At 39.5% G+C, this 144179-nt stretch overlaps 1 long non-coding RNA gene across 2 annotated transcripts; it reads left to right on the plus strand.

Annotated features, from left to right (window-relative positions):
- Window positions 1-43755: 43755 nt before the first annotated feature.
- LOC125086312 (uncharacterized) lies at window positions 43756-87619 on the plus strand. Of its 2 annotated transcripts, none has more exons than XR_007123151.1 (3): window positions 43756-44295; window positions 76937-76994; window positions 86021-87619. It is a non-coding gene; the product is annotated as an uncharacterized LOC125086312 (long non-coding RNA). The 2 variants fall into 2 exon arrangements; XR_007123150.1 differs by having other exon boundaries at window positions 86026-87619.
- The last annotated feature ends 56560 nt before the right edge of the window (window positions 87620-144179 follow it).

Genomic DNA, 144179 nt, shown 5'->3' on the forward strand with positions numbered 1-144179 from the left:
AAGTAATATGTGCTTTATGTAATACGTGCCCTCCTTAATACCCACCACCAGTCTCACCATCTCCTAACCTCTCTCCCTTCTAAAACCCTCAATTTGTTTCTCTTGGAGTCATGATTTGCCTCCCATTCTGATTCCCCCCCTTTATTTTCCTTTTCCTTCTCTTAATGTCCTCCATGTTATTCCTTATGCTTCATAAGTAAGTGAAACCATATGATAAATTGACTTTCTCTGTTTGATTTATTTCACTCAGCATAATCTCCTCCAGTTCCATCCATGTTGATGCAAAAGTTGGGTATTCATCCTTTCGGATGGCTGCGTAATATTCCATTGTATATATGGACCACACGTTCTTTATCCATTCGTCTGTTGAAGGGCATCCTGGCTCCTTCTACAGTTTGGTTATTGTGGACATTGCTGCTATGTTCATCAGTTTCTATTCAGTTGCCTGATCAACTGCTCATGCTACACTTCCCAATGGGAGTTTTAGATTAGGATCAGTCTATACTCACTTTACAGTCCTGGGGTTAATACAGGAGTTTCAAGTTTGGGCTTCAAGCCTTTTCTATGCTTCTCTGCTCAGAGCCTCATAGAAACTTAAATTTGGAAATATCATCTAGTCCTGTGTGTTTTGCAAAGGATGCAATTTATGTTAAAAATATTTCATAGGGGCGCCTGGGTGGCTCAGTGGGTTAAAGCCTCTGCCTTCGGCTCAGGTCATGGTCCCAGGGTCCTGGGATCGAGCCCCGCATCAGGCTCTCTGCTCAGCAGGGAGCCTGCTTCCTCCTCTCTCTCTCTGCCTGCCTCTCAGCCTACTTGTGATCTCTGTCTGTCAAATAAATAAATAAAATCTTTAAAAAAAAATATTTCATAGAAGAAAAAACATGTTGGGATCCATTAGGGTTTGGGAAACCCTTGGTGAAACTGTCTTACCCAATTTTTTTAGCGTGAGACGTCTCAGTCTTAATGTACTAACATGGATTGTACATTTTTGATTGTGTCAGAATGTATGGAATTTTCCAAATATATTTGGCTTCATGATGCTTATTAAAAAGGATTCATACAGTGTTTTCTGTGGGTCTAGGGTTTTGTGAAATCCATGCTGAAATTTGTGCACTGGGTTCATGCTCCTGTTGCAGAGACCAGGAAGCTCAGGTCAAGCATTCGGTGACTCACAGAGGGGCCCCGAGACAGCCAGTGGGTCCTGGGACCAGAACATGAGTGTTCAGCAGCCAGGCTAATGTTCTTTCTATGATCGTGGAAATTCCTAAAAATTCTTTTATTCTCCTTTTATTCCTTTTCTTTTTTCATTCTCTTTCCCCACCTCTATGCCTTCAGCCTACCAGTAACCCTGTATTCTTTCCATGGCTTATTAGACCTTTTGGAAGAGTACGAGTTGGTCTTCTCAGTTCAACTACCCCAGGTTCAGTATCTCCGCTAGCTTGAGGTAACACCTCTGCTCCTACACCCTTGACCTGTCCTGGGAGAGGCCTTGAGCTTTATTGTGAGTAAAAATCCCTTGTTATCTCTACAACCCATCTCTGGTCTTCCCACTCAGTCCCATCAGGAAAGCTATACTAATGTGAAGTCACTCTTAGGTAATTCGTTTGTACTTCTGGGGCTATATTGATGTTTATCCCAAGCTCTATTTTCCTTAGCTGATATTATCTGGCTGCAAGTAGGATCCTCTTCTTAGGTTACCCTTACCTTCTGGCCCAGTTCCATTAGGACCTTCATCTGTATTTGGAAGTTTCTGCTGTCACATTGTGTTGACTTATGTGGTTCCCAGCTGTAATAAATACCTGTCTGTGACCATAAATAAATATAAGCAAGGAAGGTTGGTGATGAAAAATTTTGGTGCCAAATGAAGCTTTGGATCCCTTATTTTACCCAGTGCTTAACCACTTAATTAAAAATATTGTGTGGTGCTTGACTGAGACACAAAACGGCTGACTAGACAGACAGTCTTTTTTAGTGATTTAACTTTACTTTGGGTATTTACTTAGTGGATGGATTGTTTCTGTGACATTTTATAAGAGAAAATATACCTTGAATGAATTTTTATTCATTTGTATTTGTTTGCTGGCCTTTTCTTGCCCCAGTAGTTACTGAGATTCTATCTTCTTTAATTCCTTATTTTCATATGTTTAGGGTAAAAAGCTAATGTATACATAAAACTCTGATTTATTTTAATTAAAACATTTGCTTAACAAATAAAACTGAGTGTGCCTCCAAGGCGAGATGCAATTTCTCCTTCAGTGTTTCTGCTAGAGATGGTATCTGGTGAAGAAAATGATCCTGTCTTTATCAGAAGGTGTTGCCCTCTCACACTCACCAAGCAAGAATAAAACTAGGCCTTAAATTCCCACCAATGGATAAAGAAATAAAAAAACCTTCCAATTCCTATATAGCCTGGCTTTTTATGTAATCCTTTACTTCCTTTAGAGGAAGGTCCTGTTCATTGGCTAGTCCCAACAAGAGACACATTTAATTGCTAATTCTTTGTTTTTGCTTTTTTTTAGTGTTATATTTATGATTACCAAAGCTTGTTTAAAGCAATGTGGCTAAAAAAACATGGTCAAATGTACTGGAGCTCTTAAGGAACTTTAATAGGCTATCAAAAAACAGTGAAGATTTATTTAATGTCTCCCTTCCAGGAGGATATATTGTTGGTTCAGCTGCAACTTCTTAACTTCATCATATTTTATATACTTTGGCCATCATAGATTGCCACAAGGCTCGTTGCATGGTGTGATTTAAAATGTGTTCTGATTAAGTATACAGAAGTGATCCTGTTCCCCAATGGAGGAAGGAGAGGAACATCATAAATATACATTGTTTAAGTGTAAATTCTGTTTCACACTCATAGGTTATATTGTACTTGCATGTTTTATGCTCTGTTGGTACTTAAAAAAAATAATTTCATTTGGGGGCATTTCCAGGGATCGAATGAAGAGCTAGGCAGCAGGGACCTACTTAGAATTCCCTCCTTAGGATTTGGAATAGGGACAGAAAAAGGCAAGTAGCGGAACTAAGTCTATAGAAAAAAAAAAACTCTCCTGTCTAATTATATAAAATGGGCACAAATCTTGGTCTACCAGCTCCAATGGGAAAAGATATTTACTTTTTTATTTCTTTACATCAAGGCTCCCAATTTGCCTGACTGGCAGAAATTCCATCTTGGAATTGAACTTTCTTCACTTTTTTTTCAGGGATGTCCCAGAATCTGGAAGGTTATGTGAGGTCAAGAGAATGAGTAAAAGTCCTCTCACCTCGGGACTCCCATACTCACATGGATACTCTTCTGACCAAGCCACCGAGTCCTTGGTATCTGGTTGCTCTTTGTCTCCATGCTGCATGTGGGGCACAGGCATTACTGCTGAGCCTGGGGTCCTGAGGGCCAAGGGTCCCTCCCCTTGAAGTCCTGTTTAACTGTGCCCTGGAGAGACCATATGGCACTTCCTCAGGCATCATCCCAGAGAATAAAAGAGTCCTGCAGACCTCTTCCCTTTCCAAGGCTCCGCAGGATGGCTCTAGGACTCAAAAGGCTTACCATCCCCTGACCTGCTCTGGGGCACCTAGTGCTGCCTCAGCCTCAGGATCCTCCTGTTTTTACTTCTGTGGTTAATTCTGCTAAGCTCATGGAGGCCAGGAAGCCCAAAGGGTGTGTTCACCTGGCAAAAATACAGGGAGAACAATTAACATTTATATTCAGTAAATTAGCCTTTTATATAAGTTTTGCCCTGGGTGGGTAAAGATGTTAGGACCACAAGGAAATGACAATGGCCAGATGTGGGAAATTGAGGCAAGTACTATTGTACTCCCTGTTGTCTAGAGAACCGTGTGTGCCCATAGAGCTGTTCATGTGATGTAGCCATGGAATACACAAAGACTAAATAAAAACAGTGCGGATTAAATAAAAAACAGGCTCCAAAATCTGTTTAGTGAAGAAAAATGTACAGGGCAATGAAATAAAGACCAACCCCTCCCCCTGCTTTTTTTTTTTAATCATTGCTTAATAAGTCTTATTTCCTAATTGGTCCCATCACTAGAGAATCCAAAACTCCTTTGGGCTTGTGCATAAGAATTAATTCACATCCACAGCCTTAATCCTTAGTGTTGATGGGTTTTTGCATTCTGAAATTGCACCTGAGGGACTGTGGATCATCAATGAGGCTGTCCCTGGGCAAGAAGAAAGACATACTCTCCTGTATAACCTGCCCACACCTGTGGTTTTGTGGTAGCTATACCATTTTTTCTTATTCATGCTGCAGTGTTAGTTATAATGGAAAATGTTTCTTTCTTAAAAGATATTTATTTCTATATTACAATATAAATAATATAAACAAATATGATATGTATCGTATACATATATTATTTATTTATTTATTTATTTATTTATTATTTTTTTGAGGGGTGCAGAGAGAGAGAGAGAGAGAGTCCTAAGCAGACTCTACGCTGAGTTCAGAGCCTGACACGGGGGTCAATCTGACCACCCCGAGATCACGACATGAGCCCAAATCAAGAGTCGGAATGTTAACCGACTGAGCTACCCAGATGCCCTGTTTTTTTTTTTTTCCCTTAATTCTGTTAGTTAAATGACATTTAAAAACTTTAAAACAAACTAGAGGTCTTGGTGTTTCTCATTCTATTCATACAAAAGTGAATGGGGGCCAACTCTGTTTCAAGAACTGACCTGGCTGTTGAAGGTGTGAGGTTCAGGGAAATAGTCCATGTCTTCACAGTGGGAGAGAGCACAGAGTAAGTTCATAATCAGAGACAGTGTGGAAGGCACTCCGTTAGGAGAAGGTACAGGATGCTAGGGGAATTGAAAAAGAGTGGCCATCTCAGGCAGAGGGCAGAAGTGAGAGTGGATTTGTGTGCGGAAGGGAGAAGAGAGCCCTGAGTTGAGTCTGATAGCTAGGCATTACAGGTGAATGGAGGCAAAAAGTGTTGTGTATGGAAAAGGCAGTGGCAGAATGTTCCAGACAGATGAAGCCACATATACAAGCACAGCATTAAAGAATGTCAGTCTGGGAGAAAGGGGGCCGGTGACAGTGGAAGAGAGGGGCCAAGTACCAGCTGATGAAGGATGACTTTGTCTGATAATCTGGACAATCTCCATCAGTGGATCACACACAAAAACCTTGCTCCAGTGCAAACAAGATGATGGAACCATCTGTTCATGAGCTACTACACAGAGCTCATCTGGTTTGATTAAAAATCTGTTAGTCAGGGGCGCCTGGATGGCTCAGCGGGTTAAAGCCTCTGCCTTAGGCTCAGCTCATGATCCCAGGGTCCTGGGATCGAGCCCCACATCGGGCTCTCTGCTCAGTGGGGAGCCTTCTTCCACCTCTCTCTCTCTGCCTGCCTCTCAGCCTATTTGTGATCTCTGTCTGTCAAATAAATAAATAAAATCTTAAAAAAAAAATCTGTTAGTCATGCCAGAAACACGAGATTAGGCACTGTTGTCTTGTAAGCACTGAAGAGGATAAAGAACACTTTGAAGATCATATTTGGAGAACTAGCTGCTGGTGACAACCCAACAACTTACACCAGTCCTTCTCTGGAGAAGAAGAGAAGGCATTGCAGACACAGCTTCTGACAGACCAGTGTTATAGCCATAAATTCTACCTCTTGTTGAGTCAAAAGCAAAAATAGACACAAAAAAACCTTAAACACTTTGAAAACAATCAACAGGGTGGAAAGGCAACTATGGATTGGGAGAAAAGATTTGCAAATCATATATCTGATGAGGAGTTCATATCTGGAATATATAAAGACCTCCTACAACACAATAACAGGTGACAAAAAACCCCAAATAACGTAATTAAACAATGGGCAAAAGATGTGAATAAAGATAAAATGCTTCTTACCTCAAAGGAAACAGTCAACAAAACAAAGAGGCAACCCATGGAATGGGAGAAGATGTTTGGAAATGACATGTCATATAAAGGGCTGGTATCCAAGGGCTGATATCCAAGATCTATAAAGAATTTCTCAAACAACACCCAAAAAACAAATAACTCAATCAAGAAATGGGCAGAAGACACGAACAGACATATCTCCAAAGACATGCAAATGGCTAATAGACACATGGGAAAATGTTGAACATCACTAGCCATCAGGGAAATACAAATCAAAACCACAATGAGATACCACCTTACACCAGTTAGAATGGCCAAAATTAACAAGTCAGGAAACAACAATTCTCTAAAGAAGATAAACAGATAAACAACATGCATAAGAAAAGATATTCCACATCACTGCAAATCAAATTTACCTGGAGATATTCCCTCACACCCAGTAGGATAAACACCATGAAAAGAACAGAAAATAATAAGTTGGCACAGATGCAGAGAAATTGGAACCCCTGGGCGCTGTTGGTGGGTGTGTGAAGTGAGGCACCCTCTATAGAAAACTGTAGAAAATGCCTTAAAAAGTAATAATAGAACTGTCACATAATCCAGCAATCCCACTTCTGAATGTATGCCCAAAAGAATCCAAAGTGTGTCTTGAGGAAATCTTTGCATGCTCATGTTCACTGCAACGTTATTCACAATAGCCAAGAATGAAAGCAGCCCAAATGTCCATTGATGGATGAATGGTTTAAGACAACATGGCATATGCACACAGTGGTCTATTATGTAGCCTTGAACAAAGGAGGACATCTTGTAACATGCTACATCATGGATAAATCTCAAGGACTTTATGCTAACTGACAGAAGCCAGGCACAAGAGGATGAATACTGTATGATTCTATTCATATGAAGAATTACAGAAACAGAAAGTAGAAAAGTGATTGCCAAAGGTTGAGGTAGAAGGGCAAGGAAATTAATGTTCAATGGGTAGAGAGTTTCTGTTTTGCAAGATGAACAAGTTCTAGAGATCAGTTGCACAACAATGTGAATTTACTTAACACTACTGAACTGCATACTTACAAATGGTTAAGATGGTAAAATTAATGTTATGTATTTTTTACCAGAATAAAAAAGATCTAGAAGAAGTCTTGTTGGATCAAAAGGTTCTGATGGTTAGGGAGACTTCTCTGGACCAGAAAAAAGAGGGTGTGCTGGAAAGGGACTGGCAGTCAATGCTGAGGCAAGCTGACAGGCACAGATATGCAGGATGGCATGCAGAACAGGCAGAGAGCTGGAAGAACAAGCTCTGGGGGCCATTAAACATTGCTATCCCCTCTGCTCCCCTGTTCTCTACTCTTCCCCTTTTCTTTGTGTTGTTGCCATGTTACTTCCAGCTCTTAAAGCTGATGAGTTAATGGGTGGTGGTTGTTCCCTAAGTGCAGTGCATTTTTCCTTAATTAGATTGGTTCTTAATATTACAGCACAGACTCGCTGGCAGGACATTTGGCATCAGCACAGGTATAAATCCCTTGGCAAACTCCCTACACACCATTCCTAGGATGTAACACACACTTTGCTACCACGTAGAGATCAGTGTCTGGCTATACCTGCCACCTTCTTCCCTCTCCATGCATACACCTTGAGGACTCAGACCTTTGTGGTGTCCTTTTTGCTGGTCTCTGTGACAGTTTTATGTTCTGGAAGAGAGTGAAAAATAATCTTGCCTCCATTTTACCATAGGAAGCCGGGTTGTTGAGAAGGAATATCATGTATTTTTTATGCATTCAAAAATGTATCCAGGGGTTTCCTAAGTCAACTAATGATGTCGTTAACACTTCTGGCTGGTATTGTGGTCAGTAAAACCGACAGAAAAAACCCCACAGGTAGCTTGGGGGAAATGGTGGCTGTGGTAGAAGAAGTATTTCTTGTAGATACATGGGAATCTCCTATTGCAGACCTGGGAGAACTGTGCCTTGATTGAAATTGTTTCTCTTCAACCTCCTTTGGAAGACCTGACTCTGAATATCCAGGATGGTTGTGCTGTGGGATGGCTTTCCAGAATTCCTCATGTTCTTCATACCTATCCTAACTCTTCACCTTCCTTCCCTATGAAAACAGACCTAGAAATCCTAGAAAGAATTCTCTAACAAAATATAGTTTTAAGGTTTTAATTCAAACAAGTAAGTATTAACAAGAGGCTCTCCAGGGGCAATGGCAGGTGAGTAAGGGAAATAATTAGAAGGTAGCCCTCATAGGTTCTCACCAGAGAGTCCATCTCACCCAAATTTTCTGTCTTCCTTCCTTTCACCATAGGTGAGTGATTTGTGCTCCTCTCCAGAGCCAGCACATCCACTTACACATTTGTGCCACCATGCGAAATCTAGGTGCTGCTCCCCAAATTCTCTCTCTTTACTACATCATTTTGTCTCTCTTCTGGGTCATTTTCATCAGCTTATTAAGATGTTGTTATTACTCCTATTTAAAAAATCTATCTTTAAACCTTTACTCCACTCCCTCCCCCAAGGAGCATCCCATTGCTTCACTATCTTTAGCAGAGCCTCCTAGAAATTCCTTGAGATATTCCTTCTCAACAACAATCTCTTTGTGGCCACCTATTCTTTATTCTCACACTCAACGCCCCCCTCCTTTGTATTTTTTTTTAAAGATTTTATTTATTTATTTGACAGACAGAGATCACAGGTAGGCAGAGAGGCAGGCAGAGACAGAGAGGAGGAAGCAGGCTCCTTGCGGAGCAGAGAGCCAGATGTGGGGCTCAATCCCAGGACCCTGGGATCATGACCTGAGCCGAAGGCAGAGGCTTTAACCCACTGAGCCTCCCAGGTGCCCCCTCTTTTTAAAAAGAGATTTTACTTATTTGTTTGACAGAGAGAGAGAGAGAGCAAGTAGGGGGAGCATCCAAGGAAGAGGGAGATGGGGGGCTTGAGCCCAGGACCCCAGGATCATGACCTGAGCTGAAGGCAGAGGCTTAATCAACTGAGCCACCCAGGTGCTATTATGCTATGCTCAGCAAGAGTATAGCTACCATCTGCCCCACATTGCTATTATGATACCATTGACTCAATCCCCCATGCTCTCTTAGATCCATTCCATGACGTTCTCTCTTCATTCCAGTAAGTGTGCTTTTGTCAAGGTCACTAATGACTTCCATTTTGCTAAATCCAATGACCTATTTGATATTGAAGATCTTTTCTCTGGCTAAAACTCTCTCTTCATTTTGTTCCAAACTCATTGACTACCCCTTTTCAACCTCCTTTGAATATTTCTACTGTCCTATTTACCTCTGAACATCGGTATGTCCAAGGCTCAGTTCTTGGATTCCTTCTCTCTCTATCTACAACCACTCCTTGGTGAGCTCATCCAATCTCATGGCTTTAAATACCACCTATAATTGTAACTACCTTATTTATATGTCCATCTCAGTCCTCTTCCTGGATCCAGACTCTGTATATAAGCTGCCTACTCTACATCTCTACTTCAATATCAATAGTATATTTTAAATGTACATGTCCAAAATGGAACTCCCAATTTTCCTCTCAAGCCCTCATCAAATCTTTCCCATCTCAGTTGACGGCATCTTCATCTTTTTTTTAGTTACTCAGGCCAAAAATGTTGACAACAAATCTATACTTCTCTTTCTCACTTCCCATATCCAATATCCATCAGGAAATCCTGAAGGCTCTATCTTCAAAATACTATTCAAGATCCAATCACTTTTCACCATCTCCACTACTTCTCTTTGGTCCAAGCACTGACACCTCTTACAGTGACTGTTCCAATATATTCCTAATGGGTCATGGCTCCCTCCCTCTCTCCTTCATAGTCTTTTCTCAACAGGGTGGTCAAGTCATTACCATAAAATACGATGTTATCTTATGCTGATGCTCTGTGCAAAAGTCTCCAAAGTGGTCTCCACCTTAATCAGAATGAAAGCCAAAGTCCTCACAGTGCAAAAAGGCCCTCATGATCTGTACTCTACCCCCCGAGTTATCGCCATGGTTTTCTCTCCCATTGTCCTCCCAGTCATTTTCACCTTACTGCAGCTTCACCGGCCCCCTCATTGGATCTCAAGGTGTCAGCCATGTTCCCAGCTTTGGGCCTACGTGCCTGGGAAGCCTCCGGATTGAGCTATCCACCTGACTAACTTCTTCCGTTTTCTGAGTCTTTGCTCACATGTCACCTTTTGATGAGGTTTTCCTTGACCATAGTATTTCATCCTGTAAATCCACCTCATGGCACTCTCAAACCTTCTTATTTCACTATGTGTGTGTGCGTTTCCCCTGTAGTACTTATCATCCTGTAACCTACGAATTACTTATCTGCTGTGTTTAATTTTTTTTTACTTTTATTATTATTTATTTTTAATAGTGGTAAAATTCATGTAACATATTTACCATTGCAACCATTTTCCCCAGATTTTTTAAGGTATAATGAACACATGGTAAAACTACCATGTGATGCAGCAATCCCACTTTGGGGCGTATATCCAAAGGAAATGAAAACAGGATCTCCAAGAGATATCTGCACCCCATGTTCGTTTCAGCATTGTTCACAGTAGCCAAGACATTGAAACAACCTAAGTGTTGCATGGGTGAAGAAAATGTGGGTCATGGACATGAAAAGTCTAGCATAAAGAATATAGTCAATGATATTGCAATAACAGGGTATAGTGACAGATGGTGATTACACTTATTGTCTAATACTGAGTAGTGCTGTGTTTAATTTAAATAATTGTAAGTATACCAACTCCATTCAAGAATGTAAGTTCTAAAAGGGCAGTTTTTTTTTTCTTTTTAGTAGTTTGTTTATTAGCCTATTCTAAGCACCCATGTTAGTAGTTGGTGCTGGGTAGTTTCTTAATAAATATTAGTTGAATTGATTGATGAAAAACAACACATTAGCATAGTATTTTATGAATTATGGCCACACGTTTTCTCCTTTCATCACACAACAGCACTATGGTGAGTATATTATTATTATTTCTACTATTAAGGGAGAGCTTAAACAAGTTGAAGATCAAGCAGCCAGATGGCTGATGTACTGGTGTGTGGAATTTGTTATTTATTTATTTAAAAAAGATTTTATTTATTTATTAGAGAAGGAGAGCACACAAACGGAGGAGAGGAGCAGAGGGAGAGGGAGAAGAAGATTCTCCTCTGAACCCAATGGGGATCATGACCCTGGGATCATGAGCTGAGCTGAAGGCAGATGCTTAACTGACTGAGCCACCCAGAAACCCCTAGAATTGGCTTTTTAAAAACAACTCTAATCCAACTTGTTGGCAGATGTGTCGAGGATGACCTTTCTATGAAATAAATAAACCTGCTTTCTCTCGACCTTATGAATATCTGAGGATACCTTGATTTGTACCCTTGGAAGTTTCTGCTTTGGTGACAGGCTTTGAGTCTTGGAGCCTCATTAAGGGTTGGCCAGGATGGTCAAACATGCACCTGGGAAATGGCTGTGGTTCCATTTATTTCTAAGGGAAAGAGTTTCTTGAAATTATTAGTAAATATCCCCATGATGAAATTCCCAAGACTGTTCTTACAGACTTTTCATTTCCTTGAGCACTATACATGCTTCCCTGAGAATAGGGGGAATTTCCCTGGGGGATCTTGCAGGATGATTTTCTCTATATTGGTTCTCGGTACTCTGTAGAGGAGTCTCACGGGCATACCTAGACTTCCATTTGAAGCAGGAAATGCTCATTTCGTAAGGTAATAAATCTGCATATGATATTAAAATTAGTTCCTTTGGGACTGGCTAAGAGGTGCTGACTCAAGGCACCTCTTAGCTACATACTTGGGTTTCTCTGAGCAGTCTCAGGGATGAGGTGGTTGTAACAGAATCAAAGGAGTCTTTGCTGATAGAGAAGTGGAGAAGTGAGTCACTGTTTGGGACTAGGCCAAGGGAAAGCTCTCCCTTTTTGTCTCCTGAACCTTGGTTTCAAGGGCCTGCTGGACCAAGGATCAAGAAGTGTCCTCAGAACCTACAGAGCCTGACTATGTATTGAGGAGAGAACTCAATAGTACGGACTAGGTACTCAAAAGTACGGACTAGGTACTTTCTTTGACTTCTTGGAGAAAAAAGAAATTTATTTTGCTCTCAGCAATGGCTAATTAATAAATGGCCATTTACTAAGCCCAGCTTTAGAGATACTGTATTTTGACTTCTCTACACTCTGACTCTGAAGCAGGAGACACTGGAGAATGGAAACACTGTGCCTTGAATCGCTGCTCTTGGTGGGGACTTAGGGACACAGGAAGTTCATCTGCAGGAACACTTGGCCTTTGGGACTGCAGAAGTGCTTAAAAGAACACCCAGAGGGGCGCCTGGGTGGCTCAGTGGGTTAAAGCCTCTGCCTTCGGCTCAGGTCATGATCCCACGGTCCTGGGATCGAGCCCCGCATCGGGCTCTCTGCTCAGCAGGGAGCCTGCTTCCCCCTCTCTCTCTGCCTGCCTCTCTGCCTACTTGTGATCTCTCTTTCTGTCAAATAAATAAATAAAATCTAAAAAAAAAAAAAAAAAGAACACCCAGAAACCCTGGAGAAAAATCTTCTGCCTTTTTTTATTTGCAGGGTGTTCTTTCTCACACTAGATTAGGCTCTCCTCCTGGTTTAAAAGTTTTCTTGTTTCAGTGGGTGTTGGGTCATTTAGAGCTGAATTGTCTTTGAGGCCATCTGATCCTCTCACTTTCCAAAAGAAAGAATGGAGACCCATTTATGACCTGTTCATTCAATGGCCATGAGTACAGAGGCAGCAGCTACTATAACAGCAACAACAAGAAACATCGCTGCGTCAACCTCCAACACCAACTACTCACAGATAGAACCCATGTACGCTTGTAGTAGATCCTCTGCAATCATTCCATGACCTCTGCAAACTAAGCTATGAAGTAGTATGATCCTATTTGAACGATGAGGAAATCAGGGCTTGTAAATGATTTCTCCAAGGTTACACAGTTGATGTCTGGGTCAGAATTCAAGTTCAGTTTTTTGGCTTCAAGGTCTTTACTCCTAAGAGGCCAGTCCTCTTCCCATTATCCCCTACTTGTTTTCTCTTTTATGAAACATAAAGGAACAATCTTATTCAAAAGAAATTCCCTTGGTCTGGGGTTTCCTCAGTCACATGGGGCTCTTCAAGCATCTCATTTCAATCAGTCCCTAAGTCATTATGGTGATCCTTACTGGAGTGGGGCCTGTGGAGTAATCAGGCAAACAGCACCAGGGCTGGGTGTGGTCAAGCCTGGCTTAGGGGCATGGACAATAGGAGGATTCCTGTGCGGTTTGACATGAGGGCACGTCACTGTGTTGGACAGTTACCCCTGAGTATAACATTGGTACCTCCAGGAGGGGAGACACTATTAAGTAACTATCTACTACTCCTACATAGGAAGTGTTTACCAACTACTTTCCAATTTTTAATGCCATCAGAGTAAGGAAATGCCCTGAAAATGAAATATAGAATTCAGGACGTTTTGTGTTGGGAGAAGTTAAGTAGAAGAAGAAAGACATGGGCCCCTGAAGAACAGGTGGTATGGCAGAGAGAACGCTTTAAAAAAGAAATCAGGTCATGACACTCTCCTGACTAAAAGTTTCCAAGGGCTCCCTACTGCTCTTAGAACAAACTCCAGACTTCCGACTCTGGCTTACCACACCCTATGGGACTTGCACCCTCTCCAGTTCCCCTGCTCATCAACTTTCTTTTGGTTAAAGCTCATTTCCTTTTTAGGGACTTTGTGCAGCCCTTCCCATGGCTTCAAGTGTTTTCCTTATGAACTTCACACAGCTGCCCCCTTCCAGCAGCATTTATCCAGCTTAGCTGTCAGTTCCTTCCCTGACGCCCCCACCCTAATGTGAAATAGCCACTGGTCTTCGACACCTCATTTTACTTATCCAGATGGTAATGACCAACACCTGATATGTTTTTCTTGTTGCTCTGAAGGCTTGTTTATTTATTCTCTGCCTCTGTCTACCAAAATGTGGTTTAGAGACCCATTATATCCTTAGTGCCAAACAGTGCCTGGCAAATAAGATATGCTTAAAAATTATTTGTCAAACGGGTGAATGGAAGGTGTAGTGGGGCAGGCCGGGGCTTTGGATTTATTTATTTATTTACATATTTATTATTTATTCAGTGTTCCAAGATTCATTGTTTATATACCACACCCAGTGCTCCATGCAGTATGTGCCTTCCTTAATGCCCACAACCAGGCTCACTCATTCCTCCCACACCTTCCCCTTTAAAACTCTCAGTTTTTTTTTCTCAAAGTCCACAGTCTCTCATGGTTCCTCTCCCCCTCTGATTTTCCCCAATTCACTTTTCCTTTGGATTTAGTCATCTGTTTATTGGCTCATTAGTTTACCCAATGTTTGACCCAATCTCAACTCCATGTTAGCTTTGATATGTTTGTTAATTTACCCAAGCGACATAGATTCCAGCTTTCTTGTGTGCTAAATCAACATAAGAAGTCCTACTTCTCAGAGTTGCTGTAAAGATGTAATGAGGTAGCTCGTGTAAATTTCTGATGCCTGGATGCATGCAGTGTGAAGCACACAAGAGATTGACTTATTACTGTACACCCAGCTGTGAATAATAATAGGCAAATGAACCACTGTTTTCATATCCTCCTCGACCGACACCAGTTAATACAGATTAGTGCACTGACTCAGCCTTGTCTGGCTGCTTCATTGAGGTCAGAGAGAGAACACAAATTTCCCATGGGTAAGGGAGTCATGACGCAGACAGGAGTAGTGATCCGGAGTTGGTGGGAGGATGACAGGCTGGGTGCATGTGGGTGTTTTGCATTGGGAGAAAAGTTGAGGGAGAAAAGCTTGGGGGTACTGTGGTGTTTTTAAGGAGAGAGTTGTTGAAGCTCCATTTTGCTTGCTTGGGGTACATCCTTGGCACTTTATGCTGTGGTGGAAAGAGTTCTCCTGGCCTTGTCACCTGGAGCTGGAGGAGAAGGGTTATTGAGAGAAGACACTGTGGCACTGAGTCTGCTAGGGTTTGAATCTGGCTGTCATTTATTAGCTGCGTGACCTGAGACAGGGTACTTAAATCTTTGTGCCTCCTCTTCCTCACCTATAAAATGGAGAAAATGATACCAGCAGGCTCTGCCTGTCCAGGGTAATGAGGAGTGTATCTATCAGATGGAGTAGAAACACTGGATAATATAATTCATGGATTAGAGCAGTGCTTGGAGCACATCTGAGTGAAGGCTGGGAGCCACTGCACCAGCCGTGTTAGTTTTCTAGCTGCAGTTTCTTGATCAGCCTCTCTGTGGCTCAGTAGTTTCATCTGCAAAGTGGGGACAACGAGGCTGGTACTGTATACCTCTTAGGATTGTCAATAAATGAAGTCTCAGATATGCATGTGTTTGAATGAAAGTTAGATGGCTAGAAAGCATAAGTGGTACCAGAATACACAGTAAGTTGGGAGGATATAGCCAGTGGCCCAGTAATAAGTCGTGTGTCCCTTCTTTTTCCCGAGAATACTGCCAGTTTTCTCTCTTGACTTCCTTTCCCCCCCACAACCATCACATATACTCCTTGATTTCTCCTTTTCCAAAGTTATTGTTGTTACCAACGATTATTGCAGGTGCATGAACAAACACCTTTGAGGAAGATATGCATTTACCTCAGTCTCCCCTTCCCCAGCAAGAATCCCTTTGAGTTACTCATCTGTCCACCATGGTTGAGGGATGAACTGTGATGCTGTGACATAATGAGCCAAGTAGTAATACTCTGAGTACAATATTGACTCAACAGCTTGGCATAAAACATTCTTAAAACTAATTTCTGGATGCGTGGAGAAGATTTATTTTATTTTTTGGTTAAAATTTAAAGGAAGGAAAGGCTTACAAGTTTGGTCTGTTCTTTGTCTCTCTCTTGAGACTTTAGAAACAACTGGAATTTCTTTGACAACTTCACAAGACACCACTTGTCCCATTCCATCATGAACCAGAGCTGGAAAGCAGTCTCGACGAGGTGAACTTTATCTTTTGCTAACATTAGAAAAGGGAAAGAAGAGGATAGATTTAAGGAACACAAAAGAAGGAGTAGAGAGTAGGGACTTCTTTCCTGTGCCATGAAGCTGGAGAGAAGGGCATGCTTTTGGTTGCAGATGTCCATCACGTACCATCGATGAAATATGGAGTCCTCCAAATCCCTAACCCTCAGGCACGGTCTGTGAAAGGACTGCAGTGGGTTGTATGGATGTAGGCATGTGTGCACCTCACCAGCTCTTTCTCTGTTTTACACACTTTGTGTGTGTGTTCATTGGCCCGAGACCAGCTCTACCACTTAACCTGTCCTTGCCCCACAGCCACGGTAGTTTCTGCCTGGGAGCCCACGCCCTCTGCTTCTCTACAGAATCTTGTATCCTCTCAGGGAAAGTCATGTGGTGGGCCAGTGGTGAAATGAGAGGGAAAGATGTACACACAGGGCCCAGCTGAAAATGACTTTAGCACAGAGTTTATTTAATACATCCTCCAAATTGTATTTTGAAGCCTCTGTTAACAAGAAAGCACTCTCTTTTTGAGCAGCGGGAGTGTTTTATAAATGGAATTTGCAGACCGGCAATGCTCCCCATTAATTTTCCCTGTCTACAATTACTATCATTACATTCTTAAAGCACTTTTAAAATAAACTACACCATGATGTAATGTGCACACTCTGAGCTCCAGTGATGGGACAACGGGGCAGCAGCATCTGGAGTTTGGACTGCTATCTTCTAGGGAACATCTTGATGGCTATAATTACTGTCATGTTATGGGAACCTAAAAAAAAAAAAAAAGGCGCCAGAGTTCCAAATAAAACATAAAATGGCTTTGATATAATAAATGTTATTATCATTGTTTAAAAATGTTGTGACCCGTCTGCTATAGTTTCTGAGAAAGATATTTTCCAGCACTTGATATTTCCCTCCTCTCTCTTTCATATTCTATTACTGCAGATAAGGATGAAGAAAATCTTTAGGACAGACTTGTTTTAAATCAACGTAACACAATGCCAGCATTGTCTCTCTTCAAGATGAACTTTTAAGTTTGCCATGAGCTTTACCAGAACTATAAACAACTTTGCTCCAGAGACACTTTATCCATCCTGTTGGGGAGCATTACTAATTCAAATGTTATGGTTGTGGTTAATTGTGCTCATTAGGAGAAGACAGGAGCTGAAGCATTTTTGTATAGGACATGCTTGTGTCCATTGCCTCCCTAGCCAAGGCATCAAGAACAGTTTGGGATCACTTCGGAGGAATCACAATATGCACATGTGGTATAAATATTATCATCCCAGGGGAAATGGGTTTGGAAGAACCCATGGTGAACTTGGACCCAGGTATTGGACCAGTTTCTGTATGAAGTGATGAGAATCACTTGGCTTTGAAAGAAGTCATTATTGTGGGTACTGATCCATGGTGGCATTCCCTCATTTTCTCAAGAAAGTTATATTATGCAAAATTGATTCAACTTTGAGAAATCTAAGTTATTGTTCCATGGTGAGTATCAGCAACTTTAAAAAAGCCAGTGCATCTTACTTAAGCAATTGATTAGCTTTGACAAGAGTGTGTACACAAAACCCCAATGAAGTAATCTGCTCTGCTGATCATTTTTCTCTACTGGTTTGCTGATAACATCCTTCAGTTTGAGGATGGACCTTCTGATGTAAGACTTGGGACTTAACCAGGAAAAGTTTCTTTGACCTAATCTGGATTTCATCATATTCAGTGAGTTTGTAGAGTAATCTTTCTACATGTGTCACATGGATTGACTGGCTGTCTCCAAATGTTCTCTTGGGTAGTGACTTCTTTCTATTTCATTTGGTATCATGTTTCCCCTTTGCTCAAGGTTTTGTCCATATGTTCTCCCTGTGGCTGATTAGCGTAAGTTAGACCACAGAATTGAGGAGGACAATGATTCTGCTTCCAGGTGTAAGTTCTTTTGTCCTCACGCTACTCACTAGGGTAAGTTTCTTCAGTGGTCAGCACTGGCCAGTTCCCTAGACAAAGCATGGAAGATCATCTCAGGCTGACCCAAGTGCAAAGTGTGCTTGACATTGGTAGCACTTCCCACCTCTGGAAAAACCAATCCAAGTAGAGACTCTATTGATAATAGAGTCTTCTTTGGGTATAGATGAGAAGGCATTATTAAAGTCTGTGTTTCCAAGTCTGCTGTCCAGATCTTCTGTTCACTACTTTCTAAAGTCTGTTCTTTCTCCGAAGTTGGACTTAGTTATCAACACTCCATGATGTTGTGAGGTTAGAGAACAAATCTAGATTTGTTTGCAAGGGATGTGAGGCCAATTGTTGGAGGGCTATTTACATTCTACCCCAAAGTCGAAGTCAGGTTTCAATTTTGCCTTTGTGATACAGCTTAAAATGCCCAGCTCTTTATTTTGTCTCTCTTTTTTAAAAAAAGATTTTATTTATTTATTTGACAGAGAGAGATCACAAGTAGGTGGAGAGGCAGGCAGAGAGAGAGGAGAAAGCAGGCTCTCTTCTGAGCAGAGAGCCCGACATGGGGCTCAATCCCAGGACTCTGAGACCAAGACCATGACCATGACCTGAGCTGAAGGCAGTGGCTTAACCCACTGAGCCACCCAGGCGCCCCTTTATTTTGTCTCTTAAGTAGGCTTCCGCCCTTTGAAAAATAGCTCCATCTTTGTCCTGCTCATCCTACCCCTTTATTGTTTTCAATATGGCTCTTAAGTACTAGATACTCAATAAGGGCTAATTGCTTGTTGTAATATTCCAAAGAATATTTGTGTAAGTGGTCTTTTTATAAAACAAATTGAGCTTTCTGATGGAAACATTATTGTGCTATTTCAGCATTAAGTAGTACATCATAAAAAGACTTTAGCAACACTAACTGAACATTCAATCTACTTTCTGTTTGTTGAAGCGTTTATGGCTCCTACTCAAGACAAGAGAAATAACAAGGAAAGAAATGACTCTGAATACAGAACATTTTATTACACAAATAAAAAAAATGAGAGCGTATCTGTTAGCTCTTGCCAACTTTTGAAATATGGATTCCATTTGTCTTTATTATGGTCTATTCCCAAAGTGCCTTTTTCCTATTTATTAATTTTTGTATGTTACTATTAAACAGAAATGTGTGCCTACTGGAAATAGTCAAAGCTATTTCAAGAAACATGAAAAATGAGAAAAATATATCAACTCATCTTTTTACTATTCTGTCAATAAATTAAGAAACATGCAATTATTGTGGCTTACCATTCCTTTTCAAAAATGTGTGTGTATTATCATGGTAAAATGTCCCATCAAATCTGTAATAATCATGATGACTCATAGATATGTGATTTCCCTTATTAAGAAAAAAAAGTACAGGAAATCCAATATAAATGAACTGTTTTCCTCAGTAGTGTAATAAAACTTGGATACTGGTATATGAGTTTTTGATTATATCATCCACTGATAATCTCTGGGTTCATTTCCTCCCAGTGAAGACTCAAGTCTCCTTCCTCCCTCCCACCAGCCCCCTTTGGCCACTAACATTTTAGCAATTCTACTCCCTTGGCTGGGGAGGAGGCCTCCCAGTCACAGCCACCACAGTATAGTATATTTTAAGGGCTGTAAATTTTCACCGTCAGATTTGAGCCAGGGGTGTTAAGCTCCAGAAGATACACATCTGCTTCCTACTCAAATGGTCTTTTGTTGTGCTTCTCAGTAGAGGGAGAGCTGTAATGCCACAAGAATAAATCCCAAGTGGGGAGGGGTAAATTATGGTGTTTCAAAAAGAAATGCTCATGACTACAAATATAACCAGGCTTAATTTTGTTCTTAAATTCTGTATTTCTTTTCAGGTAATTTTTTATTACTCTTTAATGAACAGAGTAAGTCACTATTAAATCTCTAAAGTGAAAAATTATTTTGTAACCTGAGTCATAACCCTTGAATGTATCTGGTTTCTATGTTTGGATTTCCAAATGTCAGGTTTTCCTAAATAGGATCACATGAATACAGGGCCAGAAAACAAAAGAAATGTCAGAGTAACTACTTGGGAAGGGTGCCTGTGATTCATGCCAGTGTATTCAGCTTATGAGTTTTTATTTACTAAATACCTAGAAAGGTAATGAAAGAATACTTAATGTGAGCGGTTTACTTATATTCTATTTTAATACCTCACTATCCAAGAGCAGACAATGATAGACCAATTTCATAGCTAGCAGAAATGCAAAGAGAGAAATATAATCAATCTTCAGTTTTCTAAAGGTTTTGTTCTAAATTGTTTGTAAGTCTGTTTTTTGGAACTGTCAATGCATTTTCCCATAGAAACAAATTTAGAAATGGTGGGTAGGTTTCCCAGCCAGCCCACAGAATATGCACAACCTGTATGCAGCTAAAAACTAGCATGAAAGAACTTGATCATCAAGTTTCTGGGGATATAATAATTTATTTATTCATTCACAAATGTACTGAGTGCTTACTTGGTGGGAATACAGAGATAACCTGGGTCCCTGATGGTAAGGACATTATGGAGGATTCAGGCAGTTAAATGCCCGTTTCTTAGTTCAAGTGCCATCACGGAAGATAGAATAGTGTGCTATATGAGTACATTGGACAGTAAGCTGAAGGTGCAGGGGGTCAGGACAAAACTCTCAGAGGATGTCTGAGTTTTTTTTTTTCCCCCTAGAAGGGAAGGATGGAGTTGGTGAGGAAGGGAGTGAAAGTGGCAATTTTCTCTGGGTATGGGAAGGGGAATCAGCACGAAAGACTCAAAAGATCTCAACCTGTTAAGAACAGGAGGGAATATTGATTATCTTGCAAGCAAAGGCTGGACCAATGGACCTTGAAAATATGGGTTTGTTTGCCCCATTTGGAGGTGAAATGTCAAGTAGGGGACTGCCATGTTCATATTCACACTTTAAAACTTCACTTGGTCACTCTGTTTTACTGGGTGGGAAAGGCCATCAGCACAGGGTGGGGAAAGGGACAGGGGGCTATTGGAGATCTGTCATGGAAAATTCATGAGGCATGAGGGAAGTGTACATGGGGAAGAAGAGAGGATGGATTAGGGATATTAAAGAGCTAAATTTGCTAGGACCTGTAGACAGATGGGATTTAGCAGTAAGATAACATCAGAGATGAATAGAAAGAGTGATGATATATTATTCACACACTTTGGAAGGAAGGAATGAAGGAAGGAAGGAAGGGAAATAGAAAGAAAGAAAGGGAAAAGAGAAGAAAGGGAAGGGAAGGGAAGAAAGGAAAGGAAAGGAAAAAAAAGGAAAAGAAAAGAAAAGAAAGGAAGGGACGAAGGAAGAGAGGGGGAGGCAGAGACCTGGGGGCGGGGGCTCAGTTACAAATGTGTGGTTGGGTCATTACTCTGATCAGAATGTTGGAGATGAGGGAAGTGTTTTGGAGCAGTAGAGGCAGGAGATACAACCGGTGAGAAGCAAGACCACAAGAGCAGACAAGGAGGGCTTCAAGGGGACAACCAGCGATGTTGGACATCTAGAAGACAGCTAGAAGCTAGACAGCTAGAAGACAGCAGTGCCCAGAAGTCAAGATGTTAGAAAATTTCAGGGAAGGCAAAAAAAGAGAGTCAGTAGTATAGAGACCAAGATTGAGAAATAAACATTGGATCTAGCAAATAGGAGGATATTGGTGCCCCAAATTCCAGTTTGGGAGATGAGGAACACATTTTACTTGTACTGGTGGCTCTGTCACAGAGCAAAGAAGCTTTACTGCAGTGACTACACAGGATGACAGTGGGGCTGCTGGTCTCGGTCAGGAGAGTAGTGACCACTGGGTTGGAAGAGTGAAGGTGAAGAGCTGCAGCCCTGAGTGGAGAGGGGTTTGAGGTGGTATATGTTGGGGATGTTTATGTGTGTATGTTGGGGGCAGGGTGTGAAGAACACTATTCCAATGAGAGAGAGACCCATGGGAGTGTCCCTAGGGTAACCAGCTGTGGAAGATGGATGGCTGGTGTCTACAAACATAGGTTATCAACAAACTGATTCTTATCAGTCACTGTGTTATTATTACCATAAGGACCACATTTTGGAAAGTACAGGGATAACATCTGAACTCTTTAGCAGAGACCACAAAGCTTATCACAAGTTGGTTCTCACTAACCTCAGCTCTTGTTGCTGTGTCCAGCCATGGTCCCCATAGTGGAATACTGTCCCTACTTCCTCCACATACCGACCCCCATACTCATTCACTCCTCCAAGGTCTTCCTACGTGGTTCCATCTAACATGAATGTTCTACTCTCTGCTTCTCAGCAATCTTCCGCAACCACACAGACTGAGCGTCGCCTCCTCAGTAAAGCCCCTTAGACAGAGTAGGTTCTCTGTTGCTTGACTTGTATCTTTATCTAATCAAACAATGCTGCTTAGAAATAACATCTCTCCCTTCTCCTGGACTGTGAGTTTGAAGGACACAGAGGTGTTTATTGATTTGAACTTTCTCAGTGCCTAGCTCAGTGCTTGTCCATCATGAGTGCTCAGGGTTTGTTTAAACTCTGATCTAACTCAAAGCTTAGTTGTAAAAACTATTGGTGAGAAAGGATGGCGCTCGCTAAACGTTATTGACCTGAAGCTGTTATGGGAGTGGTAAAGACCATCACCGCAGGCTCTTTTGGCAAGTATTTTAAGGGAGCGTGCCTAAATGTTATTAAGGCTTTTATGTTGAGAAGTTACACTGTGTCCTCAGTGACACTGAGCAGCCAGGATGACTCATGACCCTCAATTTAAGCATCTGGAAGAGTCCATTTTATTTTGGGAGAAACTCTGTGTCACCTTTACTGAAAAAAGAAGTGCACAAGAGGTCTTGGCAGGAGGATATATTTCATAAATCTGTAAAATAAATGAAGTTCTTTGCGGACATTAATTCTTCTATAACCTCTCTTGATGAGTTTGGAAAGTATTTATTATGAGAAGGAGCCAATTCCAAAGCGAGGCTCAGAGGATTTTCTTTCCTGAGCTCCTGGAACACAGCTTGGTTTAGTGATACTAATCTATGATGATGACTCAGAAGCAGGAAGTGACACTAGATGAGTCTTAGTTCCAAACAACACTCCAGGGGAGGGAGGAGCCCAGAGGACTGAAATCCTGTGTGGTTTTCACAGTATCTTTACTAAGATGATTGTCCTTCTTCTTTCTGAGTCTAGTCCATACACAGTCAGTGACATGACGGATTTGTGTAAGTATTATTTGGGTTTCTAGCACAAGAGCTACCGCTTCATTTGGGGTTATGTTGAACTCAATCAAATTGCAATAATGGCATCATTAAAGTTTTGCTTTTCCACACTGATTTAGGGAATCATAGCAGGAAGATTTCATAGAAGATGGGATTCCAGTTTCAGATTTTCTACTTATATCTGTGTGACTTTGAGCAAGTGCCACTTAAATTCTTCAAGTCTAATGACCTCATCAGTAAGATGGGGATGATGTTACCTGCTGACACTTCCACACTGGCTTCTACTGAATGTGTACTATGTGTTGGATGCTGCTCTACATGAATTGGTTCTCCTCAATCCCTTTGTTGTAGGTATTATTGTTATCATCATGTAGATGAGGAGATTGGGATTTACAGAGGTGGTTTACCTTGCCTGGGGGGGAGGAAGCAGTAGAACTGGAATTTGAATCCAAGTCTTTCTGAGTCTATTACTGAGTCTCTCTCTCTCTCTTTGTAGTGATAATATAATATATATATTTCCAGTGAAAAAGTAATACATGTATACTTAGACATGGAGAATTTTGAAAACGTAGAATAAGCAAGAAATTAAAGTTATTCATATTAACTCAACTTGGAAATATCTAGTCAACATTTTGCCAAATATCAACACTTCCTTTTTTTCTCTTTTTTAGAAGATTTTATTTATTTGAGAGAGAGAGAGAATGTGAAAGAGAGCATGAGCTGGTGGGGGGTGGAGGGCTAGAGAGTGAGGGATAAGGAGACGCCTCTGAACAGAGACCCTGACTCGGGTCTCAAACCCAGGACCCTGGGATGGTCACCCGAGCTTAAGACAGACACTTAACTGGCTGAGGCACACAGATACCCCTAAATATCAATGTTTCTTTAACAAAATCTTCCCATGCATGTTATTTGAGCTGATAGAATTATTCACACTGGGGGCAGGCATGGAGCACCGTAAGAGAACAGAGGAGGGGCAGGCTGCCACAGCACAGTGCCTGTGCACAAGGTTAAACAAGCTTTGTTTTCTACTGAGGTTTAATACTTAATCTATTTTTTGTTCTCTTCTACCTGCCATCTTTCCCCCTTCATGTCCTTTCTTCTCCTTCCTTCAATTAATCATTTTATTGATTTTCTTTTTAAATCAAAAGAATAGAGCCTGTAAATAGATAACAAATTAATAAGGCCCACTGGATGAAGGAAAACAGACATTAACTAATTAGACAATTCACACGGATGAAGTGGCAGCTGTTCATTTAGTTTGTTAAATCTCAAAACCAGGTCTTTCTAGAGTACCTGTAGGGCTTGCAGAAAGGCAATTGTTTTAGCCTCAGCTTCCAGCCCTAGAATTGGGTGTTGTTGGTCACAGCAAGACCCAACAAGAGCATGGGAATGACTCATTGCAATGCACTGCCACTATTGGAAAATAACTCTTTTTTAAAGATTGAAGTATAATTGACATAGCATATCCTATTAGTTTTAGGTGTACATCATAGTGATTTGATATTTTTATACATTATAAAATGATCCCTTCATTACCATCTGTCATCATACAAAGTCATTACAACTTGTTGACTATATTTCCTATGCTGTACATTACATCCACGTGACTTATTCTTTTATATTATTTCTTTTATAATTGGAAGTTCATACCTTTTAACCCACCTATTTTGTCCACCCCAACCCCTCCCTGCTTCAGTAACCAATGGTTTGTTTCCTGTATCTGTGAGTCGATTTCTATTTTTTGTTTCTTTGTTTTGTCCTTTAGATTTCATATCCAAGTAAAATCACATGGTATGTCTTTCTTTGTCTTACCTATTTCACTTAGCATAATACCCTTTAGGTCTATCTATATGGTTACAAATGGCATTCTTTCCTTATGGCTGAGTAACATTCCATTATATATATATATATATATATATATATATATATATATAATGTTATATATATATAATATAATTATATATAATTATATATAATATAATATAATATAATATAATATAAAATATATAAATTTATATATGATTTATAATATATAAATATATATAATGCATATTCCACATCTTCTATATCCATTCATCTGTTGACAGATACTTAGATTGCTTCCATTTCTCTGTTATGGCAAATATTGCTGCAATGAACATAAGAGTGCATATATCCCTTCAAATTGGTGTTTTCATTCTTTTTGGATAAATACCCAGAAGTGGAATGGCTGGGTTATATAGTAGTCTATTTTCAATTTTTTGAGAAACCTCCATACTGTTTACTATAGCGGCTGCACCAATTTACATTCCTACCAACAGTGTATGTGGATCCCTTTTCTCCACATCCTCACCAACTTTGTTATTTCTTTGTCTTTTTGATCATCACCAATCTAGCAGGTGTGAAGTGATAGCTCACTGTGGTTTTGAATTCCATTTCCCTGATGATTAGTGAAATTGAGCATCTTCTCATGTGCTTGTTGGTCATCTGTCTATCTTCTTTGGGAAAATATTTATTTAAGACTTTTTCCACCTTTTAAATCAGGTTGTTTGTTTTTTGGGTATTAAGTTGTCTAAGTTCTTTATATATTTGGGGTGTTAACCCCTTATTGAATGTATGATTTGCAAATATTTCTTTTTTTTTTTCCTTTGGACTCTTTCATTGATCTTTATTTATTTATTTTTTTAAATTTTCAGCATAACAGTATTCATTGTTTTTGCACCACACCCAGTGCTCCATGCAATCCGTGCCCTCTCTAATACCCACCACCTGGTTCCCCCAACCTCCCACCCCCGCCCCTTCAAAACCCTCAGATTGTTTTTCAGAGTCCATAGTCTCTCATGGTTCACTTCCTCTTCCAATTTCCCCCAACTCCCTTCTCCTCTCTAACTCCCCTTGTCCTCCATGCTATTTGTTATGCTCCACAAATAAGTGAAACCATATGATAATTGACTCTCTCTGCTTGACTTATTTCACTCAGCATCATCTCTTCCAGTCCCGTCCACGTTGCTACAAAAGTTGGGTATTCATCCTTTCTGATGGAGGCATAATACTCCATAGTGTATATGGACCACATCTTCCTTATCCATTTGTCCATTGAAGGGCATCTTGGTTCTTTCCACAGTTTGGCGACCATGGCCATTGCTGCTATGAGCATTGGGGTACAGATGGCCCTTCTTTTCACTACATCTGTATCTTTGGGGTAAATACCCAGTAGTGCAATGGCAGGGTCATAGGGAAGCTCTATTTTTAATTTCTTGAGGAATCTCCACAGTGTTCTCCAAAGTGGCTGCACCAACTTGCATTCCCACCAACAGTGTAAGAGGGTTCCCCTTTCTCCACATCCTCTCCAACACATGTTGTTTCCTGTCTTGCTAATTTTGGCCATCCTAACTGGTGTAAGGTGATATCTCAATGTGGTTTTAATTTGAATCTCTCTGATGGCTAGTGATAATGAACATTTTTTCATGTGTCTGATAGCCATTTGTATGTCTTCATTGGAGAAGTGTCTGTTCATATCTTCTGCCTATTTTTTGATATGATTATCTGTTTTGTGTGTGTTGAGTTTGAAGAGTTCTTTATAGATTCTGGATATCAACTTTTTGTCTGTACTGTCATTTGCAAATATCTTCTCCCATTCTGTGGGTTGCAAATATTTCTTTTAGTACTTTGTCTCTTTGTTTTCTTAACGGTTTTTTTCCTCAAGCAAAATCTTTTAGTTTATTGTAATCCCATTTGTTTATTTTAGTTTTTGTTACTCTTGCCTGAGGAGGCTGGACCCCAAAATATTGTTAAGACTGATCTAAAAGGACTTACTGCTTATGTTTTCTTCTAGAAGTCTTTAAGTCATTGTGAGTTTATTTATGTGTATGGTGTAAGAAAGTGGTTCAGTTTCAGTCTTTTGCATGTAGCTGTCCAGTTTTCCCAGTCCCATTTTTTGAAGAGAATGTCTTTCCTTCACTGTGTATTCTTTGCTCCTTTGTCATAGATTAATTGACCTTTAATGCATGGGTTTATTTCTGAGCTTTGCATTCTGTTCCAATGATCTATTTTTTTATGCTGCTACCCCGCTGTTTTGATTACTTTATAGCATAGTTTGAAATCAGGAGTGTGATACCCCAGCTCTGTTCTTCTTTCCAAGATTGCTTTGTCTATTATTCAGGATCTTTTGTGGTTCCATACAAATTTTAGGATTCTTTGTTCTAGTTCTGTGGAAAATACCACTGATATTTTGATGGGGTTTGCATTGAATCTGTAGATTGTATTAGGTAGTATGGATTTTTAAAAAAATTTTTTAAAGATTTTATTTATTTATTTGACAGATAGAGATCACAAGTAGGCAGAGAGGAGGAAGCAGGCTCCCTCCTGAGCAGAGAGCACAATGCGGGGCTTGATCCCAGGACCCTGGGATCATGACCCGAGATGAAGGCAGAGGCTTTAACCCACTGAGCCACCCAGGTACCCCAGTAGTAGCATGGATTTTTTAACAATGTTAATTCTTTCAACCCATGAGCATGGAGTATCTCTCTATTTATTTGTATTGTCTAATTGCTTTCATTGATGTCTCAGTTTTCAGAGTATAGGTCTTTCACTTCCTTGGTTAAATTCATTTGTAGGTACTTCTTTCTTTTTGATAGCAATTGCAAATTCTTTTCTTCATTCCTCTTTCTGACATCTCATTATTAGTGTTTGGAAATGCCACCAATTTCTTTATATTAATTTTGTATCCTACAGCTTCACTGAATTGTTACTTCTTCTTCTTCTTCTTCTTCTTCTTTAAGATTTTATTTATTTATTTGACAGAGATCACAAGTAGGTAGACAGGCAGGCAGAGAGAGAGGAGGAAGCAGGCTCCCTGCTGAGCAGAGAGCCCTATGCGGGGCTCAATCCCAGGACCCTGGGATCATGACCTGAGCTGAAGGCAGAGACTTTAACCCACTGAGCCACCCAGGTGCCCCTGAATTTGTTACTTCTAATAGTTTTTTTTTTGATAGAGTCGTTAGTATCTTCTTTATATAGTATCACGTTACTGACAAATAATAACAGTTTTACTTTGCTTCTTCCTTTCCAAGCTGGATAAATTTTATTTCTTTTTCTTGCTTATTTGCTGTGGCTAGAACTTCCAAAATTATGTTGAACAAAAGTGGTGAGAGTGGGTATCTTCGACTTGTTCCTGATCTTAGAGGAAAAGCTTTTGGCTTTTTACTGTTGAGTGTGATGTCGCTGTGGGTTTTTCATATTTGTCTGTCTTATATTGAGGTATATTCCTTCTATACCCACTTTGCTGAGAGTTTTTAATCATAAATGGGTATTAAATTTTGTGGAATGCTTTTTCTGCATCTGTTGAGATAATCATATGATTTATATCCTTTGTTAACAGGGTGCATCACATCAACTGATTTGCAGATGTTGAACCATCCTTGCATCTCTGGAATAAATACCACTTGATCATGGTGTATCATCCTTTAATATATTGTTAAATTTGATTTGCTAATTTTTGTTAAAGATTTTTGCATTTATGTTTATCAGGGATATTGGACTGTAATTTTCTGTGCGTGTGTGTGTGCATGTGCATGCATGTGTTTTCTGGTTTTAGTATCAGGTCATAGCATGTGCTCCTGATAATGGACTGGGAGCAAGATCATATTATGTGAGATGATAAAGCACATCTCAGTTGTCTTCTGGTAAATATTGCTCATTATTTGCCAGTGTAGGTCTTACAGCCTATGCAATCTGACTGTTCTGATTAAGTTCTTAATAGTGATTAAATAAACCCCATAATTACCAACTACTACTTTCTATCAGAATTCCTCAGGATTGGGAAGAGGCTTTTGTTTTGTTTTGTTTTTGCAACACTTATCTAAATAAATCCTTGCCCATTTTGCTAAGAAATGGTCTATAAGCTACCTGGTTGTATTGTCATCAGGTAATTTGAGCAAGATAAACTTCTTGTACTTCTGTTTGAACGTTGCTTAAAAAGGAAACCAGAGTGGACTTTCCTATTACTGAGTGAAGATTTCTAAGTTTCTGAAAGATAAAAGTAGTGGAGCTGTTGTGAATTCTTGAGTGGAGCTGAGACATTTATAAATAAAGAATATAGATACAGAGAATGAGGATATTCCTGAGAATAAGAGTGAAAAGATACATAGTTCCCTTCTGGGTAGAGTTGCCAGATTTAGCAAATAAAAATGTGGGACTCATGCAGTATGTGATATGTACTTATACTAAAACAATCATTCATTGTCTAGCTAAAATGGAAATATAAAGGGTGTCCTTTATTTTATCTGGTAACTCTCCTTCTGAGTGATGAATCAGATAGAAAAATCTAGTAGAGATATATAACACTTTGCAATTCTGTAGGGTATTTAAATCTATTTAAGCAAAACTCCTCCCTGGCTTCATTAGCTGTTCTTCATAAATCATCATCACCTTCTTCTCAAAGGTGTACTTTTGTTTCTTTCTAGAATTCTCTGACTTTGTGGGGGTTGGTGGTTAGGGAGCTACATTCTGGAGACCTTTCCTGAAAAAAAAAAAAAAAAAGAAAAAGAAACCAGGACTTAAGTTTTCTAACTGGAGTGATTCTGGAGAGATTAAGAGGAGAAGGAAATAAGAGGGGTTGAGAGATTGAGAGATAGCTTGGGGCTGGCTTAATACAGTTCTGGATTGGAGTCCTGACTCATGTCGAGTATTTGGACTTGGAACTTCATAGACAGAAGTCAAAGGGTTTCCAGGAGAGAGGTTTCCCATGATGTTGGAGTCTAATGGAGTGTATGCACCCAAACTGAGCCAGGGAAGAGGTGTTGTCCAAGAAAACTAGTAATTACACTTCTTTCTCCCTCTGGCCTTGTCATGGCCATTGCTTCTGCCTCCAAGGGAGTGTCCAGTGGTTGTATTGATCAGGGCCTGGTCCCTTGCAGTGTGACAGTAGGAGTCCCACACCTCCCAGTCATTCAGGATGAACAAGACTAGGTAAATCTTGGTCAGAAGCTACTTTTCTTCCTAAGGAACAAACAGGCCCATAATGGGACTGGTTAGTCTTTGTAGAGGGAAATGAAGGCCTGGAACTACAAGTAAGGACTTTGCAGTGAATGGGAAAACCACTTGCCTTCTTTGCAACTAATTTTGCTATTTTTACTCATTTTAATAGGTTAAATCACTCAAAGAGATGAAGAAATTAGTATTTTTATTTACTTTCCAGTAGAATCTCTTCAAGTTCTCAATGCCTTGTATATCATTTCCTATTTTTCTCCACACTCATGCAAACATAAAAACATATGCCTTTATGTGTACATATATACATTATGTGTGTGTGTATGTATATATACATATAGAACCTTATGTTTAAAGTTTGAAGGGAATAGTGTTTTTTTTTCTTTTTTTTCTTTTTTATAAACATATAATGTATTTTTATCCCCAGGGGTACAGGTTTGTGAATCGCCAGGGAATAGTGTGTTTTTTTTTTTTTTAAATGGGATTATTAATTATATGAGTTACATTCCTCTATAACTTCTTTTCTCACATTATAAATTGTTCTCTAGTCAGTAAAGACTATATTCATTTTTAATATCTTTAAAATATTCTGGTATGTGGGTATATAAAATCTCTTTAATTAGTCCTCTATTGATGACATTTAAAAGTTTTTTTGACCATTAAAAACTGGGCTGCATCAACGTTAAAAAATATCCTTATATGTATGTTTATTTCTATAGGAAAGAGTTCAAACCATATGACTGATCACCAGAAGACATGTTATATTTAATATTTTGATAGATATTGCACAACTCCTTTCCAAAATGTTGTAATAATTTATTTGCCTCTCCTTTACCCCTGTGCCCAGAAGTGCATAGGGGAGCTTATTTCCTTGCATCTTCATTCATGCTGATTATTTTAAATTTTTGTTAATCTGATGCATGGAAAAATGGTATTTTATCTTAACTAACATATATATATATATATATATATATTTACATTTATTTTTATTTTTCCTTTTTTTTAAGCAAGGGAAGATCAGAGGGAGAGGGAGAAGAAGAGAGAGAATCTTTTTTTTTTTTTAATTTTTTTATTTTTTTTTTCAGCATAACAGTATTCATTATTTTTGCACCACACCCAGTGCTCCATGCAATCCGTGCCCTCTACAATACCCACCACCTGGTGCCCCCAACCTCCCACCCCCCACCCCTTCAAAATTCTCAGATCGTTTTTCAGAGTCCATAGTCTCTCATGGTTCACCTCCCCTTCCAATTTCCCTCAACTCCCTTCTCCTCTCCATCTCCCCTTGTCCTCCATGCTATTTGTTATGCTCCACAAATAAGTGAAACCATATGATAATTGACTCTCTCTGCTTGACTTATTTCACTCAGCATAATCGAAGAGAGAGAATCTTAAGCGGGCTCTGTGCATAGAGCCTGACCAGGGGCTTGATCTCACAATCCTGAGACTGTAACCTGAGTCGAAATCAAGAGTTGGACACTTAATTGACTGAGCCATCCAGGTAGCCCTTATATATATTTTTACTGATTTATTTGCCTCTTAGAAGTTCATTCCTCTGAATTGCTTTGAGCATTGAATATGCTCTTTGTCCCTTTTTTATTGAATTATTTTTTAATATTTATTTTTATATTTTATATTTTTAATATTTAATATTTATATTTTAAAATATTTTTTATTTTAAAAACATTTTAAGAATATTTTCAATATTCTAAATTTAATATTTTAAATATTTATTTAATGTTAATATTTAATATTTATATTTTAATATTTATCTTTAAATGTTTTATATTAGGAATTACATTACTTTATATCTGTGATGAAATTTTTTTTCTTCTAATACATTATTTGTGTTTTAACTTTGTGGTTTTTTTTATCATGTGAAATTTCAAATTTTATATAGTTATATATATAAATTTATTTTTTAATGTTTTTATTATGAAAGAAATACATCTTTGTGGTAAAAATTCAAATGGTACAAAAACATAGAATGAAAAGTGAATTTTTTCCCAATTTTTGGAATTCTTAGGCCAAGTTTTGTATGTTAATCACTGTTAATAGTTTCTTCCTTGCCCATTTGGATTTTTTTTAAGTTTATGTAGGCATCTCTTTCTCCCTAAAACTGGTAACATTTACTGAGCACCTACTACATGCTAGGAACTGTTCTAAGCAAAATTCCTGCCTATCGATCTTACATTCTAGTGGTACAAAAAAGTAATAAACAAACCAGGAGATAAATAAAATTATTTCAGATTATGATAAATTCTGTAAAGAAAATAAGGCTAGAGCACAGAACGTAACAGGGAGGAGGACATTATTTTAGATGGGGTGGTTGAAGAGGGAGTTTCCAATGAGATGAAATTTTATTGGCAATATAATAGATGTAAGTAATGTACAGTATTTAAAAAATATTATGTACCTTTATCACTTAATAATAAAATAGGACACATTTACTTATCAGCATATATAGATTCGCTTGTATGAAAAATTTTAAAGTTTCATTAACATAAGATTTTTTTTGTTTAGCATTCAATGGAATGTATTTATTTTATTTTTTAAAATTTTTTATTTCTTAAAAAATATCTTTTCATTGTTCCAGAAATCATTGTTTATGCACCACACCAGTGCTCTATGCAATATATGTCCTCCATAACACCCACCACCAGGCTCACCCAACCCCCTAACCCCCTCCCCTCCAAAACCCTCAGGTAATTTCTCAGAGTCCACAGTCTCTCATGGTTTGTCTCCCCCTCCAATTTCCCCCAACTCCCTTCTCCTCTCCAGCTCTCCATGTCTTCCGTGTTATTCCTTATGCTCCAAAAATAAGTGAAAACATAAGATGGTTAACTTCAATTTTATATGGATAGACAGCATGAAAGCATGCATATCTTTCTATAGTCTCTTGCAATCACAGTACACATGCATGTCGAGTCCATTCCCTTGATCCCTTAGAAGCAGATTATCCACAAGATCAGTTCTTTGTATTAACCAAAAGGAAGTGTGGAGGCTGTCTGGAGAAGGGGCCTCACCAAAGAAGGGAGGAAGTGGATCTCCCATAAGTAAGTACTTTAATTCTGGGGGCATATGTTGAAGGCTTGGCTATTGTGAGTGTGGAGCGGTCTATGGTTCTTCTTCTTCCAGTTTATTTCTAGCCCCCGTGAACATGCACATCTAAGAGGAAACTATCTCAAGGCTGAAAGCAAGCAGTGCAATGTGCCTTCTTTTACTTCGGGTATAGCCTACCACTCTGAAAACTCAGAAGCTCCTGTGGTGATGAAGGGGGTCAGTTTTCTAAATGGGCATCTCTTTGTTGTGGCTTTGAGATCTAAGCCTGGTTTCTGGGAAACTCAGCAATGTGGAACTGAAAGAGATTCTGTGCCCCATATGCTTAGCCACCGCTGAGCTGTCAAACACAAACAAAGCACATTGCCTATTTAAAGGAGAAAAGAGAAGTGTAAGACTGAAGTCAGGCTCGGCAGTTACCTCTGGATTCCTGTTGTCTCTTCTGCTCCTCATCCACTCTTTAGTGGGTTTTTGAGAGCTGGATTGTTGACCTAAACAAAGAGGCAAACAAATGATTTATGGAAGTCTACTCAGTCATGCTTTGTCTTAGAGCACCTTTGCTCTGCTCTGACGAAGCTCAAATTCATCTTTTTGGTAGGAAGTACACAAAGAGGTCTGTCTACATGGCAGATTCCTGCAGGAAGAGGTGACCATGCAATGGAAGTGGGTTATTGTTATTCCTGTGCTGCTCTGGGGAACTAAGAGGTACCCATGGATGCTTTGGGTAGCCAAAGTTCTCATGTCCTTTCTTAATTACTGTAACCAGGTGAGCAAAATGACAAACCATCTGGGGCTCTTGGGGCAATGATTTGTAAACCTGTAAACAGCTATCCCTTTGGATACTAAAACATGTTCAAATTGTAAGAAATCCTAATTTATGTGAAGGAGGAGTAGCAATCACCTTGATGATCCATTCTGAACAAACCCTCCTTTGTTTCACCTTTTCTATAGGTCTTGGCACAGGTTAAGCCAGTCAGCAAAGAACATTAATGGAGCATTGGCTAAATGCAGGTCTCTGTCATAGGTTCTGAGGTGTGAGGGTTAAGGATACATAGGGTATAATCTTGCAGTGTGAACTGCAAGAGAAACAAGGAAGGGTACACATGGGGAAATATGGAAACTGCAAGAGGAACAGAGAAACTGCATTAGAGAAACAGAGGACATGGTTCCTATCCTTTTAGGAAAATTGGACAATTATGAAATGAGTTAAAGACATTTTTAAGGAAACCTGTGTAGAAATGTGTACAATGCTTGCTATGGACATATGCATTTGAAAGAGTGCTCTGCTGTATAATATGGGATAACCTGAGTGAATCAGGATTGGTTTGGGAAGACATTCCAAGAAGATGAAGAGGTGGAAGAATGTATTTCCATGATGGGAGTGGGCTGTGTAGGCAGGTCAGAGTGCATAAAGTGATAATTGGTTATTGATAAGAAGACAGGGATGGGGAAGACCAGGATATTTTCCAGTTAGAGTGATTCTAAGTGGCATTGCCTTCAACCTTTGTTTCTACTCTTCAAAATTATCTATAAGACAAGGCCATTGACCTGCTTCTAATAATGTTTAGCTTGCTTGTGAGGTATCTCACAGAAATAAACATCACCAAAAGTCATTGGGCACTTACTGCATGAGTCATCTCATTTGATCTTCAGAGCAACACTGTGTGTTGCTAGATGTTATTATCACCACCTCCATTCGATAGATAAGGAACATATCAGTCAGGATGGGTTAGATTACAATACATCAAAAACAACCTTCAAATCTCAGTGGCTTAAAGTATACATGCTATCATGGGGTACATTCTACATGGGGTGGCAGAGGGGACTCAACTCATTGAAGTCATGTAGGGACCCAGGATGATGAAGATTCATTCTTGAAATATGTTCCTATGGTCTCAAGAAAAGAAAACAGGAATCTGGTGAATTGGTTTTTAGTTTTTGCTTAGAGGTGATCCATGCATTTTTGCTAACATTTCACTGGACAACACAAGTGATATGGCTATGTCTACCTTCAAAGGGGGTAGAAAAGGGAAATGCTAGCATGTAACTGGGAGCAGAGGAGAAAAGTGATACCTGTGAATGTCTCTAATAAGTAACTACAAGGAACCTAAGTCACATAGAGGGGGTGCGACTTGCAAAAGCCTTCACAGCTAGTGTGGTTCCATAACCCACCCATCCTCAGAAGAGCCTGCATTTTGCCTTACATGTGAACTGAAGGAATTAAGAGAGGATGGTTGTTGGGAAAACTGTAATTGGGGATGAGATTCACTTCATAACTCCTTGCTCTGTTTCTAGGTGGCGTTGACCAGAATAGAATCTTTGAAAAAAAAAAAATTTTCCTAGTATGTCTTTGGCCAAGTGAGAAAGGAAGGGAGAAGGAGATTGAAAGTGTAGAAGAATGTTGAAATTGTTTTCAGAGACTCAACTTAGCTGTCAGAAGTGCTGCAGATTTCTGGTCCTTTGTTGGAGAGAGCCTGGGGTTTTAGAAAGTATTCACTTAAGAATAACAGATGAATTTTGCCACAGTTGACCTCCTTTGATGTTTGAGATGTTTGGAAAATTAGGAAGACTTTACTGCTCCTTGTTTATTTTGGTCATCTTGATGCCTGATTTAGAGTAGCCATGGAATGATTCAATGGCTGTGTCTAGGATAGAGAAAACCATGGGAATGAAGAAAGAGTCAGAGAGAAAGTCTCTGAGGGGAATGGGGAGAAAGAAAAGCCCACAGAGAGAAGAAAGTGCTTGGACGAAAAGACTGGAACATGTGAAACAAGGGCGTGGGGGAGAGGGAGGGGAAGGGACTTTGAAATGAGGAGGCCCACCCACGTTCATATTTTCTATTCCAAGAAACTCAAATTTCTGGGATATAGGATCAAAAATAAAAACATCCTCTATAAAGAGGCTTTTAAATCAATTGGCCCAGCCAAGAATTCAAGCACTTCTGATATCTTCTCCGTCTTGTTGGGGTTGGCAGAACCATCTTTGGGAGCACATGGTGTCAGTCAGTCTTCTGTGGAGTGACTGAAGTATCGGGGCTGGGAAGAAGTCAGTCTGGAGAATTTTATTTTAGTCTCTACTTTCTGAGTGAGGCACACAAGGACTTGCACGATTTTCTGTGATCTGAGGCCCCTGGATAGCCTCCAAAATAGCATTTGGAATTTAATCGCCAAGGGTGAAGAACTATTCTCTGTTCCAAAAGTTGAGAATTTGTTAAAATTGGGAATTTGTAGTTGGGCTCCTTTCAAATAGGATATTAAAACCTAATTTTAAGGCCAAACTTGTACTATATGGGTAATACTGCTAAATTTGGTGAGGAAAATGAAAAAAAAAATTAAAGTGAAAAAGAACTGGCTATTTGACATGTATAGTTAGATTTTCTACACTTAATTTTTTCATTTCTTGAGAGTATATTACATAGATATGGTCAAAATGATCATATTCTTATGTATTTGAATTTTGAATTTAGAAATAAAATTTTAAGTACTTAATTTAGGTTAAAGTTAAGTTCATTTAATTTGTTGTGAGGAGCAGTGGGTCTTGTATGTAAGTGTTGAATCAGTAAATTGTACACTTGAAACTAATATCACACTGTGTGTTAACTAACTGGAATTTAAATAAAAATTTAAAAAAATTAAGTATGATTAGTGCAATGAATAATGAAAGTGAATATAAAATAAAAAGTGAAAAATCTATTTTTAACCTAATCCCAGTCCTCAGAGGTAATCACTAAGTTTTTCCCCGGCTTTATTGAGTTATAACTGACAAGTAATACTTTATAAGTTTAAGGTGCATGAGGTGATGATTTGATATGTGTATCCATTGTGAAATGATTACCACGATAAGGTTACTTAGCACATCTGTCACCTTACATGCTTACCTTTTTTTCTTTTTTTTACATGCTTACCTTTTTTCCTTTTTCCTTTTTTTTTTTTTTTTTTTGGTGGTAAGAACATTTAAGATCTATTTTTTTTAAAGATTTTATTTCTTTGTGATAGAGACAGATTTTGAGAGAGAGAGAGAGAACACACATGAGATGGGGAAGGGGCAGAGGGAGAGGGAGAGGCAGACTTCCCACTGAGCATCATAGCTCAATGAGGGGTTCAATCCCAGGACCCTGAGATTGTGCCCTGAGCTGAAGGCAGATGCTTAACTGACTCAGCCAGTCAGGCAACTTTAAGTCTATTGTTTTAGCAACTTTCAAGTATATAATATAGCATTGCTGACTATAATCATCACGCTATGTTAGATCTTCAGAGTTTATTCACCCTATGACTGGGCTTTTGTACCCTTTGACCAATATCATTCTGTTTTCCTCAGTCTCCATCCCCTGGCAACTACCATTCTACCCTGTTTCTATGAGTTGGACTTTTTTTAGATTCCACATGTAAGTGAGATCATACAGTATTTTTCTTTCTCTGTTTGACTAATTTCAGTTAATAATACCCTCTAGGTCCATCCATGTTGGTGCAAATGACAAGATTTCATTCTTTTCTGTGGCTGAGTCATATTCCATTGTGTGTGTGTGTGTGTGTGTGTACATATATACATATATATACACACACAGTGTCTTCTTTATGCATCACCTATTGATAGACAGGTTGTTTCTGTGTTTTGGCAATTGTGCATGATGCTACAACGAACATGAAGGCACAGATACCTCTTTGAGATAGTGCTTTTTTCCCCTTCGGATATGTCCCCAGAAGTGGCATTGCTAGATCATCAGGGAGCTCTATTTTTAAATTTTAAGGAAACTCCACACTGTTTCTCATGGTGGCTGCACTAATTTACATTTCTACCAACAGTGCACAAGCATTTCCTTTTCTCCACATCCTTACCCACACTTGTAATCTCTTGTCTCTGATAATAGCTATTCTAACAGGTGTGAGATGATAGCTCATTATTGTTTTGATTTGTACTTGCCTAATGATTAATGATGTATGTTTTTTGATGTACCTGTTGGACACTTGTCTGTTTTTCTTTGGAAAAAGATCTCTTCAGTCCCTCCGCTCATTTAAAAAAAAAACTATTTTATTTATTTACTTGAGAAAGCATGAGCAGGGGAGGACTAGAAGGAAAGGGAGAAGCAGGACTCTGGGATCATGACCTGAGCTGAAGGCAGATACTTAACTGACTGAGCCACCCAGGAGCTCCTTCTTTGCTCATCAGATCATTTCTTTGCTTGCTGGTTTGGATATTGAGTTACATGGGATTCTTATATACTTGGAACATTAACTTATTATTAGATAGATAGTTTGTAAATACTGTCTCTCATTTTATAGGTTCCTTTTTCATTATGTTCTTTCTTTTGCTGTGCAGATGCTTTTTAGTTTAATGTAGTCCCGCTTGTTTATTTTTCTTGATTTTGTTCCTTGTGCTTTCAGTACCATATCCAAAAAGTCATTGCCAAGAGCAATGTTAAGGAAATTTTCTCATATGTATTCTTTCAGTAGTTTTATAGATTCAGGTCTTACATTTAGGCCCTTAATCCTTATTTATTTATTTTTATTAAAACATAACATATTATTTGCTATAGGGGTACAGGTCTATGAGTCATCAGTCTTACACAATTACAACACTACAACACTCACCACAGCACATACCCTCCCCAATGTCCATCACCCAGCCACCCCCTTCCACCCCCCCCCGCCCCCAAGAAATCCTCAGTTTGTTTCCTGAAATTAAGAGTCTCTTATGGTTTGTCTCCCTCCCTGGTCCCATCTTGTTTCATTGGTCCTTAACCCATTTTGAGTTAATTTTTGTAAGTGATGTAAAATCAAGGTCCAATTGCATTCTTTTGCATGTGAATGTCCAGTTTTCCTAGTACAATCTATTGAAGAGATTATCCTTTCCCCACTGAGAATATCTGGCTTCCTTGTCAATTATCCTTTAATGTATGTGTTTGAGTTTATCTCTGGGCTTTTGATTCTGCTCCATTAGTCCATGTGTCTGTTTTTATGTCAGTGCCATACTGTTTTGATTCCTGTAACTTTGTAATGAAATTTGATATCAGGAAGTCTGATATTTCCAGAGTTGTTATTTTTCAGAATTGCTTTTATAGATCCGGACAAATTTTCGAATGGTATTTTCTATGTCTTTGAAAAATGCCATTGGAATTTTGACAGGGATTGCATATAGATTGAATCTATAGATGACTTTGGGTATTGTGGGCATTGTAATACTTTACATGATTTTGTAAGTATGGAAAGATATACATAAAAATATCCATAACTCTATCACACATCACTCATTCAACATTTTAGGTACGTTTTTCCTGTCTGTCTGTCTGTCTATTTACTTATTATGTGTATCTATCTGCCTATCTATTCATCAATCTATATACATAATTTTTATGTGCTTGGAATCATGGTCCACATTTTATCCTATGGTCTGCTTTTTCATATAAGTGTATTTGGTAAATATTTCCCTATGTTATTAAATATGATTAGCTAGACTTTTAGAAGAATTGATTGTGTATTTTGTTACCATTTAGACATAGCTTAAGGCATTCAGAAGTTAAGAGGCTTTGTCACTACAGATGAATCATTTGCTCAATACCAATTACTTAAAAAAAACCACACCTAATAAGAACTTTTGCTTTGGGGACGATGGAAAAGTTATACTTTTCTCTATTCCTCCTGCTAAGTACAATTAAAAATTCTGAAATACATATATAATATATATATAAAATATACATATATAGTATAATAATATACATATATAATATATACTGCATTTTGTTACAGTTGTCAATATATACACACACAGTTATATATATCTATATATGACACAAACATAAGAGGACTTTCTCTATGTAGAAAATACATAGACCTGATTTAATACAAAGCTCCCAAATATTAACAAAGGAGGCCATTGGTGGCACTTCAGTCCTGCACTGAGCACACTGGTTGGCATATAGAAGTTAACTGCTGAATGAATGAATGAATGAATGATGTGGGATTTTCCATGCTGAATTTGAAAGAACTTTTATATAAATCTATTTTTCCTGGGGAAATTGTTTTGGTATTCTTCAATGCCAGGAAAAGTTGTACTGCTCTGAGGAGAGAAACAGATCTGGAGGGAAGGAAGATTTTATTTTGGAGAAATAAAACTCGAAAAGGCTATTTTCAAGAAGGGAAATGAGGCTTTCTAGTCGAATTCTAGGAAAGACATTAGCACATGCCTTGTGGATTTTATATATTGTTGCCTCCAAATGTCCTGTAGGTCTTGTGATTTCTGGACTGCATACACTCACCTTCGGGCAGCATCCCCTTTTCTCCTGAGATGCTCTGAATGCCAGATTGTGGCCAGTGGCATCATCCTAGGCTCTTAAAATACAAAATGTTCAAATAACCTTAGCAGCAGCTCCTCCTCCTCCTCCTCCTCCTCTACCTACTCCTCTTCCTCCTCTTCCTCCTCCTCCGTTGTCTCTTCATAGCACTGACTCTAGAAAAATCAGTATTATTTTTGCCCTGAATTTTTTGCCTGTCCTGTTCTCATATAGGGTCTATGAAAGACACAGCTTTCCTCCTGAAGGGTCTCCTCCCCATTTGGATTCCATCAGCCACCCAAAGGGCCTAGTGTCTGTCCCATGTCCAGTCTTGGGAGCAGCTAATTAAATCTTCTCTAAACCATAGGAATATGAAGTGGCAATGACTTCCTCTCTCTCTCCTTTCCTCATCCTAACCGTGCTGCCCTTCCACTTGTAACTCTAAGAGCTCCTTGATGTCAGCTCATCCAGGCACCTCCCAGGGAAGAAGGGGGATGTTGCTGTTTTCCACTTCTCCAGATGGGCGAACACCCAGGGCGAGGAGGGGTCCGGGCCTGCGCTTCACTCCCCTTTCCTCCTGGAGCAGCCCCACCATCACCTCAGAGGAGTCACATCGCTGAAACGGAAAACGTAAGCCATCCCACTTCTGCATCCTTTTAAACACAGTCTTGGAAAATCTGCGGGCTCTCACACATTCTCAGATACATTCCTTTGCTCCTGACGGAGGTGAAAAGACATGGTGCTCCGTGGAAGGGATCTGTGCTGTGCCAGCAAACACAGTGGGGCCGTGGAACCATATAACTGGGAGGCAAGCAGGGAACACCCTTTCCATGGGGAAACTCCAGTCGCCCTGAGCCTCAGGGAAGCCTGGCTCAGCAGTAGCATCCTTGCCTGTTAACCTAACTTTCCACACGGGAGCCTCCCACAATGGCGGCTGAAGCCTGGTAATTAGATTGTGAGCATTGTTGTGAAGGAGGCACAATGCCAGCAACCAGGTGGCATTGACAAGGCTTGGCCCCACTAGGTACAATGTGTGGGGGCTTAAGAAAAAAAAAAAAAAACTCAACGCTATTTTTTTTCTGTCTCTCTTTTGATGGATCTCAAAAAAGTCCTGCTCTCCTTCGCCCATCTGACCCCTCCACAGTCCAGGGCAAACACCATGGAAGAATGCAATAATCATAATAATAGGGATGGGGAAATGTTACTCTAATAATCAGACATTCAAGTGAGATTTAATGAGCACAACTTTACCTCATGTACCTTTAATACATTTCACATACCACACAGCAATTTACTGGGACATGGACTTTAACACGCTACACTAATGGCAAGATAAGAATTACTGAGTTGAATGTGGGTTCACTGAATATGCGGGAACCCTTTTATAGTGTTGACTCTGAGGAACAGGGCTAACACCCTGTTTATGGACGCGTTGAGAGGAATTGTGCTTTTACTATGTGTGGTTGTTATGTTTCAAGGGACATGATTTCACTGGTAGCTTTGCCAAATTTTTGCAATAACATGATTCTACTGTATTTCTATTTTAGCACCACAATCTCATGCAGTTTATTTTGGGGAAAAAACAATAAAAAAGAATGAATATCAGCCAAATCCAGGTTACTTAGGGTTTCAGGTATAGTCTAGCATGAAGATTATTCCAACTATTTGTTTTTCCTCTTCATCTTCAGTGTTTCTCATCTTAGATGTTACTGCTTAGTAGCACATTCCCCAGGAGGAATCAATGGATTAAATTAATTGATTTCTTGTGAGAAACACCACCTATATGTCTATACATAGGGGTGCGTGCGTGCGTGTGTATGTGTGTGTGTGTGTGTGAGAGAGAGAGAATTGAGAGGTAATGATGACATTTTCTGATATCTATCAATTTAAATTACTTGGACCTTATGAGCACCTCTCCTTTTTGTCCATATAGAACAGATTGTCAAGAGACTGATATATTTTATCCATCATATACTTTTTTAAAATTTCTTTTCAGTGTCCCAGAATTCATTGTTTATGCACCACACCCAGTCCTCCATGCCATATGTGCCCTCCATAATACCCACCCCCCCACCTCTCCCCTCCAAAACCCTCACTTTGTTTCTCAGAATCTGTAGTCTCTCATGGTTCGTTTCGCCCTCCAATTTCCCCCAACTCACTTCTCCTCTCCATCTCCCCATGTCCTCTGTGTTATTCCTTAGTATAAGCATCATATACTTCTGAAAGCTAAACTATTAAGGACAGGAAGATCTGTCTTTATGCTATGAATAACACACCCATGTGGAGGGCATGCCCAAACCCTGAGATAATTGTGGGGTTGAAGTTGTCTACTGACATATCTCAGTCTTTGGGAAGACATTTGAGCCTTCTGGGAAGATGAATAAAAAAAGGAAGAATTTTATTGTCAATAAGGAAATCTCAACTTGTGAGGGTAAAATTAGTGTGGGGAGCCAAATTCTGAACTCTCTGTAGCTTCCTTATTTTCTCTTTGATGACATTGTGACTTCCTAACTAACGAAAAATATCAAGTTGAAGAGCAAAGCATTTGATCAAACCCTTTATTTACAACATATTAAGCATGAGTATATTTGATTGTTTCTTATTTGTCTCTGGAAGACTACATTGAGGGGAGAAATTGATATTTAACCAGAAGAGATGGAAGCCTTCTCTGGGCTTATAAAAAAAGCTTAAAATTCAACCAATTGAACACTGCTGTTCACTTCACCAGTAATCTCAGTTTAATTTTTTCAACCAAGTTTCAGCTAGATGTTGGGCCATGTGGACTCTTTCCTTTTAATGATATGAAGTGGTATATGCCCTATGAACATTTCTAGTCTGGGCCCACTGCCTATTAAAAAGGCTGTTATAGCCAATGCCTCCAACAGTGGGGGGAATCAGTCTGGCACAAAGGAGATGGAACTGCCAATCAATAGTGTGATTTGTTCTCAACTTTCCACCTGGCTCCTTTGGTGCGATTGTTGACACAGCCATGGTTATCCTAGTGTTGGGTGGTTAACAGACATACTAGCCCAGCACCTCCTTTCCCACCTTCCTTGCTGAGACCTTGACTTTGTCTCCTAGAAACAGCTCCTTTTAACCCAATGGACAAGGAAGTGGATTGAAAACTGTTAAGAAAAAAAGAGTACATTTTAATGGAAAAATGAGGTATTTTCCATTGTGGTAAAATGTCTTTTTTTTCAATCATAAAATTGCTCAAAAGAGGAAGCAAAAAGAGGAACATATATTCATTTTTTTAAACTTGAGTTCATAAAATGATTTCTTGAGAAAGCTACCAGCCATCTATTTCGAAGAATGATGACTTCTTTTCGACATCCAAATACTGTATCATTTCCAGAGTGTAATTATGTTTCATAACAATCTGAATTCATAAATATGACTATAGAAGAAGAACTAGTAGTTCAGGTGGAGGTTCAACATGACAATATATGAAGAGGGGGAGGGGTAGGGGAGAGTAAGGGAGGAGAGATAATATATATCTGTGTATGTGACTATTCAAATGACAAGGTCAGAGACTGTAAAAAGTAAGATAAGATCTCTCTTTTTGTAGTCAGTTAACTAATACCAGAAGGGTTTTGTTTTAGCAGGTAAACATGGTGTTTCTGACTAAGCCCTTAGTCTTGAACTGTGTATGGATGCTCATGTTGGGGCATATCCGTGCACCAGGATAGAATCATACTTGTTACACAGAAAGACCCTCTGTGTTCCCAATACTCCCTAGCTGGGGAACCACTTGACTGCAGATTATAAATCACAGCTGTTCCATGCAGAAGGGAGAGCTAGGCTTTGGGCTACAAAATGTTGAAAACCACAGCACAGAAGCCACCTACAACACTCAACCACCAGCTTGCCACGAAGATAGTAGAGAAAACAGAAAGGAGGCAGATGTGGTTGTTGCCCAGTTGGAAACTATGGCCTAACAAGACTTCAAGTGAGGTAAGCGGTAGGGGTGTGGGGGGTGTTTGCTATGTTCTCCTTGAAGTTCTGTTCTGACCCTCCCAGACCTGACTGGAGACCATTTTCTTTCTGTGCTCACCATCCCATCTGACAGTAACTATGGCAGTGTCAAACAATAGCACCACAGCCATCTGGAAAGTGAGCATCTTCCTTCCCTACCTGAGCTTTCCCACCTGGCAGATTTCACCCTCTTTTCCTTAATAGATTCTTCTCTGCGTGTGACTCTAAAGAAAAGGGTAGCTGAGGTTTCTAGGGTGTTCATGGTAAGGAAGCAGATTGGGGCATCCTTTAAAAAGCTGGGAATGACCATAAATGGCATTAGGAATCCACTCATGGGTGGGTTGTTCCTGACGGTGGTTCTCCAGGTCCATGTGTGGGGAAGTCCAAAGGAGGGCCAACTCATCAGATGTTGTAAAGGTCAGCTTGCTCTAACAATGAACTGGGGTCAGTAACATAGATTGAGTCCTTTCTATGTGCTAATGTCCTTTTCACTATCTTATTAGATACAAACAACATTTCAGTGAAGATATTGTTACCCAAATACTATAAACAGGATAAAAGCAGGAACCTGGGTTCATTTGTATGTGCTGAGCACTTGGTACATTTGCTTTGAGAATGACTTAATTTTCATCCATACAGATGAAGAAGCAGAAGTTTAGTGAGATTAAACAGTCTGTTAAATTTGCCCAGCTAGATACTGGCAGAACAGGGAATCAGGCTTTGTGCCGTGTGAAGGTTTTAGGCTGTGTGGGTGGGCTGTGTGCCCCAGAATCCCCTTCCCCATGTGGTTCTAGGCAGGTATTGGCACAAGGGAAGTTTGCAGGAGATTTGGAAGGTGAAAAGGAAGTGGCTGCCATTATGATTTGGGGGTGAATGTGCCAGGCACCTCTGCAGCTCACCTGTGCCATAACTGATCTGCAGTTTCATCTTATGGGTGTGGGGCAACATCTGGTTCCAGAGCTTCTCCAGGTCCCAGCAGAGGTCTTCTTGTAGGTTCTGAGTATTCTGGGCCAGGAACCTCATGCAGCTTTGTGACACAGGGCACTAGCTTCTTCTGTAGGTTATCTATAATGTTGAGGTTGGAAGTAATAGGAGTGAGACATGGGTTCGAGGTTGTCCTTCGTCTCCCTGGTTCATGTTCAGTTCATTTTCCTATTGCTTTCTCTGCTGACCTGTAGTGACTTCAGGGCCCCTTTTAGATGCAGAAGCCTCCAACAGACTTCTTCACCAGATTCCCCACTTATGTCTGGTCTGGTGCCTGTAATCAACCCTTTATTTCAAGTGATGTATGGTGGTTCAGCTTCCCCCCATCAAACTGTAGGTGTTACTTTCTCTCAGACTCTAGCTGTCTGGTAGGCTGCATTCATGAGGATAGTATGGGGAGAGAAGACAGGCTAGTTTCAGTGGGATTTGAACCCTTTGCCCCTAGGAAGGGGACTTCCTCAATCAGATGCTCAGAGAACAAAGTTGGGGGGTGTACTCCATGCAAAACAGAAGGCTGAGAAGTCATTTCAATGTTTTCATTTGCTGTAGCAGTTTGCAGGGCTAGTTACTACGTAAATAATTCTGTTTGTAAGATAGGTTAAAAATACATTGACAAAAAATATTTCCAGGGCCATCTGTGAAGGATGCAAAAAGGACAATTTTCTGATTTTCTAATCAATGCTTTTCAATATCATCATAATGGTCTGCATTTACACACCAAACGTCCGTGTAAGGAAGGCAAACATGTTCCCTATTACTACCTAGATGAAACATCTGGAGGGATGGTATTTTTCCATTTTTCCTTCATTTGGTGTCATATAGACCTAGGCATCAACACGTGTCTTTTTTCCACCATTCTTTTTTTTTTTTTTTTTAAATCGTATGATTGTATTTTTCAGAGGGGCTTTTTCTGGAAAACAATTTTGCAAGGTGCAAGTTATTCAGATGAAGTGTTGAAATCTTGGCTGCAGGGAAAGCTAAGCATAATCAACCAACACTTACTTCAACCCCAAGTGCAGCACTTCTGAGGTTTACCCTTTGCCATGAGCACGTTCCTTTTGCCGTCTGTCTGCATACTACGCATGCTGGGACTTTCCTGGGCTTCTCTACCTTCTGCTTTTGGGGTAATATTGGTTTAACCACCAGAAGAACAACATTAGAAAGATCTGAATTTCTTACATGGGAGCAAGAGAAGCTTTATATAGCTCCTTGCTTCCCTGTACTTCCAGGAGCCTTTTCTGGCTCCTTAAAGACCCCTTCCTTAGCCCCCAGACTCCCTGCATCTCTATGCTCTCTCCCTGCTGTATGTACATTGTCTGTTTAGGGTGAGAAAATATGCCCATATCTTGGTCCTTCCTTGTTCTTTGTGGAATAGGATGGCCAGATAAAATACAGGGTACTCTGTTAAATTTGAATTTCAATGACACAATTAAATAATTGTTAGTATGGGTAGGGCTTGGGACATATTTATACCAGGACAAATTTTGTTGTATAGATGAAATTTACATTTAATGAAGCATCCTGAATTTTATTGCCTAATCTGCAACCTTAGCACGGATGCTTTCTGCATCCCAAATGCCCTAAGGCTTCCACTTTCCAAATCCTGCACATGGACAAGTAAGTCAAGCTCTGGACAGTTTACTAGCTTCTCCTTGAGTAGTGTATCTGCTTTCTAGCCTTTGGATGAGTTCCTCAATTCTGTCACAAACACAAAATAGTAATTCAGCATAGGGAATATAGTCAATAACACTGCAACAATTTTGTAGAGTGATACATGGTAATTAAACTTACGCAGTGAACATTTCCTAATGTATGGAAATGAGATCTGCAACCCCCAAACCATGGAGAATTATGGTTTGTCATCTATGCAAACTATGTTGTTCATATGTTGTATGAACACATGAGTGACAGTTGTTTTATGTTGTGTTGTATGAAACTAATGCATTGTATGTCGACTATACTACAATTAGCAAAATAAAAACACTCATAGGGCATTTGATAATAAACCTTATTTTCCGGTTTTGGCTGCAGAGCTGAAGAGTTTGAAACATCCTGAAAGTTTGAACTCTCTCTCCATTACACAGCTTTTCTTCTGTTTCCTTCCTCTTCTTTTCAAAGCTGCCAGTGCTCTTTTCTTACAAAAGTAATGGCCTGTCTTCAAATCTGAACTTGCCTAACATTTGTGCCTCCAGATTTTACAACTCAGAAATGGCCATCTGACCATGGTTGGCATTCTTAGACTGGAGTGTAGATTCTTGTTACCCAGGTCACACAGTGTAGATGGAGAATCGTGAGTCACTTAGGAAATCAAAGTACTGGGAGGAAGGTATGGACTAAGATATAAAGGCTTTTTTTTCCCCCTAAAGATTTTATTTATTTATTTGACAGAGAGATCACAAGTAGGCAGAGAGGCAGGCAGAGAGAGAGAGGAAGAAGCAGGCTCCCTGCTGAGCAGAGAGCCCGATGCAGGGCTCGATCCCAGGACCCAGAGATCATGACCTGCACCAAAGGCAGAGGCTTTAACCCGTTGAGCCACCCAGGCACCCCTAAGATATAAAGGCTTTTTAAAATCAGTTTGAAAATAACATTTACCAGGCTTTTGCAGATTCTAAAACTAACACATGTTCATTGCAGAAAAAAAAAAAGCAAACATATGAAAGCATAAAGAACAAAATAATGGGGTGCCTGGGTGGCTCAGTGGGTTAAAGCCTCTGCCTTCAGTTCAGGTCATGATCCCAGGGTCCTGAGATCAAGCCCCACATCGGGCTCTCTGCTCATTGGGAGCCTGCTTCCCTTCCTCTCTCTCTCTGCCTGCCTCTCTGCCTACTTGTGATCTCTCTCTGTCAAATAAATAAATAAAATCTTTTAAAAAAAGAACAAAATAAAAAAAATCATTCATAATCCTGAAAAACACAGGTAGCCAGATTTAATATTTTTTGTGTAGATTTCAAAAATTTTTCTACAAATATGTGTATTGTTTGGACGACAGTAGAATGCCACATAAAAATACTTGATAAGTTTTTGCTGTTGTTTTTATCTAATAGTGGATTGTGGACAGTTTTTTTCCATGTCAACTTTACTTGCACATCAGTAATTCTCTATGGTGTTGGGGGTACAGATGTCATTCAAGTAAGTAGTGAAAGCTTTGAGGCTTTCTTCCAGGGAAATATATACAATACCCAGAGAAGTTGGGATAAAATTTCAGATTCTCAGAATGGATCTGTAGATCCCATAGGTGAAGAGGCTCTGTTCTAAAACATCACAACTGATTTTCATTAGTATCCATATATGAGTTTTGAGTAAGAATCCTCCCAGTAAGAATTTATTTGCCAATGAGACAATTAGACATTTGCTACTTTGGGACCTCAGGTACCAAGTTCCTTTTGCTTTTGTTTTTGTTTTCCTGGAATCTAGGTGCAGGCCAGGGTAAATAGGAACCATGAGCAAACTTGCAGATCGCTCTCCTGTTTATGTGTCAGGTCTGACGATTGTTGAGCTGATGGTCTTCCCTTGGTTATGAGCCAGCAGCAGTCATGAGCCAAAACCCTTGTCTGGATTTCACAAGAACTTTGTCACAAGGCTTGCATTTCCGGTAGGAAAGCTGAATTTGCCAGTGTACACGCTGTGAGTAAGACTAATCCTCTGCTCTCAGCAGAAGACTTTTGCTGAAGATAAAAATTAATTCTGGGTGGAAATACAAAATTAATTAGTTCCTGAATGCTAATCTTTTAGAGATTTTTCTTCTACAGGTCACTTCCAGTCTATTTCTACAGTTAGAAAGGAGGTGAGGCAGCTAGGGAATGTGGAGGAAGGTGTCGTCCTCTCAAGGAGGATGGTTTGGGCCCACTCTCCCCCTGCATGTCTGGCCTGGGCCAGGACTGTGTGGGTGTCCACAGGGTTGTTCAAATATGTTCACTACTATGTTCACTACAATGATTATGGGCGTTATTTATTGTGACCTATTACATGCTGGCTATTGGGCTAGGTGCTTTACCTAAATTACTTTAAGTTCTGACCACTTTGAAAAGTAAGTACAATTTTTCTCTTTTGTGGAAAAGGCAGTGCCGTTGAGTAGCTAAGAGCATGGACTCTGGCACTCTACAGTCCGCTTTCATATTTGTTGCCTTGTGATCTTGGGAAAGTTACTTTGCCCCCTTGTGCCTCATTTCCTCCAAACAGAGGATTAGAGATGTATACGGCCAGGTTGGTCAGACTCTGTATTCTACACAGACTACCGGGGTTCAAAAGTCAAAGGGATGTTCTCCTTGTTCTTAAACATGCGAGAATATTTTCTGCAAATAGAACAGCATCCAAGTGTGATGGAAATTGCGTGAAATAGGACAGCCTGTGTTCTTTTCATTAGGTCATATTGCTTTTTGTTTCTAGAAATATATACTTGGTAAAGTAGCTGGAAGTATAGACTTCTGTAGTCTCTGGCCCCATGTTAACCCCTGGCCACATCTGAAACTAAAAACTGGTATGTGGGACCTGATATCTGTGATATGCTTGGACAATTGGACTGAATACTTTGGATAGGATTCTAATATCTCATTTGTGAGTCCTGTATTTCCTCAAATGTCCTCATACCCAACCACCTCTGGAGAAATAGGATTTTCTTGAAGGAGCCAGGGAGACTGTCCTGCTGGGAGCCAGAGGAGGGGGAGGCTCTATGGCAGCTGAAGACACGAGCAGAAGTGGCTCTCAGATTCTCCATCCCTTATTTCACAGCTGAAGCCACTGTGAAGCCATGAAGCCTTTAGAGTTCATGGGGTTCCAAAGGGCAGAAGCTGTTCACATCCTGAGGGCTCCATGTCACTCCTGATTCCACCACATAAATGTTGGCACAAATGGTAGCTTTTCCAAAGATCTGGTGACTCTCGCCACCATGGGGCTGGCTGTGGAGTCATTGGTACAGACTCATGAACTCTGGTAAAAGTAGTTATAGGCCACATTCATTCTATAAACAGGCATTGAAAGTCAACTGTGCATTGGGCACTGGTGTCTAATAGGCAGGTCTGAGGCAGCCTTGTCTCAAAGAGCCCATATCTAGATGGACTGAGGGAGCTAGAGCTCAGATACAGGGTTACCAGATAGCCCAGCCTAAGAGCAGCTGGTCACAGGGAAAGATAATTCCCTCTGGGGCTTCTCTGCCTCATTGAATAAGGCTAGATTTGGGATGAGAACACAAGAACCCGATTTCCATAAAACCCATTTCTGTACGGTTTGGAATTATATTGCATTTAACAGTAGTCATTCATCTACATGTACTGATTGGAGAAAATATGAGTAAGGAATAAGACAGAGTTCCTGGCCTCAATTGCTACCCAGGATGCTTTTATTATTGTTCTTCAAGTGATGGCTTGAGAGTTAGCTAGGTAGCCAGGAGAGCCTACTGCCCGAGTCAGTCCTTGGCTATGTTGTACAGTTATTTGATTCCTCCCCCAGCCATCCGTCCTCTCTATAGCACCCATTGCCACCCTCATTAGCCATTTTCTCCCCCTTGCCTCACCCTCTCTTCACAACTTGTTATTTCCAAGACTTTCAGTGATACGGGGAGTGCTATGAAGGAGAGGGGCTCAGGGTGATGGGGATGTAACAGCGGGGGACTTCTTAGGACCCAGAAGCCCCCAGAATGCAGGGAAGAGTTTTCTTCTAGCGTGATGTCTAGAACTGTGGCAGGAGACTAAAGGAGATATTTGGGGACAAATTTTGCTTAGTGCTTCCCCCAAATGTATAATATGCAAGTGGCTGCCTACTTTTCCCTAAATTAGTTGGGTTTTGATTTGAGTCGGGGACAAAATCATGCTGTACAGTTTCTCTTTAGGCTTTTAATATTTTTTGGCCATGTTTGGACGAACTTGTCATGTCTAGGTCCAGACAGGCCTCTTCTTTCCCTGCATAAGCCCATAGCAGACCTTGCAGATGGGGAACCGTCCTTCTTCGTTTTCCTTCATGAAGAGGGTATGAGGAGAACAAGGCGGGCAAGGCGGGATAGTAATTATAACCATCTGGTCGCTGCTTTATGATCTGGTCAAATTAAGCTTCTTGGGAAACTCTCCGTCGGTTCTCAGTTAATATCTTTCAAATTGTGTTTGCCTTGACATTTGCCCTGGGCCTTTTAGCTTCTCGTTATGCCTTCTGGAGCTATCCCACACATCCAGGGCTCAGCAAGAAGCTCCCTGGGGAGGATGGGATCACTGTTCTGCCAAGGGGAAGACAGCGAGCAGCTCTAAAGGGCTAGGAAGAGGCTACTCAGACATGGGGCAGGAAGAGAATATGGACATTATTTTGACATACACTTTGGCTTCATTTCACTTGAGAGTTCCATGAAGAGTAACATATCAGTAGTGATCTCCACGGCAACGAGGGGATCTCTCCTGAGTTGGAGACTTGGCTGATCGTTGGGTCAGTAATGGAACCCTGTTGTTTGTGGGAAAGAATTGTTTGATTTACAACACAACTAACCTATCTGCAACAATCCGCCCATGAACTTAAGTCCAGATATTGAAAGATTAGATCTGATATGAGGGAGAAATTCGTAAACTAAGAATACCGATTGCTTTCATTCAGCCTGAGGTATTTTGTTTTGTGGTTGTTTGAGCAGCTACTAGCTGTTTAGGTCACTGTAAAATGATGTGGGGCATAGTGGTGTATATAACATCATCTCCCCCCTTCAAAAACCATACAGTTCAGTTGAGAGGTAAAGTGTATGATTAAAACCCTAACAAAAAATTATGAGTATGTAGAAAATGAACCATATACTCTGAATAATTAATGAAGATATCTCCTAAAAGAGCATTTTTATGGTTGGCATCATTTTTATTTTACTTTATTTTTTATTTTTTTTTTAGAGGGAGATGGGAGGAAGGGCATAAGGAGAGGGAGAGAGAGAGAGAGAGAAAGAGAGAGAGAGAAAATCTGAAGCATGTTCCCTGCCCAGCATGGAACCTGATGCAGGGTTCATCTCATGACCCTGAGATCTTGATCTGAGCCGAAACCAAGTTCGCCACTTAACTGACTAAGCCGCCCAGGCACCTCTATGTTTGGTATCATTTTAAAAAATGGCATGTTTATGGTAAGTTTTATTTACTTCTTTGCATTTTAATGTATTTTCCAATGAAAAATTATTTTAAAATTTTAACAATCAACCAACTTTTAAATCAACCCAATTTAAAAATAGGTAAGTAGCTACACACACAGTACTCTATCTAATGCAAAAAGGAGCTGTTTCCAATCCACTGAGAAGGAATAGAATGTCGTGGGCTGATGACACTGGGCAAAGCTCCCATGATGGTCTGGAATAGGTTCTCAAAGGAAGAACAGACAAGAATCATTGGTGGTAAAAAGGGGGTTTGAGGAGGGAAAACTGATGGGCATGGATAGGATTGAGATCTCGGTGTTGTTCTCAAATGACCATAAGGGGCTCATACCGTTTTTTCCTCTCTTTCTCTCTTTTTAATTGTTGTATTAAAAAAAGTATCTTTTAAAAACATGAGCCATGGAAGAAAGAAAGAAAATCTTGAGGGTGGAGGAAAAACAGGCTCAGTTAACATTCTTGTGGGTGAAAAAGTATACAAAAAAGGTCATTTTCCTGGAAGGGGAGATTTTTGAAATGAATTCTCGGTCACACTGAGGTAAATCTCGTGAAACTGGCCGTGCCCTGTTAGCAGAGCTGACCTCTGAGGAATCACAGATGTAATCATCCCAGGTTGCCCCAGTCTCTGCTTCTTTGCTCCTTTCTAGATTCAGTGTTCTTGAACTTTGATGATAAACATCAGGACCTTTGGAATTCATATAATAAAATTTCTTTCCAGGATTTGGTATGTAGGATTATACCAGTGGCAAGAGGTCAGATGTCTCCTTCAGAGGTTGATGTTAATACAACACCAGGTGTGTTAACCAGGGTTCTTCAAAGAAGTGGAACTGATGGGACATACATGTGTATGTACATCCTATGGGATGTATGTTTATATATAAATTCTTCATTTCTGTACATAAATACATGCATAAATAATGTTAATGATATATTTACAAAATTTATGTGTATATAAATAATAACAAACAAATAAAATATATATTTACACAAAGAGAAAGTGAGAGAGGAGGACAGAGAGGGACAGAGAAATTTCTCTGAAAGAATTGACTTGTGACTGTTGGGGCTGGCAAGTCCGAAATGTGGAAAGCAGGCTGGCGGGTGGAGGCTCAGAGGAGAGCTGATGTTGCTGTCTTGGGTCTGAAGGAAATCTGGAGGAAATACCTCTTCCTTTTCTGGGAGGCTCAGACGTACCCTTAATTGCCTTGAATTGGATGAGGCTCACCCACATTATGGAGGGTAATCTGCTTTACTCGAAGTTTACTGATGTAAATGTTAGATCCAAAATACACCCGTACAATGACACCTAGACTGATATTTGGTGAAGCGACTGGGCACTATAGTATAGTCTCGCCAGGTTGATACATGAAACAAAACATCACACCAGTCAAGGATAGGTCACTTTTCCTTTCCTGAAGCTGCAGTTCTTTTCACACAGGTCTTTAAAATGCAAGCACCACGTTTCTGATCTTCAGTCTCCAGATGGTAGAGGGGGTATTTTGGGAAGTCATTTCTCCTCTTCTAGTGATCAAGGCTCTGGTCCACATACCTTCTCCTCCTCTAAAGTCTAGTAGAAAAGTTGGGTAGTTTCCTTTTTTCAAGAGAGTTGGAGTAGGGACGTATCTGTCTTTGTGTTCCACAGATCACAAGAAAGAGCCCAAAGGCTAATGATAGGGCAGCACTGGATTCCATTCCCTATTGTATGGTTAGGTTAGGTCTGTTCCATGGCCATCAGGGGAGGCAGGGGGCAGAGAATCCTTGGCCAGACATGTCCCTCATGTCCTTTCTTTTCTGTACTTTGTGCTTGGGGCACTTCATCGCCAACAGACCAATGGATCCAACTCCAGAGGGCACAAACAAGAAACACCTATGCTGTCCAGCTACCTCACTACCTGGTAAGGCCTGTCCTGGAGCTAGTATACATTGCCAAATGCCATGGTTACCCAGTCATTCTGCAGTAGCAAGCAGAGACTGGTAGGCTTGTTCTCGATTTCTCTACCTTGTACATCTCCCCCTTATCCTTGCCTGCTGTGATTTCAAACTCTTTCCATGGTTAGAGCTTCAGGTGAGTAAGAGACGGAAATGGTTTATTATAGGGACTGGTACTCTGTGCACTTGGCTCTGGTGTTTCCTAGGCTTGATGTTTAAGCCCATAAAATTCACTTTCAGACATGAATTTTTTATTGGCTATAAAATATAAATACTAAGTATTTGTTACCCCCTTCCTCATAGTTGCTTTTGATTTTTAATTAACATAATTTTATTCAATATAATAATGCTTATATAATGTTGTTCATTGCTGGGTCAATTAGTTTATTATAATTGTTTCTTTCTACTTTAAAAAAATCAAAGTCAGTGAATAGGGACCTAGTATCTGCTGCAAGGCATTTAGTTTGCTGCACAAATAATACCACTGGTATAGACACACATGCGCGCACACACACACACACACTCACACTCACACTCACACATAAGCCCAAGTCACAAAACATTCACACCCATAAGCCTTTAGCTTTAAGAATGAAATGTTTTGTTTGGCAGATTTGGCTCATAAATATTACTTACATGGTTTGTAAAAGGATGAGAGAGAGAGTACCAAGTTTTACATTTAAATTATGGTAACAGTAGGGGCGCCTGGGTGGCTCAGTGGGTTAAAGCCTCTGCCTTTGACTCAGATCATGATCTCAGGGTCCTGGGATCGAGCCCCACATCAGCCTCTCTGCTCAGTGGGGAGCCTGCTTCCCTCCTCTCTCTGCCTGTCTCTCTGCCTACTTGTGATTTCTCTCTGTCAAATAAATAAATAAATACTTTAAAAAAATAAATTATCGTAACAGTAAAGATTATTTCTTATCAAAGTTCAGAAAAAGATGCAATTGGTTTTCCCTCCTTGTTGTTTATCAAGACTTCCATGACTCCATTTGCTTTCTGAAACAATTTCTCTTAAGGTGGATTCTGATCTACTCCTATATCTTTGTGTTTATTGAATTGACTACAGATTCACTTCCATTACTTGAGCAGGATGATTTTTCCTCAACAAACATGACTGAGAGCCAATGAACACACTCCTTTATGGGAAGAAACCCTATTAGTGCTATTGTAGGTGGCACAGTCGGTGAACACCCCAGCCAGTGGCCTGCCTCTGGAGGTCTCATTGGAAAGCTCGGCTAGGCTTCCTGGTGGAAATACATCTAGTGGTCTCCTCTTCTTCTGAGATGTTTTTCATTTCACTAAACCACTGGGCAGTGTCCTAACTTCTTGGGAGAGGCCCCCAGAATGGTAGGCAATGTAATCTGTGTGTTGGGAATGAGGTGTGTGGGGAAGCTTTCAAAGTGTCTCTCTACACCAGTTTTTCAGAAAAAAGCATAGTAATTTTCACTTCCTTTGATTTAATGAGCTTCTGACTGAAATGTGGTATCTTATCTCATCTTGGAATAAAGATTCCAGAATTAGATGGCTAGTATTTTGGACTCTACCTAAGAAGTGTGAAAATTACTAAGTTGAAGGAACATCTTCAATACTTCTCATTTAACAGAGACAGTTTTGTGTTTATGTGGGTGTATGCTTGTTTATGTGGTGATTAGGTTTTGATCCTTTGGGGCGAAGCTTCAGGGACGTCAAATACATACACACACACAGACACACACACAGCTGTGGGATAAAGGAACATACCAGAGTTTATGAGCATTGGGATTTAATTCTGGGAAACCCTGTCTTTTGGCATCTGCCAGTATATCCTCTGGAATTTATTATGTGCCCACAATGTCTCTCCGACCAGCCCTTCTTTCCTGTTTCCACAGTCACTAGCTTAATTTCATCCCTTGTCATCTCACACCTGTATTATAAAAACAGCTTAGTCTCTTGTCTTTCTGGCTCCAATCTTCCCCAATTTCAACTCACATCTTTGACTGATGGACTAAGACTCTAAGACATCACTGTTATCAGGTCACTCTTTCCTCCACCTCTGCTAAAGACCGTCATCACTTACTCCCCCAAACGACGTTGTTGTCCATGCATCATTTTGCCAGAGCCTTGGCAGGAAAGGTCATCCAAGAATGTCTGATCATTAGAATCACCTAGGGAGATTTTTAAATGCAGATTCATGGCTACCTTCTATTGATGGGACTAAGGAAGCCACACTTAAAACATATTTTATTGAAGTATAAATGTACATATAGAAATACACACAAATTGTGACAACTTGAATATTTGCATCATGAATCTTCCCTTGCAGCCAACACCCAGATCAGGAAATAGAAAGTTAACAGTAAAAAAGGTAGCCACTAGCTTGACTTCTAAAAGGAATTTATATATATATTTTAATTTTATTATTCTATTTTATTTTATTATTTTATTACTTTTCAGTGTTTCAGAATTCACTGTTTATGCACCACACCCAGTGATCCTATCTATATATATATTTTTAAAGTTTCTCAGGTTATTAGCTTGGTTTTAGAGGCCAGTCATTGTTTTATAAGGAACAGCTTGTAGTCTTGAAGTTATTTTCAGGTATATATGTACATATATAAAAATATGTTTCTGCCCAACTAAATAGTAGGCTTCAAAGATCAACAATTCCTCTTTTTATTTATTCTGTGTGTGTTCCGTTTCTATCTCCTACAATATACCATTGAAAAATGTTCCTGTTTTTGTTGATTTATTGGAGACCTACTTATGGTGATCATTGCAGATTGTTTCCAAATACAGTATTTGTACACCTATTCTTATGTGTCGTGAATACTTGATTTATGTTTACCAATGGAAATATTTTATCTCTTTTCTTCATATCCCTGCAAGTGGAAGGGGAGAGGGAAGAACCAAAGGAGAATTGAAATGACCATGAGTTAGAGGAGTCAGGTCTCAGGTCAGGGGACCCTAACCTGAGGCCAAGCCTCATGGAACTCGGTTTTGCAGCCTACATTTTGAGGATGCATTACCATTCCTTAGAATTTTTTTTTTTTTTTTTATTTGACAGAGAGATCACAAGCAGGCAGAGAGGCAGGCAGAGAGAGAGGAGGAAGCAGGCTCCCCGAGAGAGCAGAGAGCCCGATGCGGGGCTCGATCCCAGGACTCCGAGATCATGACCTGAGCCGAAGGCAGCGGCTTAACCCACTGAGCCACCCAGGCGCCCCCTTAGAAATTTTTTAAAAGTAGAAGAAAAATGGCATCAAATAGTATTGGGCATATGGTATGCAAGCAATACAAGTTGATTGAATTGATTACAATAAAGACAATTAATTAAAATGATGCCAACACATTAACGCTCTCAAGAACCATACACACAGTTTCCTGCATAATGTTTTATTCACTAAAACTTTAACTGAGACCTGATCATATTATTATTTCAAATGACAACTTTCTTTACCACATGACTGTTTTTTTTAACTTGATTTGTTGTTACTGTCCTTCAAGTAATGAAAAGTTCGTTTACAGGAGTCTGTACTCTCTGGAGTCTTGGGAAGGCGGTTGTTTCCTCTCTGAGACATCCTATCTCTGTAATCAGGAGCCGTGTATAAGATGGGTAACTGTTGGCCAAAAAATAGAAGCCACAAGTTCATCTTCACTTTTGTTTCCTTTGCCTTTGGAGACATATTTTGAAAGAAGTTGCTGTGGCTGATATCGAAGAGGTTACTGCCTATGTTCTCCTCTAGGATTCTGATGGATTCCTGTCTCACGTTGAGATCTTTTATCCATTTTGAGTTTATCTTTGTGTACGGTATAAGAGAATGGTCGAGTTTCATTCTTCTGCATAGAGCTGTCCAGTTTTCCCAGTACCATTTATTGAAGAGACTGTCTTTTTTCCACTGTATATATTTTCCTGTTTTGTCGAAGATTATTTGACCATAGAGTTGAGGGTCCATATCTGGGCTCTCTACTCTGTTCCTCTGGTCTATGTGTCTGTTTTTATGCCAGTACCATGCTGTCTTGGTGATCACGGCTTTGTAGTAAAGCTTGAAATCAGGTAACGTGATGCCCCCAGTTTTATTTTTGTTTTTCAACATTTCCTTAGCGATTTGGGGTCTCTTCTGATTCTATACAAATTTTAGGATTATTTGTTCCAGCTCTTTGAAAAATACCGGTGGAATTTTGATCGGAATGGCATTAAAAGTATAGATTACTCTAGGCAGTATAGACATTTTAACAATGTATATTCTTTTGATCCAAGAGCATGGAATGTTCTTCCATCTTTTTGTGTCTTCTTCAGTTTCTTTCATGAGTGTTCTGTAGTTCCTCGAGTACAGATCCTTTACCTCTTTGGTTAGGTTTATTCCCAGGTATCTTATGGTTCTTGGTGCTATAGTAAATGGAATTGATTCTCTAATTTCCCTTTCTGTATTTTCATTGTTAGTGTATAAGAAAGCCACTGATTTCTGTACATTGACCAGCAAGATCAAAAGCTTCTGCACAGCAAAGGAAACAGTCAAAAAAACAAAGAGGCAACTAACAGAATGGGAGAAGATATTTGCAAATGACAGTATAGACAAAAGGTTGATATCCAGGATCTATAAAGAACTCCTGAAACTCAACACACACAAAACAGATAATCATATCAAAAAATGGGCAGAAGATATGAACAGACACTTCTCCAATGAAGACATACAAATGGCTATCAGACACATGAAAAAATGTTCATTATCACTAGCCATCAGGGAGATTCAAATTAAAACCACATTGAGATACCACCTTATACCACTTAGAATGGCCAAAATTAGCAAGACAAGAAACAACATGTATTGGAGAGGATGTGGAGAAAGGGGAACCCTCTTACACTGTTGGTGGGAATGCAAGTTGGTGCAGCCACTTTGGAGAACACTATGGAGATTCCTCAAGAAATTAAAAATAGAGCTTCCCTATGACCCTGCCATTGCACTACTGGGTATTTACCCCAAAGATACAGATGTAGTGAAAAGAAGGGCCATCTGTACCCCAATGCTCATAGCAGCAATGGCCACAGTCACCAAACTGTGGAAAGAACCAAGATGCCCTTCAACAGATGAATGGATAAGGAAGATGTGGTCCATATACACTATGGAGTATGATGCCTCCATCAGAAAGGATAAATACCTAACTTTTGTAGCAACATGGACAGGACTGGAAGAGATGATGCTGAGTGAAATAAGTCAAGCAGAGAGAGTCAATTATCATATGGTTTCACTTATTTGTGGAGCATAACAAATAACATGGAGGACAAGGGGAGATGGAGAGGAGAAGGGCATTGAGGGAAATTGGAAGGGGAGGTGAATCATGAGAGACTATGGACTCTGAAAAACAATCTGAGGGTTTTGAAGGGGCGGGGGGTGGGAGGTTGGGGGATCCAGGTGGTGGGTATTGGAGAGGGCACGGATTGCATGGAGCATCGGGTGTGGTGCAAAAATAATGAATACTGTTACGCTGAAAAAATAAAAAATTAAAAAAAATAGAAGCCACATGTTTAGCTATCTCTGTCATATAGATGCAAACAAGAAACACCATTCTAAAAACCAGTGGTAGTCATTTTGTATACTACAAAGGGTACTGCTCAAGTTCAGGTGTTTGAAGAGCTAAGGACAAAATATGGGCCTGTTACAAAGGAACTTAAGAAGCCTTGAGATGGGGACACCTGGGTGGCTCAGTTGGTTGGACGACTGCCTTCGGCTCAGGTCATGATCCCGGGGTCCCGGGATCGAGTCCCACATCGGACTCCCAGCTCCATGGGGAGTCTGCTTCTCCCTCTGACCTTCTCCTCACTCATGCTCTCTCACTGTCTCTCTCTCAAATAAATAAATAAAATCTTAAAAAAAAAAAAAAAAAAAGAAGCCTTGAGATGAACGATGAGTGATGTGTTGATCTAAGGAGCCAGAAGACTGGAAGGTTAATCTCTGGCTGGGGCGGGCCGGGCAGCTTCCCGGGGAAGAAGATACTTGAAATGGATCTTGAAGGATGGTGAAGTGTTTGACAGACGGTGATTGGGGCAAAAACAAAGGCAAAGATGTGGGGAAATTCAGGGAGTTTTGGTGGAGAGCTTGGCTGGAAAAGGAGACTCAGATGGGGCCCTCAAGATGAATCTGAGGAGGTCACAAGGTCGTGGATTGCAGAGGGTGGGGGATGATGGCCCCAAAATACAAGAATCTGTCCTCATATTCAGGTCTGGATTCAGATGTCATAGTGGGAGTTGAGAGATATTTGTTAATTTTTACAGGAAGTAATTTGGAAAAATCTCAGCAAGTTGGCGATTGCAATGTAGCAGGGAGGGAGAGGATGTATCAAAAAAGACTTGTTTTTGAGTGTGGAGGACTGTATCATCAAGGTGCCAATAACACAAACCCATCATTTTTTTCTTTTACAGCTGTACGTCTAGAGACGGTAATCTATATTCGCTGTTGTTCCTTCCGTCTCAGTCACTGCCTTAGATGCTGGCATTTGCCCTACCTCCCTGACTCTTACCCAAACCACCAATGATTTCCAGCCTACCAAATCTGATGAGAATGTTTCAGTTTTCAAGCATTGATCTCTTCACTGTATTTGTACCATTCACCATTCCCTTTGTGAAACTCTCGGTCCCACTGATTTTTATGATTTCTTTTTCAGCATGAGAAGAAAAAACAAAAAAACAAACCCAGAAAATCTGTATAGGAACCAGAGATCTTTAGCAAAATAGCAAAGCCAAGCACAGGGCACAACACATAGGATATAACCTGTCTTCTGTCTAATGCATTACTGCCCAGAATTCTTAGCTCTTTTGTTTCTTTATATGAAAAATGAGGATGGCAAGCATAACCCTGATTGTGAAGATATGACAAGGTCTAATTAATTAATTGTGTTAAGTACAGAAATCAGAATGTATGAGGAGCCAAATAATATTATGCATGTGGAGATGAAATTTGACCAAGTGATTTTTTAGACAAGTCTAACAAGTGATATCATTGGTTCAAGAGAGTAGAATTGGATTGGTTTATAAGGTCACTTGGAGTTTGAGTGACTGAGTTGTGGATATTTGTTGTTGTTTAAAATGCTGGGACCTAGCATAGTTTTTATGTTTCTAAACTTTGGGATACAACATTTATTAGGGTTGCAACTTAATTAAAAGTGATTGAAGCTATGAAATTATTGTGGCTAAAGGAGAGAAAGTGAGTAGATACTATCCTCTGTTGGTTTTAGTGGGCTGTAATTTTGTATACAAATTTGATGCCTAGGAACAGCTCATGTTTATTATTTCCCCTAATATTGCTACATCACATTTTCTCCTTTTGCAAGTTAAAACACAACTTTTTCCACTGCAGCCGCATTAAATTCCATATGGGACTTCAAACTCAACCGCAATCTTTCTATTTCTGCTGCCATCAACACAGGGAAGGTTCTGAGGTCCAGTAAGAGCTGGGCATGTTGGTGTTGCCCGAAGTGATGGAAAATTCCCGCCCCCGTCTCTCTCTCTTCAAAGCAAAGAAAGATATGATGATCAGAGAAGATATACTCGTGTTTTGTGACTCTAATAAATAAGTAACCCCAGGAACCACTGAGTAGAGGGAGAGTCAACCAAAGAGAAAATCTTAGGAGCTGTTTGAGAAAAAAAATTTCCTCTTACAAATTGGACTTCAGTCTTCAGCCTTGGGTTTTTGATCCTTGATTTTGGTATGTAAGGATTTCTTTCCAGTTATTTCAAGGGGAAGTTATAACTTCCTTAAGATCACACATATTCACAATTCACCCAACTCTTCAAATAAGTGTAAGCCTCATGGAAGGTTTGTTGTTTGTTTGTTTCTGATATACATGAAAACAGTCAGATAAAATGCACCAAAATTCAGCACACTGGGCCAAGGGGTGGGGGATAAAGAAAACCCATGTATTTGTGGTCAGCTGGGAGTTGAAACATGGCAGCAATATAAGAGGGAATTTGTTCTCTGGCTACAATACTTTCTCAGCTTTTTCTTTCATTTCAGCTAATTTGTCACAATTTTAGTACACCTGTAGTTCCCAACTCTGTTGTCCTGACACACAAGAATGCTTCGAATTTCAACGCCTACTAATGATTACCAATGAATAATTTTGATCTTGCAGCGTTGTTATAGGATTAGTCAAAATATATGTTAAATTCATACCATAGTGAATGGTCCATAGAAGGTGCTCAATTATTTTTCCTAGACTTATTGAGGTATAATTGACAGGTAAAAATGTACATATTTAAGGTGTACAACGTGAAGCTATGTTATAGGTGCACATTGTGAAGTGATTACACAATCCAGCTAATTAACATAAACATCACCTCATGTACTTACCTTTTTGTTTGAGAATAATTAAGATTTATTCTCAGTAAATTTTAAGTACACTATACAGTATTGTTAACCATAGTCACCATGCTATATGTTAGATCTTCGGAATTTATTCATTTGCATAACCAAAACTTTGACCCTCTGATCAACATTTCTCCACTTCCCTTGCCTCCTACCTTCTGGCAACCACCATTCTACTCTCTGCTCCTATGAGTTCAACTTTTTTACATTCTGCATATTAATGAAATCATGTAGTATTTGCTTTTCTGTGTCTGGCTTGTTTCACTTGGCATAATGTCCTTCAGATTCACCCATGTTGTCCTAAATGGAAGGATTTCCTTTTTTTAAGGCTGAGTCATAGTCTATCGTGTGTGTGTATATGTGTGTGTGTGACATTTTCTTTATTCACCAGTCAATAGATGCATAGATTGTTTCCATATCTTGCCAGTTATGAATAATGCTGCAATAAACAATCTCGGAGATTGTGATTTTATTTCCTTTGGACCCAGAAGCGAGACTGCTAGATCATATGGTAGTCCTGTTCTGTTTTGTTTTTTTTTTTAATGTTTTGAGGAAACGCCATACTGTTTTCCATAAGGACTGTACCAATTTACATTCCCAGCAACCATGTAAAAGTTTCTCTTTTCTCCATATCCTCCTTAGTTAGTACTTATCTCTAATCTTTTGAATAATAGCTATTCTGAGAGCTGTGAGGTAATATTTCAGTGTGGTTTCAATATGCATTCCCTTTATAATTACTGATATTGAGTATCTTTTCATGTACTTGTTGGCCATTGGTATATCTTCGACTGAGACATGTTTATTCAGGTCCCTTGTCCGTTTGCAACTGGGTTGTTTCTTGGTATTGATTTGTTTGAGTTTTTTGTGTATTTTGGATATTAACCTTTTAGTAGATACATGGTTTAAAAAGATTTTCTCCCATTTTGTAGGTTATCATTCCATTGATTGTTTTCTGTGCTGTGTAGCAATTGTTTAGTTGGGCGTAACCTATTTGTCAATTTTCGTTTTTGTTGCCTATGGTTTTGGGGTCATATACAAAAAATCCTTGACCAATGTCAAGAAGATTTTTCCTCATGTTTCCTTCAGTAGTTCTACTTTTTAGGTCTTACATTTAAGTCGTTGATACATTTTGATTAGATTTTTGCATATGATATGAGGTAATGGCCCAGTTTCATTCTTCTGCTTGTAGAGATTCAGTTATTAAAGAGACTATCTTTTCCCCATTGTGTGTTCTTGGCAAGAAGATGCTCAGTTAATGGCAGCTTTTGTCTTGCTATATTTCAGACTTATCAAAGTAAAATCTCTAACATATAGGCTTTTAGGAGAGGAAGGAGTTTCACTACTAAGAAGTCACAATTAAAAAAAAAAATAAACTCATGAGCATACTGTGGAACGTGAGCCACTGGGACCCAAATTATTAATCCTTTTTCTTGCAAATCCATCTGACTACAGTTGAATGTTCTCAAGAAAAGTTAGAATAATTCAGAAATCACTCTGAGACTCAGTGAACACTTCATAAATGCTTATTAAACACATAAACAGACTGTACCAGGCACAGAGATTGTCAATAAAATTTATCATATTGTGTTTGAGAGGAGAAAATGTTAAGATTCTATGACTTATTTTTTTTTTAAATTTTTTAATTTTTTTCAGCATAACAGTATTCATTATTTTTGCACCACACCCAGTGCTCCATGCAATCCGTGCCCTCTACAATACCCACCACCTGGTGCCCCCAACCTCCCACCCCCCACCCCTTCAAAATTCTCAGATCGTTTTTCAGAGTCCATAGTCTCTCATGGTTCACCTCCCCTTCCAATTTCCCTCAACTCCCTTCTCCTCTCCATCTCCCCTTGTCCTCCATGCTATTTGTTATGCTCCACAAATAAGTGAAACCATATGATAATTGACTCTCTCTGCTTGACTTATTTCACTCAGCATCATCTCTTCCAGTCCTGTCCATGTTGCTACAAAACTTGGGGATTCATCCTTTCTTTCTTTCTTTTTTTTTTTTTTTTACAGCTTTATAAACATATATTTTTATCCCCAGGGGTACAGGTCTGCGAATCGCCAGGTTTACACACTTCACAACACTCACCATAGCACATACCCTCCCCGATATCCATAACCCCACCCCCTCTCCCAACCCCCTCCCCCCATCAACCCTCAGTTTGTTTTGTGAGATTAAGAGTCACTTATGGTTTGTCTCCCTCCCAATCCCATCTTGTTTCATTTACTCTTCTCCTACCCCCTCGACCCCCCATGTTGCATCTCCTCTCCCTCATATCAGGGAGATCATATGATAGTTGTCTTTCTCCGATTGACTTATTTCGCTAAGCATGATACCCTCTAGTTCCATCCACGTCGTCGCAAATGGCAAGATTTCATTTCTTTTGATGGCTGCATAGTATTCCATTGTGTATATATACCACATCTTCTTTATCCATTCGTCTGTAGATGGACATCTAGGTTCTTTCCATAGTTTGGCTATTGTAGACATTGCTGCTATAAACATTCGGGTGCACGTGCCCCTTCGGATCACTATGTTTGTATCTTTAGGGTAAATACCCAGCAGTGCAATTGCAGGGTCATAGGGTAGTTCTATTTTCAACATTTTGAGGAACCTCCATGCTGTTTTCCAGAGGGGTTGCACCAGCTTGCATTCCCACCAACAGTGTAGGAGGGTTCCCCTTTCTCCGCATCCTCGCCAGCATCTGTCATTTCCTGACTTGTTAATTTTAGCCATTCTGACTGGTGTGAGGTGATATCTCATGGTGGTTTTGATTTGTATTTCCCTGATGCCGAGTGATATGGAGCACTTTTTCATGTGTCTGTTGGCCATCTGGATGTCTTCTTTGCAGAAATGTCTGTTCATGTCCTCTGCCCATTTCTTGATTGGATTATTTGTTCTTTGGGTGTTGAGTTTGCTAAGTTCTTTATAGATTTTGGACACTAGCCCTTTATCTGATATGTCATTTGCAAATATCTTCTCCCATTCTGTCAGTTGTCTTTTGGTTTTGTTCACTGTTTCCTTTGCTGTGCAAAAGCTTTTGATTTTTATAAAATCCCAAAAGTTCATTTTGCCCTTGCTTCCCTTGCCTTTGGTGATGTTCCTAGGAAGATGTTGCTGCAGGCTGAGGTCGAAGAGGTTGCTGCCTGTGTTCTCCTCGAGGATTTTGATGGATTCCTTTCTCACATTGAGATCCTTCATCCATTTTGAGTCTATTTTCGTGTGTGGTGTAAGGAAATGATCCAATTTCATTTTTCTGCATGTGGCTGTCCAATTTTCCCAACACCATTTATTGAAGAGGCTGTCTTTGTTCCATTGGACATTCTTTCCTGCTTTGTCGAAGATGAGTTGACCATAGAGTTGAGGGTCCATTTCTGGGCTCTCTATTCTGTTCCATTGATCTATGTGTCTGTTTTTGTGCCAGTACCATGCTGTCTTGATGATGACAGCTTTGTAATAGAGCTTGAAGTCTGGAATTGTGATGCCACCGACTTTGGCTTTCTTTTTCAATATTCCTTTGGCTATTCGAGGTCTTTTCTGGTTCCATATAAATTTTAGGATTATTTGTTCCATTTCTTTGAAAAAAATGGATGGTACTTTGATAGGAATTGCATTAAATGTGTAGATTGCTTTAGGTAGCATAGACGTTTTCACAATATTTATTCTTCCAATCCAGGAGCATGGAACATTTTTCCATTTCTTTGTGTCTTCCTCAATTTCTTTCATGAGTACTTTATAGTTTTCTGAGTATAGATTCTTAGTCTCTTTGGTTAGGTTTATTCCTAGGTATCTTATAGTTTTGGGTGCAATTGTAAATGGGATGGACTCCTTAATTTCTCTTTCTTCTGTCTTGTTGTTGGTGTAGAGAAATGCAACTGATTTCTGTGCATTGATTTTATATCCTGACACTTTACTGAATTCCTGTACAAGTTCTAGCAGTTTTGGAGTGGAGTCTTTTGGGTTTTCCGCATAGAGTATCATATCATCTGCGAAGAGTGATAGTTTGACTTCTTCTTTGCCGATTTGGATGCCTTTAATTTCCTTTTGTTGTCTGATTGCTGAGGCTAGGACTTCTAGTACTATGTTGAATAGCAGTGGTGATAACGGACATCCCTGCCGTGTTCCTGACCTTAGCGGAAAAGCTTTCAGTTTTTCTCCATTGAGAATGATATTTGCGGTGGGTTTTTCATAGATGGCTTTGATAATATTGAGGTGTGTGCCCTCTATCCCTACACTTTGAAGAGTTTTGATCAGGAAGGGATGCTGTACTTTGTCAAATGCTTTTTCAGCATCTATGGAGAGTATCATATGGTTCTTGTTCTTTCTTTTATTAATGTGTTGTATCACATTGATTGATTTGTGGATGTTGAACCAGCCTTGCAGCCCTGGAATAAATCCCACTTGGTCGTGGTGAATAATCCTTTTAACGTACTGTTGAATCCCATTGGCTAGTATTTTGGCGAGAATTTTTGCATCTGTGTTCATCAAGGATATTGGTCTGTAGTTCTCTTTTTTGTTGGGATCCTTGTCTGGTTTTGGGATCAAGGTGATGCTGGCCTCATAAAATGAGTTTGGAAGTTTTCCTTCTATTGCTATTTTTTGGAACAGTTTCAGGAGAATAGGAATTAGTTCTTCTTTAAATGTTTGGTAGAATTCCCCCAGGAAGCCGTCTGGCCCTGGGCTTTTGTTTGTTTGGAGATTTTTGATGACTGTTTCAATCTCCTTACTGGTTATGGGTCTGTTCAGGCTTTCTATTTCTTCCTGGTTCAGTTGTGGTAGTTTATATGTCTCTAGGAATGCATCCATTTCTTCCAGATTGTCAAATTTGTTGGCGTAGAGTTGCTCATAGTATGTTCTTATAATTGTCTGTATTTCTTTTGTGTTCGTTGTGATCTCTCCTCTTTCATTCATGATTTTATTTATTTGGGTCCTCTCTCTTTTCTTTTTGGTAAGTCTGGCCAGGGGTTTATCAATCTTATTAATTCTTTCAAAGAACCAGCTCCTCGTTTCGTTGATTTGTTCTATTGTTTTTTTGGTTTCTATTTCATTGATTTCTGCTCTGATCTTTATGATTTCTCTTCTCCTGCTGGGTTTAGGGTTTCTTTCTTGTTCTTTCTCCAGCTCCTTTAGGTGTAGGGTTAGGTTGTGTACCTGAGACCTTTCTTGTTTCTTGAGAAAGGCTTGTACCGCTATATATTTTCCTCTCAGGACTGCCTTTGTTGTGTCCCACAGATTCTGAACTGTTGTGTTTTCATTATCATTTGTTTCCATAAATTTTTTCAATTCTTCTTTGATTTCCTGGTTGACCCATTCATTCTTTAGAAGGATGGTGTTTAGTCTCCATGTATTTGGGTTCTTTCCAAATTTCCTCTTGTGATTGAGTTCTAGCTTTAGAGCATTGTGGTCTGAAAATATGCAGGGAATGATCCCAATCTTTTGATACCGGTTGAGACTTGATTTAGGACCACGAATGTGATCTATTCTGGAGAATGTTCCATGTGCACTAGAGAAGAATGTGTATTCTGTTGCTTTGGGATGAAATGTTCTGAATATATCTGTGATGTCCATCTGGTCCAGTGTGTCATTTAAGGCCTTGATTTCCTTGTTGATCTTTTGCTTGGATGATCTGTCCATTTCAGTGAGGGGAGTGTTAAAATCCCCTACTATTATTGTATTCTTGTCGATGTGTTTCTTTGATTTTGTTATTAATTGGTTTATATAGTTGGCTGCTCCCACGTTAGGGGCATAGATATTTAAAATTGTTAGATCTTCTTGTTGGACAGTTCCTTTGAGTATGATATAGTGTCCTTCCTCATCTCTTATTATAATCTTTGGCTTAAAATCTAATTGATCTGATAGAAGGATTGCCACTCCTGCTTTCTTCTGATGTCCATTAGCATGGTAAATTCTTTTCCACCCCCTCACTTTAAACCTGGAGGTGTCTTCGGGTGTAAGATGAGTTTCTTGTAGGCAACATATAGATGGTTTTTGTTTTTTTATCCATTCTGATACCCTGTGTCTTTTGATTGGGGCATTTAGCCCATTAACATTCAGGGTAAGTATTGAGAGATATGAATTTAGTGCCATTGTATTGCCTGTAAGGTGACTGTTATTGTATATTGTCTCTGTTTCTTTCTGATCTACTACTTTGAGGGTCTCTCTTTGCTTAGAGGACCCCTTTCAATATTTCCTGTAGAGCTGGTTTGGTATTTGCAAATTCTTTCAGTTTTTGTTTGTCCTGGAAGCTTTTAATCTCTCCATCTATTTTCAATGATAGCCTAGCTGGATATAGTATTCTTGGCTGCATGTTTTTCTCATTTAGTACTCTGAATATATCATGCCAGCTCTTTCTGGCCTGCCAGGTCTCTGTGGATAAGTCTGCTGCCAATCTAATATTTTTACCATTGTACGTTACAGACTTCTTTTCCCGGGCTGCTTTCAGGATCTTTTCTTTGTCACTAAGACTTGTCAATTTTACTATTAGGTGACGGGGTGTAGACCTATTCTTATTGATTTTGAGGGGGGTTCTCTGAACCTCCTGGATTTTGATGCTTGTTCCCTTTGCCATATTGGGGAAATTCTCTCCAATAATTCTCTCCAATATACCTTCTGCTCCCCTCTCTGTTTCCTCTTCTTCTGGAATCCCAATTATTCTAATGTTGTTTCGTCTTATGGTGTCATTTATCTCTCGAATTCTCCCCTCGTGGTCCAGTAGCCGTTTGTCCCTCTTTTGCTCAGCTTCTTTATTCTCTGTCATTTGGTCTTCTATATCGCTAATTCTTTCTTCTGCCTCATTTATCCTAGCAGTGAGAGCCTCCATTTTTGATTGCACCTCATTAATAGCTTTTTTGATTTCAACTTGGTTAGATTTTAGTTCTTTTATTTCTCCAGAAAGGGCTTTTATATCTCCCGAGAGGGTTGCTTTAATATCTTCCATGCCTTTTTCAAGCCCGGCTAGAACCTTGAGAATCATCATTCTGAACTCTATATCTGACATATTACCAATGTCTGTATTGATTAGGTCCCTAGCCTTTGGTATTGCCTCTTGTTCTTTTTTTTGTTGTGAATTTTTCCGCCTAGTCATTTTGTCCAGATAAGAGTTTATGAAGGAGCAAGTAAAATACTAAAGGGGTGGCAACAACCCCAGGAAAATATGCTTTATCCAAATCAGAAGAGATCCCAAATTGTGAGGGGGGAGAAAGGGGATAAAAAGGGGTTCAGAAAGAAAGAAAAAAAAAACTATTAAAAAAAAGAAAGCCGATAAAGAAAAAATATAAAAAGAGGAAAAAAATATATATATTAGATAAACTATTTAAAAAACGTTAAAAAAAGAAAACGGTAAAAGTTAAAAAAAATTTAGCAGAAGAAGAGAAAAAGAAAAAAAATTGAAAAAGAAAAAAAAATTAAATTAACTGCAAGGCTAAAAAATCATGGGGAGAAAGCCATGAGTTCCGTGCTTTGCTTTCTTCTCCTCTGGAATTCCGCTGTTCTCCTTGGTAGGTGAACTTGGTCCTGGCTGGGTTTCCCGTAGATCTTCTGGGGGAGGGGCCGTTGTAGTGATTCTCAAGCGTCTTTGCCCCAGGCGGAGTTGCACCGCCCTTACCCCGGGCCGCGCTGAGTCATCCGCTCGGGTTCGCTTTCGGGAGCTTCTGTTCCCTGAGCGCTTTCCGTAGAGTCCGGAGGACGGGAACAAAGATGGCGGCCTCCCGGTGTCCGGCCCGGAGGAGCCGAGAGCCCGGGGCCCCACTCCTCAGTGCGCCCTCAGAGAACAGCGCCCAATGACTCCCGCCACCCTGGCCTCCGGCCGCGCTCCGAGCTGACCGAGCCTGCGACCGGTTCAAGGCAACCCTGAGCTGAGAGTCACTCCTCGGCTCTGTCTCTGCAGCCGGCTTCCCCGTTCTAATACCGGTAAGCTCTGCGACACTGAGACACCCCCGATCCTTCTGCGACCCTGCGGGACCTGAGGCCGCGCTGACCCCGCCTGGGCTTCACCCCAGTTAAGCCTCTGGAGCGATGTCCCTCAGCGGAACAGACTTTTAAAAGTCCTGATTTTGCTCCGTTGCTCTGCCGCTCGCCGGGAGCCGGCCCCTCCCCCCGCGGTCTATCTTCCCGTCGCTTTGGATTCACTTCTCCGCCAGTCCTACCTTGCAGAAAGTGGTTGATTTTCTGTTTCTGGAATTGCTGTTCTTCTTCTCTTCAATCTCCCGTTGGATTTGTAGGTGTTTGCAATCTTTAGATAAGCTATTTAGCTGATCTCCCGCTACCCGAAGTAGTCTCAGCCTGCTACTTCTCCACCATCTTGACTCCTCCCCGTATGACTTATTTTTTATGCAAGTAATTAACTAGTGACAAGCTGATTGAGTCAAACAGAGAAAACAACTGATTTTTTATCTTAGTTATATAACAAATATATTTTTCTATGTAATTAACAAAGGTTACTTTATTGTTGAAAACCATTGTGGAGCAATTCATGATTTTTAAAGTGCATGCCCAGTTTTGGTTTTATTCATTCCTTAAAGTGACCCGTTATTAAGTGACCTAAGTTATAGGCTGTATGGTCTTGACTTTAGAGTCAAACAGTACTAGAAGTACTGGAAGTACTAGAAGTCATAGCTTCAATAATTTTTGTTATGTGACCTGGTGCAGATTATTTTACTTTCCTGAACTTTAGTTATCTTCATATAAAAATTAAGCTAATAGTATTTACCATGTATGACCACTACAGAAATTAGCTTATGATAAATGCTTAGCATTCCACTGGGCACATTGGAGGTGTTCAATTTACTGGAAACAATTATTCCTGTTATAAGTTGGAGAGAGGTCATTGATCCTGAGTTTATAGAATCTGAGACTCAAAGAGTTAAGTGACTTACAGTGTTTGAAGTGCACATCACTGCACCCTGTGTTCTAGAAGGCATCCGCTGAACACTGAGGAAGCTGGGCCCAGCAAATTCCATCAGCTACCAGAATCATAGCATGGTTGACTTATTTTATATCTACTGTCTCATCATGATACTAAAACTTTAAAAGTGCTTGGACTTCTTATTTAGCTTTTATTTTGTGGCCTAGAAATATTATAGAATCACTTAATATGATCACTTTGAATTTTCATATTATTTCAGTTAACATAAAAGATTTTAGTGACAGATTATTAGATAATGATTGATAATGCTTGGTTTATAATTAATTATATTAAACTATAGCCTGCTGTACAATTATGACTGCCAAAACTTCATCACACTTCAGGGGTGGAAACTAGTTAGATACTGCCCTGGGATTAGCCATCAGATCATCTGGAAACTGAGTAACTATCATGTGGCAGAGATTTATTTTTTTTGTAGAAAAAGTTTATGTTATTCTAACATTTTCTGAGATCAAATTTTAGGACTCTTAAGAACCTTGAAAAGGTGATAAATATTTGTGGTTCTTGCTTAGTCTCCATGGAGAGAAAGCATTATACAATCACAGATATATATGGGGAGAGGTGGTGTATTTTTTCCATTATATAAGCTGTTGGTTTGGATCCATAAACATTTTAGGCTTCCTTTCCTGGATACCTAAATTCAAAAGGGACATGGTTTTGTCCACTCAGTTAGATGAAAAATTAAGAAGTTAAAGTCTAATAGTCCTGAATTTTGCCTCAGAGAACTCAAAATTTTTTTCCATTTTATTTTATTTCTTTTCAGTGTTCCAGCATTCATTGTTTATGCACCACACCCAGTGCTCCATGCAATACATACCCTCCATAATACCCACCACCAGGCTCACCCAACCTCCCACCCCATCCCTCCAAAACCCTGTTTGTTTCTCAGAGTCCACAGTCTCTCATGGTTTGTCTCCCCCTCTGACTTCCCCCAACTCCCTTCTCCTCTCCGTCTCCCCGTGTCCTTCGTGCTATTCCTTATGCTCCTCAGTAAGTGAAACCATATGATACTTGACTCTCTCTGCTTGACTTATTTCACTCAGCATAATCTCTTCCAGTCCCATCCATGTTGATGCAAAATTTGGCTATTCATCCTTTCTGAAGGAGGCACAATACTCTATAGTATCTATGGACCGTATCTTCTTTATCCATTCATCTGTTGAAGGGCATCTTGGTTCTTTCCACAGTTTGGTGACTGTGCCATTGCTACTATGAACATTGGGGTACAGATGGCCCTTCTTTTCACTACATCTGTATCTTTGGGATAAATAACCAGTAGTGCAATTACAAGGTCATAGGGAAGCTCTATTTTTAATTTCTTAAGGAATCTCCACACTGTTTTCCAAAGTGGCTGCACCAACTTGCATTCCCACCAATAGTGTAAAAGGGTTCCCCTTTCTCCACATCCTTTCCAACACATGTTGTTTACTGTGTTGTTAATTTTGGCCATTCTAAGTGGTGTAAGGTGGTATCTCAATGTGGTTTTGATTTCAATTTCCCTGATGGCTAATGATGATGAACATTTTTTCATGTGTCTGTTAGCCATTTGTATGTCTTCTTTGGAGAAGTATCTGTTCATGTCTTCTGCCCATTTTTTTGACATGATTATCTGTTTTGTGTGTGTTGAGTTTGAGGAGTTCTTTATACATCTTGGTTATCACCCCTTTGTCTGTAGTGTCATTTGCGAATATCTTCTCCCATTCCATGGGTTGCCTCTTTGTTTTGTTGACTGTTTCCTTTGCTGTGCAGAAGCTTTTGATCTTGATGAAGTCCCAGAAGTTCATTTTCACTTTTGTTTCCTTTGCCTTTGGAGACATATCTTGAAAGAAGTCAAATTTTTTATTTAGAACAGGCTTGCCTTGAGTGCCTGGGTGGCTCAGTTGGTTAAGCCGCTGCCTTCGGCTCAGGTCATGATCCCAGGGTCCTGGGATCGAGTCCCACATCAGACTCCTTGCTCAGTGGGGAGCCTGCTTCTCTCTCTGCCTCTGCCTGCCACTCTGCCTGCTTGTGCTCTCCCTCTCTCTCTCTCTGACAAATAAATAAATAAAATCTTAAAAAAAAGAACAGGCTTGTCCTGAAAGTTCTAGTTAGTGGGATGGCCTTTCTCCGATGTTTGCCTTTTCCCCAAGGGATCTATTATTCATGACAAGAAAGAAACACTTTCAGTTTATTAACTCACTTACTCAAATAACAAATATTTTTAAGTGCCTACTATGTAGTGGTGTGCTGGTAATCATCTTCTTTGGAACAAAAACCCTTGATTTTTAGCACGTAGTGATTTCTGGGTGTGTACCTTCCCCTGTGGCTGATTCCCTGCTTTCAGTGTAATGTCACTGAACACGGAGTTGGAGAGAGGTGAGCAGAATTGGCTCTACCAAGCTGGTCTGAGCCAGTTCAAGCCTACCCATGACCCTGTCTGACCTTATGTGTCACATACCTTGGAGATACATATGTGTAATATCAGTACCAGATGAAAATGGAACAATTCAGCTAACTTTCCAGAAAAAACTAAATTGTTTGACTTATTTTTTATTCAGGTGATAAACTGAAATTCTAAACGAGTAGAGTAATAAAAAACCTGGATGTTTTAATTTAGTTCTGTGCACTGTCTCCATTTCCATGATCAACACAGATTATCCCATGAATAATCTGCTGTTGATCAGTAGAAACATAATTAGTTCAACCATGTAATTGGATATTTGGAAATAAGATGGAAATGAAATTATGAATTTTCATCCATTAGATACAAGCCATTCACCACTGTATAGCTTTTGTGTTCATTCATTTAGAACTGTTATAGTATTGAAATGAGTTCATTATATCTCTATAGGTATCTTCTTCACATTGATTGGTTAGAGTAGTCCACTAAAGTTAAAGTCTTGGGATTCAGTACTCTGTGTTCTGTTGCATGGCTATAGTTTGCCTTTACAGACAGGCCAGCCATTTTGTAATGTCATATGGGAAATGAGTAATGGGGAATTGATGGATTAGCATAATCCATGTGCACTCTTGGAAAAAAAATCAAGGGTAAAAGCCCTATGGATGATAGGTCAAGAGCATTTCTATACTGTGTGTGTGTGTGTGTGTGTGTGTGTGTGTGTGTGTGTGTAGTTCCTTTCTCTATATTTTTAGACATTTAAACAATTATTGAACTCATATTGCATATAGATTTTGTTTCTTGAACTTTTCTCATTAAACATTTTGTTAAAACTATCTCCTCAGATAATAAAAAAAAACTCTGTTACCCTCTCAATAGGTACATAATAGTTTATATTCTGTGTGAACCATCATATTCCTAAGCATTCAACAATTTCAGACATTCAGGTTGTTTTTCACATTTTTTTTTTTATTATGAAGGAGATGTCTTTGTCCAGAAATCTTTGGTCATGTGTCTGATTATCTCATTAGGTGAGATTCCTGGTCAAGGATATGGACAGTTGGAGGACTTTGGAGACATAAAGTCAAATTGCTGTTCAGTGAGGTGGTCTTGCCATACCTTATATGGTGTCTCAGGTGCTGCCTCCTAGCATCAGGACTATAATTTTTCAAACTTTACTCACTTGATAGACAAAATGTGGTATATTGTCTTAATTTGCCTTGAGAGTCCTAGTGAGGCTGAACATTTTTGGTGTGTTTGTTGCTCATTTACATTTCCTTTTCCATGAGTTATCTGCTCATATCCTTTGTTCATCTGTTGAACTTTGTATTGGTCTGATTGGGTTCTGTACCTAGAGAGAGCATATAATGTTGTGTCTCATATTCCATGCAAATATTTTCCCCATTTTACTTTTTTATATTGGTTAGCACGTTCCTGTGATCTATGGCAATTAAAATGTTTATATTTCATTTATACTTTCCTTCTGTAATTTCTCCCATTGAATTTAAACTTAGCAAGTTCTTCTCCATTCAGATTGGATAAATATTTGTCAACATTTTCTTTCAATTTTGTGATTTTTAATTTTCTTAAAATTTAAGTTTTTACTGTTTCTTATTGACTTCAGAATATAAATATAACTTAAGGATTAATATCTAATGAGTCATTCTAACATCAATTACAGAGACTGCTTCCATCCTCTGGCTTTCATTTATTTAATATTTATTTATAGCAAGGTCTGTTTTTGAAACATTGATTTTTGTTCCATGTTTTTGTCTAGCCTTGTGTCAATACCATTCTTATTTAATTCTTATAGACATAACATTTTAATAACTTCTAGTACTAGTTTCTTCATCATTAGTCCCATTTTAAAACCAAGTGGTTTAACTAGTTTATTTTCCCAAATTACTTTAAAATAGATTTTTAAAAACTATATTTGCAACTGGTACAGCCACTCTGGAAAACAGTATAGAGGTTCCTCAAAGAGTTTAAAAATAGAGCTGCTCTATGACCCAGCAATTGCACTACTAGATATTTATACAAAGGTTAAAAACATAGAGATTCAAAGGGGCACCTGCACCCCAGTGTTTACAGCAGCAATGTCCACAACTGTCAAAATATGGAAAGAGCCCAGATGTCCATCAACAGATGAATAGAGAAAGAAGATGTATATAGAGAGATAAATAGATAGATAGATGGATAAAACGGAATGTTATTCAGCCATCAAAAAGAAAGAAATCTTGCCATATGCTATGACATGGATGGAACTACAGGGTATTATGCTAAGCAAAATAAGTCAGTCAGAGAAAGACAAATATCAGATGATTTCATTCATGTGGAATTTAAGAAACAAAACAACGAATATAGGGGAAGGGATGGAAAGATAAAATAAGATGAAATTAGAGAGGGAGACAAACCATAAGAGACTCTTAACTCTAGAAAACAAACTGACGGTTGCTGGAGGGAATTGGATGGATGGGGAACTGGGTAATGGGCATTAAGGATGCCACTTGATGTAATGAGCACTGGGTGTCATATGCAACTGATGAATCGCTAAACTCTATCTCTGAAATTAATAATACACTATGTGGTAATTAATTTAAATTTAAATAAAAAATTAAAAAAATAAAAACTACATTTGAAAAGCTTTCTATTGGGATTTTGGTTATGGGTGTGTTGAGCTTATGCATTAATATGGGAGGAATTGTTCTATTAACATCACATGAATATAAATGACAGCAAAATTGTTTACCTTATAAAGTCAATACAAAAGGAGAACCACAAGTTGAGGTGTAGAGGCACAGAGTAGTGTGGAGAATCATCAGCAAATTGAACTTGGGTCAAGTCTCACTCATTTATGTTTACTGGCTGTGAAGTCTTGAGCAAGCCAAATCTTAAAAACTGTTAAGATTTTTCATCCTATTCCCTCATCTCTAACATGGGAATAATATTTTCTCTGCTTACATCATAGGGTTGTTGTGAGAACCAAGAAAGAGTCGGATTCTCAACGCCTTTTGGAATATTAAAATGTATGTATTAAAAAAAACATTTAGATTGTTTTGATCCCTAAGTAAAAATTCCTCTCATATGGACAGGTCCAGACCAGAATCTGAAGACTAAAACTAATTTTCATCTCCTTCAACTGGGAAACCTATAAAATAAGCTCGCTGTTTACCTCATCCTTTAAAAAATTGAATTGTTTAATTTTTTTTCCACTGCAGAGATACCTCATTTACAAAGACCCTAACTTTAAAAAAATTAAAAAAAAAAAATTTTTTTAGTGTTCCAAGATTCATTGTTTATGCACCGCACCCAGTGCTCCAGGCAATACATGCCCTCCTTAATACCCACCATCAGGCTAACCCATCTCCCCATCAAACTTTTTAATACTGAAAAGAATGCCTTCAAATTTTGTAAGTAGGAGGTTGGCAAGCAAATTGCTCCTGGCAGGAAATCAGATCATATATCTTGAGCTTATCTCCCTCCTTTAGGGGGTGTCAAGCCCTGATCACCCTGGACTGTGCATACAGAGCTCTAACCGACTTGTCCTGCTGCTGTCTGGGTTGGGGCCGCCTTGCCCAAGGCATCTGAAGAGTGCTCCCTCTCCCCAGCCTGTGGTTTAGGAAGCTTAGCTTCTTCCCCTCCAGTAATGACTTTCTGCTGTCATTTTCAAACTACCTACTACTGTTTATTTGGAATCTAAACATCTGGGAAGCTTAAATGACCAAATTTGTTGAGGGCACAGTCTGAGCTCTAATTTTATGTCCATGAGACACTTGACAAGTAAACACGTTGATAGCAGGATTTATGAAATGTAACCTCTGCAATAGAATTTCGGGCCAGGAAGATTTAGTTCAATCTTCCGTGGCCCCGTTTATGATGGAATTTTGGTTCTGAAAGAGACGGAGCAATCTCTAGCTTAACCCTTTCAACTTGCAATGAAGGAGGCTGATGCAGAGAGAGATGGGACCTGTTCTACGCCTTGTGGCCAGTCACTGGGAGAGCTGGGAACAGAAAAGAAACTAGCTTGCTCAATTCTTTCCACATGGCTCCAATACTGCATCATTCTGAGTATAGCACCAAGCCAAAGCATGCATAATGTTTGAGTGTGCTGCACAATCTGGGAAGAGGAAAGTTATGCTCAGTGACAGAGTATCTTAAAGAAACAAGGCTCAGAGGGTCTTCAAACACAGTCCTTTAAATGTCTGAAAGAAGTAGAAACCTTGTGAAAAGTCAGAGTTGCACCTTGAAGGGCAAATTGCACCCAATCTTCTTGGGTCTTGGATATCTCCTTTCTCATTTATAGGAAGATATTTAATAAGAATAAACGTTTTTTGCTTAGTTTTATGGGGGGCGGAAACACAGGATCTGATCAGAACCCAGATTTCAAACATGAATGTGGGATTTGATCACCTCCTCAGCTGGTCTGGTCAGTTCTATGGACTGATTATTTCTCAAAGTGGGGACAGAGATGATCTACCTCCCCAAATCCTTATGGTTGGCTTTTTGGACTCTTCTTTGTCTACCCCCTTGTGACCTAGCAACTGCAATTTCCGTTTTGTCCCCAACAGGAGCTCTGCTTTTCGTGGATTTATTTCCAGCTTTTTAAAAAAATAAATATTTTATGTATTTATTTGAGACAGAGATCACAAGTAGGCAGAGAGGCAGGCAGAGAGAGGGGGAAGCGGGCTCCCCGCAGAGCAGAGAGCCTAAAGTGGGGCTCGATCCCAGGACCCTGAGACCTTGACCTGAGCCAAAGGCAGAGGCCTAACCCACTGCAGAGGCCTAACCCACTGAGCCACCCAGGCACCCCTAATTCCAACTTTTTAAAATTTTTTCAACTTTGGTATTTTGGACTTTGAGTCTTTTTTGTTGTTGCTATTCCTTCCCTTGGAATATCCAACTCCTCATTCTCACAAACAGCTTTGGTTAGTGATGGTCTTTCTTGGTCCTCAACTTCTGGGGCCCTCACCTCTGTGTCACATTGGTTCCTATACCTTTTGGTATTATCTCCCTAAGCTAGGTTTGAACCCTGGAAGGATCGGGAATGCAAAATTTTCCTCATGAGTAGCCCTGAGACCAGTAGGTGATTATAGGGGGCATGAATGAATTGAAAAGGAAAAAAATACAGTGGTGGGGAAGGGAGAGAATCAAGTTGAGAGGCTGCTTCTATTTCTTGTCACAGAACTCATTCCAGTCAAGTTTGACACAGCTTCTTCTATATTGATTCTTGAATTCTCATTACCACAAGTGAAATGACAGCCCCTGGGGTGTTCTCATTTCCCAAATTTCTCTGGCTTTATTTCATGGTCTCTTTCCTCTGAATGACCTTGCTTCTCTTTGAGTCATGGCAATAATTATTTGCTTTTCATATGTAGTTTTTTGCCCTCAAATAGTTTCAGGTATTTACTTTCAAGACCTACAAGGACTATTGTAAGAAAAACAAATTAGGCAGACAGGCTGTGGCTTGAGTAAAAAGTCTACCAGAGGCAAACTAGAAATGCCTCTCCTCTAAGCTTGTGGTTCCTAATGACCTATCTCTATCATAATCAGTCATCTTGTATTATCATGATCCGTGCCTGTTTCTTTCTCTTATTAGTCCTTCAGCTCAGCTTTATTTATTTTTAGGTTCCAAGTACCTAGCACAGTGTCTGGTATATAGTAAACCCACAATAAATATGTGTGGGATATTAAAAAAAAAACTTAGGTTTCTTTTAAAAAAATAATTTTGTAATAAGTGAGAGCTCTCCTCTCCTTTTTTTCTTTTTCTTTTTTTCTTTGATATGTTTTCTTACAGTAACAGACAAAATGAGGGTCTGGTCACCTCAGGCAACAAAATGGCGTTTTCTTTCTCTACCTCACAACCTCTGAGTTTCCCTTAAATCTCACCTCAGCTTGTAATGTTTGCTTTGTCTGTGTTATGAGCATCTGTCCTTTCTATTTAAGGTTGTGTGTAACCATTTGCTTCTATGGAAAAAAAAAAAGGTGATTCTTGCAGCAATGGTTTGCTGAAGCTGGCGAAATGGATTGGTTTTGTTGACAAATAGCCCCTGTCTGAATTGCTGACATTTCTCAGCCCTCTGCTGGATTGCACAACATTGTGCAACTTTATGTGGAAATAAATGAGTTTATTAGCAATGAGTTGTGTGTTTGTGGCTGTGTCCATGTATAATAAACATCTTTTGTGGGTACTTACAGCAATAATGACACCACTCTTTCTTAGTTCACCCTTTACCATAAACTATGCCATTATTCATTTCAGTGGGAGCATCTAACCTCAAAGAATGTTATGAGAGTAGCTTGTTGAAACAGAGTAATGGACAGTAGGTGCTGAGTAATCCTCTACTGGCAGGACTGTGTGATAGCTGAGCAGATGGTTTCTTCTATGTTGGTGGTCTGTAATATTTCTACTTGAAACCGTTCACATATAACACAGCTTTGCCACACTAGACCCAGGAATTTTTAGTGACTAAAAACAGTGCCGTATTTTCTGGAGTCAGCTCTAGTCACTCGTGTGGTGAGCTATGCCTCCAGGGTGTTTCTTGAGGACACTCAGCTGACCTGCAGTCTCTGCCTTCAGAGATCGAAGATCATGGAATAAGCCATTGGAGGTGCTCAAGATTTCAAGTGTCAGGAGCCCAGAAGAAGCTTATGAGCAGACAGAGCTGAAGCTCAAGGATGGTCAGAACAGTTGGGCTGTGTGGGGGTGTGGTGGAATTAGGCAAGGTTTGCAGAGAACTCTTTAAGGGAGAAATATCCTGAACTCATGAATAGAAGGACTAGTAGTTATGGTAAAAAAAAAAAAAAAATTGAGTAGAGAGTACATTCTAGTTTGCCTGGGTAGTGTCATACGGTAAGTTAAGGAGGAAGGAGCAATGAGTTGTGGGAGATGGAAGGGAAATGAAACCATTAGATAAGCAGGCCCACTAAAATTCCCTCAGGAAAAAAAAAAGTAATTACAATCTGTCTGAAATACCAAAGACTTCTAGATAAGACACTAAAACAGAAGCAGAATCTGGGCTTACTTCAACATCCGTTGTGCATTTGCAGAGCACAGAGTGAGGTGTTGGAGAACGAAGAGGGGTGAGAAGAGGTGCTGCCCTGAAGGGTCTTAGCCCAGTCAGAGACACGCTGTACATGAATTATTTCGATAGGCTGTGCTTAGTACTGGGCCAGAGGTGTGCCCAGGGCACTATGGAAGCCCAAAGGTCTAGAACCCAGTTTGACCTTGAGACATGGGAGGAGGGAACAATGAGGGGGAGCACAGGTGAGTGTTAGAGCCAGAAGATTCATTCCCACCAGGAAGTCTGTGTGTGGTGGGTGTGATGAGGGAGCAGGAAAGGTTCTTACAGGTAGAGGGAATAAGTCAAAGAGGGTACAGGAAACCACATGATATTTGCTGATGCTGCTTACTGAGTTCGAGTCACTGGATCCTCAAGTCTGAGTGGAGATGCGTGGGTGGTGTGGGACACAACTGGGACTGGGGCAGGAGCCGCATTTCCATCATGGGAGCTTATCCTGTGGGAAATGAGAGCCTGTGGGGAGGGCTGAGGGGGTCACTAGCACAGGGGGCTTTAGAACAATCATTCTGGCAATAGTGGGAGGAAGGAGAAGAGGAGGGCGATGCTCTTAGTGTCCAGAGACTGCTTAGATGGGGGCATCTGTGGACTTGGCCAGGGTGCGGCAGTGAGAATGGAAAGGACTGATGGCTCTAGAAGTGTTTTTCTTTTTTCTTTTTTTTTTTTTAAAGATTTTTATTTATTTGTTTGACAGAGAGATGGTGCTGCCTCCGACTCCCCTTAGTGTGGCAGGCTGCCATGAGGGGCCTCTGTGGCATCTACTCTCTGAGAAGCCTGGAAATGAATGTCCTTCCTTTCACCCACGAGCAGCTAGATTGTCAGAGGCCTGAGAACTCAGCTCTGGTTCTACCTCTATCCAGCGCTGTGGGGTGAGGGAGGCCCAGCCCGCAGATGAGTGTCTCATCTGGCTCTTCTTCCTCATCTGCAGGTGGTGAAAGTGACCTCAGGCGTGGAACGTGCTGTTAGGGCCACGTTGGAGATAGAGGCCAAGGACCCTGGAGAGCTGGGCTTCTAGAGGGTGGCATTGTTCCTGCAATGGCTCCCTGTTCTTCTCCCCGCTCAGCCGTTTTCCAGAGTGTGAGGGAATGGTGGGGTCTCCCTGGGAAGGCAAAGAGAGCAGACCCTCTGAACTAGCAGAGGTGACTCAGCGTTTCTGAGGGTTTGTTTGTGTGTTTAACTTTGAGTCAACATTATTCTAACACCTTTTAGTTCACTTAACATTTACAGTGTATAGTAGGTGGCAGACAAGGGCACAGAGCCGGGAGTGGCCTTAGTGCCGGCAGGATCCCTTCTGGCAGCTCTAGGAAAGCCACAGTGAGATCTCCCACTCCGCACCCCCCACTCCGCTTGGCAACTTTTTTTTTTTTAATGGTTGAAAAATTGAAGCAGATTTAGATATTTTCTATTAAAAGAAGAGAAAGGAATAAGGAGACCATAGTGAAATCTCCAACAAAGACACTGGTTGCGGTTCTCCATATGTGAAAGTCAAAAAGAAGCTAAGAAGATGATGTCTTCCCCCGACCTTAAAACATCCCCTCTGCCCCCACCCTCACAGTATTTGCTATAAGCCACCAAGGCTCAGGGCTCACAGGTGGGGAAAAACAGATAAAGTTCCTGAAACTGCCCTGGGACCAACACTGTTTCCTACCGGTGACTGTAAAGAGCTAGTGAGCCAGCGTTAGTACTTCTAGAAGAGTCAGAAGGTTTCACATGAATTTTTTAATGTTGGAAAAACCAGTCAGGAGAAAAAAAACATACCTTCTTCCCCCCCCTTCTTTTAATATCGTTTTCAGTAGCACAATGCATTTAAAGTAAGGCATAGTTTCCTCAGAGTAATATGGCCTCAGGACATGATTTAGATGGAAAATTTAAGTAAGATTAATGCAATTTATTATCCAACAGGATATCCCTACAAGCCACATGATTTGGCTGAATTTTAGATTCCCAATCTAATATTTCAGATGAGATTTCCAGATGGGTGTCCTATTCCTCTATTAGTTTAGTCAGGGTGATATAGAGTTTGTAAAACAGGAGAGGTTAAACTAGTTTTAACACTTGATTAATCATTGAAATTACTTTGTTACTGTTTGAATTCATTGACTTTTGTTTATTAAGTAACTCCCTAAAACCCAAAGCCAACACAAACTAGAGGCACATTTCCAGCTTTGCTAATTTATTTGATGACTTCTTCAAAGGAAAAAATTTTTTTAAAGTAGTAAATTTATGGTTACATTGAAAGGCTGTTCAATGCTTGCTCCTTGCCTTGAGAGAGAAAGTGTGGGCTTGTAAGATGGAGAGCAACACACACTCACACCCTGAACACATACCCATATTCTAATTTCTTGGAAAATTTCTGGACCGATAAATCTTTGAAAGAAATTAGATGAATAATTATCAGAACTTTTGCTACTTCCATCAAGAAATAGATGGATAGCACAGAAACTGTTCGAGGTGACAAACCACATATATAATCCGCCATTTTATAAACCACTGGCAAGTCTATTAAGGGAGGTGAATTCCAGCACCCAGTTAGGCTGACTGAATGGAGGGATGAGCTTTGGGGAAAGCACCATAGAAATTAAGCATGCTCCTGCTGCCTGCAGGACTCAGCTCTTAACATGAAGTGAAGGGGGAGGGGCTAATCCAGAGAATGGACAAAGCTCCAAACCAGAACTTCTTTTTGGGATATGAAAATTTCCTGAAGTCTGGGTTTGGTAAATTGATCACAATCTCTTCTCAGAGACCTATCAGGAGCAAAGTAGTGAGTTGCAGACATAAATTTGAATTCCAGAGTCTCCGACTAACCCAACTCATAAATGAATTCCTAAATGCTGACTGAGCCAGAAGACCCAGCTTTGGAAAACCACTTGGCAGGAATCATTAGTTTCAAAATGAGATGAACTGCTCTATTTAGCCCTCATTCAAAACTTTACAGAAATGCCAGATTTCCATAAACACAGGTTTCCTTGAATTTCCAGGGCTTTGATTAACTGGTAGATGAGGCTTTCTCACAAATGCAGATTTGTATGTAATATTCAGTTTGGACGAGATTGGGAGCTGGAAACCAACACAAAGTGTTCCCTCTCCTCCCTAAGATGTTAACTCTTCCCTTGTTTTTCAGAAAGTGCTTTTTGTTACATGAGGTTTGGAGAATTAAAAATTAGTCTACGGTTTAAAAACATGGCTATAGATCATGTTCCTGTCATTTATGTCATCGTTTCTTAAGCCTTTCATGACTGATTGACAGCCCACTGATTTATAGTGTGTCTTTAATGCCCCAAAGGAATGAGAGAATTAAAAAATACACTTCTGTCTCTGCTGAAAAAGTCATAAAGTTGTGGCTTTCTACTAAGTAAAGAGGTTGCTTGCAAAGATTTTTTTTTTGTCTTTAATATGTTTTCATTTTTCCTTTTATGGACATTTTTCTCCATTGATACTGGCACATTAGGCAGGGGACACAAATTGGTGCAACATAGATCCACAGAGTTAAACTTTTTGCTGGTGGCCTCCCACCACCTCCTCCTCCTTTTTTTTTTTTTTTCTTTTTGGCTTCCATAGTCAAGTCAATAAAAACAAATAAATTTGGAAGGTAAATAGCCATTTTTTTTGTATTCTGAGAAGCTGTTTCCTTCCAAGAGAGTGAGTTTGGAGCCCAGGACTGACTTAATTGACTGACTCCATTGCCTCTGTGGGCTTTTCCCATATTTCTTTCAATGTCTGTGGATTGTCCCTAGGATTTTAGACATCAGAGATTATAATGCAAAAAGAAAGTATTAGTTAAGCTAGTTAGGCTACCTCAGCCAGGTAGGGTTTTTTGTCTCCAAAGAGCAGGGTTGTAAAGGCTAGATATAGGCTTGACTTACGATAGGGTAAAAACACGGCAGTTAGCAACAGTGTTGCCTTCACTTTTAGCCTATTCTGTGTAGTAGAAATTCAGATGTTTGTCACAATGGATTGATTCTTACAGGTGGTTCTCTAGAAGTTCCGTTGCTTGTTAGAGGAGAGTGATCTAGAAGTCATCCTGAGGCAGTCTTCTCGGAGCAAGGTCGTGTTCTGGGCTGTAGGAGAGAATGAGCGTCCCCAAAGTCAGAATGACATGGATCAAGGGCAGCAGTCTCCGTGGTAGTTTTTCCAACTAGGACAGTTCAAGAACTTCACCAGAGATTTGTCATGAAACCACCACTCACTCAGGGTTGGACTAAGGCTTTGTCTGCAGTACCTGGTAGGCTGACCAGAGATAGCAGAGTGGTGGGGCACTACCTATGGATGGATATCTGTTAACTTCTGTCTCCTGCCCCTCATTCTCCCCTTCCTCATTGTATCATCATCGTCATCACCATCACCATCATCACCACATCATTTCCTGCCCTTAGCGACTCACTTAGAGTTTATGAAGGCAAAACATGATTTGGTTTGGCTGATTTCACCAGTTTCTTCTTGTCTTCCTTCTTCTTTTTCTTTCCCCTTTCCTTCTCTTTCAAGAACCCAAATGAAAAGGATAAGAGTTCAGGAACAGTCCCTTTTGAAGCCCACACAAACAGCTGTGTGCCAGGGATTTGGTTGTGGTGGGAGAGGGAGATGCCAAGCTAATTGGCAAGTACTCTGAATCTGCTACCTCAGGGGACTTTGGGGCTTTGACCTTGGAGAAATTTGCTGTACAGTGCAAGGGTCCTGAGACATTCTCTTCCTCCATTTGACAGAATGAGATGCCCTAGAACTGAGGGTTTTGTGAAAGAACAGAAAAAAGTATGAGGATGTTGGGTGGAAGGGGGAAGAGGACTAAGAATGTTAAGAGGACAGACGAATTCACTCAATGGTAAATCTGCATTTCCATCTTCCACTAGGGCAAGACTCATGTGATTATAGGAATGAGAGGCTTTGCTGCAGAGATCTTGGGTCATGTGTACTATACTACTGCAGAGGGCTATATTGCTATATGGATGTGCTTTTTGTGACTTGGTGATTTTCCTCTGGAGTCTAGGAGCCTCTACCGTTTGGTCCCCTCCTTTCTGTTGGACTGCTTTGTCAACTGTTGCCTGCCAGTGATTCGAGGATGACCATCTGCCACCATCTCTGCTCTGGGGACCTGACAAGAAGGAACCACATTCTTGCACTGTGAGGAAAGCTTAGTGGTTCTCCTCTACCTTCATTCCTTCACTGAAAATTCTTTTGTTGTTGTTACAAGTTTTCTGTATTCTAGGCACTGTACTAGACATCAGGAATCCATGGAATTTTAATCTACAGAGAAGACTGACATTAATCAAGTCATCCTAAAGACATATAAATTACAAATGATACAAGTTCTGTGAAGGTCAAGCCCCTGGCACAGCACTCACTATGCATCTAGCTTGCTCAGGAAGGTTTGGGATGTGACCATAGAGCTGAGTGTGTAGTTTGGGCAGGAATTAACTAGGTGTAGAGGAGAGTGTAGAAGGTTTTGGTTAGAGAACTAGCTCATGCAAAACCCTGTGCTCTCTCCACCAAAATCATACTGTGGTCTGTGTGTGGAGGTGCGGTGAGGCTGTACAGGTTCCCTTTCATCAGCTCTGAGTTGGAATTTGTCACCTGAATCTTGGAATCAGTTCTGCCACCTGTGCTTTCTGTCTTCTATGACCTGTTAGAGCCCTTTATCTTCTGGATCTAATCCCTCAGTATGCTCCATTCTGAAAGAAAAGCAGTACAAGGTGTAGGGTAGAGACACACAAAAAGCCAGCAAGTACATCTTTGTCTTTCTTTCGAGTCATGAGAGAATAAATCTCTTCGTTCCTTCAGACAAGAAATGCACACCATCACCACTGATGTCAGCCTTCCTGTTTATCATTTCAAACTTTAGCAATGTGGAACATTCAGTTGGGTTTGCTTTTGGGGGCATTGCCCCTTTAACTGAGGGTGGCATCTTTAAGAAGTGTCAACTTCTACTACAGAGCCTACTAGAGTCTATCTTCTTTGTTTGCATTCCTTGACTTTTAGATTTGACTTACTTTATTGTTTATTTCATGATAGTTTCGGTTTTTCTAAAGTTTGGATTCTCCCCCGAAGAGCACTTCTTGAAATGCAGCCTTCAGTAACATTTCTTCTATTTTGATCCATTGCCTTGAACCCCTTTGTCCCTGGAGGCTATTCTGAAAATAGTGTCCTATCTGGACACCCATCTCTCTATATAATGACCCTCAAATCATGATGTGTTGAAGAGCAGTGTTTTGTCAACTATTTCTTAATGAATTTGTTTGTTGTTGTTCTGGTTTTTAAAAAAATCACATACTTGCTTTTGACAATTGAAAATATAGGAATAAGAAGCATGAATATTAAAGAAAGCCATACATGGAGAAATGATTGTTATAAATATTTTTGTGTATTTTCCTCTAATGTATGAATAAATGTTACATATTCACATGAATAGACATAATATATATTTTTATCTTGTATTTTTCATTTAACATGTGTAATAAGCATTTCCCATGTTAGTAAAATTATTTGTAAGCATTATTTTTAATGGCAACTAATATTCTTATTCTAGTAACCTAATGTGTCTGTTGTCATTTGTCATTTTGGCTACAATAAATGTTTTTGTGTTAAAATCCATATATTGGTTTGGGTTGATTTCCTTAAGGTAGAATCCAAGAGGAGGAATTATTTACTTGTTCCTTTATTCATCATTTATTGCTTTCTCCTTTTATATTAATCTTCTTGGTTCTATAATTCAAAAACATATATATAAAATAAATATATATAAATAATATATTATATATATAATTATATAATATAATAGATATATAAAATCCCTGTTTTCAAAGAGATTCAGCCCTGTGCTAGATTAAAGGACAGGAACATTTTAGAGTTCTTGATACAGATTTTCAAGTCGCTTTCCAGGAATTTGGATCAATTCACTCTTCTGCTATGCGGAAGAGTGTGTTCTAAGTTATTCTTCTAGTATCCCTTTCTTTTGAGAATTTGCTTTCCCTTCCACCTTGGGATTCACCTGGGGTTGCCATTGTACATTGCCTTCATGGACAATCAGGTAGAGTACTTCCTCCCTGGCTTCCCCGTATAGAAACAGTAACACAGCAATTCATTCTGGGTCAGTATGGTACCCAGGCTGGAGTACCATAGGTTTTTTGTTTTTGTTTTTTTTAATAATTAGGAGAGTTTGTCTTTTTTTCATTCAGAATTGTGAGCTATGAAGAGAACAGGTACACTGGAAGTGCTGTTGGTCCTATTATCTAGCATGAAAAGACTACCTGCCTGGGAACTTGTCCGCCACATGGACACAGACTGAGGGATGGTGAAGGGAGAGCTGAATTCTGACTAGTAGGCAGGTCCACCTGTGACTCCAACCCCGTGAATGCTATTCCTCTATTTTTCACTTAGATGAGCCAACACATCAACTTCTTTTCTTTCCCTCCCTACTCCTTGTCTTTTCCTCTTCTGTTTTCTTTTTTGTTAAGTTGGTTTGAATTGAGTTTCTAACACTAGTAGAGAATCCTGACTGTACCTACATAGTCATTGTTATCACCTTAGAAAATGCTTTGAACATAAAAAAATTCCCATTCCCACAAGAAAAATTGTATATCTTTGTATGACATTTGTACACGCACATTTGTGCTTGAGCATGAGGCTAGGCATTTTTTCCTCATGTGTAAATACGTATTCATATTTTGGTTCATTTATCTACAATATTCGTAGTTTTATTTATTTATTTATTTATTTTTAAAGATTTTATTTATTTATTTGACAGAGAGAGATCACAAGTAGATGGAGAGGAAGGCAGAGAGAGAGAGAGAGAGAGAGAGAGAGAGAGAGGGAAGCAGGCTTCTTGGTGAGCAGAGAGCCCGATGTGGGACTCGATCCCAGGACCCTGAGATCATGACCTGAGCCGAAGGCAGTGGCTTAACCCACTGAGCCACCCAGGCACCCCCCTACAATATTCGTAGTTTTAAAAGTATTTATTTAAAGCGTACTTGGCTGGCTCAGTCAGTACGGCATGTGACTTTTGATGTTGGGGTTGAGTTTGAGCCCCACAATAGGTGCAGAGATTACTTAAAAGTAAAATAAAATTAAAAAACTTTACTTAAGCTTATTTCATACTTAATATATATAGGATCAGTGTTTGCGGAAGTACTTTCCCCACATAGTTATTTGTTTGTATCATGAGCTTTTATCTAGAAAAATTTCCTCTTTTTTGGGTAAAATTTCACTCATTTTTAAATAAAAATTTAAATGTTTTGTGAATTTTATTTATTTTTCTTTGCAAGCTTTCCCACTGTTTTTAAATTTAAGATTCTCTTCTTCATAGAATTTTGGTGTTTTCACATATAAACATTCAGAACTTATTTTAGTGTGCTGATTTGAATTCAGTTTTCATGTTGATTTTTTTTTCCCTCCCTAATTGGTATTTTTTTCCGATGTCACTGTTGAATAATGAGTTAATTTCCAATTGACTTATAATGCCTTGAAGAAAATTATATGTTATGTTTGTATAAACCTGTAGAACATGTGATAACTTTTTTTGGGGGAAGTTTATGACCTATATATAAGGTTATTTCTAAGTCTCTGCGTGTAATAGGATTTTTGTTTATTTTAGGTCTTTAGCCACATAGAGACAGATAGCTATCATTGTCCCTAGCATCACTTCCGATTATACTGGAAGTAAAATATTTCATTTCTTAATGATTTATTCTACAGAATTCCATATTGACAAATACCACTTACTGAGTTTTCCCATGTCCTAGACACTCTGCTAAATTTTAATCCTTATCACGACTCTGTGTGGTAGATACTGTTGTTGGGACTTTGATGTTTAGTTCTCTGACACATTTTGAGTTAACTTTTATAAGTATGTGACAATAGACCATCTCTACATATTTTGAACTCTTATTTTGATCTGTCTGTTGATAAACATACCATACTGTCTTGATTACTATAGATTTATATGTAGTCTTAAAATAAGGTAGTGTAAATATTCCAAATTTATTCTTTTTGTTTCAAAACTTTTTAGTTAAAAGGTGATTTATATGATCTGAAGAGCAACCAGAGTATTTCTACACCCTTTGAATTTCCGTGTGAATTTCAGAATCAGCTTATCAATTTGTACATAATAGCTTATTGGGATTTTGATTGTGATTATGTTGTATCTAGTCATGAATTTAGGAAGAATTTACACCCTAAAATTATTTTCTTATTTGCTAGTACTTGCCAGTGAATATTCTCTTATTATGTTACAGGATCTATAATGTCTGCTGTCTGATTTCTGATATTGGCTTATATCACCTCACTTGTTTTCCTGGATGTTTATCAAATTTGCTTATCTTCTCAAAGAATATACTTTTGGTTCAATAAATTTTTATTTTTCTATTTTCTGTTTCATTGATTTCTGCTCTTTTATTATTATTGTTATTAATTTGCATTAGCTGTTCTTTTCCTTGTCCCTGAAAGTGGATATTAGAAGAGTTGATTTGAGACTTCTCTTTCTAATACAAGCACTTAGCACTATACATTTTATTATTCTAGCTGTACTGCTACAAATTTTGATATGTCTTGTGTACATTTTTATCCCACAGGAAATACATCCTAATTTTCTGTTAATTCCTTCTTTGACCCATGGGTTACTTAAAAGTGTATTATTTAGTTTCTGAATCTGGGGAGATTTTGCAAAGGCCTTCTGTTACCTCTATTTAATTTAATTTTGTTATAGTCAGAGACCTTTCCTTGTATGATTTATGTATTTTTAAATTTGTTGAGACTTGCCTTATGGCTTAGAATATGGTTGATCTTGGTAAATATTTTGGGTGCACTTGGAAAGGGTATTTTGCTGTTGCTAGGTAGAGTGTTCTCTAAATGCCAGTTCAGCAAAGTGAAGTAAAAAATAATATTTGTCTTCTAACTCTTTAGTAATTTTTCTTTTTGTGCATGTACTTGTTCCATCATTTACTGAAAGAGGTGTTGAAATATCTGACTCTATTTGTGGATTTACTTATTTTTCCTTTCACTTCTCTAAGTTTTTGCTTCATATATTTATGAATCTATTACTAGCTGCATAAACATTTAGAATTGATATGTACTCCTGATAAAGTAACTGCTTTCTTACTATGAAACAAACCTCTTTTTCTCTTGTAATATTACTTATAGCAATCTGCTTTGTCTGATATTGAGATAGTCACTTCCATTTTCTTTGATTAATACTAGAATGACATATCTTTTTCTATTCTTTTACTTTCAAACTATTTGTGTCTTTATATTTAAATTTCATTTCTTGTAGTTAGCGAATAGTTTTCTTTCTTTTCAGTTTCGTGTTTGTTTTCCAATCTGGTAACCTCTGCCTTTCCTTGTTATGTTTAGTTCATTTACATTTTAATATGATTACTGTTTATTTGCTGTTTGCCCCATCTGCTTCTCCTCTTTTCTGTTTTATTTTGGATTAGTTGTATATTTTTCTCCTCTTTTCTCTCTTATTTTGGATTAGTTGCATTTTTTTATGATTCCATTTTATCTTTTTAAAACATTTTTTAAAAGAGATTTTATTTATTAGAGAGAGAGAGAGCACAAGTTGAGGGAGAGGCAGAGGAAGAGGGACAAGCAGACTCCTTGTTGAGTGGACCCCTCAACCCTCATCCAGGGGGTCGATCCCAGGATCCTAAGATCATGACCTGAGCTGAAGTCAGATGCTTAACCAACCTAGCCACCCAGATATCCCTCCATTTTCTCTTTTTTCCTGTTTTTTCTCTTTTTTAGTTACACCACTTTTAAAATATTTTTAGTGATTGATTTATGGCTTATCATGTCTATCTTTAGCTTTTTACAGGTAATATTATACCATTTTACATCAAGTATAGGAACTTATAAAACTATAGTTCCATTTCTTCCTTTCCTACCTTAGAATTTTTATTATCATACATTTTACTTCTCCATATGCTGTAAGCCCAACATTACATTTAAAAATGATTTTTGCTTTATATTGCCATTAAAAAAGAGATTTAAGATAATTATAAACAATTATTTATATGTAAACATATTTTGCATTTCTGTCACTTTGTATTCCTTTATATTCATCCAAATTTCTAGCTACTGTCTTATTTCTGCCTGAGGGACTTTGCTTCACATTTCCTGTAATACAGTATTTGGGTGATACATCCTTATAGATTATGTATGTCTAAGAAAATCTTTACTTTATGTTCATTTTTGAAAGGCATTTTGTCTGAATATAGAATTTTAGGTTGATAGAGCCCCTCCCAGCTCCACTCCCCAGGACTTTGAAGCTGTTGCTTCACTGTCTTTTGGCTTACACTGTTTCTGACAAGGAGCCTGTAATTCTTATCTTTGTCCTCTTGAGGTAATATATCATTTCTTTTCTCTGGTTTTTACAAAGATTTTTCTCTTTATTATTCACTAAATAATTTGATTATGGCATGTGCTGGTGTAATTGGCTTCATTTTTCTCCTTAAGATTTTGTGAATTTGTTGGGCCTGGGTGTTTATAACTTCATCATATTTTGAAAAGTTGTCATCATTATTTCTTCAAATAGTTTTCTTTAGTCTTTTCTTTTTCTCTTTCCCCTGGGACTCTGATTACATATGTATGAGGTTGCTTCATGTCCTACAGTCCCCTGATAATTTTTCAATTTCTTCTGCAGTGTACAAAATGTTGGCAATCCCATTTGGTATATTTTTCATCTCGACATTGTATTTTTTTTTTTTTTTTTGAGAACTTTGATTTGTATCTCTTAAAATATCTCCTATAACTATCCTTCCACAGCTATATCCCATGATCTTCATAAATATCTTCCATCTATCCTTATCATGCTCCTGCTTTTCTCTATCATCTGAAACACATGGGGTTTATTTATAAATAACTGCTTCTATCTAGTGATTCCATTATCTGTGTTCTTCCTCTCTGAATGTGTTTCTATTGATTGATTTTATTTTTCCTTATGAACTCACTTCCTGTTTCTTCACATGCTTGGTAATTTTTTCATGGGTTGTCAGATTTGTGAGTTTTACATTGCTGCGTGCGAGATTTCTTCTCTCTCCTTCTCTTTTTCTTTTATATCCCTGTAAATATTCTTTTAGTTTTGTACTGGGATATGTGTAAGTTATTTGGAAATATTTTGTGGCTTGCTTTGAAGCTTTGTCAGATGGATCCATAGACTATAAGTCTGAGTCAATACTCTTTTGAGGGTCTAAGTCCAGTGCCTCATATGTTATGAGGTCTGCCTTTAATTGCTAAGTCTGCCATAATAAAATACCACAGGCTGAGTTGGTTAAAAAACAAGTATTTATTGTCTTACAGATCCAGAGGCCATGACCAAGGTGTCAGCAGGATTGGTCTTCCGAGTTTTCTCTCTATAACTTGCAGAGGGCTACCTTCTTGCTGGGTCCTTACACAGTCTTCCCTCCAGGTATGCACATCCATGGTGTTTTAAATTGTGTCCATATTTCCTCTTCCTATAAGGATAGAAGTCATATTGGACGAGGGTCCATCCTACAGGCCTCAGTTTAACTTAGTCTCCTCTTTAAAGGCCCTAGGTCAAATGCAGTCACATTCTGAGATACTAGGGTTAGGGCTTCAGCATATGAACTTTAGGGGAACACAGTCTTTCCACTCTGCTTGGTGGGACCACTATCTAGTCTTGCGTGAGCTCTGGTCTTGTGTGAGTTTTGCTTGCTTTTTCTACCTTTTCCCCCCTGGCCTTGATAGTTTCTTCATAAAGTTTTGCTGATCAGTCTTCAGTCAAAGACTCAAAGATACTCAGGGCTCCCATGCTCTAGGCAATCTTTTCTCTTGCTTTAGGATTCTTCTCTGTGAATTTTAGCCACTTTGGACTCCTCTAAGAGGAAAGAATCTTCTGTCTTCTCAACTCGGGCACCCACTAGGCTCCGTTTGACTTTTCCCTTCCTGCAGTGCACCCTGAAATCGCTTTCCAGGCCATGATATGCAGCACCTGGAGCACTCACCATGCTTGCTTCCCATTTCCAGGGATCAGTATCCTGTCCTGTCTGTTGTCTGAAAATGACTATTTCACCTATCATTCCTGTCACCCGATTGTTTAAGTTGGGAAGATTAATCTAGTCTGTTATTCTCTCATGCCAGACATAGAAGTCAGCAAAACACCTTTTATTATTGTACTATTAGTATGCATACACATAATATTACACCTGCTTATAATTTGTTTTTTTCCTTTATTTATTTGCTAATCCTTACTGAGACCTTGCTTTGCCCTAGACTTTATTAGTCACTGCAAACAGTTAATAAGACATCTTGCCTGCGCTGAAGAGATTGTCAGTATGGTGACAAGGCAGACTTATATACAGATAATTACAAAACTAAGCTGTGATAGAATTTTTGATGGTCACCAATTCTTATCTCAGTGTTCATGCCTTTTTGCAATGTGACTGCTGCTCTTCTCCACACCCTTAAATCTGGACTAGACCTCTGAAGGCGAGAAGATATTGTCAGAGTTTTACAGCTTGAACTTGTAAGAGACTCGCAGCTCCCACTTCTGCCCTCTTGGGTTGCTGTCTGAGATCTCCACGCAAGGACAGCAGAATGGCCTAGGGGAGGCTCAAGGTCACATAGGAAAGAACCAAGACCCCCCAGTCAATAGCCCTTAGCAAGTGCTAGCACAGCAGACCCTCCAGATGATATAGCATTGGGACTGAGCCTTGTGATTAGCAGAAGGACATCCCTGACCAACCCACAGGGTCATAAAAAATAATTTCATAAAATCATTTTTCTTAAGCTGCTAAATTTTGGAGTGGCTTGTTTCACAGGGAAGTTTAACTGTGACAAAAGTGATGTGATCTCTTCCCAGAAAATGTCTCCCTTAGCCCCATCCTTCGGAAAAACTGCCATCTGTGATGTTGGAGGTATTTGTTTTCAGGCCATTCATTTGATGCTCAGTGCACATTTCTTTCTATGGCCATGTGTCACATCATCTTTCTGTTGTGTGTCCTTGACTAAACCAAAAGCTTTTTAAGGACAAGACCTTTTTCTTAATTGCATTCCACTTGCTTTGACAGGAGTGGCAGTTCAAAAAAATATTTGATGGTATTGATAATAATTTTTAAAAATCACATTTCAATAAGCTTATGAATTTCCCTGGGAACCTTGGTTGAACAGATCCTATAAATACTTAGAAGGGTTCTAGGAAGCGTTAGGCACTGTGATTTCTGAAGCATGATTATTATTATTATTATTTAAATGATCACAACAACTCTATGAATAGTATCCTCACTTTACAGTTATAGTATCTGAGTCTTAGAGAAGGGAAATCCTTGTTTAAAAACATATACAGTTGATAAGTGGCAGAGCTGAGATGAGGACCCAGGTATCCTGACCCCAAGGACAGAGCTTTTTACAGCAACTACTCAGAAACAGGCAGGTAAAATGACTTCTAATTTGTCTTCAGAACTGTGTGTGAGGATACCATTGGAATGAAAGCATGATAGGACCTTCTCCTTCATGGGTCTTGGCGCAAAGCATATTATAGGAAATGTGAATTAGCATAGGGCCACTGAGGTATGGAGGGTATGTGATCAGACTACATTTGGGTGACAGGCTCTCCTCAGGGATTCCCAGCCCGCCTTCCCCAGGAGGAGTAGGGTTGGGTTGATGTTACCCTAATTTCTGACCATTTGACTTCCTTCCTTACTGAGCCCCAGGGCCAAGTTTCAGGCAGTAGCATTGCAGGGTCATCCAGTGGAATGTTTTCCAACCAATTCAGCAGGATCGCTGGGGTAAAGAGGATAACTGGGTGGAAAACACTTCTATTTGACACAGTTTTTGGGTGCTCTTAATGCAACTGAACTATGGATATAATAAGTCTCTGAGACCTTCTGGGAAAAAAGCAGTTTGGGTTAGCCCCCATGACCGTATGGTTACGAGGAGAACACAACATTCAAATGACAGAAAAACACATGGATTTCTTGTCCTTATGGTTTTTCCTTTAGAAAGGATCTGGGATCCTTTATGATACATGTAGAAATAAGTCTAAGAGAAAAATTAGAAAAAAATCAGTGACCAGAGAGAGGTAACTGTTTTCGAAAGCGTGAAAAATTTAGTTAAGTCGATGCTAAAAAACTGATCCGTTCAGTTAATAATGATGGTGATAATAATGTTAATCATAACTAATGTATATTAAAGGCTAACTTGGTGTCAGGTTCTATGTGAAACCCTGGGTTTAGTAGTAGTGACATTAACAAATAAACAAACAGATAGGTATCTGTTCATGGAATTTGCAACCTCGTGGAAGGAGACAGACTTGAAACAAATAACTGTGCAAGTAAATATATAATTAGAAATAATGGTAAAAATGATGAAGGAAGAGCTGGGTGTGGGGATTAAAAAAATGAGAACAATACAAGTTGGATTGGGGGTCAGGAAAGGCCCAAGATTTGACTAAAGCCTTGGAACCCAGAAAAACTGGAATGGATGGAACCAGTCTGAATCTGTGCCAGGCATAAGAGAAGAAGAAGACATCAAGCCCAGGAGAGAAAATTCTGCTGTGACTCTCAAATGTGTTGGTTAAGACGCTTGCAGCTCTGGAAGTAATTGCAAAAAGTACGAAAACCATTTAGTCATGTGAAGTCAAACAGCTATCAATGATATTGATTCCCTGTGTCCCCTCTCAAGTTGGGATTGCATGGCCCTGACCTCTATCCAGGACAGGTGTACGGGCAGTGACAAACCATTGAGTAGGACGGGGCTGTCATGATCATCCCCAAGACAGCCTTTCTCCAGGCCACGCTGTGACTTGAATGTCAGTATTCATATTTTCTGTGAAATAAACCTCAATTCCTAAACATTTGAAAATCTGTCCTCCAGGAGCCATTTTATGAACCACCAAGGAGGACTGAACAGGCTGTCCTGACCGGCCTCAGAAGCCACAAATCGGGCTGGCTCTGCAGTGAGTCACTCCTGTCCAGGGCTCACCATTCCTCTTGGAGGAAAGAGGATAGTCATCACGAACTGCTCTCCGAGAACCTAATCCTTAACCATTCTGCAGAAATTGTCACTCTGTTTCTGGCCAAGTTCTGTCCTCTTTGGCAGTGGAGTGGAAGATCAGTGGGGGGCAGGCTGGTGGCAGTTTGGAGTGACTCTCAGTGGGAACTGACTGAGCATATAATTATATCATGAGTCAAGCTCTCTCCAGGGATGTAAGACGACCAGAGGAAAATGAAATAACATTATATCCCACATGAATAGAGGCATTGGTGGAGAAAGCTGACTCCTGAGAAAGACTACTCAGGCTAAGAAGTTTCCCAGCACTTAAATGCCTCATGACTGTCCTCACCCCACCTTCTTTTAAAAACGAAGGGATTAAATGGGTACGATTTATGCCTCTGTCTTAAACTTGGATGAGCAAGTGACCAGGCAACAGTCCGCATGGATCGATAACCTTAATAACAGACAAAAAAGACATTTATATGGAAAATAGCATGCATCTTTTGGCTCCAAACGAGCACTGTTTACTCGAGAAGACACGAGACTGACAAATGCCGCGGTGGGAATTACAAAGTAATTTTTCCTCCCTACGCCACTTCCAAAGGTATATTTTTATGGATCCAGGAATAGCAGCCTGTTTGTCTGGCTTGTACTGGTTCTCCCTCTTGTTTCTTTTTGGTCAACATCCAAAGAATTAGCCTGTTGACACAGGGGCGACCTCCTCGCTGAAGCTAAATCAGTATGAATGGCACTCACTTTCCTCCATGGCCTCTCCCTGCTTCCCAGATGATAAAATTAGCCAAGGGACTTTTGATCAGTTCACCAGAGAAAAACAATTACAGGCCAGCCCCAGCATGGCTTCTGTGGTTAGAAACATCAAAACGAGAATGACACCCTTTTCAGATGATTTCCAAAAAGGGTTATTTTAGAAACTGCAGAAATGAGGAAATGCTCAGAGTGGGAGAGAAGATGTCAATTTTGATATTTACCTGCCTTCAGTCCTTCTCAATGTTCCGAAGGAAGCAAGCGGGAAGGTGGAGCTGGTGGCAGGATTTGGGGGGTTAAGCGGAAGCTTCTAGAAAGATAGTGGAAGCTGGAGGCTGTCCATCTTGGGAGAAATCAGTCAAGATAAGCATTTTGAGTTCAGTTTCTATTTATTCAATGTTTAATATCCTATTTGGACACTGAAGTTATTTACTGGAGGGTGAAGAATTGTAGAAGGAGAAGTACTTGAAAAAGACTGGCGTTTGGGCTTCCCACGTACTCTTGGGAGGTGGTTGTCCTTGCAGGAAACTCTGCCTCTCCATGAGAAGTGGGTAACATGATCAACGAGGAACACACCTACACATCCTCATCCTCAGAAATAAGGATGGAGGCTACTTGGCATTAACATGGCTCCTGTGTTAATATCCCTGAAGTGGATATCAAATCAGTCACTCAATATTTATTGGCTGTCTACTGGGTATTTATGTAATTACTATGAGGAGGAACTAGAGCACTGTAGGAATCTAAAAAGAAGACTCTGCTTAAAAAAAAAAAAAAAAGCCTGTGTCTAATAGAGCGGTCAATGTATATGTTCTATTTCTTTCTTTCTTTTTAAGATTTTATTTATTTGACAGAGAGAGAGAGAGAAAGATCACAAGTAGGCAGAGAGACAGACAGAGAGAGAGGGGGGGAAGCAGGCTCCCTGCTGAGCAAAGAGCCCAATGTGGGGCTTGATCCCAGGACCCCGAGATCATGACCTGAGCCGAAGGCAGGGGCCTAACCCACTGAGCCACCCAGGTGCCTCTCTTTCTTTTCTTTTTCTTCTTCTTTTTAAAAAAGATTTTATTTATTTATTTGACAGGGGTAGAGAGAGAGAGAGAGTTAATGAGAAAGCACAAGCAAGGAGAGCAGCAGGCAGAGGGAGACGGAGAAGCAGACTCCCTGCTGAGTGAGGAGCCTGACTCAGGGTTTGATCTCAGGACCCTGGAATCATGGGCAAAGGCAGACACTTTACTGAGTGAGCTACCCAGGTGCTCCTACAGTGTTTCATTTCTTAATGAAGGAACTCTGTGTAAGTATAAGCAGACCCTTGTTCTTTTGCTTCCTTCCTCACTCTCCAGGTCCAACCTACACTGAAAATCTCTTTGGTGATATTAAGAAGGCTTAGAAGGTGTAGCTAACTGGTCTAAATGGGTCTCCACATGGGGTGCAATCTTCCCATCCCTTTCTCATGGATCATAATGATTTTCAATTTAATTCCAACCATTAGCGATTCATTTCATTGTATATTGCAGGAATTTCTTAGTTTTCTGAGTCATCTGTTACCATAGTTCTTCTGAGATAACTTTTTCTCTTGCATTTCACGTTTCTAAAATTGAGATGTACCTTGAAGCCAATTGATATGTGTGTGTAACCTGGAAGTGTTTTCATCCCCCTATATAGTTATGGAACTGATGAAATTGATTAATATTGAGGAAGTAAGGGAAAAGATAAGTAGGATCTCGAGGTAAAGGACTTCTGAGGTAAAAGTGTATTAAGGACTAAATTATGTACCCTGAATTCATATACTAAAGTCCCAACTTCAAATATCTCAGAATGTGACTGTGTTCAGAGATAGGGTCTTTAAAGAGGTAAAATGAGATCACTGGAGTGGGCCCTTATTGAGTATGACTGGTATCCTTATAAGAAGGGATTGTTAGGATGAAGACATACACAGATGGAAGTCCACGTAAAGACACAAAGAGAAGAAGACCATCTGTAAGCCAAGACGAGTGACCCTCAGAGGAAACCAACCCTGTTGAGACCTTGATCTTAGACTTGTAGCCTCCAGAACTATAAGGAAATAAATTTCTGTTGTTCAAGTGTGGCACTTTGTTATGGTAGCCCTCACAAACCACTCCAATGTGTTATTAGTTAAAGGCTAGGGTGAAGAGAGCTTTCTAGGCAGCAAGGCCTGTGGGAGAGAGCCCAACTCTCCTTTCTCCAGAGGAAGAAGTCTAGAAATTCTTTATCTAAATGTCAAAGAATGACCATTTCTCAGATGTCAGACCTCACTGCAAGGATGAGCACCAGTTCCTTCTCTAACTTTATAAAATGGCAGAGGAACACTAGTATAAAATGGCAGATGACGATGCTTAGTTTTGTCATTTTGCTTTTTCATCAAATATCAGCTTTCTCCAGAGGTCTCCTTCATCCCCAGAATTTCATTCTGACTGGTCAGTTTTTCCTTCCTCTTTTACCTGATTGTGGCTGTTTGTATATAAAGCCAAAATAGCAGGTCAGTTTTGTCAAGTCATGTGGGAAAAGAGATCACTCAGATTGGCTGGTAATATACAGGTACAATTGTAGACACTGTCCTGAAAAGAGCCTTTTCTTTTTCCATCCTCTTTTCCAAGCTTCTTTTCCGAATATTATCTTTTAAAATTGTCAAACCATTATTTATAGGATCTCTGCAAAATAGCTTTAGATGCTCTTGGTAGAGGAGATGTGGTAGGGAATCAAATTAGATTGGGTCACAAGGGAAAGTGTCTGTAAGAAATATGAATGGGACCCAGGGGAAATGAAAATTGAAGAGAAACCAGACTTGAGCTGAAAATTCTTTATTTTGCCAAGTTGGACTTGGATTATGTCATCATATGTAATTTCAAGGAATGGGCAAACTAATTTGGATAAAAGAAAAAGTGATCTGACTTGTTTCCCAAAGCATGAATTGAACCAGAGAGAGAGAATTTTCTTGGCTGCAAAATAAATATTCCTACTATCTTCTTTGCTGTGTTATCCATTCTCATGAAACTCATTGCTTTTCATGCTAAATGAGATGCAAAATGCTGGAATTACGTGAAGATAATCATTTTTGGCATATGTATTATTTCCTCACAACTTAGTATTAAAACTCTTGTATTTCATCCAACTAAAAGGGAGATGTTCTTCCTTATTAATAGCTGCAGGATATATACCATTTATCTATACCTCTTCTTCTCACCTAAAATTGTATTTGACATTTCTTCTGTATTTTGTAAAAAAAGTACAGCACTGTCCTGAGTGCTTTGCAGATGTATCAGTTCACTATTGCTGTGTAACAAATTAACTCAAACGTGGTGTCTTAAAACAATAAAAAAATTAGCTCATGATTCTGTGGATCAGCAATTTAAGCTGGGCTATTTTGGTAGCACTGTTTATCCGTGCCAGAGTTGGCTGGTCCCATCTGGGGTTCATTCATGCTTCTGCAGCAACTGTTAGAAGAGCTGAACCTGCCTGACTATTAGCCCAGGTGCCCTCAGCTCTCCTCTGGTTGTCCCCTAACTGGCAGGATGGCCTGGACTTGTTCCTGTGGCAGCTGGGTTTTAAAGCAGCAAGCAGGTAAGCTTCCATGTAAGCTTCAAAGCTTTTTTATGACTCTGCTAATGGATCCCATCAAGTGTGCTAACGGTCCGTGGGCCAAAGGAAGTCCCGTGGCTGAGCCCAGAGTCAGAGTGGGAGGCCGTTGCCAGAGGGCGTGGACACAGGAAGGGCGAGTAAATTGGAGCTGTTGCTGCTGTCAGTCCACAAGAGTAGGTATTTCGAAAGTCTGATAATGAGAGTCAAAAGCATTTAATTTCTCCTATTTCATAACTTATTGTGTGGACGAATGTAGTAACTCTTGCATTGCCAAGGGACATATATGCCATCATTCAAATAAGATTTCTTTTACTTCTGAAAGCAAGAAATTACAGAAAACCAGTGAGGGATTGAATATTTGTGTCTCCTGAAAATGCATGCTGAAGACTTAACTCCCAGTGAGGCTTTATTTGAAGATGGGTCTTCTAAATAAGTAATTAAGATTAACAAAAGGTGGGGCTGTATTCTGCCAGAATTAGTGTCCTTATAAGAAGAGACACCAGAGGGGCATCTTGGTGGCTCAGTCAGTTAAGCATCTGCCTTCAGCTCAGGTTGTGATCTTGGGGTTCTGGGATCAAGCCTCACATTGGGGTCCCTGCTTGGTGGGAAGTCTGCTTCTCTCTCTCCCTTTGCCCCTCCCCCTGCTTGTGTGCTCACTCTCTCTCAAATAAATAAATAAAATCCTTTTTTAAAAAAAGGAAAAAGACACCAGAGACCTCACCCTCTCTCCCTCCCTTTCTCTCTGTGTATGCACACTGAGTAAAAGGCCATGTGAAGACACGGTGTAAAGGCAGTCAACATCTGTAGGCCAGGCTAGAAACCAAATTTGCTGGCACTTTGATCATGGATTTCTAGTCTCCAGAACTGTAGAAATAAATGTTTAAACTACCTGGTCTGGGGTGCCTGGGTGGCTCAGTTAAGCATTCGCCTTAGACTCAGGTAATAATATCAGGGCCCTGGGATCCAGCCCCATGTCGGGCTTTATGCTCAATGGGGAGGCTGCTTTTCCCTCTCCCTGTGTGCTCTCCCTCTCCTCTCTCTGAAAAAATTAAAAATAAAATAAAATAAAGCACCACAGAAGACTGTGGTCTTCTGTTATGACAGCTCCAGCAGACTAATATAAAAGTATAGAAGAAAAAATCTCGACCAGAAAAATGTTAGATTTTTAACTAGATATTCTACATTTGAGACCATTAAGCTTTTTTTGGTGATAAAGTCAGTCAATTAATCAATTAACCAACCAACCAATCAATCAAGGACACAGGAACCACCTGTATCCTGTTCTAAAAAAGTTTAACAGTTACCTTAAACTTACATAATATTATATGTTGATTATATCTCATAAAATAGGAGGAAAAAGTAACAGTTAACATATATTAAGCATTTAACCATTTGTCTGGCACTTTACTCATATTACAGTCTTTAATCTTCTCCACTAGTCTGAGATGATTATTCTTATCATTTTGCAGGTGGGAAAGCTTAGGTCTAGAAAAGTTATTTGTCTTGAATAACACCACCAATAAATGGCTGATTGAGCACTTAAACCGTGGTCTCCAGCATCGCTCAAGGTTCACTGCCCTCTGTGGATGTTGTCACTCCCCAGAGCTGCTTCAAACACCCTCCAGGGAGGAGGCAGTGGTGTCTGTAGAGGATATGACTTTTTTTTTTTTTTTTTCTAAGTAGGCTCCACGCCCAGGGTGGAGCCCAATGCAGGGCTTGAACTCAAGACCTTGAGATCAGACACTAGCTGAGATCAGGAGTCAGGTGTTCAACTGGCTGAGCCCTCAGGCACTCTGGGAAATGACATTTCTACTTGAGTGTGTCCTGTTCTTCTTGCCAGAACTCCTTTCTCCCCTCTGTTCCAGCTTCTTTGGATGCCCAAATTCATTCTACTTCTGTCTCTATGTCTGGTGCTTGTTCTAGCTGGAAAAGAGTTTAACAGTGCCAAGTGTCTTTGGCCAGGGAGGAAGTTAACTGTTCTTTTTACCTGGGTTACCGTTAACCCTTGTCAACGAATCCAGCAGAGGAGGACAGTGAGGCCGTGCTGAAGAACCTCCCCACGTCCCCGCCCCCTCACCCCCTCACCCCTCCACCTAGGAGTTGTCCATCAGAAAGGGAAGGCATTTAAGAGGGACAATGCAGAGGGAGGAAGTCACATTTCTGAGAGTAGATGGTAGTGTTAACAAGGGCCAGCTAGGTTTAAAGGCAGGGGGGAGAGGTTTTAAGGCTCTTAAATATCTATATCTATCTATCTATCTATCTATCTATCTATCTATCATCTATCTTATATATAGTCAGTGGCCTGAGACATTTTAACTAGGTCTTTTATATTCCTCTATGAACCTAAACCAATATGAATTCCTTGCTCTCTTGAGTAAAGGGTATATAACTGGAGGAAAATTGGGTTATTAAAACAAACACCTCAAACACATGACACAATGTGAAAAAGAATGGGATATTATGCAAATGATCAGGGTTTTTGTCTCCTTTGGTAGCCACTGATTGGGAGGAGGGCTGGGACTAAGGGATGTGGGAAAACTAAAAGGACACATCATTGTTTACTCTTCAGGGGAAAGAGTCCAGAGCAATTACCAAAGCCGCCAGGGCAATTAGAGACCCTGAGGGAACTCTGGTAATGTTTTTTGGCCTTAGTAGAAAGTAACTGGAAAAAATGAGTCCACATGGTTAGTGCAGGAAATCTCGGATCACTTTGCCTTTGGGTACCTCACACCCGCTTACCAAACAATGGTGTCTCAGACTCTGCATGTGGCAGCAAGTCTGTGTCATCATTTTCTCCACGGTCTAGCATGGCTCGGAAACTGTCTTATGTCTGTTATTCAGAAGGGGCGTCCCTGGGACGGAACACCAGCTTGAAAGGAGCGGGGGTGGGTGGGGTGGGTGGGGGTGAGAAAAGAGGTGAACCTGACTTTTGCCATTGTAAATCCTGAGTTGTCCTGGACAATCTGTCAAAGTGGTGGTAATGGGGTGTCTGGCTCCGAGAGCTCATTAGAGTCTGAGGCTAATGAAGTCAGTGGCACTGGGGAGGGTCCTGTTAAATTCATTTTCCTTTTCAGAGGGAAATGTTGCTTTCAGGGTCCAAGGCAGCCATCCTGTGGGTGAGTGTCTGTGTTAGTTGGCGGGAGTGTGAATGGTGACCAGTTCAAGCTGGAGTTCCTTCTGTCCTGTTAGCTCACTGGGAGTGGCTCTTGGGGGGTGGTTAGGCCGTATCACCTCATACCCAGGAGAGAATTGAAAGCAAAGGAAACCAAGCCATTTCCTGGTGAATTCCGTGGCTGTGGATAATCAGGACAATCCATGTTCAGTCCTCTTACATTTAGTTGTGTGTGTGTGGTTTTTTTAAAATTTTTTAAAGTTTTTAAATTTTTTAATGAACATATAATGTATTATTAGCCCCAGGGGTACAGGTCTGTGAATCGCCAGGTTTACACACTTCACAGCACTCACCATAGCACATACCCTCCCCAATGTCCATCACCCAACCACTCTCTCCCTACCCGCTCCACCCCCAGCAACCCTCAGTTCGTTTTGTGAGATTAAGAGTCTCTTATAGTTTGTCTCCCTCTGGATCACATCTCGTTTCATTTTTTTTTTTTTTTTTTAAGTACAGCTTTAGGCTGAGTCTGAAGGTCTTAAGTAAGCCAGATTAGGTAATTAATTTATCTGCAGAATTTGATTCCCAGACAATTTCAGTACATCCTAGGACAAAACCCATGTATTATATTATTTGTTTATTCATGTTGCCGTCTTTTAATTTATTTTTTAAAAGAGTGAAGTCTTCTAATTTTTAAAATATTTATTTATTTATTTATTTATTTACTTATTTATAGAATAAGAAAGAGTGTGTGTGTTTGGGGAGAGGGGCAGAGGGAGAGGGAGAGGGAGAGAATCTTAAGCAGGCTCCACAGTCAGTGTGGAGTCCTGCCCAAAGCTCACTCTCATGACCCCCACCCTGAGATCACGACATAAGCTGAAATCAAGAGTCAGTCACTCATTCAACTGAGCTACCCAGACGCCCCCATTTTGCTGTCTTTTTAAAAAACAGACTATGTTTTGGAACACCTTAAGATTTATAGAAGAATTGTAAAAATAGTATAGTGACCCACCAGACACCCTATCCCCCATTTCCTTTATTATTGAATCTTATACCACTATAGTGTATTTGTTACAATGGATAAGTGAATATTGATTGCTATTAACTAAAACCCATAACTTATTCAGATTTACTTTGTGTTTAATGGTTGTCCTTTTTCTGTTCTTGAATCTCATTTGGAAGACTACTTAGGCTCCTCTTGGTTCTGACAGTTTTGTAGATTTCCTTGCTTTTGATGACCTCAACAGTTTTGAGGAGTATTTGTCAGGTTTTTCTGTAGAATGTCCCTTTATTTGAATTTGTCTAATATTTTTCCTCATGATTAGGGGTTTATCAGTGTTGATATTGACTTTGATTATCTAGATGAGGTGATGTTTGTCAGGTTTCTCCATTGTAAAATTATACTTTTATCCCCCTGGTTTCCATAATGAATCCTTGGAAGGAAGTCACCATGCCTAGCCCACAGTTGAGGAGTAGGGGTTTATGCTCTCCCTCCTTGAGGGTGGAGTATGTACATAAATTGTTTGGAATTCTTCATGGGAGATTTGTCTCTTCTTCATTTACTTATCTACTTAATCATTTATTTATATCAATATGAACTCGTGGTTGTCTATATCCTACTCCAGTTCCAGAATCAAGCATTTCTTTAAGGAACACCAGTTCCTTTTATTGCAGAATGGTGTTAGAAAGCAAGCTTGAGTGCTGGATGTGCTCCTTGCTATCAGAGTGTCTTTCTCTCTAGGCTTTCTCAGCTAACAGAGTCAGGAAATACACGTGTGTGAATACTAACCCATGTATAGATATATACCCATAAATATTTCTCTTTGTAACTATCTGTATCTATATTAAGCTAACCATGAGATCATACTGATGTTTCTACTGCTAATCATTACCATATGGATTATTCTAGCCTCTCCCCCTACTTATCTGTAAAATCTCACCTCAGCAGTGAGGCACTTTGTTCCCCCACAACCATCCACCATCCATTTTCCTAATTGTTCAGTTCCAGAATACATGGATAGGAGTATCAGATTTGTTGATTCATACCTTTATGGAAAACAACTTAATTTAGTAGAGTTCAGTGATTATGTACAGTTCCTTTTGTCTCTAGTCTTGAGCACTCAAATAATTTCCAAAATTATTTAGGTCAGCATCATTGCCCCCTTTCCCTACAGCGAGCTTGTGTCATAAATTTGTAATAAAATTTGATTCTCTTACCACAGTCTGCTATGCTGTCTGGGACTCTCTGATCTCCTAAATGATTTTTTAAAAATTCACCTACATTAAGGTTTTCTCTTGGTGCTATAAAGTTCTATGGGTTTTGGCAAATGATGTCAAGTATTCATCATCACAGCATTGCACAAAATAGTTCCACTGCCATGAAAAAGGCCCTGAGTTTCACCTATTCAAGCCTCCCCATCTCACCCCAACACCCTGGTGATCACTGCAATTTTTACTCTATATAATCTTGCCTGTCCAAAATATCATATACTTAGAATCCTAAACCACGTAGCCTTTTCACATTGGCTTCATCCACTTAGCCACATGCATTTAAGGTTTGTCTATGTCTTTTCAGAGCTTGATAGTGCATTTATTTTTATCATAGAATAACATTCCATTTTATGGATTTACTACTGTCCATCCATTTATCTATTGGAAGACATCTTGGTTCCCTCTAATTTGGGGAGATTATGAATAAAGCTGCTATAACATTCACATGTGGGTTTTCATGTGAACGTAAGTTTGCAGATCAATTGGTAAACACCTTGGAACTTGACTGCTGGATCATGTGATGACTATGTTTAGTTTTGTAAGAAACTGCCAGATGGGGACACCTGGGGGGCTCAGTGGATTAAAGCCTCTGCCTTTGGCCCAGGTCATGATCTCAGGGTCCTGGGATTGAGCCCCACATCCGGCTCTCTGCTCAGCGGGGAGTCTGCTTCCTCCTCTCTCTCTGCCTGCTTCTCTGCCTACTTGTGATCTCTGTCAAATAAATAAATAAAATCTTTAAAAACAAACAAAAAGAAGAAACTGCCAGACTGTCTTTCAAAGTGGCTGGATCCTCCTAGTAATGATTGAGAGTCCCTGCTGCTCTACATCCTGCCAGCATTTGATGATGTCAGTTTTTAAGATTTTAGCCATCTTAGTATGCATAGTGATATCTCACTGTTGTTTTAATTTGCAATTCTTTGATGACAAATGATATTGAGCATTTTTTTGGTATGCTTTTTTGCATTCTGTACATCTTCTTTGGTGATATATTAGCTCTTTTGCCATTTTTTAAATTGGGTTTTTTGTGTTCTTGTTTTTTAGTTCTTTTTTTTTGAGATTTTATTTATTTATTTGACAGAGAGAGAGAGAGAGAGAGAGATCACAAGTAGGCAGAGAGGCAGGCAGAGAGAGAGAGAGGAAAGCAGGCTCCCTGCAAAGCAGGGAGCCTGATGTGGGGCTTGATCTCAGGACCCTGAGATCATGATCTGAGCCAAAGGCAGAGGCTTAACCCACTGGAGACACCCAGTCATCCTTAATTTTTTAGTTTTGAGAGATTTTGTATATGTGTATGTTTTAGATAAAAGTCTAAAGTTATCCGATGTTTGTATCATATATATTTTATCCAAGTCTGTGGCTTGTTTTTTCATTACCTGCTAGGAATTTTTACAATTTAGATTTTACATTTAGGTTTTTTGATCCATTTTGAGTTAATTTCTGTGAAAAGTGTAGGATCTCTTTCTAGATTAATTTTTTTTGCATATGGATAGTCCTTTAATTGAAAAGATCATCCTTGTACCATTGAATTTCAGTTGGCTATATATTTGTGTGGATATATTTCTGGGCTCTGTCCTATTCCATTGATCCCTGTATCTATTATTTCGTTAGTACTACACTGTCCCGATTACTGTGGCTTTATAATGTTTTTTCTTTTTCAGCATTTTCCTGGTTTTTCTGATTCTTTCCCTTTCCGTATAAATTTTAAAGTCTGTTAATATCTACAGACAGATGTGCCAGTAAGGTGTAGGGAAAGGGAAGCATTCTATAATCTTATGATTAAATCTAAAATTTCTTTCTGAGCCTGTGACTTGAGTTGTTTCCTCCACCAGGGTTTCTTAACTCCCTCCACATCCTCTTAGGTGAAGCAAAAGGGTAAGAAGACGTGGAGTTAGGTAAAAGCCTTCTACTTCTGCTTAGGTGGGATAATGCTCTGGTAAATTATTTTTCTGTCTGAGAAGGAGGACTTTGTTATGTAGAATGTTCTGGCCTGTTTCACAATGGTCCCTGTACCTCCCCCAGCCATAGCCAGAGCACATATTCCTTAGCTTTTCACCATGGGACCTTGACAGGCTTCTTATAGGCAAAGCTCATGAGCAGGAGGGTTGTTCTCTGAGAATTCAGTTCCTGAGATTTTCTCACTGTCATGGAAGTCTACACAGGCCTCCAGCAAATTTTTAAAATTACCACCTGTGGGTCCCTACCAGTTTATGGTTCTGGTGGCTTTTGTTCCAATTCAGCAGATCTTGGTTGTGATTCTTTGTATTCACCTGTCACTCCTGAGTTTGGGGAGTGTTTGATTTTGGGTGGTGGCTTGCCTTGCAACCTCCTCAATTCTCTGCTGAGTCCAAGAAAAGTTCTTGGTTTTCATTGTCTTCATCTTTTTTCTTGTTGTAAAGATGGGAGGAATGATTTCTAAGCTCTTTACATGTTAGAGCTAAAACTGGAAGTTTCCATGTTACTTTATTTTTAGAAGTTCGAATCACTTAAACCCCTTGGTGAAATGATACTCCACATCCCTAGGGTACAGAACGAAGTTATATCTCCTTACCTTATCTTAACTATATTCCATGTAAAACTTGGTTCAGAAACATATAGGGAGTTGTTCAAGCTTCTCATGGCCAGTTGACTGCTATTCTAGGGACAGAAATCGCTAGTCTGGGACCATTACATTTATAACAATAATGTGTCTGCCTGAACTAAGTTAACCACAGCTCATTGAAAACTTCAATATCTACATTGTATGTAGCTATTCCGGCCAAAGGAGTCAAGACCAGCACTAGGGTCCCAGGTAGGAATAGAGTAACTTTAACATTTTTTTCCTTCTCCCATTCCTATTTTAGGATTTCTCCTACTTGCTCAGCCACTTCTCTGGCTCTTAACATGTAAAGAGACCATGTGGACCAAAAAAGAGGAGGAAAAAAAAAAGGAAGAATAAAAGGAGGAAAGTCCTGTGAGAAGTGTTGTTTTGCTCCCTACCCACAAGGAAGAAAGAAAAAGTAGGCTGGAGAAGAAGTTGCCTCTACTCTTGAATCCATTTTGACACTGTTTTGGGGTGACCTTGTCACAGAAGTGTTACAAATGTGTCATCTGAATGGTTAAGTCCTTGACTTGGGTATGTATGTCATCCGTGGTCCCTGTAATGAGTCAGTCCAGCTATCTCTGACATCAGATTCTGTTTATTCCTGGCTCCCCCTCCTACCTGCTGTGTGACTTTGGACAAGTTACTTGAACTCTCTGTGCCTCAAATCTCTCATTGATAAAATATCCCTCAAAATGTTCTTGTATGGATTAGGTGAGAATATATCAATACCTATACATCTGTATCTGTTAGAATATAGTGCTTGGTGTGTAGTAAGCATTCGATAAATGCTGTTATTGTAACCATTCCTTGTCCATTTTGTCCCCATCAGTCCTATCTGTATGTGGTGAGTTCAGTGGCTTTCTCTCCAGGACTCATTTTTAGCTTTCCTGAACATAGATATATAACCACAGGCTAGTGGAGAGGATGATTTTTGTCCAGCTTTATATTCCTTTTAAACTGCTGCCATCTAAAACTAAGCCCAGCCTCAGACTTTTAAGAGTTTTTGCTAATTTACTGAGTCCAGCAAACAACTCCTGTGCCTAATGCCTCCAGGGTGTGATATAAGACGGACCTTTCTGGTTTGGCGTTGGCTTCCCTGATAAACTCCTTCTACTCCTTACCCACTCACCCTTCTCTTCTATGAAATTATATTCTTTGGCCTTACATTTTGGCCTTAGCATTTCATGTAATTGTAGCATTTAGTTTTGAACTTGTGCCCAGAGGCCTATGGGCAATGGGCATGTTTAAGAAATCCAATAAATGAAAGGAAATAAATGTACAGAGTGAAAAGTAAATGGGCCAATACTATTTGGAGAAAAACCCCAAAGTGACTGCTTGCTTGCTAGAACAGGAATAATTTTAGGACAAGCCAGTAATATAAACAAAGTTAATGAAAACATTTTGCTTAGTAAACACACCAGGTTTGTGCTTTCTACCTTTCTCCTGGGTCTTTGCTTTATAAGAGGCATCATTATGACCCTCTTCTGGTGAATAAAGTACCTTGACCAGAAGCCAACATAGGTCAGCCTTTTCCTACATTCAGCTCTCAGGTGACCAAGGAGGCGGTGAACTAATTTAATTTTCCTTTACAGGCTCCTCTGAGTAAGGTAATGCACACATCGAGTATACGCAAATGGGGGAGCTCCCAATCTGCTTGTAAAGCCTTCATTCATTGTTGACTTTGTCCCTGGATGTGCCTTGGTGGGCTTAATTTCTGCTCTGCTCCCTCCTTCATGCAATTAAGTGGCTCCCTGAGCAACAGATCACATGGATACACTTTCCCCCACTTGGCCACACCAGGGTCAGAAAGCACTCATACTTGTGCCCTTCACTTACTTTGCCAACTGATTCTTTTTTTTTTTTTTCTGTTTAAAAGTATGCTCTTTGAAACCAGGACAACTGAATACTTAACCATGTATAAGGTACCACATGAGATAACTAGAGCTCCCTCATGCCTTCCTTTCCCTCTACCCAAATTATAGTCAACTCTTTATTTGCAATTCCCCTAAGAAGCCATGCTCTTTCCTAGTTCTGGACCTTTTACCTGTTGCTGTTTCTAGACTTGAAATTCCTCTTTCCCTCTTCACTATGAAGTCCCAACATCACTCATTTCTGTTCCTTCTTCAGGACCCCACATAGATGTCCTCTCTTCCAGGAAGCCTTCCTTGATACACCACAGCAAAGTTGGGGCATGTACTCCTCCTGTGCACTCCTCCAGCCTTTCATGCTCCTCCATCATGGTAGCGGTTACCACAGTGGGTATGATTGCCTTTCAACCTGTCTGTCTCTGCCTCCAGCCCCATCCAAAAAGGTGTCCTGGTTTTCTGGACCAAGGCAAACTGCACTGCTGTCTTTCAGGAAAATCCTTTGCACAGCGTGGTACAAGACCATCCCTGCACAGACCCCTTCCAGAAATGACTGAGGGCTCATAACCATAGGTTTCTCAATAAGTTCAAGATGAAAAGAGCTGTTTCTGCTTTTGTATATATTAGAAGGGAAAATGATGGAGAAGCATTCTTTGCCCTTATTTATTTTTTCTCACCAAACTTCATCATTTTATTTTATTTTTTCATCATAAGTGTACTCTTTAATTCCTATCCTCTATTTTTAAAAAATATATTCTAGCATTCTTTTTTTAAAATTTATTTTCAGTGTAACAGTATTCATTGTTTTTGCACCACACCCAGTGCTCCATGCAATCCGTGCCCTCTCCAATACCCACCACCTGGTTCCCCCAACCTCCCACCCCCCGCCCCTTCAAAACCCTCAGATTATTTTTCAGAGTCCAGAGTCTCTCACGGTTCACCTCCCCTTCCAATTTCCCCCAACTCCCTTCTCCTCTCTAACTCCCCTTGTCCTCCATGCTATTTGTTATGCTCCACAAATAAGTGAAACCATATGATAATTGACTCTCTCTGCTTGACTTATTTCACTCAGCATAATCTCTTCCTATCCTCTATTTTTAAATTTACTTTACCATTTGATTTTTTTAAAATGCTTTCTTCTATCTAGCTAGCTCTCTATCAATCAGTCATCTATTGATCATCTATCTAGTTGATAAATAGGAAGAATTTTTACTTATGGGTTTATTTGATTTGTTGGCGTGACCCTTCTTGAGGAATAACCATGCCTTACATTCTTAAAGTACATTGCACTTGACAAAGAAGATTCACACATACAATGGTGGAAAGAGCCTGGAATTGATCATTGTGTTCCTGGTTCAAATCCTGTATTTGCTAGTTGCTAGTTCCATAATGTGAGGCAAACCATTTATCCTTTCTGAGCCTCGGATTTTCATGTGTTAGATGGAGGCTTCATTACATATATGTGTAACATTCTTGCAAGAATCTGTGAGGGATGTATTACAAAATGCCTGTATGAGTACTTTGTGAACTATAAATTAGCATATAAATTACTTGTGATGAATCTTTTCAATCATTTCATGAGGGGATTGAGGCAAACATTTTTATCCTCCCTAAAAAGGAGAGATCTGAGCATTGCAAGCACTGTTTGTGTCCTGCTATATGGCTTTTTCTTATGCAGAAAGTCAGGTGCAGCTGGTTCTCTCACACTTGGTCTGCTACCTGGCCCTCTGTGCATGAGGGTGTGCTATGACCTTTGGGCAGGCAGTTGTGTTGGAAAGCCAACATTTCAGGAGCAACGCCCAGTTAATGAGGGACTAGAGTAGGGGGGTAAATACCCTAGCTTCCTTCCTCTTCGTGAGACAGTTCTGGGCTGAGTTCTATACAGATTCACAGAGAATTGGGGGTGGGGTCAGAGGGTGGACTGAGCCCCAGCTGCCTGGAGCAGTAAACCACTTACTAACACTCCCTTTTCTGTCTCACTTCTCCACTGGCTCTCAGTGCTTCCTGAGGTCACCCCATGGCCATCACCTCAAATAAGCTTCTTACACCAAATTCCTTGTCTCAGATCTGCTTTAGGGATGACCCAAATAAGACAGCGAGACTCTCGGAAGTTGAAACTCATGTATGATTGCAGCTTTTGAGGGACAAAGGGTCTTATAAGCCTTTTTTTGCTGAAATGCACTACCCTTATGTTATGGGCTTACATAAGCAGCGACCTGAAATAAACAGTTTTATTTGATTTTTTTTTTAAAATGGAAAGCATAGTGATTAATGAGAAGAAAACCACAACATTTTCTCATTTATCCTTATATTTATAAAGCATATTTTGGAAAGGCAGGGACAGAAGTATACATCTTTGGGTGAATAAATAGAAATTTCACAGCCGATAAAAATGACATTTGAGAGGCAAGGGTGGAGAATGAGTTGAGATTTTTTAAAAACTCTGAAACCATAGAAAAGAAATGTAAAACAATTATCTTTACAGTAAGAAGAACAATAGAAGAATGGCATTTCTGCCTGGGGATGACGACCCAATAGTTCACCAGATCAGAAAACAGAACCATTTGAATTTTTCTCTTTCATTTTTTTTTCTTCAAGAACAGTCTTCAAATGATAAAATTGGGCACTGACTTGCTTACGATTAAATTGACACAAGTTTGGGGAACCACTAAAAGGTCATTTAAGCAGCTCAGAATGCATTCCTGTCTCAAGCCTAGACACCTCTCACTTTCAAGAAACTAGAAGATGTGATAACAGAATCATTTCAACGATTATCAACTTATTCTGAGGACATGGAAAAGTGCCTGAAGTTATGACACAGAGACTTATAATACAGAAACTATGGACAGCACACATCTGGATAAAAATTCTCTTTTAAAAACAATATTTTATTTATTTGACAGAGAGAGACACAGCGAGAGAGGGAACACAAGCAGGGGGAGTTGGAGAGGGAGATGGAGGCTTCCTGCCGAACAGGGAGCCTGATGCGGGGATCCAATCTCAGGACGCTGGGGTCATGACCTGAGCTGAAGGCAGACACCCAACAACTGAGCTCCCAGGCATTCCTGGATAAAAATTCCAAAATTATAAGGATAGGGTTATTTTAATATTTAGAAAACAGAATAGGTCATCACTAGGAACCAGGAAAGATTTGCTAAAACAGATTGTTATGATTAATCTTATTTTGTTTTTGTTATTACCTTATCAGATGAAAACCAGGGGTGTGTTTTTGTGTAGTGAATATTGTTATACACAAAAGCATATGCTGATTTACATCTTTATGTTGATCTACAGTTTTATCTGTTGATTTGTATATTAAATGGAGACATGTTAACTGAATGGCATTCTCACGTGGTGGATTTAGAGATCAGGGAACACGGCTTTAGGCGTATTATTCAAAGAAAGATGGCTATTTATGCTCTCCTGTAGTCAGAACGGTGAGGTCTGTATGGTTTTGGGGTCAGGCCTGGGTTCGAATACTAGCTCTGACACTTTCTAAGTAAATCACAATGCTGAGTTTTCTTGGCTACAAAGGAAGGTGAAAAAAATATAACAGTTATTTCATAGTGTTCTTTAAAAAATATTTATTTATTTATTTATTTATTTATTTATTTATTTATTTATTTATTTAGAGAGAGAGTGCTCGTGAGTGGAGAGAGGGTTTCGGGGAGAGGGAGAAAGAATATCAAGCAGACTTTCTGCTGAACACAGAGCCCAATATGGGGCTTGGTTTTATGACCCTGAGACAGTGACCTGAGCTGAAAATCAAGAGTTAGAAGCTCAACTGACTGAGCCCCACAGGGGCATAGTGTTCTTTTGATTATTAGATTCAATAAAGCATGTCAGAAAATTTTATGCAAAGCCTTATATAAATGATAGAAATTAATTCATTTTAACAAAACCAGTATGTCAAGTTCAATCATAACAAGAAAATAATGATTGTTTTCTAAATTCTAAATTTATTATTATAAATCCAGAATACATCTCTGCTTGCTTGTTTGTGTTGGAATAAAAATACAAAATATTCTCTCTATTTAGAGAGAGTTTAATACTTCGCTAAAATTAAAATCAACCCATTTTTAGAGTAGGTACAAAATTACTTAACTGGGTTGTTTTATGGAAAGGCTGCCTAGACAGAGGATCAGCAAACTATAGCCCCTGGGCTGAATGTTTTCTAAATAAAGTTTTATCAGAGCACAACCACAGTCATTCATTGACGTATTGTCTATGGTTCTACCATAGGTTGCAAGGGCAGAGTTGAATAGTTGTAACAAATACCTTATGACTCACCAAGCCAAAAATAGATACTATCTGGCACTTTGTAGAAAATGTTTGCCAACTCCTGGCCTACACTAAAAAGCGTGCATATAATATGATATAATTATATATAGTCATATTTGGGGAGGATATGCTGAAGCAAAGATAAGGAAATTCTGGAGTTTACAAGTTATGGTATGGAGAGAATGGGAGTCCAAGTAATACAGACAGTGTGCACATTTAATCTATTGAAGTCACAAGAGAGTTATTCATTTTTGTTAAGCTTGTATTCAGAGAGTATAACACAAAAATTGTGACTCTGAAGCATGGATTTAAAAACATCATTGGTGGGTGCCTGGGGGGCTCAGTTGGTTCAGTGTCTGCCTTTAGCTCAGGTCATGATCCTGGGGCCCTGGGATCGAGTCCCACATCGGGCTTCCTGCTGAGCAGGGAGCCTGCTTCTCTCTCTGCCTGCTGCTCTCCCTGCGTGTGTGCGAGCTCTCTCTCCTTCCCCCATCCACTCCCTTGCAAAAATAAATAAAATCTTAAAAAAACAAAATGAAACAAAACAAAACATCATTGGTGTTGGAATTCAAGGAGTTGGTCTGAAGAACCATTGGAGAGAAGGACTCCCAAGAGAAGCTGAGTGTGCTTTGGGACTACTTGGCTGAGATTTTCCTGTTTAACTTTGATGGAAGTACTGGACCAGTTTTCTCACAGATGCAGAGACTTGTGAGAGCTTAGGAAATTCTCTACACAGCTTCCAGAAGCTACAAGCATTACGCCCCTGAAAAAGTATATTACTTGCAATAATAGTTGCTTTGTGCTAAGAACCTGGCATCGGAACTCTGTTTGGTAGTTTGGCTCAGTCATACTTGAATCAGGCAACCACCTTTACTAAAATAGAAACCACTGTCATCTTTTGCCCCCATTGACACTGAACACAAACCTTCTTTAAGAAGTTTCAAAATAGGAGCACCTGGGTGGCTCAGTCGGTTAAGCGTCTGCCTTTGGCTCAGGTCACGATCCCGAGGTCCTGGAATCGAGCCCCACGTCGGGCTCTCTGCTGAGCAGGGAGTCTGCTTCTTCCTCTCCTTCTGCCTGCCACTCCGCTTACTTGTGCTCTCTCTCTGTCAAAGAAATAAAACCAAGCTTGAAGGAGTCTATGGAAAGCAACATTGTCTAGGTCCAGAGAAATACCTGCTGCGGCCTTACATTGAGTCTGGATAACCTGAAACCAAATCATAGAACTTTCGAATCTGGAACATTTGTAATGGTTTATATCAATATTTCCCAACCTTAACCCCATTTTATAGGTGCAAAAGCTGAGGGTGATGAAGCAATTTGGCTATATGGTCACACGTCTAGCTTCTGGAACAACACAGTTTAGAACTTGATCCTGAGGTTTAATGCCATTTCCTCTACACAAAATCCTTAAACTCAGTTAGAAAAAGTGTACCTATGAAGGGATTCAGTTAATGGGGTAGGAACCATTTGGGGCTAAGTGACTATGGCCAATACTGTGGGAGCTTGAGACTGAGCCCTGAGGAAATGACAGTTTGAAATGAATCTGAAAGGAAAATTATTGTTGTATCAGAAACAAGGTGGACAACTTTATGTCAGTGACTGATTGGATCTTAATGCTCATAAACATGTCTGACATCTTAGAACCTGTCAAAATCCTGTCAGGAATGTGGCCAGTGGACTCCTGACAAGGAGGCAGTGAATAGAATGAAAAGGGCCAACATGAACTTTTTAGGGACTAATTTTTAAATAGAAGGAAAGAGATGATAGTCATGATGACATTTGGGATATTTGTGCATGTGTTGGGGAGGGAGTGCAGTAGAATCATCATTCACCTTACTATTTTATCAGTCTTATTATAGGGAAGTAATTTCTCTTGCATTTATAAATGATGGTGTGTCTAAACTCTGTAGGAAGGTTTCTGGTTCCTGCCAAGCTGGTTCTCTCTTCCCAATTAATTCTGGAGGAAAAATATAATTAAACATGAGAGAAACATGAATGCCAGAAAATAGTAAAATAAGAGAATAAAAGCAGCCAACAAACAAATTTTGAGAACTCCCCGAGGGAACAGAAGACCGTTTGTACTGGTGCAGGTCAGTTGCAGACAGAGGGGGAAGCTGTCCTGAGGTGGTTAGTGAAGACCTTCAGATCTGTTCTCTCTCCCTCTGTCTTTCCTGTCCATTGCAGAGGTGACTCTGGTTAGCAGAAAACATTGCTGGGGGAGTAGTTCATGAGGGTGGATGCTAACTGACCAGCTGGCCTTCCTCACCCAGTGTAAGCCCACAGGGTTTGTGGATTATTATCTAGGGAGATTACCTCTCTTCTAAAGCATCTTGCCCGTGAGGCTTAAGGTAGAGCCCATACAAGTAGAGTTGTCTGGTAAGTTGGCTAAAATTCAGAGCAATTCACAGTGGCACCTGAGCTTTCTACATTAAGACTCATTCTCTCTTCTTTAACTCATTTAAACCAGGCAGAGTAGCAGGTCTCCTCATGAAAGAATGAGTTCCCAGGCCAAAATAACAAGACTTCTGAAGACAACATAGATCCTCTCATACGGAAATATTGGAAGAGGTAGACTAAGAATTTATAGTAAATGTGAGGAAGATACTTTAGCCTATGAGGGAATAAACATATTAATTATGTAAGACAAAATAATAATCAAACAAGGAGGAAATAAATATAAAGTATGAATTTAAATGAAGAAAAATATATGGCATAAGTAGGATGGTAATACAACTACAAAATGAATTAATGAACTGGAAGAGTAAATTGAGAAATTCTTCTAGAAGTCAGCAGGAATGCACAAAAAGTAGAAAACAAACACATAGACATATAAAAAAAGCTAATAGGTATGGCAGATCAAATCCAAGTGCCACAATCTAGTAAAAGACACCCAGGAGAACAGAGAAGAAATATGGAAAGAAATAATCTGAAGAAATAATGACGATAAATTACTCATACATAAAGAAGAAGGAAGAACTCGGTTTGAAAGGGCTAATGGATTGCCAGACATAGCATAAGAAGAAAACTCACACCAACACATATTATGATAATATCTAGGAAACGTAAGTACAAAGAAAACATTGTAAAGCTTCCTGAGGGAAAGTAAAGCTTATCTAAAATTAAGTAAGAATCGGATTGACATCAGACTTTTTGATGGCAATACTGGGTGCAAGAAGACAATGAAGTAATATTTTTCATTTAAAAAATTATTAAAAAATTTAAACATTACTTAAATTTAAATTAAAAAATATTTTGAAAATATTGAGAGGAAAATAACTTCTATGATAGGGTTTTATGTCTAGCAAAATTACCACTCAAAGGTGAGGGGCAAGAAAAATATCCCCAGGCATGTAAGACCTCAGAGAATTTATCTTATGAAAGTACACGTTAAGAATATTTTTTTGGAAAAGCATTCATTTCAGAAGAGAAATACATTCTGGAGATTGTGCAAGAGATATGTTGAAAGCAAGAAAAGTAAAATATTGTGGGAATCCCAGACAGTAGCAGTGGGATGTGGGGCATAGATAGCAGGACCCCGAGGGACCTTGTGAGCTTGCCAGACCCCTTTTCTATTTAGGGAGAAGACACAGGTCTTGATAGGCTAATTTTATTCATTTCCTAGGGTTGCCATCACAAAGCACTACAGAGCGGGCAGCTGATGGCAACAGAAATTCATTTCCTCACAGTTCTGGAGGCTGAAAGTCTTAGACCCAGGTCTCAGCAGGTTTGGTTTCTTCTGAGGCCTCTCTCCTTGGCTTATAGATGGCCAGCCTCTCCCTGTGTCCTCACATGGTTTTCCCTCTGTGTGCAATTATGTGTGTCCTAATGTCCTTTAATAGCGACACCAGTCAGATTGGATTAGAGCCCACTGCAGCGACCTCATTTTACCTTAACTACCTCTTACCAGACCCTGTCTTCAAATACAACCACATTCTGAGCTACTAGGCATTGGGACAACAACGTAGGATTTGGGGGGCACACAATGCAGGCTATACTACTAATACTCTTCCAGCACACACCCATAAGGAAACTAGCCAATAACTATTCTGATTGCTTGGTATCAGGGAAATTACCAGCTGCTGTATGTTTTCAATATCACTTCTAGATATTGCAAGTTTAAGAAATAAATAAGGGTAGATAATTATGTATATAGGTGACGATCTATCACATAGGAACAAAAATAGAATGTATAGCTTTTAAGCCAGAAAGAAAATAAACTTGATCTATTCAGTAGAAAGCAGGAAGAAGAAAGGCTAAAAATACAGGACATGGGAAATACAAAAAGAAAAAATATAACAAAACCAAACCCAATAATTGTATTAAATGTAAAAGTGTAAAATACATTATTGACACTCTTTGATTGGATTTTCAAAAGATACAGCAGTAAGATAAAAGGCACAAAAAGGTAAAAAATAAAATAAAAAATGCATCTGGAAAAGAAGAATTTAAAGAAATCTGGAACAGACATCTTAACAACTGACAGGTTAAAACAAAAAGGACCAAGGAGGATATCAGAGGTTGTAAACAGAGCAATAGGACAGAAAGATATTGGTATTTTGATCCATTATGGCTCTAATAACACAGCTGTAAATAATATCAAGCACCAACTAGCAGAATTTCAGGAAGAAATGGATAAATCATCAGGTGTGGCTAGAAATTTTTACACATCTCTCAAAAGCTCCTAGATTAAGCACCTGTGTGCATGTGAGCACACACACACACACACACACACACACACACACACACACAGCAGCCGGGGGATCAAAGACCTTGAACAACACAATACAATAAATACACTCGTGGTAAGATATAGAAATAGAGATGTATGAATTTCTACATCCAACAGAGAATACACATTACTTATAAGCACACATGGGACATTTACAAAATTGACTATAAATCAATTTCATTACCTGAGTTCTCTGACCATAAGTTCTCTAAATTTTACATGTAATAAAATGAAACATTAATTACCAAAACAATAGCAAAAACACATCTCATGCATTTGGAAGATAAATACTCCAAAACAATCCATGTGTTAAAAATGAAGACATTGTATGTCAAAATTTGTGAATGCAGCTACGCAGAAAAATTTATAGCTTTAAAAATAACATGAAACAACAAAGATTAAAAGTAAATGAGCTAAATTTTCAGCTCATGATTTTGGAGAAATAGCAGGGACAAAACCCCAAAAAACAAGGACGGAAATGATAAGGATAAAAGCAGAAATCAAGAAAATCAAGAGCAGAACAATAGTGAAGATTAACAAAACCTAATGCTGATTCTTTGAAAAGATTAACAAGGTAGACCTCTGATAAGATTAATGAAGAAAAAAGAAGCAAATAAACAAGATACATACAGAAAAAGTGATATAACCATAGATACAAGGGAGATTTGAAACAGAGACACAAAGATCTTAGAGGAGTTGAATAGGTTTTTAGAAATATATAGCATATAAAATGCTAAAATTGTCACAAGCGGAAACTTGCATAGACCAAATAAATAACTTGACATGATCTCAAACAATTATCCAAGACTGACAGCATTAAACAAACAAGCTCCCCCCCCCAAAAAAAAACCCCTCAGGTTTCGATGAATAGTAAATTTTACCCAAATATCAATGTATAGTAAATTCTGTATTATACTAGTTGTTAAAGAAAGTACAGAAGGATCAAATATTCCCTAGATCACTTTTCACAATTTTACTGAAGTATAACTTGCATAATATAAAACTGACCCACTGAAAATATTCAATTTGATAATTCCTAATACATTTTTACCTTTCTGTAACTTTCACTACATTTGCAATTCAGAACCAACTACATCACCCCAGAAAGTTCCTGTGTGCATGGAGTCAATCCCCATTCCAATCCCCCCTTCCAGGCAACCTCTGATTTCCTTTTGTCTCTCAGGTTTTATCTTTTGTAGAAACTTCATGCAATATATATACAATATGTAGCCTTCTTTATGTCTGGCTTTTTTCACTTACTCTAATGTTTTTCAGTCTCATTTACATCATTATTTGTATTACTCATTCATTCCTTCTTATTGCTGAATTGTCTTGCTATAGGTTATATTCATTTCCTAGGGCTGATGTAACAAAACATATGTGGTTTAAACAACGAAATTTATTATTTCATGTTCTCGAGGGTAGAAGTCTGAAATCAACATGTTGGTAAGGCTATTTCTCTGAAGTAAGGTACTCTCTCTCTGAAGGCTTAAAGGAAGGATCTTTCCTTTCCTGGCTGCAGATGGGTGCCAGCAATCCTAGGCATTCCTTTGTTTGTGGCAGCATAACGTCAATCTGTTTCCATGACCATCTTCCCTCTGTGTTTGCCTCCAAATTTCTCTTTTTATAAGGATATCCATCATGGGATTAGAGCCTACCTACTCAAGGGTGACCTCTTTTTACCTGATCGTTTGCAGAGATTGTACTTCCAAATAAGGTCATATTCGCCGGTACAGGATGGACATGAGTTTGGGGGGAAACTACTGAACTCAGGACCTATGCATATACTACATTTTGTTCATCTATTCACTACTTGCTGAATGTTTGGGTTGTTTCCAGCTTTGGTTATTACAAATATTCTCATAGAAAATTTTGCGTGGACATATGGTTTCATTTCTCTTGAGTAGATATCTAGGAGAGGAATCATTGATTCATATGATAAGTATGTGTTTAAATTTTTAGGAAATAGTCACATACTCTATTTCTACACATGATTGTCACATTTGGTATTATCATTCCTTTGTTGATACAGTTATTCTAGTGAGTATAAGGAGATACCTTACTTTATTTACAATGACCTGCTGATTAATGATCTTGAGCTGCTTTACATGTACCATTAGCTCGTTATATGTATATTCTTTGATAAAATATCTATTCAAATATTTGACCATTTTATAATTAGTATAATTACTAAATTGAAAATTTTCTATATATATGTAGTCTAGAAAAGTCCTTTATGAGATATATGATTTGTAAATATTCTCTTTCATTCCATGATTTTTGTCATTTTTGTCATGGTTATTTTGAAGAATGAAACTTTAAAATTTTGCTGAAGTCAAAATTTTTAATTTAAATTATCATTTTTTCTTTTATGGCTCACAGTTTTGATATCATAGCTAAGAACTATTTTGCCAAACGTAAGTTCACAGAGATTTTCCCTTAGGTTTTCATCTAGAAGTTTTGTAATTTGAGCTTTTATATCTAAGACTATGATCTATTTGAGTTTATTTTTTTGTATGGTTTGAAGTAAGGGATTAAGTTCTTTTTCTTACATATGGATATTCAATTATTCTAGCACTGGTTATTGAATAGTTAATTCTTACCTCATTAAATTGCCTTGGCCCCTTTATAAAAAAAATCAATTGACGATAATTTAAAGGTTTATTTTTGTGTCATTGATGTATATATCTATCTTTATGGCATACCATATTGTCTAGAATATTGTAGCTTTATTGTCTTTCAAAGTATGATTGATATGCCTCAAGATAGGAGTGGTGGGTGAGAAGTTGTAAGTAAGGGGATGAAGGAATGGCTGGGGGGTTGCCCTCTCCTTTCTCCCCCTGAACTCCATTAATCTATTCACAAAAGACCAGGACTTAGATTGACCCAGGATTTGTCCTGGACTGTTGATGAACTGGCATGGGTCTTAGAGTAAGGAAAAAGGAATCTTTGGCAGCAGTAAGTCAAGAAGAGACATGAGGATGGGGCACCTGGTATGGGAGCAGGTGGCTTTCCCATGTTACAAAGGATCAGAAGACCACATCTCCATGGAGACATGATAGGACAATGATGGAGAGCACCACTTGTGATAGAGGTAATATTTATCATCATATTTAACCAAGTAAGATATAACACCGTGCCCATGAGACTCAACCTTATCTCCAATATGGTTCACAAAATTAGGGAAAAAACTCTTGCACAAACACAGGCTGTACTATGTTGTTGATCAGAGTGGAGATCAGCTGAGAAGGTATGAATGAGGTCCTACAACTCTATTGCCAACAGTCAAAAAGGAAATATTTGTCCACTGTTAAAGCTCCTTGCATCTTCCATATCTTCCCCTAGTTTCCTTCCTTCTTGCCTACCTGCTGATCTTATTCCACACAAGATCTGAGTTAGTTATCAAAGGAAATACACACTTTTCATTCCCCGATCCTGATGGCTACTGACATGTGTTTTTCAGTACTTAGAATAACCATCAGTGGGGATGAGCTCTAATGTCCTTTCCTTGCTGGGTTCTTTCATAGGACAAGGATTTTGGAGTATGGCCTCCTAAAAGTGCTTCACATGTTTCACAATGGGCTTTTTTCTACTCAAGTCACCACCTGCTCTAGAAGCAGAGTGGTTAACCATTTAGTTTCCTAAGTTGCTTGTACTCCAGTTCTTACAGAGGCAGAGCACCTGGAAATCATGGAAACCCTGATGAGACTCTACAATTTCTATGGAATGTGTCCAATAACACATATTTATTTTGTTTTTATATATATATATTATAAATATAAATATATTCATTTATTTCCACGGTGTGATTGAAGAGTAGTCTTAATAGCAGATGATGTGACTATCACATATGCATGTAAGATAAAATCACAATTGTAAGCACAAATTTTCACCAAATGAACAAGCTGTTGAACTAACTGAAATTCTCTGTATGCTTTTTGTGGGGAACTCTCAGCAGTGTTTGTTTAAAGGAAATAATAAAGGAAAACCTATGTTGATTGTTAGATTCTATGCTACGTACTGTGCTAAGTACTTCATGTATATTATTTAGTTTAATAGTCATGACAATCATGTGAAGGAGGTTTATTACTCCTGCTTTATAAATGAAGCAATGGAGGTTTATAAAGTTGGTGTAACTGGTCCAAGGTGACAGAGCTAGTGTGTGTCAGAACTGGGGTTTGAAATCTCATCCACCACACAGCAAAGCTGAGTTCTTGACCATGATGGTTTGTGATGTCATTGAATGAAGGCAGTGATCCATGTTTTACTTGGTGGGAAACAGACAAAATGAAGAGGTCTAGTGGATTTTTCAGCAAGAGTCTTTATTCCTCGTCCTCTCTGTCAGTCTTCATGGGAGGAATAAAGGCATTTAAAGATTGCTTGGGGAGCTATGTCTGAAAAATTCCTTTCCAGATGACCAGATCTATCATCTTGAGCAAGTCATTTTTAGAAAATGTCTGACTGGGGCACCTGGGTGGCTCAGTTGGTTAAGCGACTGCCTTTAGCTCGGATCATGATCCCGGAGTCCTGGGATGGAGTCCCACATCAGGCTCCCAGCTCCATGGGGAGTCTGCTTCTCCCTCTGACCTCCCCTCTCATGTGTCTCACTCTGTCTCTCTCTCAAATAAATAAATGAAATTTAAAAAAAAAGAAAATTTCTGACTTCTGAGAATCCATTATGAAAATATGTGTTGCCACTAAATTCTCTGACCATATAAACTTTTGATTGCTGCTGGGCAGGACAGAGAGTTGAGAAAGGTGGTCATTTGTCCTTCTTTGAGTGTCTTTTATTCCTTTGGTGGTCACAGGAAGCCATCAGGAGACCCAACTGACCAGTAGGCAAGCTGATTCTAGACAAAGGCATTGCTCCCAGGATTTTGTCCTTGCAGAAACCGATGACATTGCTGTTTATCTGTCACAAGACGGGGGCTCTAGAGTCTCTTTCTTTAGGCTTCCCTCAGTTTTCAAATAAGTGTAATTTTCAAACCCGTGTTCCAAAAGAATTTTTTTCCCCAAATTTCCAGAATGCTTTTGTATTTAACACCTCTGTGAACTCTGTGACCATACACACTCATCTGGAAGGTCTATTCAGAGGTGGCTGAGCAGGTTGCCAGATTCAGCCTCTGAACCCTAGCACTTCTGCATTATAAATGCTCTTTTTCCCTGACAGCTGGAATTAAATATTCAGAGGCATTTGGCTTAGACTGGAATCACTTAGTCAAACCTTAGTCACCTCTCCATGCACAGAATCTTTAACCCAGGAAAGGAGGTTTGTTGGAAACCAGGAAATCAACCTGAGGGATTTTAGTCATGATGTTCCAAGTCAGAGCTAGGTTCTATTAACTGTCTTGAAGAAAGCATGAGCTCACTGTGGGGTGGCTAGCAAAGGTTGTTGCTGGAGTGTTCTCAACAGGCATTTTTCCATGAGGAAATCTCCTCTTATCAGTAATGTCCCGGACAAAACTTTTTGCGATTAATTGTCAAGTCCAAACATACAATGATATTCAGTCTCTATCATGGTCACCATATCTAGTTTCTGTACATAGGTGGGCTCACTCTCTTAAAGCACTGAATTGAGATTTAAAAATTTACAGAGCTTAACCAATATTTGCTATGTTTGTCTGCTCTGTACTTCTATTACTTTTTTGGGAAACTCCTCTGACCAAATGTACCTGGTTCTAGCAGTCAGTAGCAGTGTTTGTTACAGCTATGCCCCATCCCGGACCCAGCCAAGCTGTGGGCAATAATCCAGACTGGGCCAATCATGGTGGCCAATCAAGGACGAGACTGTGACTCAAGCAGGACCAGATCACTACCCTGGATTAACAAAGAGAAGTGCACTTTCTACCAGGAGGATATGAATCTAGGGTTACAGATAGCCATTTATTCTGCAACATAGTACCTGTCTACAGAAAGAAACCAACATATAAAAGAAAGATGCAGCAGGAGGTAGAGTAAGATAGTCTTGATACATGGTGTAGGTCCCAGAAGATAGGCCTGAAGTCTTCCCAGGTCCATAAGCCCAATTCTACTTTCTGCTTAATCAAGTTTGATTTTAGTATCTGTTACTTAATATGCAAACGTGCCATTACTAACATACTATATCTACTATGTACCAGGTACTGTGTTAGCTAAGGGAGAGACAATGATGAATAAGATATTCTATTATCCTAACTACCAAAACTGAAATATAGACAAAAGACTATGGAAAAATAGTTGGGGAAAGAGTTTGTGCTTTAGAGTTATTGAGAGTTTTTGAACACAAAAACCAAATGGTATGATCTATGATCTATATTTACACTCTGGGTGAGCAAAACATTTTATGGCCTTTGCACCAAAGTGAGATTCTGGTCCTTGACAGCCAGATCGGTCAATATGGAGGGTTTCCTATGGTCGTAGCATTATTTTGGCTAAGTATGTTTTGAATTCATTGATCATAATCTTTTTTTTAAGCCCTCACCTATCCAGACTTTGTATCTAAGAATTTAAATTCTATACTGAAGTAAGAACTGTTCTTCTTCCTGAGCATTTTATTTGCTTCTGTCTGTTGATTTCTAGCTATGTAGTATATTTCTTGAGGCTTGATGATAGACCCATACTAATCACCAAATGAAATAAATTATCTAGAACACTGAAAGCAAAGACTACATTTTGCTGATATTTTGTGTAGTAGCATTAAGTGTGCTTTCTAATGTGTTACAAGTTATTAGTTTCCCATTGCTGCTGTAACAAATTACCAGATATTTAGTTGCTTAAGACAATAAAAATGTGTTATTTTTAAATTTTGAAGGTCAGAAGTCAACATTCAGTGTCACAGGGCTAAAGTCAAGGTGTTAACAGCACTGGGTCCTTGTGGAAGCTCTAGGGGACAATCAGTTTCTTCATCTTTTTGAACTTTTAGAGGCTACCTGCATTCCTTGGCTGCCTGAATTCTTTGGCTCTTGGCTCCTTCCTCCATGTTCAAAGCCAGCGGCCAGTATGTTCCATCTCTGTATGACCTCTGCATTGGCACATATCTGTACCTGATTCTGACTCTCTTGCTTCTCTCTTACTAGATAGGATCCCTGTGGTTATATGAGGCCCAGCTAGACAACCCAGGATAATCTCCCCATCTCAAGGTCCTTAATTTAATTACATTTACAATGTCCTTTTTGTCATGTTAGGTTATATATTCACAGGTTTTAGATTAAGACATGGACATTGTTGGTGGGGCGATTATTCTCTTAGCCATGAGAAATCTCCTATTGGTTGAATTATTATAATATGATTGATGAGTAACTGATGGGTTATTAGTCACTAAGATGGGCTTCCTGATCTTAATTTTCTTTAAGATGTTCACAGAGCCATTTCAGTCTTTATTTTAGTGATGGAGGTGGCCTGCATTAGTTAAAGCTCCAAATTTGAGCTAAGGACATATTCGTAAACTTGCTTTTAGCAAATAACCACATTAAAAATGATAACCTCTAGTTTTTAATAATTGTTTAGAAATTATAAGAAGTCTACCTCAAAATTTGTAAACCTCTATTGTTTCACATACAATGATCATATGTCCGGTTTTCAGGGCACAGCCCCAATTTTGATAATTTGTTATATGATTACCCTATTCATATCCTGATAGGTCAAATCCCATAACATAGTTTTGAAAACAGTTTCCCCTCATCACAAAACTACGAAATTTAGCCATGCTAAAGGGCCCAATCATTTTCTTCTGTTGTAGTTCCTTTGTCTAATGTGGGGGAGTCTAAAATCCTATGTAAGTTTTCACACAATTACATGTCTCATGAAAAACTAGGTGGAAATACACTGGAAGAGGAGTTTGAGTCCTGGTTGCTTTCATAAATTAGCACCAGCAAATACCAAGGGGTATATTAGAAGGTGGAGCAAACAACTTTACTTTATACAATAGGTGTATAACTCAAAATTAGCATGTAATTTACATATCACAAATCAGATGTTTTACTTTATTTTTAAAAATCAGATATTTCACAAACACCAGAAGATTTTCATTGTAAAAAGAGTCATGAAACTTTCATGTTTTGATTGTATTGGGATTTTCCTAAAATTTGATTGTGTTGGAATTTTGATTGTATTAGGATTGTATTGGACTGGGGTCTTGGATATACCTTCTCTTCATTCAGATACTTATTCAGTGCCTGCTCTGTTGTGGCCATCCTGTTGAACACTGAGAAAGAAATCTGGGACAAAATGTTTTGCATGATATAATATTGTAGCTTCCTCTGGAATGTTACTGGTATAATTGATGAAAATGCTTTGGCACTGCTGATTCTCCCAGCTGACCTTTAATTAGGAACTAACTAATTACCTATTTATTTTTAAAAATAAAGCTAACTTATAGATACTTCTTTTAAATAAGTAATCAGATATTTATTTATTATTTCATTCTTTTCTCTATAAGAGAGATATATTTGAGTGGAATTTTGGGGGAAAATTTCTTTCTATGGGGAAAATTCTGATGAATGTGGTCAACTTGTTGGAGAAGCTGTTTTAACAAGAGAATGAGGATAGTTAGTTCTCAAGGAGCACATGGTCTAGTTGTGAGGGACAGACCTGGGAGCTTGTGATTGAAAATCGGAGCAATGTAACAATTATGCTAGCTGTCCACCCAGGGTGCTCTAGGAGCACAGAGGCTGGGGTTCAAAATCTAACATGCAGATCTTCTGAGTATTTCTGGTGGAAGCAGCGCCCTCCTTTAGTATGGGAAGATCAGTGTGAACTTGTCAGGTAAAGACAGTGAGAGGGGCAGCCCATGCAAAAGACCATATATGTCAATTCAGTGAGGTAAGAAACAGTATTTCTGTGTGGCTGAGCAAAGGTGTATAAAGAGATAAGAGATTGGGACAAAGAGGTCTTAAAGAGCCTCACACATCCACACATCTAACTAAGGAATTTAGCTTTCCATAAAAGCTGGAGGAGGGGTTTATTTGGAGAATGTTCAATAGGGAAGTAATTTTATAACATTTGCATTTTAAGAGGTTGTCACTTGAGATCTATGGATAATAGGTTGACAATAGATAGAAGCATGAGATCTCAGGAGTTCAGCTGAGGGTCTGGCTGGGAGGTGAGGAGAGTCTAAACCTGTCTAAACAGCAGAGGGGATAGAAAGGAAAAAGGGTATTTCATGCTGGGTAAAATATACAATCATATAGCGGTTTGATTTTTGTATGATAGAAAGTGGTTATTATTTATTTAGAAAGAAGATCATTTCTAAAAATTATCTCTGATCATAAAAAAGATTATTTTCAAAGTAAAAAAGCATTTGTCTTCTAATGTCTGATGTCAGTGGCATCTCTATGGTGCTGGTACAGGAGCCCAGACTCTCACTAGCATACCACAGGGAATGTGGTGTCATTTTTTGAAATTTCAATTTGGGTAAGAAACATACAGTTTAGCTGTGTTTTTGTGGGTTCTCTGGATATGGCCATACACTGAGTTTTCTTGTGATAGGGGAGATGTGTTATCCCAGGAAGAGTCAGGCGTAGGAATGAGAAGACCCTGGTGGTGGTCCTCTCCTTGCTTCCCCATGAGATTGATCCCAGATTTTCTGATATTCAAAAAAGGATTATGATACCTGTCCTGGATCTCACAAAGCTCTTAAGAGGGTAAACATAAACCAAGAAACAAAAAAAAATGGCTTTGAATATTATCAGGTGTTAGACCAGGAAGCAGTGTGCTATTTAGAAAGATGATGGGCTTTGGCTTCATTAGATACAGGTTCAAAACCCAGGTGGAAATACCTGGGAGGCAAATTGCTTAACCCCTTTTGGGTTGTAATTTCAACTGTATAATGGATATAAATAGCATCCATTTCAAGGCTTGTGTGAACTAACACATGTAGAAGAAGTCCTACTGATACTCATTTTCTCTTCCTTTGCAGAAAGAAGTGGCTGGTGAGAAGTTGGTTCTTTTCCTACTGGCCTAGGTATCTAGCTTTTCTCTCAGGGTGAGGAGGGTGAGGTGGGTAGAGACCTTGCTGCTGCTCTTGGTGTGTCTGTCAGGCTGAGGAAGACAGATGTTCTGGGATGTTCCTGTGCCACCTCTTTTAGGCTCTCCTATCTGCTTTGGTCCTTGAGGGAAAACATCTGCTGCTCTTACTGCAGCTTCTCCATTGTCATTTGTCTTCTGATTTGTTTCTGTTTATTTGAAATTTTCATGGATCATTTTAGTAGCCTCCCACTTGACTTTTCCTATCTCCTCCTGCCCCTATTTTGCTCTTCAATTTTCCCATTTTGTTTTCATGGCTATATGAAAACATGGCATATATGGCTATATGTTATATATATAACATCATTTATCTTCTCATCAGGCGCTTTGGTTGGGTAGAGATTTTGACATGTGTCTTATCTGTTGCTTCCATCTTGGATTTACCAGCTTTGGCCAAAGAAAACTCTTCAGGAAGTGGGCATGGTTTCCTTTTATTGTAATTTTTCTTTCCTTTACCGGTCACCCCATTTCTTCTCTGGCCCTACACCAGATTTCCCCCTAACTTCTAGGTTTAATGCTATCATCTGCCCTTAATGTCATCTCCAGAATGTACTCTGGCTTTTTCTCCGGACATCTTTGCTCTCTTGGCTCTCCACCACTAACAGCCCACAAGCCTTGCTCTTCATATTCCTGTGAGGCATCTGCAGCTTATAAGCTTTGCAGGGGGCCCTAAGCCTTTTTCTGATGACCATGGGGGGATATCACCTGGAGATTTCTTAGAGAGTAGTGCCTTAGGGAGAGAGGAGCCACAGAAAGAGGAGGAACTCACACATTTAAATGTATAACATAACACATATGGAGCACTTTACAGTGGCTGCCATGTGGTAAGTGTTTAATAATTACTACTGCTCAGTACTTGTTGATTATGGATGGCATTTTGGGAGGCTGGGGTAGGGATACCTTGCAACATTTGGAGATTGTGAAACTTAATACCATTCCTATCTAGTCACATGACATTTCATGTTCAGCAGCCGGAACAGAGAAACACAACTTCGATGTTGGAAGTTGCAAAAGGAATGTTTGGCCCGCTGTGATTGTTAACGAGTTTGGGGCAGAATCACCCCCTCATCTCTTGAAGACCTGGTTAACAGTTTTCTGCCTGCTTGTAAACCACTCTTTCTCTTTATTATTCTGACTTGAAGTATGCACTCATATTCTACTTCCATTTTTTTAGAAAGTTCACTGACCAGCTTGAAGCTGATCTAAAACTATTAGCACTAGTGGTATTTCCCCCTGCTGTGTTTACATGGCATTTCTTCCTTTCCTGTTTAAGTTCATGTGTTTATTGTAGCGCTTCTCGTGGTCAGATTTGTGTTCCAGTTTCTTGTGTATGATCTGTCCTTTCTGGGGGACTGTGAGTTTCTGGAAATTAGGAATCATGTTTGGGTCTTTGCATTTTCCATAGAACTCACATAGCATCTCATACAGAGCAGGCACTCTTTCACGTTAAAGAAACTAAAAAAATAGTCTGTGCCACGATTAAGGGCCAAATGTCAACTCGAGTCCAACATAAAGAAATGATTCACAATTTTACAGATTGTCGATAGAAAAGTTGTTGACAAAAGCTTCTGCTGATGCACTAGCACCAGTTCGTATGGACCCAAGAGTGGTATCATTGAATCTCTAGGAATTTTTTGAGCTACTTGTTAAGCCATTGGGAACTTGAAATTGGCTTTGCTGGGAATATTTACCCCATGGAAATCAGCATGCACTACTGATCAAGGCTATTTTTTTCTTTTGAGAGAGTTTTCTAGCCGTCCATGGCTATCTCCCAGATTGTCTTAAACAGCTAAACTTTGCAATAGGAAGCTAAACAGAAGTGCAACCCACGAACTGTCAGTGGGGCAATTAGTTTTCTAAATAGTGAGGGTGAGGGCAAGTGGGGACAACAGGCTTATAATGCTGTCATGAAGAACAGCTCAGCTCTTCCTTGAAAACAAAACCAAAACCAGACCACAGCAGAAGAAAGCAAGGTAACTCCTCACAGACAATTTCTCAAAATGGCAAAACTAGTTCAAGATATTTGCAGGCACCGAGATCTGTCTTGTAATCTATTCTAGTGCCTCTTAATACTTAAAAATATTTTGCTTCTCTGCCATAGACATATCACGCTTCCGACAGCATTAAGGAGCACTTTAAAAAACTACCGTGTTAGAAGAAGAGGTTATAAAATCTACTTGGGGTTATGCAAAGCATATTTAGCACATATCGAAATAAAATGGGGAAATTAAAAACCACTTCTCACTTCATAATTTCTAGCAGAGTTAATGATACAACATATGAATGATTTCTTAGTGACTCTTATCTGTGAAGACTACAAACATCTTTCATGTTTTTATGCCTGTTTATTCATTAATAACATCTTCACAGATTCTTGTAATCATGAAATTCTTCAAATAATGGTAGTCTAAAGTAGAAATATTAGTCAAGTCCATATACTATGGTGAGACAGTTCCAAAAGAGTGATTATAAAGTTATTTTAAGATGATTTTGAAAGTGAATCAAAATATCTTTCACAGGGTATCAGAGTTGTATAATCTGAATATAGTAAAATAATGTTGGGCTCAGTTTTACTTAAAAGTCTTTAAGAGGTTGAGAGTACAAAATAAATCACACAAAGTAGTGAAAAATAGTCCATGATGTGTAAATATGGTATTTTTGGCTAAAAGACTTCTGGCATCTTACAAGTGACGTATGAAGTCCACTAAAGACTTCCGGGAAAGTTGGAGCTACCATGTTGACTTGGGGGGCTGAAGTAGTGTAGCTCACGTATCCAGCTAGTCTTGCCTGTTGAAAAGCACCAGGCGTGGGCCCTCAATCACCCAGTGAAGCCATCTCTGGAGATTTTTTCCCCTGCTTCCCACAAGAGTTCCTTGCTTTCAGCCATCCACTGTGTGCCTAAAATTAACAACATGCTACAATGGCTTTTTATAAATGGAATCCCTTAAAGTGATATTCCTTCCCACACTTCTGCAGCCTTCCGGTGGGAATTACTACTGGACTCCACTTATTTGAACAGAAGGTGTGAGTTTAAAGGCACGAACAAACATGCTGGCCATATATTAGCTGTCCTTAGTGATGTACGGATGGATGCTTGAGTGACTTATGGGCTTAGGCTGGCCTCCGAAACCTCTTTCGCCAAATGCTAAACCTTCACGGAAACCTACCTGAGGAGACTGAAAGTGTTCTGAACAGCTATCTCCACTGAATTTTTCGGCTGAGATTTTCATTTTTCACCTGGTTGTTTTAGTGCCATGCCGATCCAGCCATCATCACCATCTTCTGCGAGGAGCGGTAGAGCAAACTTCTGTGACTAGCCACAGGTAGAATCAGCATTCTTTACGAAGGAGATGCTTTAAATAAGGAAACAGAGAGACATCCAAAGGAAAAGTGGAAGCTAATTGAACTGCTAGTTGGAGACCAACTGAGAATGACCTTGATGGTGGTGGTGATAGACATTTATTGAGTGCTTACTGCTGCCACGATAGTAAATCATTTAAACCTCACAAAATCCAATTGACACAGACACAATTCTTATGTCTGTTTTACACAGGAAGAAACTGAGGCAAAATGGAAGCAACATACCCTTGGTTACAGAACTAGAAACGGATGTATGCTGGCTTTTCATCCCAGGAGTCTGACTCCAGAGCTTTTTTTTTTTTTTTTTTTTTTTTTTTTTTTTTAAAGATTTATTTATTTATTTGGGGGAGAGAGAGAGAATGCACGTGCATGAGTGGGAGGAGCGGAGGGAGAGGAAGAGAGAATCTCAAGCAGACTCTGTGCTGAGCAGAGAGCACCAGCTCAGGGCTCGATCTCATGACACTGAGATCATGACCTGAGCCAAAACCAAGTTGGTCGCTTAATTGACTGTGCCACCCAGACATTCCCAGAGCTGACTTCTTAACTAATACTCTTGAATACCCAAAATGGTCCTCCACCACGGGGCACCCAGGAATGATGGAGACAGTGCCTGAGACAGTATGTGCATGTCCTCAAAAACACAGACCTAACCCATGGCCCAATTTCCCATTCTTCCACGGCTTCTATATTTTACCCAACTTCATACAGGCAAGGTCAATCATATATTTGCTTGATTTTTGCAATAAGCTTAGGGTTTCCATATTTGGTGAATAAATATACAGGATGCCTTATAAATTTGAATTTCAGAGAAGCAAAAAATACTTTTTAAAAGTATCAGTACATCCCAAGTATGCTTGATACCTATTTATATGAAAAGATTATTTTTTTGTTCATCTGAAATTCCAATTTAGCTGGGCATCTTGTTTTTTCTCTGGCAACCCCAAGTAAGCTGAGCTTCAAACCTGAATGCCAGCACCATGAAAATCATTCTTTCATCTTTTGGAGATGATAGGGAAGAAAACCCCTGCAAACTTGCCTTAGGTTTCTCAGGTTGGAGATGAAATGCTAGTCAAATCTGTCTTGGGATGGAGTTAAACAGATGAGACGTGGTGTTTCTATCAATCACAGCTACATTCTCTGGTATTCATGGAGTTGTGTTGCAAATGGGGGTGTGTGTCTTGAGCCCAGGTTATTTTACTTTGATAGCTGCATAGCACTGCAAACCGGTCACATAGATTAAAATAAAATCCCTAAATGTTGTTTTTTTTTTTTTTTTAAAGATTTTATTTATCTGACAGAGAGAGATCACAAGTGGACAGACAGGCAAGCAGAGAGAGAGAGAGGAGGAAGCAGGCTCCCTGCAGAGCAGAGAGCCCGATGTGGGACTCGATCCCAGGACCCTGAGATCATGATCTGAGCTGAAGGCAGAGTCTTAACCACTGAGCCACCCAGGTGCCCCCCTAAATGTTGTTTTAATGAGGTGAGCCCCACATTGCAAATGATCTTCTTTGCTGTGGCCTCTAAAATAAAGTAATCGACCCTGACGCCATTCAGCGTGGGACACATAACTCAAGTCATGGTCAATTATCTTCTGGTGGACTTTAACACAGTGGGAGCCATTGTCCACATAATGACTGTGGGGCTTGCAGGGCCCACGTAACTCCGAGGGGCCTCTCGAGTGCCTCACCTGTGATTAAAAGGCCAGGCCTCATTCATCTTTGCCTGCCCAGCACTTAGCACTGTGTCTGCCACATTTATATTTACAACAAACACTTACTGAGCGCCCACTTGGCACTGGACGCGAGGGTCACAGCAGGAAATGACTTAAGTCCTGGCCCTATTCTTGTGGGGTTTATAGTCTGGAGAAGGTGTTCAATAAGTAAGTGGAAGAATAGTTAATACAGAGAGTCAAAGCCTTTGAGAACTGGAAGATTTCCTGCCACTCTGCCTATAGATGAGGAAGTGGAGACCCAAGCATGAACACCAGATCAGAAGTAAGAAAACTGGAGCTCGGAAACCACTTTACTATTTAGTCTTTGGGAAAGTCACTAAGCTTCTCTTAGCCTTAGTTTGCTCGTCTGTAAAATGGAGATGGTATTTCCACCTAGGTTATAAGGCAAAAATAAGGTAATGGTCCAAAGGCTGAAAAGCATTCAGTAATTGTAAAGTATAATGTTCAGAAACATAGAATTGAGATTGCATAGTCAAAACTACAAAGACAGCTTGGTATAGTGGTTAAGAGCACTCAGGCTGGAGCCTGATACCCAGATTTACGGTCAGACTCTTCCATCTACTGACCGTGTGACCTTTGGCAAATTATTTAACCTGTGCCTCAGTTCCCCATCTATAAAATGAGGGCAAATTGGGTACCAACCTTGAAGGATTACTGTAAACATTAATTGAGTTAATACATGACAGCATAATAAGCACTCCATAAATATTGTTTGTAACCAATATCCACTGTAACATCTGGGTATGGGAGGATAGAGGTGTTGTCTTTGGGCTACTGAGGCAAATTGCCCATTTACTCTCCATCCTTCCATTTCAACACAGGGAGATGCATTTTGAGAATATAGTAAAGAGAAATGTAAGTTCTACAGTCTGTTTCTTAAATAATTTTCAGGTCAAGGGATGTTTTTATAATCATGTGCTTTGATCAGAGATTTCTGAACAGTCCCCAAATCAAAATATCAGCAATGGAGAATGGAGAAGAATGGAAAACTGATTTATTCATTCCCAGTCAATAAAGTAAGCTTGCAGTAGCTGGATTGTAAATACCCCTGCAAAGTGAGATTTACAAGACATAATATTGGAAGACAGATTTATCCCAGTTGAAGTGCATTGCTGTTGAAGCAAGTTCAGTGGAATTTATAAGACGGAGCCCTGAATGAGAAGAACTCAGAGGCCTTGGGGAGTCAGACTCATGAGGTTTGCTAGGCACAAGCTGGATTTGCATCTTCAAGAAGGCCAGTCAAAGCATTTTCTGAAAATACTGCAAGGAAAGGAGAAAAACAACTCGAGGCAGGGGCATCAGCTTTGTTTAAAACTTCCCTTTGCTCAAGACTGTGGGGTTTATAAATCAAAATTATGTGTCCAGTGAGGAAATGGGAAGTAGAACTGTTTCCAAAAGAAAAAAGAAAAGAAAGCAAGTGATTCATTTTGGCCTAAATAATTGAAAATGCAGAAAGTCCAAGTGTTCCTGGCTTCTTTGCCATGAGCTTATTTGTCGTTTTTGCTGTCATGTGGCAGACTCCATGATGAAGACTTGGAAGATGGACCATTAGAATCCATAAATCTTTAAACTATTTGGTGAAATCAATGGGAGCCCAATCTTCAGCTACCCACAGGATTTTTTACTTCCTTTTCACATGGGGCAGAATCCAAACTAAGCAACATGAATGCATTTATTTTATGTAAAAGAAAGGAAGAGAGGGGCACCAGGGTGGCTCAGTTGGTTAAGCATCTGACTCTTGATTTCAGCTTTAGTCACAATCTCAGGGTCACGAGATCAAGCCCCAGATCAGGCTTCACACTTAGCGTGGAGTCTGCTTGGGATTTTCTCCCTCTCCTCTGCCCCTCCCCATGATTGCATGTGTTCTCTCTCTAAATAAATAAATTAAATCTTTAAAAAAATGGAAGAGAAAGGAAGAAAGAAAGGAAGGAGAGAGGGAGAGAAGGAGAGATGGAAGAAAGAAAGAAGTAAGAAGAAAAATGAGGGGAGAAAATTGGGTGTCTCAGTTGGTTGCATGTTCAACTCTTGATCTCAGCTCAGGTGTTGATCTCAGGGTCCCGAGTTTAAGCCTTATGCAGGCCTTTATGCTGGGCATGGACCCAACTTTAAAAAAAAAAAAGGATGTGAGGGCAATCTGGCTGCAACATCTGTCACCCCACTGATTGCCAGGTTGATTTGGCTGATCTGGCTTGCTTGCGGGTATCCCCTTCCTCCTTCACTGTTCCATGTGCATCCTTCCCGAAGATGCATGCTCAGTCAAAGAGGATGACTTTCTCCAATAGAGGAGAGGACAGTTCTTTGGTCAAGGGTATACCAGTAGCTGCACTTCCCCACTAGAACCTCCAAACAAGCTCTCAAGGTCCATTTGTAGGAGAGTATAGTGTAGTTAAGCTTCCAAGACTCCAGACACATCCAAATGAGGCACTGCATATGACAGTCTGCCATTCAAAAAAATAAAATAAAATAAAATAAAATAAAATAAAATAAAATAGAGAGAAATGGGGCCAAAGGTAGCTTTTCTGGAGATATAAAATCAGATTTCTAAATGTCACACTGGAATGTCTGATGGGCATTTGGTTCACCTTAAGGGCTGAGTCACTTCCTGGTACAGGGCCCTAAGCAACTGAGAGTCAAACAAGATGTAGATTGTGAACTTGTTTATGGCTCTGAACTATCACATCCTTGAATAAAACCACCAATCAGATTAAGTCCTACACATTTTCTTGATGTCTAGAACATCAGCAAAATCCCAGGGAGTGGGATTTCATAGTTTCTCAAGCTTTTCCTTCCAGAAGCCCAAAAACATTAAAAAATATTCATTCCTACTATAAAACACCATAGAAAGAGTTAAATGACATGATAGAGAGTAGCACAATGGGTGAAGAATACAAAGAAGGGAGATTTTGTTTTCCTGGCGGGGGGAATAGAAGATTTTTTGGTAAGGGTGGGAGGTACATGGGTATAGGGGCTTGGTGGGGAGCTTTTGAGCTGAAGCCTGAAATGTAGCACAGAGTCAGAAAGTTGTCAGCAGGATAAAAAAGATATGGTCTATGTGTACGATGGACTATTACTCAGCCATCCAAAAGAATGAAATTTTGCCATTTGAAACAACATGGATGGAACAGGAGGGTATTATGCTAAGTGAAATAAGTCAGAGAAAACAAATCCCATATGATCTCACTGACATGTGGAATTTAAGAAACAAAACAGTTGTACATGGGGAAGAAAGGAAAAAAAAAAAAAGAGGGAGACAAACCATGAGAGACTCTTAACTATAGAGAACAAACTGAGGGTTTTTGGAGGGGAAGTAAGGGGGGGGGTGGGCTAACTGGGTGATGGGTATTAAGGTGGGCACTTGTGATGAGCATTAAGTGCTGTAGGTAAGTGATGAATCACTAAACTCTATTCCTGAAACCAATATTACACTATATGTTAAGGAACTAGAATTTAAATTAAAACTTGAAACAAATTAAAACAACAAAAAAAGAAAATTGTTAGCAGAGGGGCTTATGGAATGAGGAAGGACAGAAAGAAACAGACTAGGATTAGGACTCTCTGGTCATTAAGAGTATTTATTAAAAAAAAACAACTGATGGTAATTTTGATAAGTTAGACAAAGATAGTAATTCTAATTATTTATCTATTTATAATACAAATAAATGGAGATTAAAAGTCCCCTATCCCGGTCTGCCAACACTTGATATTTTACCATAGAGACTGGGACATTTGTACTTTGCTCCAAAGATATCATTGCTTTAAAATTTACAAATATTAGCCTCATAGGATGTAAAAGAAGTAAAAAGATTGTATTAAATAACCCATTATTCTATGGATAAAGTAGCCGAGTCACAAAGAGTTGAAGTGGCTCATTAAAAGGTCACAAAGCTAGTCAGCAACAGTGCTGGAACTAGAACCTTAGTGTCTCAGCTCCGAATTTGGAAATCTCAGGACATTACCTTCTGGTAGAAGGTAGAGAGCACTTGATAGATATGTGGAAGGAGCCATTTGTTTAATTTCCAAATAAGGACATGGAAAAGCAGCTGCAAGAGCAATACCCAGCCATACCTCCTCAGGGTTCAGCAAAAATAGAGAAGGGAATTAAAATATCTAGGCTTCAACCTTTGTGGTTCATCCTTGCAAAAAAGGTCTCACCCAGTTACGGGTGAAAGAGAAATATATTTTGTGTAACTAGAAAAATAAATGTGCTTCAGTTTTAATACACAGGGATATTCTGAGAAAAGGATGGTGATAAAGTTTTATTGGTTGAAAAGTTTTTGCTCTCTGTTAACTGGACTCAATTTGAAGACTCTTTGTTTCCATTCATTAGAGAGGCAATGAGACCTAGCCTTGCTTAAGGACTGATTGCTGTTTGGATAAGTTGAGGTTGTGTGCTACCTTCCTGGAGAGGGTGGATCCCTTCAACTGTGAACTCCCTAGGGTTAATGGTTTATTCATCTCTGTATCCCCAACAACTAGCGGTGAGTCCCATGGCGACATTCAATTAAGTTCTTAGGTGGATCAATATCTTTCTAGACAATTTATTCTGAGCTACAAACCTCATTTCTTTTTTCTTCACAACTTGCCTTATTAAAATGATAGCAACCAAATCCCAACCAAAGTGTTGCTATAGTCTGTGATGTGATTTCCTGAAACAAGCCCTGTGGTGGATGGGTCCCCCAGCTGGGTTTAGGGCTCCACTGCAATACAGATTAGATAGCATTCCTTTTTAAAGAACTGGTTTAATCAAGTAAAACTTCCCCTTTCCTAGTCAGGGACTACACAAGTGAGAGCTTTGGCTTTCTAATTTATCAGCCAGTAAATTACAACAGCAAAGGTCTTGTGTAGGCAAGGGATTTTCCATACAGAATGAGGGGGATCCTGGGGGGCCAGGCAGAGCAGATTAGATATGTGACTCATGGTTTGGGTAGCATTATATGTGAACCTGAAAAAGGTCAAGCAGGGAAAAGCTATTTTCTATAAAAATAAATTAAAAATATAAAAGCTCTCCTTCAAGACATGGGGATTTTGAACTCTGCTGTAAAATTATTATTGAGAACACTGATAAATTTGTAGAAGTATAAAATGAAAGATTACTTAAGCAGTAGGAAGTAAGGCAAATTTCAAAAGCCCAGACAATTAGAAGATAAAGCAGAAGCAGCTAAAAGGATCTAATTTTCATATAACTCTCAGATTTTCATAAAAAAAAAAGTATCATTTCTTTCTGGAGTCTTATAGTCCCTATAGTTTATGTTAGCAGAAAACCATAACTGTTGAGATTCTGGCTCTACTTTCATTCTGAACCTGAAATATTAGTTTATTATTAATTACATTATCAGTAGGGACACTAAATAATCACCCAACTTGTCTCCCAAGTGTGGATTAGAAGTATTAAACTTGAGCATATTTGAAAATGTTATGAATTCGCATAAGAACATTTAAATAAGAAGTTATAGCAGAATTCTTACCTAAGAGGATGCCTAGATGGTCTCTGAGGACCTTTCCAATTGAGTGACTCGAATGACTTTAAATAGTCTTGGGGATACAAACAAACAGAAGTACAATTTACATATTTCTTACTGGTTTTTGCTCTTTCCAGCTGACATTCTGCCTACATGCTCCCCTTGTAGAGAGATCATCATCTCCCCTGACTTGCTCCCTCTCACTGGACAGTGACCTCTAAGCCTTCTGATGTGTCTGCTAAGATTCTGCAGGCTGAAGAGAGGGTTCATGAAGTAAAGGCAATACAGCCTCTGATCTGGACCAGAGAAGAGACCAGTCAGACTGACCCTTATCTACGAAGTCTGGAATGCCTCTCTAACAGATCCCAAACCTGACCTCTGGCCCTGTACCCACGTGAGGGAGTGAAACGGAACAGGTGTCTAAGAAAGGTGAAAAGGAAGGATAAAAGGATAAAAGGGCTATAGGTTGTTCTCAGCTGGGATTTAGAGGGAGGGGGCTCTAAGCCTTTTTGGAGAGGTGGGGATTTGAATTGCTCTTTGTTTATTCAGTGAAGCCCAAGTAGGTTCTCAAGTGTCCCCAGCACAAATAAGGGACCATGGCAGATGGGATGGAAACAATGGCCATGTCAATGGGAAGAACCCAGCCAGGCAGGGTGGCATCTGCTTTTGTCTTCTTTCCTTCCCTTGATTAGAGGAAAGAGATGATGGAGCCTTCTGGGCAGATTTTACAGTAATCTCTTGATTTGAATCACAGAATGTTAGTGAGGGAAGGCCACAGGGCTGAGGAAGTTGAGAGCAGAGAGAAGCTATAAGCAAGTTGGAACAGGAACACCATAGATATATTTCCCTGGTCCCATGTTCCTTTTGTCACATTGTCCCAAGTATGCTTTGCTTGCCTTTCATCTTTATCCTGTTTCCCTTCAATTTTGATTTCTTGTTTGTTTGCTTTTTTTCCCCTCTCTTAACCTGTAAACTGAAAGCTCACTGAAGTCTTTGGTTGTTTTGTTTTGTTTTGTCCTGCTCTGGCTCTTCTGGGAGATAAACTCATTCAATTTATCTGCAATTTCGATCATGAACAACCATCTCTCTTAGATTAGACATGTCTCATCAGAGGTCACTCCAGCCTACATTTTCCTCCGGCAAAAATAAGTGCTCTGAAAGGTGACCCAGCCGTGGTGGGGAAGAGGAGCACAGGGGACTCCCTGTGACTGTGATATATGATGATATTTCTGAAGAAAGTCAAAAGCATTTGGAGACTAAGTTTTGATGAATTGCAGGAAATGGCGGGTTTGCAACCATTCCAGAATTCCCAGGGACTGATTGTCATCGGGCGACGATAAGAATTTTAACTAGCATGTTATGGAACCAATACCAAGGCCAGGACTCAGGCAAAAGCAATCTGCTTGGGTCTCCTATTATGCAGCATTTGCCCCTGGGAGAAGTGCTTAAAGTTGTTTTTAACTTACCTGAGACTTATTTCTCCTTGTCTGCTGAGGCCAAGAATTAGCAGAAAGGAAAAGGGAAAAAAAAAAAAAAAAGCCTACTGCAAAATACTCCCCTATGAAGATGGAAAATATTTCCCTGCCCTTAATTCCTGTTCTAAGGGCACACTTTCTCCTATGAAACCAACCTACATTGTAGAATCCTTAACTTGGGCATGAAGTTGTCAGGAAAAGGACAAACATTTCTTTGTATATCAATGGACCTTCACCTTCCAACAGCCAGTGCTGGAAAACACACAGCAGGGACACAATTACACAAGAACAAGAACACAACTGAGACAGTTGAAAACATTATCCCACTATAGATCATGATAACTCAGTTTCATAAGAACAATTGAGGGTAAAGCTAATAAGTAAAAGGAATAGTAGTGAACAAAAGCTTGGGAAGGAGGTTGGCACTCAGTGACCCTTTGAGTAACCCAATCCCTGAAACTCTCATTGTTATCATTCGGAGGGTGTTAGTGATCTCTGCCATCTTCTTTGTAAGTTCTTTTCAACCGGCCTCTCCGTCAAGCATGGTCTTGGGCACAGAGCACCTACTCCATCTCCATGTTTTAAATGGATTTCTTTCCTTCAGTTGGCAAATCTGAAGATAGGATTTTGTAGGACAAGACTAGGTTTTCCCCTTTCAACAGGGTCATTAAATTATTCAAAGCATGAGATATTTTTATAAAAGCCTGTAGTGTTTTAATAAGGCCAGCTATTTAGGAAGTGGTGACAATGTGCAATCTGCAGAAAGGGGAAGCCTCCGAGGTGCTGTGGTAATAATGCAGTTACTTAAAGAACATTTAAACTACAAATATCTCTGTGGTTTTTTATTTGGTTCCACACTACAGTCACTCTGAGAAATTTCTCAAACCTTGGCTAATCACTTTAAAATGTAAGGCTTAGCAAATGATTATACTTCCCCAAATGCTCTTGTCCTTTCAACTCCACCCCTGTGCCCCATTTTGGTGTTTGATAAGGGTAAGTAATTCAATACTAAGAAAAGCTACTGAGGGAAATCTAAAGAATTTCAGCAAACAGATGTGGGGGGGCGGGGAGGACCCAGCTGTAACTCTGAAGTTTCAGTAAAGCTCCAGCTACTGATACAGAAAATAACTGAAATATAATGAAAATATGAGGGGGTAAGTGATTTTCAAAGGCCAATTTGATCCAATGGAATCCATTGAAGTAGGAGGATGTGCTTGGTTATGGTGGAGTGGGGAGAACGCACGTGGCGAGAGGGCCTGAGCCCCAGTGTTCCAGTGGGTGCTGAGTCATGTTGAAGGAAGCAGCTGGAAGTATGTGTGTGAGTGTGCTCACGTTGTGTTTGTGTGCTTTAACCTGATTGGGAATGTTGTTCACACTTTCCAGTATCTTGTTATTTGGATGATCATTGATCTAAAGTGGAAATCTTTTGTACAACCCTCTGGTGGTATGATGAGAATATACGGATTTTGCTGACTTCCCCAGGAAGCTGGAGTTAGGTCCCTGGACTAGGGACCTAATATGCCATTCTTGTGGTGCATATCAATGGCATAATAATGGCTGAGATCTGAATCTGGCCTGAAGAAGAGTGACCCAATGGTTTGACTGGTCTCATTTTGGCCAAGGCCAGCAGAAGGCTGTTATTTAGCCATTTCATGAGTGTTAATCTTGTGTGACCAACTCGATTATGAGTTTCTGGAAGGTGGGAATCATGCTTTATACTTAACAGTTATGATACTTCTTTAAAAAACCTTTCTCTGCACTTGGTACAGTCTATAGAAGGTATTTATGGTATACTTGGAAAATTAAAGAAAGACATCTTTAGATTGGAGACTACGATGTCATAACCTTAATTCCCAGAGGGTCCAAGGTAGCATGCACTCATTATGTCCTCACACCTTGACCCTATAATACTGTTTTCTTAAATGTACCCCTGAGTAAATCTCCCAACACACTCTGTGGGAGTTTTACAC

Source organism: Lutra lutra, chromosome 15 (assembly GCF_902655055.1).
Source record: "Lutra lutra chromosome 15, mLutLut1.2, whole genome shotgun sequence".
Taxonomy (NCBI): domain Eukaryota; kingdom Metazoa; phylum Chordata; class Mammalia; order Carnivora; family Mustelidae; genus Lutra; species Lutra lutra.